General features: G+C 43.2%; 4 protein-coding genes, 3 long non-coding RNA genes and 2 other non-coding genes across 20 annotated transcripts; 2 read left to right on the top strand and 7 right to left on the bottom strand.

The window, feature by feature from the left end:
* Nucleotides 1-14,161: 14,161 nt before the first annotated feature.
* Nucleotides 14,162-23,261, bottom strand: LOC112668733 (uncharacterized). Its single transcript, XR_003141841.3, has 3 exons — nucleotides 22,824-23,261; nucleotides 15,942-16,083; nucleotides 14,162-14,283 (listed from the first exon to the last, which is right to left on the bottom strand). It is a non-coding gene; the product is annotated as an uncharacterized LOC112668733 (long non-coding RNA).
* LOC112668732 (uncharacterized) lies at nucleotides 22,149-30,263 on the top strand. Of its 4 annotated transcripts, XR_003141838.3 has the most exons (6): nucleotides 22,514-23,562; nucleotides 25,149-25,327; nucleotides 25,851-25,937; nucleotides 26,088-26,248; nucleotides 26,904-27,156; nucleotides 27,456-30,263. It is a non-coding gene; the product is annotated as an uncharacterized LOC112668732 (long non-coding RNA). The 4 variants fall into 4 exon arrangements; XR_003141840.3 differs by having other exon boundaries at nucleotides 22,149-23,562; nucleotides 25,053-25,327; nucleotides 26,904-30,263; XR_003141837.3 differs by having other exon boundaries at nucleotides 22,512-23,562; nucleotides 26,904-30,263.
* Nucleotides 30,264-35,256: 4,993 nt separating this feature from the next.
* Nucleotides 35,257-41,461, bottom strand: RPSA (ribosomal protein SA). Of its 6 annotated transcripts, none has more exons than XM_025461229.3 (7): nucleotides 41,322-41,461; nucleotides 40,358-40,523; nucleotides 38,984-39,102; nucleotides 36,804-37,049; nucleotides 35,962-36,090; nucleotides 35,690-35,855; nucleotides 35,257-35,425 (listed from the first exon to the last, which is right to left on the bottom strand). In XM_025461229.3, the coding sequence occupies exons 2-7, from the start codon at nucleotides 40,488-40,490 to the stop codon at nucleotides 35,331-35,333; spliced, it is 888 nt and encodes a 295-aa protein (XP_025317014.1). In that variant the 5' UTR covers nucleotides 40,491-40,523; nucleotides 41,322-41,461; the 3' UTR covers nucleotides 35,257-35,330. The 6 variants fall into 6 exon arrangements, with proteins under 6 accessions (XP_025317014.1, XP_048956083.1, XP_048956081.1 ...); XM_049100126.1 differs by having other exon boundaries at nucleotides 40,364-40,523; XM_049100124.1 differs by lacking the exon at nucleotides 41,322-41,461 and adding an exon at nucleotides 41,091-41,106.
* LOC112668941 (small nucleolar RNA SNORA62/SNORA6 family) lies at nucleotides 36,588-36,742 on the bottom strand. Its single transcript, XR_003141964.1, has one exon. It is a non-coding gene; the product is annotated as a small nucleolar RNA SNORA62/SNORA6 family (small nucleolar RNA).
* Nucleotides 39,165-39,314, bottom strand: LOC112668942 (small nucleolar RNA SNORA62/SNORA6 family). Its single transcript, XR_003141965.1, has one exon. It is a non-coding gene; the product is annotated as a small nucleolar RNA SNORA62/SNORA6 family (small nucleolar RNA).
* Nucleotides 41,462-41,506: 45 nt separating the features above from the next.
* LOC112668735 (uncharacterized) lies at nucleotides 41,507-46,024 on the top strand. The gene is made up of 2 exons (XR_003141842.3): nucleotides 41,507-42,117; nucleotides 42,758-46,024. It is a non-coding gene; the product is annotated as an uncharacterized LOC112668735 (long non-coding RNA).
* Nucleotides 44,183-64,453, bottom strand: LOC112668879 (caspase-14-like). 2 transcript variants are annotated; one of them, XM_035704863.2, is made up of 7 exons: nucleotides 63,927-64,441; nucleotides 62,398-62,450; nucleotides 61,074-61,223; nucleotides 55,259-55,484; nucleotides 54,488-54,604; nucleotides 48,314-48,423; nucleotides 44,183-46,369 (listed from the first exon to the last, which is right to left on the bottom strand). In XM_035704863.2, exons 1-7 carry the CDS (start codon nucleotides 64,273-64,275, stop codon nucleotides 46,268-46,270), a joined length of 1,107 nt encoding a protein of 368 aa, XP_035560756.1. In that variant the 5' UTR covers nucleotides 64,276-64,441; the 3' UTR covers nucleotides 44,183-46,267. The 2 variants fall into 2 exon arrangements, with proteins under 2 accessions (XP_035560756.1, XP_035560755.1); XM_035704862.2 differs by lacking the exon at nucleotides 44,183-46,369 and adding an exon at nucleotides 47,003-47,511 and having other exon boundaries at nucleotides 63,927-64,453.
* Nucleotides 64,454-68,073: 3,620 nt separating this feature from the next.
* On the bottom strand, nucleotides 68,074-80,199 carry SLC25A38 (solute carrier family 25 member 38). Of its 3 annotated transcripts, none has more exons than XM_025461232.3 (7): nucleotides 79,917-80,192; nucleotides 75,190-75,311; nucleotides 74,537-74,621; nucleotides 73,459-73,638; nucleotides 73,081-73,249; nucleotides 71,172-71,338; nucleotides 68,074-69,404 (listed from the first exon to the last, which is right to left on the bottom strand). In XM_025461232.3, exons 1-7 carry the CDS (start codon nucleotides 79,968-79,970, stop codon nucleotides 69,282-69,284), a joined length of 900 nt encoding a protein of 299 aa, XP_025317017.1. In that variant the 5' UTR covers nucleotides 79,971-80,192; the 3' UTR covers nucleotides 68,074-69,281. The 3 variants fall into 3 exon arrangements, with proteins under 3 accessions (XP_025317017.1, XP_025317016.1, XP_025317019.1); XM_025461231.3 differs by having other exon boundaries at nucleotides 79,902-80,191; XM_025461234.3 differs by lacking the exon at nucleotides 71,172-71,338 and having other exon boundaries at nucleotides 69,316-69,404; nucleotides 79,902-80,199.
* A 12,499-nt stretch (nucleotides 80,200-92,698) lies between these two features.
* CCR8 (C-C motif chemokine receptor 8) lies at nucleotides 92,699-98,444 on the bottom strand. Its single transcript, XM_025461542.3, has 2 exons — nucleotides 98,333-98,444; nucleotides 92,699-94,168 (listed from the first exon to the last, which is right to left on the bottom strand). Exon 2 carries the CDS (start codon nucleotides 94,136-94,138, stop codon nucleotides 93,071-93,073), a length of 1,068 nt encoding a protein of 355 aa, XP_025317327.1. The 5' UTR covers nucleotides 94,139-94,168; nucleotides 98,333-98,444; the 3' UTR covers nucleotides 92,699-93,070.
* Nucleotides 98,445-116,828: the final 18,384 nt, after the last annotated feature.

The following is a 116,828-nucleotide window of genomic DNA, read 5'->3' as shown; positions in this document are numbered from 1 at the left end:
AAGAAGTGGTGGTGGCCATCTGACCACCATGATGATGGAGTTTTGGAATGTAGATGAGGTCCGGAGCCGGTGGCCAAGAAAGAATTCTCAAGATATCTTTGATGCAAAAAGGTAGTTTTATTTATTTATTTTTTAAAAAGATTTATATATTCATGAGAGACACACAGAGAAAGGCAGAGACACAAGCAGAAGGAGAAGCAGGCTCCATGCAGGGAGCCCGATGTGGGACTCTATCCAGGAACCCTGGGATCACGCCCTGAGCTAAAGGTGGAGGTTTAACCACTGAGCCACTCAGGTGTCCCAAAAGGTGGTTTTATTAAAGCACAGGGATAAGACTCATGGGCAGAAAGAGCTGCTGCACCAGGGTTGTGAGGGGTGGCTGAGTATACACTTGAGAGGTGGGGGTAAGGAAAGGGGAGGCTTTCAAAAAAAACTTCCATAGGCTAAAGAGGACCTACAAGATACTGAAAGCCTTGCCATTGTCAAGTTAAGGTTGTTTTTCCCTCTAGTAAGGTGTTAACATTAAGACAGTTGGGGCCCGGGGTGGCTCAGTGGTTGAGCATCTGCCTTTGGCTCAGGTCATGATTCTGAGATCCAGGATCAAGTCCCTCATCGGGCTCCCCTCAGGGAGCCTGCTTCTCTCCACCTATGTCTCTGCCTCTCTTTATATGTCTCTCATGAATAAATAAATAAAATCTTTAAAAAACAAAAAAACACATTAAAATAGTTGGGAGCTCCCTGAAGGAACATTAATACTCTGCCTGCCTCAAGTATTTGTCAATGGGCTGCAGGTCCACAGGACATTTAATTTTGTCTATGTTCCCTTCTGGAAGTTGGGTTATTGATAAGAACATTTTTTCCTTTTTTAAAAAGATTTTATTAATTTATTTGAGAGAGAGAGGGACTGCAGGGAGGGAGATGGAGCAGACTGCTTGCTGAGCAGAGAGCCCAAGGACCCTGAGCTCAGGACCCTGAGATCATGACCTGAGCTGAATGCAGATGCTTAACCAACTGAGCAACCCAAGAATGCTTTTTCCTTGTAAACCATTAAGACAACTGAAGAAGACTCATGTCTTGCAGGGTTGTAATCTCTACAAGTTAGTCATTTATTTGTTTTTCCTTCCCTTAGCTTTGGAGCAGCCAGCAGTGCCTGAGAAATGTCACACATAGCCCACCTGGGAGTAGGGGGATGGGCAGGTTGTGGGGTGTCAGCTTGTACTTTGTCCTCAGCTTGTCTTCTGCTCTCTCATCAATGAGAATAAAAACTAAGATGGGCAGATCACAAATAGGAGGACCCTGGGACACTGACAATCTCTGAGCTGCCAGGTCTGGAAGTTACTTTATAAGAGTGAAAAATACACCCCATCTTAATTAAGCTGCTGTGATTTTAAACCTCTGTAACCAGCAGTCAAATCATTTTTCAGTGGTATAAGCAGGCATCTACAAGGAATGGAAAAAAAAAAGGCAACATGGTTACAACTAATTTCTGCTTAAAATAAAATATCCCGTGACACCGGGGTGGCTCAGCAGTTGAGCGGCTGCCTTCAGTCCCAGGGCGTGATCCTGGAGACCAGGGATCGAATCCGAATGGGGCTCCCTGCATGGAGCCTGCTTCTCCCTCTGCCTATGTCTCTGCCTTTCTCTGTGTCTCTCATGAATAAATAAATAAAATCTTAAAAAATATATATCCTGTCATAAAACTTGAATACATCAACTATTAAATCCGGTGTATCTTACCCAAACTCTGTGATCTACTTCAGCAGACAGAGTAAATGATGAACATGCTAGCCTTCACAACTATGTTAAATTAAAAAAAAACTATGTTAAATATATTTCTGAAGTGATTATCATATATAATACATTGACATGTATTACATATATATTATTATATATTGGTGAGGAGAATAAAAGCAAGAGAAATGTAGATAAAATTAAGTTTCCTTGGGCAACCAGGGTCGCTCAGCGGTTTAGCGCCGCCTTCGGCCCAGGGTGTGATCCTGGAGACCCGGGATCGAGTTCCACCTCAGGCTTCCTGCATGGAGCCTGCTTCTCCCTCTGCCGGTGTCTCTGCCTCTCTCTCTCTCTCTCTCTCTCTGTGTGTGTGTGTGTCTCTTATGAATAAATAAATAAAATCTTAAAAAAAAAATGTTTCCTTAAGAGCCCAGATGTCCATCAACAGATGAAGGGAAAAAGAAGATGTGATATGTATATATACAATGGACCACTACTCAGCCATCCAAAAAATGAAATCTTGCCTTTTGCAATGACATGGATGAAACTAGAGGATATAAAGCTAAGTGAAATAAGTCAGTCAAAGAAACAATTATCATATGATCTCATTCATGTGGAATTTAAGAAACAAAACAGAGGATCATGGGAAAGAGCGGAAAAAATAAAATGACAGAGGGAGACAAACCACAAGAGACTTTTTTTCTTTTTTAACCACAAGAGACTCTTAATCATAGGGAACAAACTGAGGGTTGCTGGAGGGGAGGTGGGGGTATGGGTAACTGGCTGATATTCAGTAAGGAGGGCATGTTATGGAATGAGCACAGGGTGTTATAGAAGACTGATGAACCACTGACCTCTACCTCTGAAACCAATAGTATATTATATGTTAATTAATTGAATTTAAATAAAATTTTAAAAATTAAAAAAATAAATTACAACTTGCAGCCCCTTGACAAATACTTGAGACAGGCAGAGTGTGACAATCCTCAAGGAACTCACAACTGCCTTAATGTTAATGCATTGCTAGAGGCAAAAGCAATCTTAGCTGGACAATAGCCAGGCCTCCAGGATCCTGTAAGTCTTCTTTAACATAGGAAAATCCTTTTGGAAACCTCCTTCATCTCTACCTCTCCCCTAGTTTAGAATTATGTAATCAAGGGTGAGCCTCGGTGGCTCAGCGGTTGAGCATCTGCTTTTGGCTCAGGGCAGGATCCTGGGTCCAGGATCGAGTCCCACATTGGGCTCCTTGCAGGGAGCCTACTTCTCCCTCTGCCTGCTTCTCCCTCTGCCTCTCTCTCTGTCTCTCTCATGAATAAATAAATAAAATCTTAAGAAAAAAAAGAAAAAGAAAAAAGCATATAATCAATCGTTCCTCACAACCCTGGTACAACTCTTTCTGCCCACAGGTACCTTCTCCATGCTTTAATAAAAACACCTTTTTTACACCAAAAACATCTCCAGAATTTTTGACTGCTCATTCCTGGCCCACATCATATCAGAGGATGTCACTGGTCCTCCCACATCACCCTCCAAAAATGATAGAAATATGCTGAGAAAGCATCAAGGTCTACTTTATAAGTAGGTGTTTTGAGAAGCCTGCACCCTGTAATGGCCCTTCCATGTGTGCACCTACAAAACGTGCAATTACAGATCACTCTATGAAAGTGGCTTTTCATTTGGATCAAATGACTGCCCTTTTAAAGATTCGTTTGTTTGTTTGAGAGAGAGAGGGAGAGCACAAGCAGAAGGGGCAGAGGAAGAGGGAGAGAATTTCAAATAGACTGCACCGAGCTTAGAGCCCGACACAGGGCTCCATCCCAAGACTCTGAGATCATGACCTGAGTTGAAACCAAGAGTCAGACATTCAACCAACTGAGCCACCCAGGCACCCTCAAATGACTCTCCTTTTAAGTTTGCTCATTTCTCAGGACACCTGGGTAGTAGCTCAGTGGTTGAGCATCTGCCTTTGACTCAGGGCACGATCCAGGGGTCCTGGGATCGAGTCTTGCATGGGGCTCCCCACAGGGAGCCGGCTTCTCCCTCTGCCTATGTCTCTGCCTCTCTGTGTCTCTCATGAATAAATAAATAAAATCTTAAAAAAATATTTTTTGCTCATTTATCATCCAAAGTTTGGTGCTAATGGGGGGCCTGGCTCAGTGGGTTGAGCGTCTGCCTTCAGTTCAGGTCATAATCTCAGGGTCCTGGGATGGAGACCCATATCTGACTCCCTACTCCTCGGGGAGTCTACTTCTCCTCCCTCTGCCCCACCCCACAGCTTATCCTCTCTCTCTCTCTCTTTCTTTCTCTCTTTCAGGCTCTCTCAAAGGAATAAATAAAATCTTAACAAAAGCTTGGTGCTAATCATCAGATTTTAGAAATGTTTGAGTCTTTGCAGAACTACTTTGTAAATCAAACTGAGAGTCCTTACTCACTTTTGTAAATGAATTACTTTGAAATTTCACTGTGTTTTTGTTCAAAATCAACTGGAATCTTGTCAAAGTATTCAATGAACAGAGCACCAAACAATTCCAGTTTTTGAAACTTTAGCAAATCACAATTATCATTAAACCCCAGGAACTTGGCAATCTGTTCCCATCCTGCATCCCCTGTGTTCCACCTGCCTCCTGAGTCCCCAGTGAATGGAGCCCCATTTGGCCATAGCATTTCCCTGCTCAGTGACAGGCCAGCCCAGTCTCCCCTCCCCACTCTCCTAAGTGCACAGGCTCTCTGGGATCACCTCCCTAGTAAGTTATTTATACTAGAATCCTTGTCCCTGGGTCTGCTTCGGGTAGATCCCAACCTAAGGACAGAACACAGGACGGTCCTCCTGTGACCCTTGCCCTTTGTTCCTTCACATAACCTGTAGCCTCATCAAACCAGGAGGAATTTGTCTGCCTTGTATGGGAAGGATTTTCCTACTTGGATCCACCAAGCTCTAGTTTGTCCTAAACCTTGCGTGTGTGTGTGTGTGTGTGTGTGTGTTGTTGTTGTTGTTTTAAAATTTTATTTTTATTTTTAAGTAATCTCCACAACCAAGGTGGGGCTCAAATTCACAACCCTGAGATCAAGAGTCATATGCTCCATGGACTGAGCTAGCCAAGGGCTCCTGTCCTGATCCTTTGGCGTGATTTAGCCAAGTGTTTGCTTCTGTTTGCTGCTAAGGCAGATGCTACTGCAGTCCTTCCTGCAACCCGATGCAGCTCTAACTGGTCCATTAGTAGTTGCTGAGACTGGGGACATCCCCATATGAAGATGCTACCCATCAGTCAGCTTTACTTTGTTATTAGCTTGAAAAATACTCTTTTTAAAATAATATGAGCAGGGATGTCTGGGTGGCTCAGTAGGTTAAGCATCTGCCTTCAGCTCAGGTCGTGATCCCAGGGTCCTGGGATTGAGTCCTGCCTCTGGCTCCCTGCTCAATAGGGATTCTGCTTCTCCCTCTCCCTCTGCCACTCCTCCTCACTCATGTATTTTCTCTCTGTCTCAAAATAAAATCTTAAAAAAAAAAAAAAAAAAACATCTGACTGATTTTGGTTTGGGTCATGATCTCAAGGTCATGAAACTGAGACTCTATGTTAGTTGTGGAGTCTGCTTAAGATTCTCTCTCCTCGTTTTCCTCTGCCCCTCCCTGCCCTCCCCTCTCTAAAATAATAATAATATTTTAAAAAGTTTTAAATAATCTGAACAGATTCTGCATATAGTATATGTTAAATCATAAATATATAACATTCTCTTTGATTACTGAAGGAAACTACTTCATGCTTGAACATTTGGAGATTACAAATAGACACAGCCAGCTCAGTGATAAAGCAGTTAAGTCAAGCCGTGAAGTCCACACTCATGAGGCTATAGACTTGACCTCATGGAACCAGTGATTGGGAGAAAGAAATACTGAAAGACAGGGCACCCCGGCATGCAAATAAGGAACTTGTGGCATCTCTCCACATCTGCAGTGTCTTTGTTAATCTCACAAAGTGTGATTTTACATTCTAATGACAAACGCCCTCAGTCTCTGTACAGATTTGAGCCTGGGGAGTCGCAATCATAGTTATTTTATAACATGGGATTCTGATCTCCTCATGAATAATCAACATTTTGAGTATCGCTTAATGGCAGTAATTGGTTTAAAAGAAAAACACACAACAAGGCCAAAACCCAAGATTCAGTAAATACTTTAGTTGGATACAGAATTATTTCAGGAAACATACTGGGGAAGCTGTATTTTATGGTCAGTATTTTCACTTAAATATTTTATGTTAATCTGATTTTATTTTTTTCTCAGTAGATTTTAGTGAATTACAGTGTTCAGCATAATAACTTGATAGTTTGTTTTTATTACGAAGAATTTTAAATATACACAAAATTAGAGGGGAATTCTGTTTTGTTTTGGGGTTTTTTTGTACCTATTTCCAATAACACCATTTTCCTTTTGTTTCATTTACCCTCCCATTTTTACTCCCCTGACCCCCAAATCCACAAACACTATTTTGGTGGAGGCAGGGGAGAGGATCAGAAGTTTAAAGATCACATTCCAGGCATCAAATTATTTCCCCCGCAAATCTGCACTATATACTGCATGGATCTCAAACAAAGCAAGACTTCTTAAAAGTGATCAAAATACTATTCTCATATCTAACAATTTATTTTATTTATTTATTTTTAAAGATTTTATTTATTTATTCATGAAAGAGAGAGAGAGAGGGAGAGACACAGGCAGAGGGAGAAGCAGGCTCCATGCAGGAAGCCCGATGTGGGATTCGATCCCGGGACTCCAGGATCACACCCTGGGCCTAAGGCAGGCGCCAAACCGCTGAGCCACCCAGGGATCCCCCTCATACCTAACAATTTAGCAATAATTCCAAACTTAATATGATAATTCATGGGATTGTTGGTGGTATTTGGTAATTCAAACTGGCATTACAAGAGAACTCTCATCTGGTAGTTTATTTGCTATTGCAAAAATACAAATGGCTACAGGATTTTGCTTCTGTTTCAAATTCACCTGCTAATCTTTTCTACATATTCACTGAATTTTAGAGAAAAGTGGGAACTGATCCTCCACTATTTAGAAATGTTTAAAGAGAGCACATGAAAACAAATTCTCTTACCCCCGTATTTTTTTAAGTTTATTTATTTTTAAAATAATTTCTATACCCATTATGGGGCTCAAACTCCAAGCCAGACATCAAGAGTCACATGCTCTTCTTGACTGAGCCAGTTAGATGCCCCTCTTATCTCTAGTCTTAAGTAAAATGTTTATGCTCTGTTTTGTCAATTCTTTTTAAAATTTATTCATGAGAGACACACAGAGAGAGAGAGGCAGAGACATAGAGGGAGAAGCAGGCTCCATGCAGGGAGCCCGATACGGGACTCGATCCCAGGACCCAGAGATCATGACCTGAGCCAAAGGCAGACGCTCAACCACTGAGCCACCCAGGTGCCCCTGTTTTGTCATTTCTGAATGGTGCTAGAATTCTGCACAGTTTGGGGAATGTGTTTGTGCTTTGCTTATTAAGGTGGAGAGTAAAAGGACTACAAGGGTAGTTGAGTCTTCAGGAATAAAATGATGATTTGTTTTTCACACAGTATTAATTTTACTCAGGTGCATTATGGAGTAAAATAAAAACAAGAGCTTTTAAGGAAACACCATTCTTTATTTGGGTTTAATTTCCCAGAACCCATTAGATCAGAGTTCAGACTCATTTCTTCCTCTTCCTCTTCCTCTAAAGGAGAGGGGCTTCTTCACTGGAGAAACTTATAAAGAACAGTGACTTAAAGGATAAAGAAAATATGACCCATTGCATTGACGGATATTTTTCTTAGCCAATGCATTTCAAGTATTTTCAGATGAAACACCAGGCTTTGATCATACAATTTCTATTCCATCACACAAACCTCAGGGCAAAATCCTAACTGGCGTATTTGGTCACACAGGAACTGAAGTCCTTATTATTTATAATAATAATAATTACAAAATCCAACAGTTCAGAATTAGTAGACTGTCTAAAATACATCCAGCTGCATTTAGTAGACATAAAAAGGACTTTTATGATTTTTTTTTGGTGCAGTGGGCCCCAGATTTTAAATATTTCAGAACTGACCATTTCTGATTTGCTGCTCACAGTAACTGATTGCTATGAATTTGCAATTATCCGCAAGAGAAATCAATGAACAGAATGTCCAACATATTGGTCAGAGAGCATGGAGAGGATACAGGTAAACATAGATTAATTATTTTAAAAAAATTTTTTATTCTTATTCACGAGAGACACACAGAGAGGCAGCGACATAGGAAGAGGAAGGAGAAGCAGGCTCCATGCAGATAGCCCGATGTGGGACTCAATCCCAGGACCCCAGGATCACGCCCTGAGCCAAAGGCAGATGCTCAACCGCTGAGCCACCCAGGCGTCCCAACATAGATTAATTCTAAAAAACACTTGTGTCTACGAGTTGTATTGAGATAGGGAAACTGAAGGGATCCCATAAGAGAAAATTCTTTTTTTTTCCTTTGCTTCTTTTTCAGCTTCTATTCTTGCTAGGACCTGCATCTCCACTCCACTTTACACGTGCCTTGTAATGCAAATAGCATATGTCCTCCTTGTAAGGGACAAGGAATTAATGATTCTCTAGAATAAATAACATCTAAGGAAGGACCAGGTAAGAATGACCAGATGAAGCTTCATATGTATATTCCAGACCACCAGTGCTAGACATATGGACACCAAGGTCCCCTGGCTCCAAGGAATAAGACCTGGGCCCTTGCCTTTGTTCTAACTGGTTACGAGATGCCTCAGAGGACACATAGCTTAGACCACCATCCTGAATAAAAAACCCAGGCTCTGAACAAAGAGGAGACTCCGTGACACTCTGTATCTCCTCTCTCTAACCCTCTACATAGATGATATAGATAGATTGATTGATTAATTGATATCAATAATAAACTCTGCTTTCACCTTCTGCAGGCTCACATTTGATTTCCATCCTGCATGAAGGCAAAGACCCTCTTGGCTGGTCCCACCAGACATCCCCCCTTGGGTCCTTGGACCTGACCTGGTGGCAATAGTATGTTATGGTTTTCAAAGCCGGACATTCAACAGCCTGCTTTCATCTGCAAGTTATAATGCTTTTCTTTATAAACATTTCATGGTATTTAAGACTTTCTCAGGGATCCCTGGGTGGCTCAGCGGTTTGGCACCTGCCTTTGGCCCAGGGCGCGATCCTGGAGTCCCGAGATTGAGTCCCGTGTCAGGCTCCCAGCATGGAGCCTGCTTCTCCCTCCTCCTGTGTCTCTGCCTCTCTGTCTCTCTGTCTCTCTCTCTCTCTCTCTCATAAATAAATAAATAAGTCTTTAAAAAAAAAAAAAAAAAAAGACTTTCTCTTGACTTTTCCAGTGATCTGGTTTCCTTGTACTTCAAGCCCTTGGGACTTTGTGGAGTAGGACTGGAGGCTTCCGTAATATTTGTCTTTCTAGAAGTTGGAAGATGGAAAAGCTCTAAGCAGTCAGTGATTTAGACATATTTCCCCAGTTTGGAATTTTAAAGAATTTAGATGTTGGGGTGTTTTATTTCTCTTTGTATAACAAGTGGAACTTGTTCATTATAACCTCAGTATTTTCAATTCGGTCAGTTGTTTTTGATGTGGGAAACGAAGGCAAAAGAAATTAAATTTCTTTACTACTTAGAGCCCATTGACAAATACTTGAAACAGGCAGAGTGACTTTCCTCTAGGAACTCAGCTGCCTCGATGTTAATACTTTGCTAAAGGCAAGAGGCAATCTTAGCCCAATCCCCCAGGATCCTGTAAGTCTACTTTAACATACAAAAATTCCTTTGGAAGCTTCCTTTATCTCTACCCTCTAAGATACATGTTGGCAGTCATCATCCAAGCCTATGACCCACTGATATACATCTAAAGGGTCTCATGATTGAGTTTTTACTACAAGGCAATAAATGACCTTTTCCTAACAATAGCTAACCCCTTTAGGACCCTGGAAACCTTGTTTACAAAATCCTTGGGGGCTTGTGCTGTCCCTGACCCCCTTCAAATTTGAAAGTATATAAATCTGTCACAATACCAGCGCAACTCTTTCTGCTCACGGGGCCGGTCCCCATGCTTTAATAAAAACCACCTTTTTGTACCAAAGAGCAAGAATTCTTTCTTGACTCTTGGCTCCAAACCCCAACATCAGCTGGGGTTTCTACATCAGTTTTGTGTGACGATTGGAGAAAACAAAGCACTCTTTACCTATGGAAGAACATGATTTTTAGAATGATTTTCATACTTCCTTAGGCAGACATTCAATTACCTTGCAGGCTTTGAGAATATACTAACTTGAAAATAAAAGGTTTTAGATAGTGTTATCTAGAGAGAAAGCCAGGAGCAACCTAGGATTTGAAGTTTTCCCACAGGATTCTATACAATAAATAATTTGGCACAGATAATTGAGAGGTTGCAGGACACATAAAGAGTTGTGATTCTAAATTTTTCAGGGACATTTTTGAACCAAATACCTATTACAGTTTTTCATTTTTATTCGAGTTATTAGCATGTGGTTATTTCATTGTTACTGAAACATATTTAGAGTGGGGTTTTTTTTATTTTTAACACTCTTATTAAGTTTTTGTATATTTTATTTATTTTTCTTTTTAAACGTATTTTTATTTATTTATTTGAGAAAGAGAGAGAGCAAGCACAGAGGAAGAGGAAGAAGTGTGGTCCCCATTGAGCAGAGAGCCCAATGCAGGGCTCAATCCCAGGACACTGAGATCATGAAGGCAGACACTTAATTGACTGAATCACCCAGATGCCCCTAATTTATTTTTATTTTTTAAGTAATCTCTACACCCATTGTGGTGCTCAAACCCACAACCCCCAGATCAAGAGTTGCATTGCTTCACTGACTGAGCCAGCCAAGCACTCAAAATACGAAACATATTTTGAATTTAAAAAATCAAAAATATATTCTCCTTCTTTTTCTCCAAGAGAAATGGTAAAAACTGCCATATGCCAAACAAAACAAAAAACTACAGAGGGAGAGGGAATGGTGCCTTGTGAAGTCCTGGAAGGGAGATATGGGGCACCTCAGTGTGTCTAGAGGGTAAGAGATTTTTAGAGGGTAGTGACATGGACCTGGAGATGTGAGCAGAGAAAATTTATGACATTTTCTATTGGTTACATGGAGAGTTCAGTCCCTAAGCTGAGCAACGGTGGTTTTTTGAAATTACTGAATTCTTGCTATTAGTACCACAGCAACCAGCACAAAGATTGGGTACCTTGGTTTCCAAGTACATAGTTTTTGGGAAAAGGATTGAATCAATATTCATCGTGTATTGTGTAATTCATAAGCCACAGGCCCTACATTTTTGCAATCACTACTTTACTCATCCTCTCTTTAGTTAATATCTTCAGGAGCCCAACTTACACCAGCAAGGCAAGGGAAGCAAAGGGGAACAGGCTTCCTCCCACCAGTCGTGGACCAGTGCTGAGCTCTTAGTTGTGTGGGCCCATCTGAGCCTCCTAAAAAGCAAATATGGTCTGAGTCTTCCAGACCTTCCAGACCTCTACAGCCTCTGCTACCTCCCTGCAGCCTGACGCCATACCCATACGAAGTAAATTCCCGGAGGTCTCTTGCAGTCCCCGGGGAGCTGCTGCCTGCCTGAAGCTACAGCAGAGGGAGAGAGGAGTCAGATGCCACCAGTATGCCCCCCACACGGAGTTGTGATGCCTCAGGAGCTTTTGCACTTTTTGGAGGGGTGCTGGCGAGAGTCCCCATCCTGCCACCAAACAGCTGAATGACCCCAGAAGGCAACCTCACTTCTTTGTCCATGCCCATGTAAAGTTTTATCAGGTCACCTGGGGAACCTGCTCTATCACCCACTACTCGGGAGAAAAAAGGAATTTAGAGATCACTTAACCAAATTCCTTATTTTATAAATAAAGCAAAAACTCTCTGTGGTCTATTGATTTTATTTTAAATTCTGAAAAAATATGCAACATTTATAAATACAGCATTACCACTGCCTGAAATCGAACTTGACCATGGACACCCTTCCTCCCTCCCTTCCTGCCTTCTCTTCTTCCTCTTCTTGCTTTTAGTGTCTTACTCGATTAAAGAATACTTTTTTAAATACACTAAGGCAGTAAAGTAATCCAGCTTCACGTTTTTAAAGAACTGGGTAGAAATGAGACAGTCAGGGACCAACAAATCTCAAGTGAAAAATATGCATTCCCTGCTGGCTGTTAGCACTAAACTGCTTGCGTCTAGTGCACCAGCTGCAGTCACAGCCGGTTCACGGAGGCTCCACAAACCTAAAAAGCCACCTTCAAAACCACCTGAGCGGCCTGAGGTGCCTCTCAATATCCACCAATCAGGAGGAGGCCCTTCCTGCCCTCATTAGCATAATGGACCAGCGGGAGAACCTGCACTGGAGCCGGGCCTTGATGGTGGGGAGGTGGGCGGTGCCCGGGGAGACCCGCCGAAGTGCGCTCTGGCCGTGCTGAGTTTCTGTTCACCTCCACCTGTTGCCCCAGTTAAGCCTTGCCTGTGCCTTTGAATTTTAGATCCGGCTTCATTCCTAGCATTGTGGGGTCCCAAGACCCCATCTCCAGTAACAGAAAGGTGATTTTGATATATCTGCAACTCTGAAGGCAGGACAAAGCAAGCTTTCTAGAAAACTGCCTTTTTGACATTAAGTGTGGGATTGGAATTTGTCTTTTGTGTAGAGCTTGTCTAGTCCTGGGAGGAATCTCTTTAGTGAGCCTTATTTGACATGCAGGAATGGCTCACTTGAGAAATTTTATATATAAAAATGGACCCGCAGAGCTTTACTTATATTGCTAGTTTACTATAAAGGATGTATAATTCGGAACGAACCAAGTGGAAGAAAAAAACATAGGGAAGAGATATCTTGGGGGTTGGCGGGGGGCGGGGGGAGGTGCGGGGTTCACAAAGCTTCTGTGTCCTCTCTGGGACAGCCACACTCCCAGAACAACGATATGTTCATCAACACAGAAGTACTTTATTTCTTTAAAAAAAAAAAAAAAGTAATCTCTATAATCAACATGGGGCTTTGAGTTTTCAACTCCAAGGTCAAGAGTCACACGCTCTACAGACTGAGCCAGCCAGACACCCCCAATCCAGAAGTTCTTTTCTAAAAATTTAAATTCAATACACCTGGGGCACCGGGGTGGTGCAGTGGTTGAGCCTTTGGCTCAGGTCATGATGCCCAGTTCCTGGGATCAAGTCTTGCATCAGGCTCCCAGTGGGGAGCCTGCTTCTCCCTCTGCCTATGTCTCTGCCTCTCTGTGTCTCTCATGAATAAATAAAATCTTTAAAATAAAATTCAATTTGCCAACATATAGTATAACACCCAGTGCTCATCCCATCAAGTGCCCTCCTTAATGCCCATCACCCAGTTACCCTATCTCCCCACCCACCTCCCGTTCTGCAACCTTTTGTTTCCCAGAGTTAGGAGTCTCTCACAGTTTGTCTTCCTCTCTAATTTATCCCCACTCATTTTCCCCCTTTCCCTTATGGTCCCTCTTTCACTCTTTCTTATATTCCACATATGCGTGAGACTATATGATAATTGTTTTTCTCTGATTGACTTATTTCACTCAGCATGATATACTCCAGTTCCATCCATGTCAATGTGAATGGTAGGTATTCATCCTTTCTGATGGCTGAAAATATATATATATATATATATACCATATCTTCTTTATCCAATCGTCTGTTGAAGGACATTGTGGCTCCTTCCACGGTTTGGCTACTGTGGACATTGCTGCTATGAACATTGGGGTGCAGGTGTTCCATCATTTCACTACATACGTATCTTTGGGGTAAATACCCAGTAGTGTAATTGCTGGGTCATAGGGTAGCTCTATGGTTCTTGTGGAACCTCCTTAAAGGCTGTTTTCTTGGGTGGCTCAGTCAGTTAAGTGTCTGCCTTGGGATCAGGTCATGATCGCAGGGTCCTGGGATGATCGCAGGGTCCTGGGATGGAGCCCCATGTTGGGGGGGGGGGTCCCTGCTCAGCGGGGAGTCTACTTCTCCCTCTGCCCCTCCCTCTACTCATGCTTGTTCTCTTTTTCTCTGAAATAAATAAAATCTTTAAAACAAAACTTGAAAAAATAAAGGCTGTTTTCTTTTCTTAAATCAAGGTTTCACTACTTAGGCGTAATTAATTAAATCATCCATCATTGGTGGTAGAACACAATCTGGTCCCTCTTGCCTCCCTGGAGGTCACAGGGTTAGGGGTTGGAGTTGGGCTGAAAGGTCTGGCCCTCTAATCATCTGGTTGGTTTTTGAGTGAACAGCTGCCACCCTGAAGCTATGTAGGGGCTCTGACCTTGAATCATCTTATTAGCACACAAGGCATTCTTCTCACTTAGGAAATTCCAAGAGTTTTAGGAGCTCTGTGCCAGGAACTAGAGGCAAAGACCAATATATTTTTTATTATACCACAGAAGAAGAGTAGGAAAATTCTGTTAACCTCATTTACCCAGGGAAATGTAGGTAGATGCCTCTTCCTGGTTCATTTCTAGGCATATCTAATGGAGAGAAGAGAAGAAAACCAAGGTAAGACTCCAGAGCAGAAGACCCACATCTCACTCAGAGTGGGCCCCAAGGGCCAAAGCGTTCTGCCGAGGGCCCCCTGGGGACAGAATCCTACACAGACACTTCAGATGTTTCTGCACCTTGAGTTGACACCTAGATCTATGGTGAGAATTCTGTGTTTAACAATCTTTGACAAGACTACATTTAAAAATGCATTTAGCATCTTGAATTTGTTCGTTCATGCTATAAATAACTGAAATATAATTTCACCAAACCCTGCTCAACCATATCAGGAGTGCTTTTCTGGTTTCTATTTTATTATAATGCTCACAATGCTATTCCATTTCTTTATAAAGATGCTTGGTGTGCTATTCAATTTAAAGAAGGATTAAGAGTTTACTCCTTGTGGTTTGGACACCACTTTCTTATATATATTGATAGGAGAGTGGAGAAATCCAATGGCGTTCCTATAGTCAGAATCAGGGAATTCGGCTATGAGTTTTTAAGTTCCATTTCTTTATGATGTACAAAGTGATAATTCTCCTTAGTGAAATATGAAAGCCCTTTCCTTCTATTTTAATGTTCATTTTCCAACTTCTATTTTAATGTTCATTTTTCCAAGATGTAAGTAGCCCTTCAGTTCCCTGACACTGGGATATCGAAGATAGGACTGGTAAAGGAACTGTGGGAAGTATTTGGAACAATCCTGTGACTTCTGGAAGGCTAGAGAGGGAAAGACCATAAGAAGGAAGAACAAAGGATAATGTACAGTCCTGTTTTCATCCGAAGACCTTGCTCCTGTTGTTTGTACCACCAGCCCTCTGGCCCATATCATATTAAGTGTTCCTTTCAATCACAGCTATCACTTTACCTTGTGACAATGGATCCTGTAGGGCTTCTGCTCATAGAAAACCACCATTCCCTTGTTCCAATCAATGCCTTTGGTATATCCACATACACACTAGGCAAATTATCTTTCTATATGATATCTATATGTAGATATCTATATCTATATGATATCTACAAAATCTGTAGGTAAAAAAATCTGTCCTACCAGATGTCATGATAAACTATAATGAAAGTTTATAGTAAACTATAAACCTTTACTAATTAGAAGAATATAGTATTGGCCTAGGGACAGACTCACAGAGCTTGGGGAAGAAGAGAGAGACCAGGATCAGACCTTGCATGGATGGACCTTGGATTTTTGAGAGGCATCATTTCTTAGAGGTGAAGAAAGGATGGTGTTTTCAGCAGAAAATGCCAAGGGTTGTGGCTCTATTCATAGGATTTGATATATGATTATGAAACCATTGGACATTATCTGGTGAAGTTAGAGTTTAAAACCCACAGTGGAGAAATTTTGGTGCACCAGGATCTATCAAATATATTCAAAGCACCCTTATTGGTAGGAGCCAGAACGTGGAAACAACTCAAATGGCCATTCCAGTTGCTGTTGTCTGCATGTTTGTATTCCTCCAGAATTCATATGTTGAAATCCTAACCACCAAACATGATGGTATAAAAGGTGGGACCTAGGGGAGGTGATTAGGCCATGAGGGTAGAGATCTCATTAATGGAATTAGTATCTTATAAAATAGAAGTCCCAGAGTTCCCTAGCCCTTCCATTCCCTCAGAAGAGGACCCTTACTTAGCCATGATGCTATCTTGATCTCTTAACTTCCAGCCTTCAGAGCTGTAGCAATACATTTCTGTTGTTCATAAACTACCCAGGCTGTGGTGTTTTGTTATAGCAGGACGTTGTCATCAATGACTCTACAGGAACATGGCAACTGTTGATGAGAAGCACAAAAATAACATCGAGAAAAGGAAGCAGATCACACAAAGCATAATACATATGCTATGATTCCATTGGTAGGAAGTTCAAAAACAAATGAGCCCAATTAATAAATGAGCAAGGGACTGAATAGTTCTCTAAAAGAAGGTATATGAATGGCCAATAGGCATACAGTTATCAGGGAAATGCACATCAACACAACTTTAAAGGCAGATAATAGCAGTATAGGTAGGGATGTAAAAGGGTTGGAACCCTCATACACTACTGATGAGAATGTAAGATGGTACAGCCACTTTGGAAAACAGTCTGTAGTTCCTTAAGATGTGACCCAGAAATTCTACTCCTAGGAGTATTTGCAAGAGAAATGAAAACCTATGCCCACGCAAACACTTGTACACAAATGTTCATAATACGTTATTGGTAACAGCCCCAAAATGGAAATGGTCCACATGTCCATCACTAATAAACAGATTTTTTAAATGTGGTATATTCATAAGGTGGTATGTTATTCAACAATTTAAAAAAGTATGAATACATGTTACAGTACAGATGAAGTTTGAAAACATTATGAGGAAGAAACCAGTCACAAAGGACCATATGCACATGATTCCATTTATACGAAGTGTCCAAAACAGAAATATCTATAGAGATTATAAGCACATTAACAGTTGCCTAGGGTTGGAGAAAGAGATGAGGGAGACTGGGGAATACTGCTGATGGGCTCTGGTTTCTTCTCAGGATAAGGAAAATGTTCTAGAGTTGATTATGAAGATAGTTACACAACTACAACTCTTTGAGCACGTGAAAAACCATGGAAACCATACGCTATAAATGGCTAAATTATATGGTATGTGAATTATATCTTAATAAAGTTTTTTTAAAAAAAACAAATGGGAAAACTGAACAATGTATGGATAAAAAGGACATATTTAGGGGTAAAACGATAAAGTTAACCAAGGTATCACAAGAGTAGAAGCTCTGTGACCACAGGAGAAAGGAAATGTCAGAGAAAAATTCACATGGTATGCTTTTGGGAAAGTATCTGTTGGGGTGCCTGGGAAGCTCAGTCGGTTGAGAGTCCAACTCTTGATCTTGCTTGGCTCAGGTCTTGATCTAACCTTAACCCTAAGTTTGAGCCCTGTGTTGTTCTCTGCACTGGATATGGAGCCTACTTAAAAACAAAATGGGGCACCTGGGTGGCTCAGTCAGTTAAGCGTCTGCCTTCAGCTCAGGTCATTATCTCAGGGTCCTGGGATCAAGCCTCACATCAGGCTCCTTGCTCCGCTGGGAGCCTACTTCTCCTTCTGTCCCTCCCCTTGCTCGTGCTTTCTCTCTCTCTCTCTAGTAATAAATGTTTTTTAAAAAAATAAAGACAGCATCTATATATATGTAGTGAGATGAGAGCAAATAATATAGTTAAAGAAACAACTCCAGCCATCCTGGGAAGACAGAGCCACCTGTCACCCATCCTACTTCCTTTTGCTGTGATCACAGAGCAGATTGAGAGTGCCTCATGGAGCGCAGGGCAGCCTATCCTCATCCCAGGGCATCCACATGCTGAACACACACCTACACCTGCATGCACTGCTCCCTTCCTTCTGCACAGACGGGGGACCTGGCCAGAGCTGGAGCTGAGCACCCTGTTGGTCTTAGAATTCCTGTCACTGCTAGCCAGTGCCATTGGGCCAGCTCCTCAGCCTTCAGTCTCTACACCTGGGTTTTCCCCACCATGTTTAAAAACATCCTTCCTGGGATCCCTGGGTGGCTCAGCGGTTTAGCGCCTGCCTTCAGCCCAGGGCGTGATCCTGGAGTCCCGGAATCAAGTCTCACATCGGGCTCCCTGCATGAAACCTGCTTCTCCCTCTGCCTGTGTTTCTGCCTCTCTCTCTCTATCATGAATAAATAAAATCTTTCAAAAAAAAAAAATCCTTCCTGAGAACCACAGTGTCCTTTGGGCCCCCTGCACAGGCATCTGCCTCTCCTCTCAGCCCTTGGGTTTCCCACCTGCCTCTCATGGCAGCACACCAGGCTCTCTGCATGGCCAAGGTCCTTTTAAGAACACATTTCTTGGAGATGGTTAGGACATTTCACATTTTCCAGAACTTCCTTTACCTCACATGCTGCTCTGATACTGTACTTTACTGAGATGAACATTCCAATATTGGTGGCAAAAGCATACATGTTTACTTCCCAGCCAGGGCCAGAATGTGGTGTCCTTGGGTGGGATGGGAAGGAGCTAGAACTGAACAGAGCAAACAGAGGCTGGTGGGGTAGAGGGTGGGGGTTAGGGAGGTGAGTGGAGAGGGTTCATGAGGGTGTGCATGGCAGATACAGGAGGTAGGGGCAAATCACAAGCACCTTGCATGCTGTGCTTACCCCAAGCTGGACCTTGGGGCACAGCTGGGTTGGAAAGGCTTCAACTTGACCCTCAGGTCCCCAGAAACAGCAGGCTGTGAAAAGGCCTGAAAGGCTCCAGAGAGTTTCCGTATGTAGGTAGGACCATAAGTCAGTGAGGTGTGGCCAGGATGTTCTGGTGTCCCACTCATGTCCTCAAAATGAGGCAAGGCGGAGGGAGAGTATTGTACTTTCTAAACAATGGAGTGAAGAGGCTGATGCCTTTTTTTCATTAGATATTTTTAACACTTTTTTTTTTTTTTTTTAGAGAGAGAGGCACGAGGAGGGGCAGAGGGGATGTTGAGAGAGAGAGAGAGAGAGAGAGAGAATCTTAAGCAGGCTCTGTGCCCACACCCAGCCCATGAACCTGATGCAGAGCTGGATCTCACAACCCTGAGATCATGAGCTAAAATCAAGAACTAGACACTTAACCAACTTGTGCCACCTAGGCGCCTCTCATCATAGGTACTTTTTAAAAAAATACTTGCTTACTTCCAGTTGTACCACTTTTAATTATACCAGTAACTGCATTTGCCTTTTTTTCTTTGCTGGAATTCAAAATTCCAATTTTTTTTTTTAAGATTTTATTTATTCATGAGAGACACAGAGAGGCGGAGACACAGGCAGAGGGAGAAGCAGGGTCCATGCAGGGAGCCCGATGTGGGACTCTAACCTGGGAACCCGGATCACGCCCTGCGCTAAAGGCAGATGCTCAATCACTGAGCCCCCCCAGGCGTCCCTAAATCCAAATCCTCTTTAGTATCACTCCCAACCCCAGTGCCCTCAAGTCCTGCTCAGTATAACTGCTTCGGGAATGTTTCTCTCCAGGCCCGTCTTCCTTATACTTTATATATGTATATAATATACATATTATATAAATGTGCTTTTTCTTAAGAAGTGTCAATATGAATATTTTCATATTCAAAGCATGTTTGCTTGTTCAGTGTTTTTAGAATCCATTCAGACACACAGGTATATGAATTCCTTGTATGCCCTGTTTCTTTTTTTTTTTTTTTTTAAGATTTTTTTTTTTTTTTTTTTTTTTATGATAGTCACATAGAGAGAGAGAGAGAGGCAGAGACACAGGCAGAGGGAGAAGCAGGCTCCATGCACCAGGAGCCCGACGTGGGATTCGATCCCGGGTCTCCAGGATCGCGCCCTGGGCCAAAGGCAGGCGCCAAACCGCTGCGCCACCCAGGGATCCCTGCCCTGTTTCATCAAGTGCATGGATCATCTTTGATTTTGCCTTTCCCCTGTGGATGGACATTTAGGTTGTTCCCAAAGTTCCTCTGCTAAAAACAAGGCAGCAATAATGCTAGTCCCTAGGGCCATACCCAGCTGGAGAGGCATGTGGCAGCAGTCGCCACAGTGGGGAGGAGTCTATCGATGCCCTTGTTATCAATTTCTATTGAATGGTGATCATTAGCAGAAGATATGCTTTTTAGTCAGTGACTGCTGGTAAATTCTGCTCAATTCACCCCTTCCTGCCTGCAGGGATGGACTGCTCACTCTCTCCACCTCTGTCTTTCCTGGTAGGTGCTGAAAAGTAGAATTGCATTCCCATTTTTACAAGTGCTGCCAAATGTTTTCTGTCTTCAAGTTTTGTATTTATTCTGTTTTGCAAAGACATCATATACGCAAAGGTGCATATTCAATACCTGGGAGGTCATAAAACTTCTGAATTATACTTTCAGGTTTGTCCGACCATGATACTTCTGATAAGGATCGTCAGCATACCGGTTTTGCCTCTTCCAGAAAGACATTGTCATTTTACCTAAGAGCTTACTCTGGGTTTTACTGCAGAACACAAAAACAACTGGTGTCTGAAGAGAACTAAAATGTTGGGTGGACAGTGCAGAACTGGGATCCCTGTCTTCACACCCCTGTCTCCACCATCCTGTCTGGTCTGTAACAGGTTCTTTTTTTTTTTTTTTTTTGCAGATGACAGGATTTTTTTTTTTTATGGTTTCCCAGTTTATTTTTTAAATTTAAATCCAATTAATTGGGACACCTGGGTGGCTCAGTGGTTGAGTGGCTGCCTTTGGCTTGGGTCATGATCCCGGGGTCCTGGGATCGAGTCCAACATTGGGCTCCCCACTGGGAGCCTGCTTCTCCCTCTGCCTATGTCTCTACCTCTCTCCCTGAGTCTCTCATGAATAAATAAAATCTTAAAAAATAAAATAAATCCAATTAACAGTGTATTGTTAGTTTCAGAGGCAGAGTTCAGTGATTCATCAGTGTTATATAATATCCAGTGCTCATTACAATCATGTGCCCTCCTTAATGTCCATCACCCAGCTACGTCACCACCCCCCCCAATACCAGTGACCTTGTTTCCTATGATTAAGAGTCTCTTATGGTTTGTCTCTCTCTTTGACTTTGTCATTTTATTCTTCCCCCTACTTCCCCTACAATCCTCTGTTTTGTCTGTTAAATTCCACAGATGAGTGAGATTATATGATAATTGTCTTTCTCTGACTGACTTATTTCGCTTAGCATAATACCCTTAGCATAATACCCTCCATCCATGTCATTGCAAAGGGCAAGATTTCTTTCTTTTTTTTTTTTTTGGATGGCTGAGTAGTATTCCATTACATATGTATACCACATCTTCTTTATCCATTCATCTGTCGATGGACTTCTGGGCTCTTTCCACAATTTGGCTATTGTAGACATTGATGCTATAAACATTGGGGTCCACATGCCCCTTTAGATCACTACACTTGTATCTTTGGGGTAAATACCCAGTAGTGCAATTACTGGGTCGTAGGGTAGCTCTATTTTCAACTTTTGAGGAACCTCCATACTTTTTCCGGAGTGGCTGCACCAGCTTGCATTCCCACCAACAGTGTAAGAGAGTTCCCCTTTCTCTGCATCCTCACCAACATCTGTCATTTCCTAACTTGCTCATTTTAGCCATTCTGACTGGAGTGAGGTAGTATCTCATTGTGGTTTTGAGTTGTATTTCTCTGATGCCGAGTGATGTGGAGCATTTTATCATGTGTCTGTAGGCCATTTGTATGCTTTTTTTGGAAAAATGTCTGTTCATATCTTCTGCCCATTTCTTGGTTGGATTATTTGTTCTTTGGTGTCAAGTTTGATAAGTCTTTTATAGATTTTTGGATATAGTATATCCAAATACAGTATATTTGCAAGACATTTGCAAATATCTTCTCCCATTCTATTGTCTTTTGGTTTTGTCAACTGTATCCTTTGCTGTGCAAAAGCTTTTTATATTGATGAAGTCCTAATAGTTCATTTTTGCCTTTGTTTTCCTTGCCTTTGGAGACTTGTCTAGCAAGAAGTTGCTGCAGCTGAGGTCACAGAGGTTGCTGCCTGTGTTCTCCTCCAGGATTTTGATGGATTCCTGTCTCACATTTAGGTCTTTCATCCATTTTGAGTCTATTTTGGTGTATGGTGTAAAAAAGTGGTCCAGTTTCATTCTTCTGCATGTGGCTGTCCGATTTTCCCAACACCATCTGTTGAAGAGATTATCTTTTTTTCCATTGGATATTCTTTCCTGCTTTGTGTGACTTAGGTTCTCTTCCGTAGCTTTAAAACAAGTCTACAATTCTCCACCCAAAAGGCCATCTTCTTCTAGCCCAGGCCATCTTCCCTCCTACTTAGTTCATCCACAGAATCTCCTGGCCAGCTTCTCACCCCAGACTTGCCAGCAAACTTCCTCCATTGTCCCCCCGTCCCCAGAGCTTCCTTCTACACCAGACATCTGACTACACTGCACAACCCTCTCCATTAGAGATGGAGGCCTTGTGATCTCGCTTCCTCTCTCCTACTCAGCATTGTCCACTTCCCCTCTTCTGGTTCTAAGCTCCAGCTGGACTCTAGATAATGAGAGGTACCCCCCACCCCAAGTTATGGCTTCTCCAGGCAGCCTCCTCTTCTCGGCCTACAACAGACCCTCTCTGTCAGTTCCTCCTCATCCTCCCAGCACCCCTTTAAACACAGCGTCCTCTGAGGAGCCCTCCCAGCCCCACCCCTCAGGAGATCTGAAGGTAGGGTCGTTGACCAGGGGTCACTCAGGGTTGGCTGGGGACCGTTGGCCCCTGGCTAGCTGCCGTTGGGGATTGGCTAGAGGCCTTTGGGGCTGGTGGGAACCCTTGGGATGGGCCCCGGGTCCGTTGGGATTAGCTGGATTCCCCTGAGGGTGACTAAGTGCTGTTGGGGTGCTGGCGGGGGGCCGTTGGGAATCTCCCGGGGATCTTGGGTCACAGGCAGTGGCTGAGAGCGCGGAGAGAGGGAGACGGGCCTGCGCCCAGGGCGGGTCGCCAGAGATAAACAGGACTAGAAGGTGGGGACTCCCTTGGCGCCGGCGCCCCGGACCTGGAGTGAAGAGGAATCCGAGGGGGCCCCCAGCCCACGAGGCCCCCAGGCGGATGGGGGAGCGCTGCGGTGCCCCGGAGCAGCCTGCTGGGTCAGCCCCTCTGCAGGCGGGGGACCGAGGGCGCCCCCGGGCCGGGGAGCAGGTCTGGTGGGGCGGGGAGACCGAGGAGCCCCCGGGCCCGTCGTCCTCGTCCTCGGGGGAGCCGGGTCCGTGCGGCCCTCCGCTCGCTCGCAAGTCCCAGGCCGGGACTGCCCGGAGCCCCGAGGCTCCCGGAGCCGGGCCCGTGCACCCCCGGGAGCGAGGGATGTGGGACTGGACTCAGCTGCCCGTCTTCCTGTGCCTCTTTCCCGACCTACTGGAGCACAGGCTCCAATTTTAGAGGCCGTGGAGGAGGGAGCCTCGCCCAGCCGGCTAGCACGGCTGTCCCCTGCCACCGCTCTTGGCAGTCCGGGCTAAGGCCAAGGGGGAGTGCTGTGCGCTTGGGGCCGGGTCGCTGCGCACCCGGGGCTGACCTCAGTGACTCAGACCACGTGAGCCTGACTCCCAAAAGGCAAATCCTGAAGGAAGCCTTCTCCAGCCAGGCTTAGATCAGACTTGTCCACGTTTACCAAGGGCTTGTCTGCCAAAGGCCTTGGCAGGCACGGTTGGGCTGAGCCCTTGTCACTAGAGCCAGGCACCATCAAGGTAGGACAAGTCACTTCCTCACCCTACACCGCTGAGACAGACAAACGCTTAAAGGTAAGCAAGGGTGATAGAATTATGAGGGCCTGGTTGTGATGGTAGCCAAGACACAGCCCCCTTAAATCCTCCCTAGGGTGCCCGAGGCTCCTGGGTTTTATCCTACCATGGCCTGTTTCTGGATAAAGGGAGAACCCTTAGCTGTCCTTTCCAGTGGTTACTAGGTCCTTTTACTTTCTAATGTTAAGTGTCCCCCAAAAGCTACTTTCTCTGCTAAACTCCTTCATGCTGTTCTTTTTTCCCAGCAGTAACCTGGACTTGGCATTTCTTTGGTGTTTGAAGGCTCTTTGCTCCTTAATACTTGAGACCAACATCCACAGACAGACACCCTCCTTTTAAGTTTATTAGACAATACCAAGCTCAGAGAAGGGATCAAAAGAGGAATTTGGGGATGTGAAGTCTGAACTCAGTGTTACTATTTCCTAGGAAGGAAAAGGAGAAAGGAAGAAAACATTCATTGTATGCCTGCCACGCGCTGTAACCCTTGTAGTTAGTCCTTTCACAAAGACATCCTTTGTCCTTGAACAATCTCAGGTATACATTCCATCCCTGCACATGTGAAAACGTGGATAGGAAATACATTTCTTTCTTTGTATGAGATGATAGCCAATAAGGGCCAGGGGGGTTACAGGTGATTTTAACTCAATTGCCTCAAACTAGTTCTGGTTATGCATGTCCTGATCAAGGTTGATAGAGTTGACAAAAGATAACAGCTACAAAAAAATGGGACACTCATCTAGTGACTTTATAGGGGTCAACTCCCTTCCAGAACCCACTTTTTTTTTTTTAATCTTCCAGCAACAGCTTTTGACATCTCCTCCTGAGCTTTTAGTGTTTATCCATGGAAGATTGTCTAAATGGAGCTGCTTGGCCATTACAAAAGCAGGTCCAGTCTGTTAGCAGAGTTGTAAGAAATATGAGTGAAGTCGCATGATTGACCCTTAACCTAGAGACTAGACTTGCACAGTAATATTGCCCTATATAGGTGTTCAAAACATGTTTAGGACCACTCGCTGGAAATATCCTTTGCAGCCAGTTTAGAAGTGATAGAACCTGGTCTCATTTCCTATCACGTCAATTTCCATTTTCCATCCCAAGTGGTAATATGCAGTTCGATTGCCCTTTTTTTTTCACCTCACACATTCCAAACTTCTTTCTCTGTGTGTCAGAAATTCAGTTCACTGTCTTATAAAGATTTCCTATGCTGGAAAATATTTCAGAGTCCCTTGAGCCAAGGGCTTTGGGTTTTGGGGAATGCCTCCCAAGAGGCAGTCCAGAGTGGTAATAAGCTGTGACCCCCCAAGTGAAGAAGCCAAGCTGCTGCCCAAGGGGATTTAGAAGGCAAGAACAAGAACTCTTAATTAGATTTTTCTGGGTTGTTTCACAAAAGCTGTTTTCAATCTGGAATGCTGGAATGTGTGTAATATGCACCAGAATGGTACGAATTAAATTAGATATTCTTGCTGAAATTTTTCAGTCTTTTATTTAAGGTTCTGGTTTCCTGAACAATGGTGGATGGCATTTTCTACAGTAGCAAGTGTTTGGGATCTGTGCTCTGGTAAATAATGCATTAATTTGGTTTCTAGAAAGTTCGAATAAAATAAAATCATCTAAAAAAGAAGAAAAAGCAAAGGACAGCTTGTTCACAGTGAAAGTAGGATCATTCCAGGCCGGCTAGGACACCTGGAACTGCACTGGTGACCACCATATGTCCCTCCCAGCCTCAGGAAGGTGCTGTGGGAAATTCCCACGGTGCCCTCTCATGGTGAGTGCCCATCTAGTTGGAGGAAGTCTTCTGGGATACGGAGTCCCTTGGACTGCCCATCACTGGCAAGATGCAGGGGGCTCAAAAGCAATTCCTTGTGAATCTGTCACAAAAGGGGACCTTCGAGCCACCTCCCGGTGGAACCCTACCAACAGGAGAGAAGCCATGTTTTAAAGCACCCTGGGTCGTATTCTGGTCTCAAGAACTACATCTCAGCTGATGGAAAAGGCACCTGTCTTCATCAGTATTTGAAAATGTACTGGCCAGGAAGCATTTCACATGCGGAGTGCCACTGCCCTCCTGTGGTTAACAGAATGACAGTGATCTGTCAGGTGCCCTGCTTTGGTTTACGGATTGAGATGAATGAAAGCCATTTGTTCCTCTATTTTCCCATTTTAATTTAGATGGTAGTCTCTACTGTAGGTGTGGGGAAGGTGAAAGATGTAAATTCTTTGAAATATAAAAATAGAAGTTTTTTTCTCAAGTACTCTATCTTCAATTCATAAACCTACTCTTTCTACAGGGGAAAAAAAGCAGTAGAGATATCTCTACTTCTCCACACCTTCACATGATAAAGGCCTTTCGATTTGGCTTCTTTCCAAATTACAAGGTAAATTCCCAGACAGTAGGGGATGTTTCTAGTTTTGTCAGATCCCATGTTCCTAGCTCCATGAAGAGCACATGGCTTTCAGCAAATATTGGTGAAGAACAAAATTATAAGGCGTGAGAGTTTACGTTCTTTTTCTCTTTATTTTTGCAGCAAACATGGAAGGCAGTGGCTTTTTATTTGATCCTCTTATGCATAGATTATTGCTGGCAGAGGGGACCTTATGCCCCCCAGACCCACTTCCCAGTGCATGGAGGAATGCTTTCAGAGCGGCAAGCCTTGCACTCTCTTCCCAGACATTCAACTCAAAGCAGGTCAGCAATTGCTCTTTACCTAGTTAAAAGCAAAAGAAATGGCACTGAGATGAAATTTTTCATTAATCAGATTAACAAAGATTGGTAATTATTGTGGGTGATGATAAATTGATCCCTGCATTCTCTTTTGACACTACTAAACTTCAGTTTAAAAAAATGTAATGATTTTATTTTAAATCCTTAAAATATCCCTGTCATTTGATCCAGTTAGCCACAAGGATGTTCATGACAGCTATGTTTATAAAGGAGAAATTTTGTGAAATATTAAAAATAGGAAAATAAACATACAAATTATTTGGTAGCCACTTAACAATTTATATTATATAACTAACATATACAATAGATACAAAAGCTATAATATTACAGATAAATGCTTATTGTAAATTCTATAGGGAAAAGTCAATTGGCTATTACTGTGTCTATAATTAGTTACTCTTGCCTAGTCACAAGAGTAACTAATTGCCAGATAAGTTCATTGATATGATACAAAGGACTGGTGATAGTAGGCATCATGTCTTCTTTCTTATTTTAGTGAAAGGCCTCTAGAATTTTTCCATTGTATTAGCCACCTATTATTGAATAACAAACTTGCCTAAAAGTAAGCTGCTTAAAACAAGAGTGATTTCTTTTGCTTACAAATATTCAATTTCAACAGAGCTTGACAGGAATGACTTACAACTGCTCCACATGGCATCCACAGAGATGGCTCAGAGACTGGACAATCCACTTTCAATACGGATCACTCATGTGGCTGGCAAATTAATGCTGGCTATTGGTTGGCAGTTCGGCTGGTCTGGGGCCTGGGAGCAAGGGGCCTTGCTTCTTCTTCAAGTGGGCTTCTTTCAGCTTCTTGGGCTTCTTCACTGGATGATGGTGGAATTCCCAGAACAAAGAAATCCAAAGCAAAGGTGGTGGCACTTTCACGCTGTCCTTGGAAATCACACAATACAGTTTCCACTGTTCCTTATTAGTTGAGAGAATTCCAAAATTTCACTCAGATTAAGAGGGGGAGGACAGATCCATCCGTGGGGTAGTGGTAAGGTTGTATATTACACAGTAAACTGTGGGATGAGAGACATTCTTATATTCTAAAGTTGGTATTTTAACCTCTCTCATTTACAAAGACATTGAAACACTTTATCTTCAACATGTCCTTTCTGCTCTTTGTATATATTTTATTGAATGCTTTTTTCTCTATTTTTTAAAGATTTTATTATATTTATTGAGAGAGCAAGAGCGGGATGGAGAGGGAAGGACAATCTGAAGCTGAGTCCCCACTGAGTGTAGAGCCCAATGCTTGGCTCCATCCCAGGACTCTGAGATCACCATCTGAGCCGAAACCAAGAGTCAGATGCTCAACCAACTGAGCCACCCAGGCACCCCTTTTCCTTTTTTTGGTTTTTACCCCATAAATTGGATGCTTTATTGATGTCTATAATGTGTGCCACCAAGGAATACATCTCTATAGTTTCCCTTTGCCTGTATTTAAGCTTTTTACAAATGATTCATATTAGGATCATATGGTTCATATTAGGAATAATTTTTGTTACCACTTTCTTTATCGAAAGTTAAGTTTGTGAAGTTGATGAATGTCATTGTGTGAGCTGTGCTTTGTTCATTTTCATTGCTGCCTGGTACCCTGTGATATAAATATAGGACAGTTGATCAACAGTGCTGTAGATGGACCATTGACCACTTCCAGGTTTGTTGATTAACATTCTTGTCCACAATCCTAGTGCAAATTGCATGAGCTGCTTTGGTGCATATCCCTAACAAGGATATTATAGATGCTTCTATTATTAATTAATGCCAAACTGTACCATTTTATACTCCTACCAGCCAGTAGGAGAGTTCCTGCTCTAAAGCCCTATTACCATAATCTGATTTTGCCAGATTTTTTTCTTGTTTATGGTAGCTTTGGAATAGAAAACAATACCTTAATCCTATCTTAACTCACCTTCCTGCATGCCATCTTTCCAAAGAGTAAGAATGTTTTCCCCTTCAGAGTTTGCCCCCTCTGATGCATAGCTCTTAACTGTTTGACTTGGTTGGAAATACTTGGCTGAATATACAGATGCCAGAGATAGAATATGCCTGCATTAGCAAAACTCTGGATCCTTCCATTTCTGCTTTATAGGCTCACTAGATTTAGCTGGAGTTGTCTCTCTCATGACTTTGCCCAAAGCAATAAAAATAAGCCATCATTCTGGATCTTTCTTACCGTTTCTCTAATGCTACAGATTTGGTCAAATTGTAGTCTACCATCCAAAGTAGTGCAGGCCTCAAAACCTGACCAAACATTCTATCACCATGGAATTTGAGGTACCTGCTTCTCAGCCTATGCCCAGCTATAAAAATCAAGGAAGCTGTTAGTGTGGAAGAAGGGAGGATGGGCATTGGTGGACCACCAGCATTCTTGGCCACAGCTTCCTTCTGGCATCACCTTTTTCTCCCCTTATTAACTTTATTTTTGTTGTCTGGAAAAGTCCTTATATTGTCCTAGTTCTTGAATAACAGAGTTGGGTTGACCATTTTTCTCATTCAACCATCTTCCATCTCTCTTGATGGGGAATACTCAGGTGCTCTTTTCCTCCTTGGCTGCTTTCAAGAACACTTTTGTTTTTGGTGTTTCCATGATTCCTCAACAATGCAAAGGACGGGTTTTTAAAAATTGATCCTACTTGGTACACAGTGGGATTCCTGAATTTGCGGATTTGTGAGAATTTCAGAAAGTTCTCAGCCTTTTCTTGTTGACAGTGATTTTCCTCATTCTCTCTTCTTCTGTTGCAATTTCCCACTAGATGTTTGACTTTCTCATTTTTATCCTGTTAACTTCTTTCTGCCCCTCTGTATCTGTTCTTCTTGTAACTTTTTCATGCTTTTCTAGTTCACGAAACTTCCCTCCAACAGTGTCTTATTGTTAAATCTGTCCATTGTATTTTAAATTGTGATATTTCTTCATTTCTAAATTGCAATTGCAGAATATTAATAGGCATTGTTTTGAAAAGCCAATTTGCTTAACAGAATTATATCTGTATGAAATGATATACACTTGTACAAAAAAGTTATCCTCTAAAAAAAAATTATCCTCTATAACAGATTTTGAAATAAACATCAAACCAGGCCGTTCATTCCTTCAGGCTTGAAAGCCTCTGAGGCCCTGAGCAGAGTCCTGTGTATGGCCATGATGGTCTGGAGAACTACTTTCCCATGCTTAAGGCTGTAACTTTCTCTTGCAAATCATAAATGGAAGACACCTTTGGGTTGGGATAGGGTATTGGATAGAAGGAAATGCAGAGGCCAGTGGCCCAGCAGGTGGTGCAGGGCCTTTTGGTGGCGACATGATGATGGGCACTTCTGGCAATGTGCGGTGCTCTTGGCACCAGTGTGAACTGAGCCAACAACCCACGGAAAGGGGAAAGTGCTCTTTAGGACACTTTCAGGAGGATACAGAAGGGGGCAGAACTGGGGTAGGTGTCTTAAGTGGTTTGAGATTTTTTTTCCTGGTCCCCAACTCATTTCCAGAAATATCTAAAGGAAAAGGGAGGGGGAGAAATGTAGATGAATTTTCTGTGGGGCAGACAGTAGAGATCGAGATCTATACCTTTCACAGAGCATGGGCTCCAAGGGATTCCAGGGCCTATGGTAAAGGCCCCAGTTCCCCATGAGAACAGATCTCTCTCAGCTCCACCTGGTGAGACTGGGCTTAGATTCCTCTTTCCAGAGGGGTTTCTTTACTCTCTTTTGATTCTCTCAATGATTCTATTTGCTTCTCTTCTCTATAGCTTAATGCCTAGGATTCTTGTTTCAGACATAACTTTTTCTCCATGTTTCCATCATCCTCACTTCTGATCCCATAAAAAATGGTTTGCTTGTTAACTAATTATTTGCCTCTCCAATCAACATATAGGTACCAAGGTCACAGGCTTTGTTTTCATTCACCACTCTATTCCCAACGTTTAGAATACTGTTTGGCCTGGAGTAAGTCCTTAATAAATATTTATTGAATGTTGAATTCTTATTTTGCTTGAAATTCTTTGCAGAGATAAAATTGAGTAATTCTTGGGTTATTCCTAAGTGAAACCTGCTGCACTCAGCACCACAGGTTCTGCTCTACTGAATGAGTACAGAATGGAGTAGTGAATGGAGCAGGTTTTTCATGGATGGGATTTAGTAATGTCATCCTTGCCTTCCACAGGTCTGGATTGCTCAGGTAGAGTCAGAAGCTCCATGGCAATAGTGACATTCATCACTGGATTATCTGTTACGTAGAATATGGATTAAGCTGTTACAACAGTATTGCTAAAAGTGGTTTCCTTAAGGGTATGAAAGGGTATGATCTAAAGTATCTTGAGTGTCTAGGAATTTTTTCTTAAAGATTTTATTTATTCATGAGACACAGGCAGAGGGAGAAGCAGGCTCCATGCAAGGAACCTGATGTGGGACTTAATCCCGGGAATCTGGGATCACGCCCTGAGCCAAAGGCAGACGCTCAACCACTGAGCCACCCAGGCATCCAAAGTCTCTAGGAATTTAATTTACCAAAAGATCTGTAAAACCTCTTCTGGAAAAATTATATAATTTCATTGAGGGAAGAGCATAAAATAAGAAACTGGCAAGATATATAGGATTGAAAAAAGTATTGTAAATCAGTCTATACTGCTCTAAATTACAGGATCAGTCAATCCCAACTGTATTCATAATAGAAATGTACTAATTGATTAAAAAATATATATAACTGGGACGCCTGGATGGTGTCAGCAAAGGGTAGAATAGAGAGGCCAGCCTGATCAGATCTTGCTTGGGCAGACCCTGGATTTTGAGAGGCAGCAGTTCTGAGAAGTGAAGAAAGAAAGGATGATGTTTTTAATACAAAGTAGAGGGTTGTGGCTGTGTTTTCATAGGATTTTGTATAGTATTGTGAAACCATTTGATGTTAGCCGGTAAAGTTAGACTTGGGGAAATTTTGGTGTACCAGGATCTATCAAAAGTGTTCAAAGCAACTGGGATGAAAAGCCAAAAATAACATTGAGGGCAAGAAGCAAATCACACAAGGGGCACCTGGGCAGCTTAGTTGGTTAAGCACTCTTGATTTGGGCTCAGGTTATGAACTCAGGGTTATGAGATCAAGCCCTACCTTAGGCTCCACACTGGGCATGGAGCCTGCTTAAGATTCTCTCTTCTTCTGTCCCTCCCCTCCCCCCAGAAAAATTAAAATTAAAAAATTTTAAAAAGCAAATCACACAAGAAGATATGCTATGATTCCATTTTTGGGAAACAAAAAATAGGGAAACTAAACAATTCTTGATTGCAAGGGCACATTTAGGTAAAACAATCAAGTGAACCAAGGGATTGCAGGAGAGGAGCTCTATGACTTCAGGGGGCAAGAAGGAGGCTCACACGGCAACTTTCTCAGGTCCTGGCACCTATTTCAAAATCCACGTAATGACTACAGAGGCGTTCATTTGATTCTTTAGAACATACAAATATATAACATACAAATATATTTTTGCAGTCATCTGCACATATGATGCATCTTACAATTTAAAAATTTTTTTAAATTATGCACTAACAAGACAATGTGATACATAGAATGAATGTTTGCTACCTGCCAGGACCCAAGCTAATTGCTGTGCACAACAATCCCTGAATCACAATTCTATTATTCCCATGCTGGGGCCACTTGGGTCACTGGGAGACATCATCTCTTGTCCAGAACCACACACGAGGAAGGAGCTGGGTAGGGCTTTCTTTCATCTCAGGCATGGCTGATTCCAAAGCCTGCTCCACCATCTGCCTCACTCATAGCATAGGATGTCCAGGGTAGTACAACAACCAGAGTCCCTTCACTTGCCACTGGGAGATGTGAGCGTGTACTTGGTGCAGGGTCATAGCCCAGACCAGACCCAGGCCCACCCACCCACTCACCAGACAACCCAAGCCAAGCTCAGGGAGTATATAGCATGTCCCTGAACACCGTGTGAGGCTGCAGCTTTGACGTGGAGCTGACTGAAACACCCTAAGGAAGTTTTAGAGCAGGTGATGCAGCTGCCTGTGAAGTGAGCTCTGTGCAGATGAGTAACATGCAACAGAGTGGGCAATTCAAGCCTTGTTAGGAGCCCCAGGTTTGCCAAGTGGAATGTAACTCTCTAGCTTTTTTTCTTTTTTAAGATTTTATTCACAGTACAAGTGGTGGGAGGGATGGGGGAGGTCTGGAGAGAGATAAGTAGGCTACTTGCAGAGTAGGGAACCTGATGTGGGGCTCAATCCCAGGCCTCTGGGATCATGACCTGAACTGAAGGCAGACACTTAAAAGTCACTCGGGTACCCCTCTTCAGCTCTTTCTTAAATGCTCCCTAAATAAAGACTTAAAAATTTTTTTGGAAAAGATTTTGTTTAGAGACAGAACAAGTGGGGGGTAACGAGCAGAGGGAGAGAATCCCAAGCAGGCTCTATGCCCAGTGTGGAGCCGCATGTGGGGCTCAGTAATCTCACAACCTGAGATCATGACCTGAGCTGAAATCAAGAATCAGATGTTTAACAGACTGAGCCACTCAGGCACTCCTAACATTTAGTCTGTTCACTCAAGAGTATTCATTCACCGGTATCTACCAAGTGTCAAGTTCTGTAGGGCTGAATTCAATGGGGATGTTGATTTGCCCTTGTCCTGGGACATAGCAAGAAACACATCTATGGAAGGAGAAGTCCTCAAAGTATTTAGGAAAGCAGAGGGAGAAATGGGAGAACTCTACAAAACTTCTGGATGTAATTCCTTTTCTAGAAGTGTAGAAAACCCAGGAAGTGCAAAAGCTGGAAGCTATGATAAGAAAAACCTTAAGCTAGGGATTTCTCATGGTAAGTATCGTTAAAGAGAAAAATGACAAACCATGTATTATTCACAGCAGTCCCCAAGATCAGGTGGGACAACTGAACGAGTTACCATGTCCAGGAAGATTTAGTGCTAGTGTGAACGGAGATGGAGAGGTACTGAGGAAATAGAGGCGGCCCACTTGGCCAAATCAGATGCAGTGCAGGGAGAAAGTCTTCCTCACTCCAGCCAAGGTCCTTGGGAATTCAAGGCTGCTAACACCCATGGGGGAAAGCTGCCAGTTGCAGGGTGCACACCCAGGGTGGGGGTGGGGGGTAATCTTCCCTTCAGCAGTGCTGAGGAACTGACCATCAGGTAGGCACCACTGAGTCAAAGTGTTTAAGATGCCTATTCCAGTTCGCGCTGGCTTAAAGGCACTGGGTCTGGAGCCATGGGGCCACTATGCTGACAGAGTGGGATGACAGGTCTGAGCCACCTTGCGGTGCTGGGTTGGGGCAGAATCTTAGCTGTGAACAAAAGAAATAGGATCTCTCTCCTGGAGGCAGGAAGATGCCCTGGGCAAGCTAAACCTAGGTGGCTAAGATCTGTGAAAAATTCCACCTACGATCCCTTGCCTGATTCATGCTGGGCACAAGTCAACTATGCCAGGGATTCTAGAGGGAAAAAACAACTATTTATTGTGGGAATGCCAGGAAACAAATGCCTGAGCAAGAAGCAAAAGAACACAGCAAGGTCTCTGGTTTGGAGGTCCTGGCCACTAGCACACATAGCTTGAGAGCAGGTATGGGATGCCATGATTATTCTCTGGAAGACAGATGAAGTTGCCAGAATATATCGTTTTTCAAGCCCTTGTTCCCTGAACAGGCCCCCTACCCCAGATAATGCTAACAAATAAGCTGTTAATACCATCTACTCCTCTCCCTGCTCCCATTTCCTAGGTTTCCTTCTGTACCTGTTTCTCCCCACCTCCTCCCCAGCCATCCTGATCCCAGGAATTAACTGGTGTTGCTAGCCACTTAGAGCACTACAAAGTCCTATGGGTTCAAGGCCTAAGCACATTGCACTTTATAGTTCTACGGTAGAGGTATCCAAACTTGTTCTGCATAGCCAATGCACAATCACCATGCTTGAGAGCTACGGGATCCCTTCACTACCCGTCCTACTGGAAGGGGCCCTGGAAATCAGGTTACACAGACATTTATAGCTCTTTGGGAGTTCATCAACAAATCACTTAGGTTCCTCAAAACCTCCACTCTATTTCTCTAATTTTTAATGGGTCAAATGTTACTAGGACTTCAGGAGAGCTGTTAAGCATATTAAATAGAATCGAAAACACAGAACAGATATGGAGAGCACAACAGGACATTTTTGTACACACACCTGTACAACCCTCCCAGAACCTGAAGGCAAGCTGACCTGGTAACAGGCTGGGGCCCCTCCAGTGGTTCCTACTCTACCTTTAACCTAGGCTGGTATTCAAATATAGAGGCCACTCAAGAAGTGGCCACACAATCAGAAAGGGACAGAACATAAAGACTCCTAACTCTGGGAAATGAACCAGGGGTGGTAGAAGGGGAGGAGGGCAGGGGGTGGGGGTGAATGGGTGACAGGCACTGAGGGGGGCACTTGACGGGATGAGCACTGGGTGTTATTCTGTATGTTGGTAAATTGACCACCAATAAAAAATAAATTCATTATTAAAAAAGAAATAAAAAAATAAAACAAATGGTAATTTGGCCCTTAAAAAAAAAAAAAAAAAAGGAAGTGGCCACACAACTGGCATACAGCAGGGCTATCACTAAAAGCCAATTTACTCTACTCTGGCCCTACAGAATTTGCCAGTGCAGACATTAGTAAAAGAATTATCAGGTCTGACCTTAGAAAAAAAACTCCAAGGGCACCACTATAATATTTACAATTATCCCATTTTTTTGGAGTGTACACAAGAGTAGTGGGTGGGGACAATCTCAAGCAGGCTCCATGTCCAGCATAGAGCCCAATGATGGGCTTGATCCCACAACCCTGAGATCATGACCTGAGCTGAAATCAAGAGTTGGCACTTAAAAGGAAACTCCCAAGAAGCACTATGTTTTATCTAAAGCAGGCTTTAGAGAAGTAAAACTGAAGTCAAGACTTGAAGTAATCCCAGGCATCTTGATCTGTAAATGAAACGCGGAAATGGACAAGACTTTTAGAAACTGTTTATTTTCCGTCAACCTTATTTCCATTCTGTTCCTTCTGTGGAAGAGCAGCTTAAGACCACTCAGTGGTTGTTCCTACCCATTCAGTGGCCTGAGCAGTGGGAGCTGCAGACCAATCTTCAGTGGCTGGCTGAGCGCTCCAGTCTTCTGTTAAGAAAACACCAAAAAACAGTCAGCCCCACTGCCACCAGCACTGTGCTGTGAATTCCACCAAATACACATTTCAAAGGACAAACACGCAAGGCCAGACCACTTCAAAAGCACCCAAATTCAATCTGTCAAGTTATCAGCACAGCTATACCGCACTGGCATAAAAACCTTTCAATACTAGTATATACAGCCATGGAGATCTTGTAAGTTAGAGAATTACCAAAAATCCAAGTGACTAGCCTGATCTATCACAATACATACCAGTAGGGAACTGCTGAATAGGCACAGAGGGCACCTGCACGCCTTCAGACCAGTCTGCAACTTCAGGCTGAGTAGCAGTGAACTCAGGAGCTGGAGCCGTCCATTCACCCTGAAATTCCTCCTTAGTTACAGCCTTTTCAGCAGCAGCCTGTTCTTCCTTTTCAATCTGGTTAAGGAAAAAAAGTTTATTGGGACAAATTTTATTTCAAAGAAGCATAAACCAAGATGTCTGATTTGCTATGTAACCACAGGCCTTTGCGGAGGAAGCTTACCTCTTCAGGATCTCTGTAGAAGTAGAGATCAGGCATGACTTCCCATGGGTGCTCACGGGAAATGGTGCCACGCATGCGCAGGACTTCCCGGGCTAGCATCCACCACATCAGACCCACTGAGTGAGCTCCCTGCAAGAGCGCCAGGTTAAGAAGGGACACCTAGCCACCTCCCAATTCCACTTTTCTGTCCCATCATCTAGATCCCTGGTACCAAGAAAATAGACACATTTCCCACTTTAAGCACTTATTTTTAACAAGGAGTACTCTATAATTAGTGGGTCTCCACTGGACCCATGGGAATTAAAATACAAAAACACAACTGTCAAGAACCCCCCGCCCCCAATGAAACAAAATACCTAAAGAGTGCCTGGACCCTGGTATTAAAACATCTCTAGGTGATTCTTACATGGAACCAAGGTTTTGAGACCAATACACTGGACCAATTTGAACCATATGCAACCCACCTTTTAAGGACCTCATTGCACGATTCATCAAGTTGCTCTGAAAACCGAAAAAGCCCAGTAATGCCTGAGTCGCCCAAATAGTTAAGAAATATGGAGAAAAACAGAAAACACAGACCATCTAAAAAACGGGTTCTCCTTAAAGCTCTGACATATCTGAATTCTACTTGTAGCAAGAATTACTATCAAACTCCACTCATTGGGCCAGAGACCCTTGTGGTGTTAGCGAAAAGACTTGCCCCTCATGTAGCACACTACCTACACTTGTGAGTTCATCGGCCAGCCAGTGGCCTCAACTCCAAGCTCTAACAATGTGCAGAGGAATGCCCAACTGTTTCAAGAGTACTCACTATTGAGGCTCTAGTGTCATAATGCCGTTACCTTGTTGTTGCAAGGGATGGCAATGTCCACGTAGCGCAGAGGAGAGTCTGTGTTACACAGAGCAATGGTAGGCAGGTTAACGTAAGATGCCTCTGTGAGAGGCTGGTGGTCAGCCCTGGGATCAGTAACCACCAGAAGCCTTGGCTCTCGGAAGGCTGCCTGGATCTGGTTAGTGAAGGTTCCAGGAGTGAAGCGGCCAGCAATAGGAGTGGCTCCAGTAGCGGCAGCAAATTTCAGCACAGCTCGCTTGAAGAATTAATATCAAGAGTTAGCAGTGCTCCGGGGATGGCATCCCAGGACCTCCCCAAATGTCCATGTGCAGACACTCAGTTCTATAGCCCCAAAGCAGCCCATGGAGCTGGAGCCCTTCTACTATCCCCTCAACAATGAAAACATCAAAGCACTTCACACCCACAATTCTTTGTCCTCTATGCTACCTGAGAAATACTTATAGACCAGGGCCCAGAAATGCTAAGTACACCCCACCTCCAGGCCGTCTGTCTGGAATGCCCTACCCACTCCCACATCCCTTAGATCACCTGCAGCTCACTGGCTTCCTCACATCTGGAGGCTCCAGGGCCACACCGCCTGGTTTCAAGAACCAACTAATTCACTCCTGGAGTGAATGTGGTAGGTTATTTATGTGCTTCTAACTTCCTCATGGGATCATGAAAGTTAAATTTACCAACACAGACAGTACAACAATGCCCGACAGCAATAAGCACTTCCACGTTCTGGTTTAATTTCATCCCAGCTACCCTATTTTAATAAAGCAGGAATATACGCTCTTTCCCTTTATAAAACTGGTTTCCTGCATCCCTTCAAAAAAGGCAGACTTGGTGTTTTCTTGCTGTATCTCAAGCCCCTAGCAACACTAGACTTAATATAAACACTCAGTAAATTTCTGCTGAGGGAAATTGAGAGTGGGCACTAATTTTCGTTCTAAACAGTCTTCTACCATGCACTGAACTCTAAGTCCTGTCGCAAGCCAGCTCCTGGGGAATAACCCCCTGGAAAACAATCTTAAACTCATGGGAACCAGTTTTACCATCAACCTTCAAGTACAAGAGAACCTGTCTCACTATACAATTTAAATGCCTGTCAAAATGCAAGCTAAACATCTTTTTCAAATTAGAAATAAATGGGCTCAGCGAAATCCTTGCTCGAGCTTTTATATATAGTGGACTCTTGAACACCACCATTAGCTTTAAACCATGGAGATCCACTCATTAAGGACATATTTTACAGTACGGTGTATTTTCCTTTCTACAGCTTAAAATATAGTATATAGTATGTGTTAACAAAAGGTGTTAATCGACTGCTTAGCTTACTGGTGAGGCTGCTAAAGGTCAACAATAGGCTATTAACTGTTAAATTTTCTCAACAGAAAAAGAATTGTCAAAAGAGAAAAGGGGCAAAACAGAAGTTTTATCCCACTGGCCATTTAAAGAAATTAAGTTTTCTTTTGTGTTGGCAAAGATTCTTACTCTTAGGAGAATTGAGCCTTAGAAAGGGAGTGGTACCCTATTAGAAAAGCTTTCTTGGGACTCCTGTGTGGCTCAGCAGTTGAGCGCCTGCCTTTGGCTCGGGATGTGATCCCAGAGTCCCGGGACTGAGTCCCTTATCGGGCTCCCTGCATGGAGGCTGCTTCTCCTTCTGTGTCTCTAATGAACACATAAATAAAAACTTAAAAAAAAAAAAAAAAAAACCGTTCTTAAAAATTTTGCAGTTGAGAAACATCTGGGTGGCTCAATGGTTGAGCATCTACCTTTGGTTCAGGTTTTGATCCTAGAGTCCTAGGAATGAGACCTGCATTGGGCTCCCCACAGGGGAGCCGAGCCTGTTTCTCCCCTCTGCTTCTCTCTCATGAAGAAATAAATCTTAAAAAAATTGGAATGGACACCCAAATTTTGACTATTTCATCATTTTAAAAAGAAAAAACGGACTACAGAACATTCTGATAAACCATTTTTAACAAGATCAACTCTACTTGGTGGTGCACGAAAATACAAGGATATGAAAACTGAAGCTCAACACACCACCAGATGCCAAATTGTATACGTTAAAGACCTCAAATACTAGCAATTCAAGATTTCCAAGTAGTAAAATACTTTTTCTTACTTTTCCTTACACCAAGGTCTGTAAGCATATTTTTTATAAAGAGCATATTATTTACAAACCTGGCCAGTATTCCTAGATGATATAACACTGACATCAGCTGGGTTTTCAATGGCAACAATGGCACGAGCTGCCAACAGAAGCTTCTCCCAGGTTCTCTTCAGATTTATGATGTAGATACCTATGATGGCAGAGAGCTTTTTAACACCTCACGTAACTTGCAATGGATTTTCTTCTCAAAAACAATGTAGCAGTGAGTACTATCAAACTCCAGTCATAGAGACAAGCTCTACTGGTGTTAGCGAAAACCCTGCTGTTTATATAGCACACTTCCGACACTCAGAAGTTCATTGGCCACGGTGGCCTCAACCTTGAGCTTTAATAGTGTGCAGCCCCTGATTCAGCAGGCGAAGCACATCTCTCTTCCTGCACTAAGCCTCCCTCCATCAGGCCCCCATGTGGATTCCTTCAAGTTCTTAGCCACTTCTTGGCCTCTCGCCACTTTCCTTTTCACCTGTCTCCATGACAGATTCGCCTGAAACTGCTTTACAATGTGCCACTCCCAGGCTTATGTCCTTCAGTGGCTCCATCTTTGAGCTGAAGCACTCACTGCCTTTCCCAACATGCCTTCCAAACCTATTTGTTCCTATCTCCTGCTCTGTTTTATGCTCAGAATTCAGTCACATGACGAGACCCCTGGGTGGCTCAGCGTTTGAGCATCTGCCTTCGGCTCAGGGCGTGATCCCGGGGTCCTGGGATGGAGTCCCACATCAGGCTCCCTGCATGGAGCCTGCTTCTCCCTCTGCCTATGTCTCTGTCTGTGTCTATCATGAATAAATAAAATCTTTAAAAAAGAAAATTCAGTCAAATGAACACGTATCAGTACCTGCAAAATAAAATGCACAATACAAGATAAGCTAGTGAGCTTCCTCATCATCTTTGTATCTCACAGCTCCTCATGAAGCAACCCACGTCCCATAATCTACCATTTGACATACTCTTCCACTGGAACCCGGAAAGCTAGCCTTCCAAAAACCACCAGAACACTTTAATCTTTAAAATCTCTTAAAAGTAGGGATGCCCGGGTGGCTGGGTGGTTTAGCTCCCACCTTCAGCTCAGAGTGTGATCCTAGGGTCCCACATCTGGCTCCCTGCATGGAGCCTGCTTCTCCCTCTCCCTGTGTCTCTGCCTCTCTGCGTTTCTCATGAATAAAAAAATAAAATCTTAAAAAAAAAAAAAAAAAACAACTGTAATCTCTACCTTCAGCATGGGGCTCAAACTCACAGCTATGAGAACTGGTCGCATGCTCTACAAACTAAGCCAGTAACGCACCCCACTTTTACTTAGTTTTAAAGCTTATTTCCAATGAAGGGATGTGGTTTCATTTGTAACTTAAATGCAATGCCCTTCCCCCCAAACCAAAGCAAAGACTAACCATCACTTTTCCTTTTGTAGATGTACTGTTCCATTTGGAAGTCAAGGTTGGTGCCACCTAAGTGGGTTCCTGCTGCAAGGAATTTGAGGACATCCTCCTCCTTCATTTGCAGAACATCAAGGGCTCCGGACATTGTTAAAGTTTCCCTTTAAGTTACGATGGGAACCTGAAAAAGCAGTTAACAATCCAGCCATATTCATTCCACTGATTTAGGGACCAGATGCATTCTAATTACTCTTGAGAGCTAAACAACTTCCTATTGGAATCCAACCCAAGGATACTTTTCAGTTTACAGTCTAGTGTAATGACACAATAGAAGAGACGTACCCCACACACTACAGCAAACCATCGAGTGTGCAAGTGGGAAAAACACCCAAATAAAACGAAAAGTGAATTGCCACTTAACCCTCCAGGTCAACCAAGTACGAAGATAGGAGTCATGTTCAACAAACTGCAGAAATTGAGCAAAGGAAGCAGAAATGCGAACAAGTTTTTTTTCAAGCAGACTGCAGGTGGGCGCTTCAAAATCCTATGATCACAACTAATTTTCTCTAAAACCTTGCCAAGAACCTTAACAAGAAAGGGATAAACCAATCCGCCCGAGCCGTTGTAAATAGGCGCCTGGGCCTGAGCGCAAGGCCGAGTGCTGGGGCCCGCCCCGATCGCGGCGCGGCGACGCTTTCTGCACCCCTGCCAACCGGCGCAAACGAGTCCGCACGCCCAACCCCCGCACCGGGCACCCCGGGTCCAGCACGACCTCCGCGCCCTCCCAGGGCATTGTGGGAATTTGCGGGCCCGAGCCCGACCACGTGCGGGGCGGCCGGGCGGAGGCGGAGAGCGCGCGGGGCCTGGGATAGACTCGCTGTCCCCGCCGGCCTCCATTCCCGGCCCCCGCACCCCGCACTCCCAACAGGAAGCCCTCCTGGTGGCTTTGGGGGCGCCACGAACTCTACAAGACACTCACGCAAAACAACGCCGTATGGACCCTTCCCTGGGTAGCGCGGAAAGGACCGGCGGGCGGAAGTGACGTCCTTATATACTCCGCCAGCAGCCAATGACAACAAAAGCCGAGCGGAAGGGCGGCTCAGCACCCTAATCCCGCGGAGCCGTTTGCGGCGGTGGCGCTTTGCGGCGGTGGCGCTTTCCGGCGCTGCGAAGAGGTTCCGCGCTGCGCGGCCGCCCACGGAGTCCTGCGTCAGCAAAGCGCGGCCGCGGCGGCGAGGGGTGCGGCCTGGGCTCTCCGCGCGGCTCTTGGCTCCGGTGTCCGGTGCCGCTCCCTGGCCGAGCCTGCAGGTTCCTTACGTTTTGATCACACCGTGCCCAAGTACTCCATCGGTAAAAGCCGAAGGAATTATTTTCATTTCTTGGGAGAACAGCTCAGGAATACATCCAGAGTTTGAAATCTGATTATGGGAAATTTTCCTGAATCAATCAAAAGGAAAAAAAGACTGTACAGATGGCAGATTTTATTTTTTAGAAGAGGAATCTCTATCAATAAGTTCGTTTTTAAAAATTTATTCTGTTCCTGTAGTACTATGCAGCCACTGAAAAATATTCGAAAGATATTCTGGGATACAAAAAAGACTCCAGGGAGATTATTTTTAAAGAATTGAAGCCCGTGACAACTATACTACAATTAAAAAAAAACAAAAAACAAAAAAAACAGTTTAAGTCGGTTGAGCTGCCAGTTCTTGATGTTGGCTGAGGTCAGGATCGGAGTCCTCGGAGTGAGACGGAGCCCCCTCGGCACGGAGCTTACGGTTCGGTCTCGCCTTTCCCGCCCCGCCGCGCCCCGCCGCGCCCCCACCGCGCCCCAGGAGGGGTCTCTCGGGGTCTCTCTCTCTCTCTCTTTTTCTCTCTCAAAACAACAAAACAAAAACGTGGGCGCCTGGGTGGCTCAGCGGTTGAGCGTCTGCCTTCTGCTCAGGTCGTGATCCCAGGGTCCTGGGATCAAGTCTCGCATGGGGTTCCCCGCTGCTGGGAGCCTGCTTCTCCCTCTGCCTGTGTCTCTGCCTCTCTCTCTCACAGAAAAATAAAACCTTTTTTGGAAAAGAAAAAAATAAAAAGCTGATAGCAAGGAAACAAATAGGCGTGGCTTTACGCATTCTTCAAAACTATTGAAAATATCTAGGCATTTCGGCTCTCAAAAGAAAAAAAAAACTAGCTGTAGGAACTGAATGGGTGGCTTTTAGGGACAGTTTTGTGTCACTGCATGACTTCTCCGGAGGGCCTTGTGGGACATTCCCGAGCCACCCTAGCAGCTCTGTTCTAGAAGCACCCTTCAGCCCCAAGACTACTTCATTACAAGGACATTTTACTCTCATTGGTGTTTCCCCACAAAATTCTATTTTTCTCACAAAATAACCTTGCTCTTTTTTTTTTTTTTTTAATTTATGATAGTCACAGAGAGAGAGAGGCAGAGACACAGGCAGAGGGAGAAGCAGGCTCCATGCACCGGGAGCCCGACGTGGGACTCGATCCCGGGTCTCCAGGATCGCGCCCTGGGCCAAAGGCAGGCGCTAAACCACTGCGCCACCCAGGGCTCCCTTGAGAACTAATCTACATGATGAAAATCCTTGGCGAAGAAACGAGTTCTCAGAAGTCCAAAGATGAAGGTACCAACTGCAGTGGCAGTAAACCACTGTGAGGAGCCCTTGCCCCAAGAAGCACTTGCCCAAGACTGTCTGTGGTGTCCTCCACTGTGCAGCCTCCCAGTTCTCTGCACAAGTCTTTGCAGCATTTTTATATACATGCCCATTCTTTAAAATCTCAGAGCCTTCCTTTTGCAAACTTGATTTCTGGGGCTCATATTTAAAAAGATAAAAACTAGGGGCACCTGGATGGTCAGTTAAGCATCTGTGTTCAGCTCAGATCATGATCTCAGGGTCCTGGGGGTCAAGCCCAGGTCAGGTTCCCTGCTCAGTGGGGAGTCTGCTTCTCCTTCCCTCTCTGCCCTTCCCCCTGCTTTTCTGTGTCTCAAATATATAAAATCTAAAAAAATAAATAAATAAAAGTAAAAAAGATAAAATCTTGGGGCTCCTAAATTGAGCCTCTAATTCTTGGTTTCAGCTTGTGATCTCGGGGTTGCAGATCGAGCCTGGAGTTAGACTCTGTGCTCAGGCACTGTCTGCTAGAGGGTTTTCTCTCTCTGCCCCTCTCCTAACTTGTGTGTGCCTTTGTGCGCGAGGCTCTAATAAATAAATCTTTAAAAAATAAAAATATAAACATCTGGCATAGGTTTCTTTCCAAATATACAATTGTGCTAGGGACTGTGTGGTTTTAGGGGGACTACGCAGGGCACTGGATGGCTAGGGGAGTCCCTGTTCTGATTTATAGCTGAGAATATAGGACACATAGCTGGCTCCAGGTTTCAAGTTCATCTTGGGCACCTTCCACCTCCTTCCCCAACCAAGCTTCCTCCTTCACCTGTTGGTCTGTTATCCAGTTGTGCTGCAGCCCTCTCCAGGAAACTTACCTGCAATGGCCTGAGCAATGTTCCAAAATAACCGTTCCCTGTTCCCTCCTTTGTCCCAAAGCTCTCATATCCTTAATTAAATGGATTTCTGTCCACCGAAAGGATTCTGTCTTATACCATTTCTCTCTCACTTGGCACTTTTTGTCTTGTATTCATGCATTGAATACAAGTTCATACATTGGATTCCTAGCTTCATTACATGCTGTGACTCTGAACAAGTCACTTAACCTCTCCCAGGAAATAAGAGCTATTGTCTATTTCAGCTGCTGCTGTCCCCCTGAGATGAGCCCCTGTGCCAGGAATCCTAGGATCACACAGTATGCAAATGAACAGAGAAGGCTCACCTGATATTCATATTTTATGAACCAAGGTGACATTTTAATGCTTTATATAAAAAAAGTGAAGTTACACATCAAATACAAAATCAACAGGTTTAAAAATTAAATCACATACATATATACTTGAGAAGTCACATTAACTAAAAAAGACACAATTGTCCCTGAAATGGAGACTGGCCTGAGATTCTGGGTTGCTTCAGTCACTGTGACCCTCAATCTTCAGAGCATTTTCACCAAACACTTGTATCCTCATACAGGCCCAACCATGTCAGGCAACTGCCAGCTTGAACCTCTAAGTTCAGGAATAGCCACACCTGCAGAATATTCACAGTTTATTAAGAAGCCAAAGTTCATTGAAGTCCAGTGGAATGAGTTCTCAGCCGAGCCAAGTCTCCTTTTATGATGTGGAAACCGGGCGTAATATGGTCCAAAGTTACACAGAAAGTTAGAACACGATTGCAATGAAAACTCATGCTCAGTCTGGAGTTTCTTACTCTAGAAACACTGGCCTATATGCAGGTTTTCCTTCTAGTGGGATGGGACCCAACTTGCACCCTAAGGAATGTATGGTATAGAGGAAGAACATAATGAAAACAAAGGGCATTTCAGAGGGAAAGGAGAGAATGAACTGTGATAAAATAGCCAAAAGCATTCATTCAACATTCAGTAATCTATAAGCCTGATTCTGGGAGAGGGGACTTTTGAGGGGAGAGCAAATCATCTGGTGTGGTCAAGACCCAGGACAAGTGGGTAGTATACTAGTAGTATAGGTTGGGACACCTGGGTGGCTCAGCGGCTGAGCATCTCCTTTCAGCTCAGGTTGTGATCCAGAGGTCCTGGGATTGAGTCTCACATTGGGCTCCCCACCGGGAGCCCGCTTCTCCCTCTGCCTATGTCTCTGCCTCTCTCTCTCTCTCTCTCTCTCTCTCATGAATAAGTGAATAAAATCTTTAAAACAACAACAAAAATAAACCCCCAAAACAAGTAGTATAGTTTAAGGCCCGACAGAGAAGGACTTGGAATATTCTCTTAGGGGAACTGGCATATATTCTGCAGGCAGTGGAGAGTCAAAGATTATCAATAATGGGATGAGTTTTATGGAGAGATTTAAGGGTAACAGGTTGATTTCCAACTTGTTCAGTTAAAGTGGCCACAGGACATCCAACCTGGTGGGGATGACTAGAAGGTGGCTAGATGCACAGAGGTAATGAGGCAAGGTCTGAGGAATGAACAAAATAATGGAAAGACAGAGACAAATTATTCAATAAACATGCATCACAGTGCTTCTCTATGTCTTAAGGCATGGGCGGGGGTAGCTGAGACACAACAATGAATGAGACGAGTGGCCCCTGCCTCTTGGAGCTTGACTGAACCGGAGAAAGAGATCAACAGCCAATACTTGGTCATTTAATAAGTTCAGTGGTGCTAACTGCTAAGTCATGGGGTCTGTGGGCATGTAGAAAGGGCTGACCTAGCATGAGGGGTTACAAAAGCTTTCCTGCACAAGGGATGCTTCAGCCAAACTCTGCAGGTATCTCTTCAAGGTACTACAATGGCACAGGAGAAGCTGGGGAATGAGGCGAAGGTGAACAATGAGGCATCAAGGGCATAAAGTGCAAACGAAGACATCCAGATAAGACTCAGGAATGGCTTATAGAGTCAAAACAGAGACGAGTTTGGCCACAGACAACAATATGGGGGAAATCAGGTGAAACACAGGTAAGACTACATGAAGACTGAGCCAAGGAAACGAGGACACCAGCACCAAAGTGGAAGATGATGGGGTGTAATCAAGAAGAGAAGCACACGATAAAAATGGTCCACGCATAGAGCTGGACTCCCATGTTTTGATAACAGTTCAGGAAAAATCATTTTCAAAAAACAGTTCTCTTTTCAAAGAAGCCAAATTATTTACAAGTGTCAAATAAGCCCGGTCCAGTCTTGGAGAAATACCGTATGTAGACAAAACAAATTGGAGAAATACAGCCAGTGACAGTAATAACGCAAAATGATAACCATTCGTTCTATGCTACAAATACTCCCCGCTATTTACAAAGTTGGCTACAAAACAGTCCTCAGTTTTTCATCTTCCCGCTGTCAAAAGTACACGGATTTAGTTAAAGTTGATTCCATGACAAGTGATACTTTAATTGGTTCCTCGTGCAGATGAAACTCAGTGTGCACCACTCTGTTATTCACCTGAAAGATTAAAGCACAAACTGTCCAAGAGCCCTGAGCAAAAAGCCTTTTAGTAAACTCCACATAGTGAAATTCTGTGCATTCCCGAAAGTGATGCAGACGGCATTCAGATGAGCACGTCCCACCAAGTGCTTGGAAGGTAGCACTCTGGATGCGAAGAGCACTAGCTTTGGGTCCACAGACCTGGGTTTGGTCTCAACCTGCCCATGGGTAATAGTAGGCAAGGCATTAACCCTTTCTGAGTCTTGGTGACTCACGGTAAAATGAAAGGGTTGGATTACGCTATGTCCAAACCATCCCACAACTCTACAATCCCAGGGTGGGTCGTAAGTACATCTACCATCTGCTACCTAAGCTGTATGTAGCTTCATCATGCACATTTTTGGATTTTTTTTGTTGTTGTTTTGGCCAGTGTCTACTCAGAAAGTGCTTTAAAAATGAATGGCTGGGTGCCTGGGTGGCTCAGTAGGTTAAGTGTATTCTTGGTTTTGGCTCAGGTCATGATCTAAGGGTCCTGGGATCGAGTCTCACCTCAGTGAGGAGTCTAACCTCCCTCTGCCCCTACCCTGCACTATTTATCTTTAAAAAAATAAAAAAAAAAATTGAAAAACAAAAATAAATATGTAAAATACATATATGTAAATAAAAATGAAGGGTGTTGAGTAAAGGCTTAATGAACAGTTTTTTCAGTTAGCATCAGTTAAAATGGATTTCTATTCAGAGCTGGTTAAATCTGTCTTTATTATGACATATTCCTGAGCTGACCAGAAACTATGTTCTTAGAGAAATTGAACAATATAAGATATTTGGGAATATGGTTGAAATAAGCATCAAAACTATCCATGGCCCCTCCCTTTAATATTTCCCCCCAAGCTCCTATGAGGTGAAATGGAGTTTTAAAAGCTATTAAGCATCATATGTAAAGTATTAACAATAAATCTATTCTAAAGAAACAAAAGTAGTTACTATACCTTGGGGAGGTGTGAAGTAATTAATACATAATTTTGATTAGGGCATGAACTCCAGAAGCACTCCGCCCAGGCTGGAATGCCAGCTGAGCCACTGACTAGCCCCCATGTGTCACGGTGGATGCGAATCCCAGTAGCTACTTGAGGGGTGTTGGAAGGCTTTAATGGATTACTCTGTGAAGTGCAGAAAATAGTAATTGCTCTGGAGTGAGCCATGCAATAGACTTTAGTATCACTCTTACTGTACTCTTCTGCAATCTTTTCTTTTTTTTTTTTTTTAAGATTTTATTTATTTATTCCTGGGAGACACAGAGAGAGAAGCAGAAACATAGGCAGAGGGAAAAGCAGGCTCCCTGCAAGGAGCTTGATGCAGGACTCAATCCCAGGATCCCAGGATCACAACCTGAGCCGAAGGCAGACACTCAACCACTGAGCCACCCAGGTACCCCTTCTGCAATTTTTTCTAATTAGCTTTCTTTTGGTATAAAACTCTCATATTGAGAAGAAAATTACCCTTTAATCTTGATATGATAAACTACAATAACCGGGCAATTCTCCAAACTATGGTTCATGTATAAATCTACTGTAACTATGGGCACGCATTCATTCAATGATTGTTTACTATGGGCTACCAACTGGGAAGACAAATGTGAGCTAGAGTCCATCCTTAAAGTCCCAAGGTTCTCCTCTCTCGGGAAGCCAAGTCAGGCAAGAACTTTGATGCTCACCTCCTATCCAACGTACTCAGATTACCAATGACCAGAAAATGTCACGATCAATTTCCCTCATCAGCTGGCTCAACCATGTTATCTGAATGCCACAGTCATCAAAACTTATGATCAGCCCATCATTCCAGGCAACTTTTCAGTATCTCTCATATTTCCATGGCTAAAGTCAACCTTTGCCTGAAAATGCTCTCATCAAGTGCATTACCATCAGCATGAAAGGAGCACCTGTTCCCTTGGAATTTACTTACTCTGGTGAAAAAGTCAGCGATGTGCCACTTATTTCCGTACTGTTTAAAGACTTCGGACATTGCTTCAATCATCACGGAGCCAGTGCGAGGGTGCCGTAGAGCAACGTGATCTACAATACAAACACAAGACGTTTTTTCCATTTTACTCCTCTCTTCACACCAAACATGGTCTTTTACTCACATTTAAGCCTGGAAAATGGCTTTAAGCTGAGAACAAAAAAGCATTCTTGCATTAATAAGAGTGTCTGGGGCCGTAAGAGACATAGACACAAAAAAGAGGAAGTACCTGAGTGTCTCAGGGGACTACTGTGACCAGCAGCATGGTCAAACTAACCCCTCAACAGGGCAATTCTCTTATATGAATTTTCCAAATAAAACTTCAAATATACACAAAAGTAGAAAGCAAAGTTTAACAAACTCCCATATAATCATCCCCCCGATTCAACAGTTATCATCATTTTGCCATATTTACTTCATTTATCCCTTCCCTATTTTTTTTCTTTAATTTCTGGCTTTTGCTATAGGATTTTAAGCTAAATTCCCCCAAAATATACCCATAGAGATTCATTTTAGGGTCCTCAAAAGTTTAATTAGTGAAATTATTTTTATTATCAATTAGATTTTTAAAAAAACGCCAAAAAAAAAAAAAAAACAGAACGCCAAACATGTCTGTTTAGTGTAGAAATTTGATGGGGATATCAAAACTGTACACTTTGATAATAAATCCAGGTTGAAACAGAAAAAACATGGGGATATCTCTCCAACTTCAACATAGGCAGAGGTTTCTTAGAACACAAAGAACATAAACTATAAAAGAAAAAGCTGATAAGTTGGACTTCATCAGAATTTAAAACTTTTTTTTTTTAAGATTTTATTTGTTCATTTGAGAGAGAGAGTGAACGAATGAGAGAAAGCACAAACGGGGGGGGGGGTAGACGGAGAGGGAGAAGTAGGCTCCCCACTGAGTCAGAAGCCTGATACGAGACTCAATCCCAGGACCCCAGGATCATGACCTGAGACGAAGGCAGATGCTTAACTGACTGAGCTACTCAGGCACCCAAAAACTTTTATATTTTGAAAATGTTACTAAGAAATTGAAAAGCCACAGATTGGGAGAAAACATCTGTAATACATTCCAAATTACATGTATCCAGAATACATAAATAAATCTTACAAATCAACAAGGAAACAAACAACCCAATAAAAAATTAGGTAAAAGATATGAACAGACATTTAGCAAAAGAAGATATATGAATGGCCAATATGTACAGGAAAAGATAATCATTAATTCTTCAAGAAATGCAAATTAAACCCACATGTCGATACTATTACACACCCCTCAGACTTTCTGAAAGTTTTAAAACAGGTCAAATCAACTGATAACAAAGATGTGGAGCAACTAGAACTCTCATATACTGTTTGCGGGAATGTAAATGATGCAATCATTTTGAAAAAGAATTTTCAATTTGGCAGTTTCTTTAAAAGTCAAACATATACCTACTATATGAATCAAACATTCTGCTTCTTAGTATGTACTCAAGGAAAACAAAAACATATGCCCAAAGACTTACACATGTGTGTTCACAGGAGCTTTGTTGGTAATAACCAAAAACTAGAAACAACTCAAATGTTCAAAAACAAGTGAATGGCTCAACACATTGTGTTCACTTTGTGTTATATTTACACAACTGAATACTCCTCAGAAATAAAAGGAAATGAACTACTGATACACAAAACATGGACGAATCACAAAACTATTATGTTGAGTGGAAAAAGACAGGGAGGCAGGCAAGAAAATATATATAAGTAATACATACTAAAAAGTATATCAGATATCTGAGGGGATTAACAAAACTAAAAGTATATACATACTATATAATTCTAGTTATAGAGAATCCCAGAAAATGTAATCTAATCTGTGGCAACAGAAAGTGCAACTGTGGTTGCATAGGGATGGGGATGGAGGCAAGGGTAGATCACAACATGGGGAAACTTTTTGGGGTGATAGAAGCATTTGTTTCTATCATGGTGATAGTGTCATGAATGTATACTTACATGTATTCAAATGGCATACATGGAACATGTACAGCTCATACTTCGGTTTTATCTCTATGAAGTTGTAAACAAATTCACAGAACATATCTGTTCAGTGTGGGAACTATACAGGAATTTCAGTATTGTCCCTCTTAGAGTAAATCACAGTCAGAAACCCCTCTTCACAAAGCTTGGTGAACCATTCTGTCCAGTGTTCTTCAAATTGCAGGTTGTGGCCCAATAATCAGCCAATAAATCAATTTAGTGGATTAAAGCTGCACTATTTTTTTTAAGATTTTATTTATTCACGAGAGACACAGAGAGAAAGGCAGAGACACAGGCAGAGGGAAAAGCAGGCTCCCTGTAGGGAGCCCAATGCGGAACTCGATCCTAGGACCCCAAGATTATGACCTGAGCTGAAGGCAGACGCTCACCTGCTGAGCCCACCCAGGAGTCCCTTAAGCTGCATTTTTTTATAATGGGATAAAGCAGGCTATACCAGAAAATATTAAAGTGGCTCAATGGTAGCAAGGGCAGCTATGATTTATAAAACTAGTGTGTTACACATATATTTATATTTTTACATAAATATATATGACAAACTACAATGAATTATGTATTTTATCAATTCTAAGATCAAAGGTTTTTTTTTTCCACTTTAGCATCTCTGAAATCTGGATGTGCTCTATAATATCTTCTGTGTCATAGATCAACTGGTAGCTTCTTGAGGATACAAAATAATGGTATGTCTTACAATCAAGGCATTAGATTTGATGAAACACAATCTTCTTGTGGGTTATGGCAAATAACACTTGAAAACCTCTAACCTAACATAGTCTCAAGCTCTTTGAAGAATCATGTGCCAGTCAGTAAAACGAAAATCAGAGTAGCTGCCAGGTATCTTATCAAATGAAAGATTATAAAGTTCTCATTGCTTTGAAAATAATCAGCGATCCTAAGTCCACGGCCATGGGTTCAGTCCTCAAGACAGATTCTAGGCCACAAAAAACGGAGTCTGATAAGTGACATTGGAGAACTTTAGACTTTGGCTGAAAGCTAGTCAATTTCCACTGATTTACCAAACAAGGTCAAAGGAAAAATTATTTAGGACCAGGAGGGGCACCTGGGTGGCTCAATTGGTTAAGCATCTGCCTTTGGCTCAGGTCATGATCCCAGGGTCCTGAGATGGAGTCCGGCATCAGGCCTCCTGCTCTGGGTTGTGGGGGAGTCTGCTTCTCCCTCTCCCTTTGCCCCTTCCCCTTGCTTGTGTTCTCTCTCTCAAATAAACACAATCTTTTTTAAAAAATTAAAAAATAGAAATGCTTATATTTTTAAAAAGATAGAAAATTATGAGCCAAGTACCTAAATGAAATAGTTGGGAAAAGAAGAGTAGAATAAATACCACCAAAATGAAGAAAAATGGAAACAAGAGTCAAAATTAATGAAATCAAAAACAGATATCAGAGGAGATTAACAAAACTAAAAATAGGTTCTTGATTAAATAAATACACGACTGGCAAGACTGATAAAAGAGGGAAGCCACAAATATCAGATAAAAGGAGCACTACCATAGATTGGACATTTCATGCAATGAAACCTGGCCAAGAAATCTGAAAATAAATTTTTATTTTTCTCCCATGAAGAAACTGGTTCTCCCAGCACTATTTATTGAACAGCCATTCGTTCCACACTGATTAGCAATGACTGCTTTGCTTTGTCACCTGTCTAGTTTCCCTACATATTTGGTTTTGCCTCTAGGTTCTCTCTTCCAGCCTGTGGCCTATTTGCCCATATACAGAGTTCTTGTTACTGCTATATACTAAGTATTCTTATCTTACAACACAAATTCTCTCAAATATCTGTAGTCACTCTCTCATGTCCCCCAAGTATCTACACAACAATCAGATTTTCAGTGGGGACATCTCTATACATCTCTTTTAAAATTTTTTTAAAGATTTATTCATTTATTTATTCATGAGAGACACACAGAGAGGCAGAAACATAGGAAGATGGAGAAGCAGGCTCCTCACAGGGAGCCCGATGTGTGACTCACTCAATCCCCTGACCTGGGATCATGCCCTGAGCCTATGCTCAACCGCTCAGCCACCCAGGCATCCCATATACATCTCTTTTTTTCATTTTTATTTTTATTTTTTAAAAGATTTTATTTATTCATAGAGACACAGAGAGAGAGAGAGAGAGAGAGAGAGGCAGAGACACAGGCAGAGGGAGAAGCAGGCTTCATGCAGGGAGCCCGACGTGGGACTCGATTCCGGTTCTCCAGGATAACACACCAGGCTGCAGGTGGTGCCAAACCGCTGTGCCACCGGGGCTGCCCCATCTCTTTTTTTTTTTAAACTGCAATCTCTACTCCTGCCCTGGGACACTCCCTGTATCCCTTGTCCCTGCATTATCTTTCTCCATAGCACTGGTCACCATGCAACATATTTTACTTTTAGTAAACATTTCACTGAAAGGTAACCATCACACAGAAAAGTGTGCATGAGGTATATAATAGGTCAATAAATTTTCATAAAATGAACACACCCTTTAACCAGTGCTCTCCTCAAGAAACAAGTTGGTGCCAGCATCTAGAAGTCCTCTTCTTGCACGCGCTGGTCATGACCACCCCAAACACTGCATCCCCGAGGGCAAACAGTATCCTGATTTCCAATACTGCAGATTAGTTTTGCCTATTTTAGAACTTTATATAAATGGGATCATAAAGTAGCACAATATATGGTTTATGTGTTTATTGTCTGTCTCCACTAGCACGTAAATTCCATGTAGGCAGAGATTCTTAGTTCTTCTGTTCAATACTGAATCTCAAAAAAAAAAAAAAATAATAATAATAATACTGAATCTCTAGACCTTAAACATACATAGTCCAGCACACAGTGATAAAATCCATTCATTCAATAAAACTGGAACATTAAGTTCCTCACCTTGACCCTTAAGTGCTCCATAATAATTCTGTGGTTAGCTTATATAAGGAACTCATTTCTTTTTATTGTTGAGTAGTATTCCATGGATGGCACACCACAATTTGTTTATTCATTCACCTGTTGATGGTCATTTGGGTTGTTTCTAGTCTTTGACTACCTCAAATAAAGATGCTAAGAACATCTGTGTGCCAGTCTCTGGGAGAGCATGTGCTTTCACCACTCTTGGATAAATAACCAAGGAGTGAAATCTTACATCTCACTTGAATTGGGATAGTATTCTTCACATCTTACCACGAAGTATGTTTAATTTTAAGTTGTTGCCCTATTCTCCTTTGCTTACATTTTTTCACTAACATTTTATCTTGAATTCCATATGTATTTTTGCAAACTGCCTTTATCCTCTTTGAAAGAGGTCAGGATAAAAACAGCTAAAGGGGAGCACCTGGCTGGCTGGCTTAGTTGGTGGAGCGTGCAACTCCTGATGCCTGGTTTGTGAGTTCAAGCCCCATGTTGGGTGAAGAGATTACTTAAAAAAAAAAAAAAAAAAAAAAAGCTAAAGAAATGTCTTTGACCTCTCAATTCTACCTCTCCTACAAATGAATCAAGTCTACCACAAGATTCTTTTGGGCTTTTACTATTAATAACACTATTAGTAATGATGATAATAATCTTATTAGCATAATGTATTAGTAATAATAGAACCTAATTACTTTTTTTTATTATGCCAGTTATTATGATAAGCACATCTGTGGTTATATAATTCAATTTATAGAACATCCCGATATAAGTAAATTCCATCATTCCTGTTTTACATGAAGAAATGGACATATCTAGAAATTTAAAAATGCTGAAGGTCTCAAATACAGCAAGTGGCAGAACTAGCTTTTGGGACAAGATCTTTTTCATATGAAAGTCAATGATCTTATTTACCACGTGATACTTTGCTCAGAGGTTTGTGTCTTCCTGTAAGAAACTAACAATAAGATGTCAACCTGCCCTCTCTAAAAGTGAGAACATCTGTAAAGAGAGATGGTGAGTTAATAAAAAATCTCCTTATATAGGTCAATTTCTAAAGCACTGATAATCTAAAAAACAAAAACAAAAACAAAAACAAAACAACACGAAAGTTACGAATGACCCAAAACTTCTGGAAGGTGTGTGTCACTGTCATATACCCTCACACCTCACAACTCACCTGCCTGGGTGGGATAGATGATGAAATAATCACTGAATGTGGGCAGCCTCCTCTTCTCAGATACATCATCAGACTCCATGGGTTCATCATCAGTCTCAACACCGCTGTCTCTTCTCTCTGTGTTTTGAAGAACAAAAATACATACTACAGGAATATACCACAGACACTAAGAACCCTTACTCAAAGTTCCAACAAAACTTGTATCTCCACAAGAGAGAAATATCTGAAGAAGCTACAAAAGTTGGATGTCGGCCCCACAGGCCACCTGCCATCCCACGGACATTTGAGAATTGCACACATCTTTCTCAGTTGTGAGCCTCCCCGGCCTACCTCATGACACAAGGCCCACCTCAGCCTTAGCTAACCATTCTATCCCAGCTAAATTCCTCTTCTAGCCCTTCTCCCAGTCCAAAATCTCCAGGATACCATGCAACTAAAGCCACATCAGCTGAGGGGCCTCTGATTTTAAAAAACAAACAAGTAAATATTTTTAACTTCTTTTCTCAATCATCCATATGAAAATTTCCTAGAAACATGACTATTATTTTTTTAAGATTTTTATTTATTTATTTATTATTTATTTATTCATGAGAAACACAGAGAGATGCAGAGACCTAGGCAGAGGGAGAAGCAGGCTCCTCTCAGGGAGCCCGATGGGGAACTCAATCCCAGGACCCCCGGATCACACCCTGAGCCAAAGGCAGACGCTCAACCTCCTGAGCCACTCAGGCATCCCCGAAACATGGCTATTAGAAAGAAGTCTCCACTTACCTCCTCTACAGGCCTGGATGATAAAGATCTTCGGTTTCTCCTGAAGTGCTGGACAATTTTTATTATTAAACATTTCAAAAATGTCCTGCAGGTTGACTTTTTCACCATCTTCCATTTTAATAAAGCCATTCTCCCCATGGGACATAAGGGTAATGAGGCAACAGCCAACATCACCTTTAATTTCATTGAGTCCATCACGAAATAATGTTATTTTCCTGAGTAACTCCTGAAAATAGGATAACATATTCAAAAGAACTGAAGGTAAAAAAAAAAAAAAAAAAATGCTAGAGACGGCCCCTTTCCTAGGCAGTCCGAGGACATGACAAATATGAAAAGAATGTCTCGAACAGGGTTAGTATGAGGTAAATATCAGTTCTTTAACCTGTCACTTCCCTGTTGGTTGCTCTCAGAATTCTTCCTGTGCCACTGGTTCTTCTTTGACAGAATTAGGTCATTTTTGATTCTCTACCACAAAATACAATAGAATGGTAATCCCCCAAAGGGCTAATGTATATAAATTTTATATCGTTAACTTATTTTAACATATAGAAATTATTATTCTCTACAACTAATTCCATCAATAAGCTAGAAATGGAAGAGAATGGAAGTGTCTACCAATAATATTTCCATGCCAGCATCTATGAGATGTCACCAGGATCAAGCCCCCTAGAGAAGCAAGGCAGGAATGCCTACTATTGCTGCTCCCATGCCCCTCAGTCAAGATCCTAGTCACTTCAATAAAATTAAAAGTTAAATAAAGTCTACCTCACGCTAGTCAGAATGGCTAAAATGAACAACTTAGGAAACAGATGTTGGCAAGGATGTGAAGAAAGAGGAACCCTCTTATGCTGTTGGTGGGAATGCAAACTAGTGCAGCCACTGTGGCAAACAGTAGAGAGGTTCCTCAAAAAGTTAAAAATAGAACTACACTATGACCCAGCAATTGCACTACTTGGTATTTATCCAAAGGATACAAAATAGTGATTCAAAGGGGCACATGCACCCCAATGTTTTTAACAGCAATGTCCACAATAGCCAAACTATGGAAAGAGCCTAGATGTCTATCAACAGATGAATAAAGAAGATGTGGTGTGTACACACACACACACACACACACACACACAGGAACATTACTCAGTCATCAAAAAGAATGAATGGAATCTTGCCATTTGCAACCAAGTAAATGGAGCTAGAGAGTATTATGCTAAGTGAAATAAGTCAGTCAGAGAAAGACAAATACCATATGATTTCACTCCTACGTGGAATTTAAGAAACAAAAGAGGGAAGCCCAGGTGGCTCAGTGGCTTAGTGCCATCTTCCGCCCAGGGTGTGATCCTGGAGACTTGGGATCGAGTCCCGCGTGGGGCTCCCTGCATGGAGCCTGCTTCTCCTCCTGCCTATGTCTCTGCCTCTCTCTCTGTCTCTCATGAATAAATAAATAAAATCTTTACAAAAAAATAGGAAACAGAACAGATAAGCATAGGGGAAGGGAAGGAAAAATAAGATAGGGGCACCTCGGTGGCTCAGTAGTTGAGCATCTGCCTTCGGCTCACGGGACTCTGGGATTGAGTTCCGCATCCGGCTCCTCGCAGGGAGCTTGGTTCTCCCTCTGCCTCTCTCTCTCTCTCTCATGAATAAATAAATAAAATCTTTAAAAAGTGAGATAAAATAAGATAAAAATAGAGAAGGAAGCAAACTAAGACATTCAACTGTAGGAAACCAACAGGATTGCTGGAGGGGAGATGGTGGGGGGATGGGATAACTGGATGATGGGCATGTGATATATATAATGAGCAGTGGGTGTTATATGCAACTGATGAATCACTAAATTGTGCCTCTTAAACTAATAACACAGTATATGTTAATTAAATTGAATTTAAATAAACATTTTTTTAAAAATGAAGTCTAAATACAGGAAACAAGGAGCCAAAACTCATTATTTACAGATACCATGATTATCTAGAAATATAAAATAATCAACCAACTAACTATTGGAACTAGCAACCAGTGAGCTGACTGGACACAAGGTTAACTCACAAAGATAAAACACCCCTCCCAGTTACCTGGCAACAATCATTTAAACTACATAATGGAAAAAGAGGGTTCCATTCATGGTCACACCCAAACTAGGACTATACCTAGGAATAAACTGAAGAAATACATACTACCTAAATGAAGAAAAGGATAAAGAAAGCTTCAGGGAAGAGGCAACATACACCATGACATGCCCAATGGTTCTGTTAATACTATTAATTTGCCAATTCATACCAAATGAATCTCAATTCAGTGTCATGGCAATCAAACTCCCAAAGGATTTCGGTGGACCTTAACCAGATTATTCCCAAGCTCACAGAGAACAGAGGACATTGAAGAAGAATCAAGAACATTCAGAAGTAAAAAAAATGGAGAGGAATAGGTTCTATCAGACATCAAAATATCCTAGAAAAATCATGGTGAATGAAAACAGTGACATACTGGCAGAAATATAAACAAATATAGGAACAAAATATTTTAGATTCCTGAAACCAATCAGATTACATATAGGAATTTGTTTCATGATAAAGGTGGAGATTCAAATATGTGGGGGAAAGATAAATATGTCTTCAACATTCAATAAATGTTGAGACAACTGACTATCCATCTGGACATAAGATGGGACCTCCTATCTCACACTGTTCCAAAAACAAGATTCCAGAGAATAGAAAAGAAGCCTTAAACTTTTTTTTTTGTTTTAGGATTTTATTTATTTATTCCTGAGAGACACAGAGAGAGAAGCAGAGACATAGGCAGAGGGAGAAGCAGACTCGCTACTGAGCAGGGAGCCTGATGCAGGATTTGATCTCAGGACCCTGGCATCACGCCCTGAGCCCAAGGCAGACGCTCAATCACTGAGCCACTCAGGTGTCCCAGAAACCTTAACACTTTTGAATACAAATAATACAGAAAAATTAAATTTTTTAAGTTGGGAAGGCATGGGATTTAATCAAGACACAAAAGTGAAGAACCTGCCAAGAGAGATTAACAAGTTTACTCAAAAAAAATTTTTAAAGACTTCCATACAACTTAAGAGAACAAAAAGAATCAAAAGACAAGTAATAGAGTAAGAGAAAAGTATTTGCACTACATTTTGTAAATGAATAATGTCCAGGAAATAACTGTAAGAATAGGAAAAAGACCACCCAGTACAAAAAAGGCAAAGGAGACAGGACAGATAATTTGCAGAAGGAAAAAAATGGCCAAAGGATGTTTAACTAAACTAATAATCTAGAAAATGAAACCCAAAACAATGAAATACTTTTGCCAGTAACAGTGCTAAACATTTATAAATAAACATTGCTGGGATGCAAGAAAAGCACTACTGAAGATCCTTAAAAGAATAAATAAAAGTAACTTTGGCAGTATCTACCATTCAAATGGAAGGCACCAGATAAAAAGCCAGACAATACGTAAGTGATTCTAGTACAATCCTTGGGGAAAGTGAGAGTGTTTTTACCTTTGAAACAAAAATAAAATCTAAGCTTACTGGGCTTTTGCTATAAGCCAGCTCGTATTCTGGGAATTTTGACACACAGAAGCTCATTCATTATCACCACAGCCCCCCAAGATAAGTCACTCACATCAACCCCATTTCAGGAAGAGGAAGGAAAGTAGTCAATCCTTTTTAGGCAGGGTTGCTAAAACTATTGCACTATGGACACTTGAGGCCAGAAAATCCTTTGCTGTAGGGGCTGTTCTGGGCATTGCAAACACCCACTAGATGCCAGTAGTACACTCCAGTTGTGACAACCAGAAGTGTCTCCACACATGGCCAAATGAGGAGGGAAAATTCACCAGTTTGAGTATCAGATTTAAGGTAACAACTCAGAAGAGACAGAATTCCAGCTCAGACGGTCTATGTGGCACACACAGCCCCTACTGCACTCTTCCTTGACATTTATTTATATCCAGGAAGGGTCTTCTTCTGTTATAATCCTTAAATTAAGGCAGGTGTAGGTCCTGACTCAGCTAGAGTCAGAGAGGTCAAATAGAGTTCCCACCACCACTCTTCCATCTTATTTTTTCAGCATCATCTAGTTAATCCAAAATGCAATTCTGCTCATGACTTTTAGCTCCCTCTTTACACCTCTTTCAGGTTTTAAATGAATCCCACAAGAACTGGAATCCCTCTGGCCTGCCTCCTGGTGATCTCTCAAAGGGGTTTCTTTGGTCTTTCCTGCTCCCAAATGCTCTGGAGCTTGCCTACTCCACATTCACACCTTGTCCTTGGGCCTCCTTGCTCATCTTGCTTAGGACACCTTCTTGGGTCCCCTTCCCTCTTCAACTGCAGAGCCTTAGCCAAGACTGGAGCCAAGAGGCCCCTGCTTGACTAGAAGGAGAAGTAAGGTATCACACACTTAAGATTACAAAAGCATCAAAAATTTTATCAGGACACGCATGGGATTGCTCAGTAGTCCTGGTTCTTGCCAGGTATTAAAATCTAATTTTTATTTTATTTTTTTAAAGATTTCTTTATTTACTTTTGAGAGAGTGAGCAAGCACCAGCAGGGGTGGGGACAGAGAAAGAGGGGAAAAAAATCCTAAAGCAGACTCCCAACTGAGTGCAGACCCGGGGCTGGATCCCAGGATCCTGTGATCATGACCTGAGCTGAACTCAAGAGCCGGATACTCAACTTACTGAGCCACCCAGGTGCCCCAAAACCCAATCTTTTTTTTAAAAGGTATTTATTTATTTATTTTTATTTTTTATTTTTTAAGACTTTATTTACTCCTGAGACAGGGGGAGGGGGGGAGAGAGAGAGAGAGAGAGAGAGGCGCAGAGACATAGGCAGAGGGAGAAGCAGGCTCCATGCAGGGAGCCCGACCTGGGACTCGATCTTCAGGATCACACCCTGGGCTGAAGGTGGCGCTAAATCGCTGAGCCACCAGGGCTGTCCTTTAAAAGGTTTTTAAAAATTTTTTATGAATGGATAAAGAAGATGTGGTCTATGTATACAATGGAATATTCCTCAGCCATTAGAAACGACAAATACCCACCATTTGCTTCAACGTGGATGGAAATGGAGGGTATTATGCTGAGCATAATGTTTGTCAATTATTATGTTTGTCAATCGGAGGATAAACAGTGTATGTTCTCATTCATTTGGGGAATATAAATAATAGTGAAAGGGAATATAAGGGAAGGGAGAAGAAATCTGTGGGAAATATCAGAAAGGGAGACAGAACATAAAGACTCCTAACTCTGGGAAACGAACTAGGGGTGGTGGAAGGGGAGGAGGGCGGGGGGTGGGGGTGAATGGGTGACAGGCACTGAGGGGGGCACTTGACGGGATGAGCACTGGGTGTTATTCTGTATGTTGGTAAATTGAACACCAATAAAAACTTAATTTATTAAAAAAATTTCTTCTTTAAAGAGGTCAACTCCCCACTGAGCTCAGAGCCAGACATGGGGCTTGATCCTGAGATCATGACCTGAGCTGAAAGCAAGAGTCAGACACTCAATTGACTAAGCCAACCAGGTGCCCCCCTCAAAATCCAATTTTTATTTTTATTTTTATTTTTTTTAAGATTTTATTTATTTATTCATGAGAGAGAGAGAGAGAAAGAGAAAGAGGCAGAGACACAGGCAGTGGGAGAAGCAGGCTCCATGCAGGGAGCGCGATGTGGGACTCGATCCCGGGTCTCTAGGATCAGGCCCTGGGCTGAAGGCGGCGCTAAACCGCTGAGCCACCCAGGCATCCCAAAATCCAATTTCTAAAAAAGAAAGGAAAATTTTAAGATCCAAGTCACAATTTTTCATTTTTGTTTTTAATTTTACCATCTTGTTCGGATCGATGCACGCTGTATGTTCAAACTGGCACTGGCCAAGCCATTCCTTCATTAGCTCGATGTCCCGGTGAGCCCCTGGTCTGCTCTTCTCCACACACATGAGAAAAGCCTTCCGACTGCCACTCAGGTCATAACGGTCCTATTTTTCAGGAAAGCCAACATTTAAACCAAACCAAATTCACAAATCTAAATATGTCACAGATAGGAAATAATGAGTTTCTTCTAGAATCAATGGTGAGGTTTCCCGGTTTGGATCAGGGGTGCAATACTGCCTGACTTTCTTATTAGCTATGGAAGGAGGGTTGGGGGAGGCATGACTGGATTTATACTTCTTTCAAATATCTTCCTTACACTAGGACTAATAGGTCAATCTCAGTTTTAAATTCCTATGTATACATATAACTATCAGTTTAAGGAAACATGGCAGAGAGTGGAATATAGTCAATGACAACATAGGGCTGTAGTCATCAAAATCCAAAACATGGGACATTCTACAGACAACCTAGTTTGTTCAACAAGTAAACAATAAGAAAAAAGTTTAAAGAAGTAGGAAGTAGCCTAAGAGTCTTAAGACACAAAGCAATCAACTGTATTGTATGAATCAGAATCCTGATTTAAACAAATCACCTGCGAAAGACAGACCACGTCAAGAAAATCTGAATCTGAATGTCAACTGCATCTTTGCACACACTACGGAAGTTGTTTTTAGGTAGAATAATGGCATTGTGGTTCTGTTTTGAAAAATCTCTTTGTCATGCTCAAAGACAAAGAGTCATACTCATGCATCTGTAGATAAAAGTGAGAGGGTATCTGAATTTGCTTTAAAATTACTGGAGTGGGGAGCAGACAAAACAGGATTGGCCCTATGTTATTAATTTGCTGAAGCGGGGTCATAAGTAAGTTGGGCTGGAAACCGGCAGGTTCGTTTTCTATTTTTCATTGGTATTTGCTGAAAATTTCCATCATAAAACAAAAAACCAAACTCTGCAACCAGTGATTTACATGGCCATCCAAGGCCATAGAGCCTGTCATGCTAGAACTTCTAGTGCCTCATTTTCTCAATTTACAAAGAGAGATAAGGGCAGTGCCTACCTTGTTTGGTTAATGCAGGCACAGTAGTTTTCAATGGCTCATGTTTATCTTTCACCATCATAACAGAAAGCAGTGAGATCTGACTACTTTAGACAACCGTACAATCCCCTTTAGCTAACTAGAGCCGCACAAAAAATGTTCCAATGTCAGCTAGAAAAAGTGGCTAAATACCATCTTTCCTAACCAGTGTGTACTGCTGATATAAGAGCAAAAATATTTACCAGTTCTCCATCCACACAGTCATAGCTTCTCTTTAGAATCTTTCTTGGAATCCCTGAATGCATTTTTGAGAAAAGAGAATAAAACAGAAAAAGTATTATTATTTTTTCTGCCTTAGTTTTCTCCTCTGTAGAGTCAAAGGGGTAGAATCACTATTACAGCTTTTTTTTTTTTTTTTTACTATTACAGCTTTTATTTTTTTGTATATTTTTTTTTGTTGGAGTTCGATTTGCCAACATATGGTATAACTCCCATTTTCTTCTTTTCAATCAAGATCCACTGTCATTCTTGTTAACAGGAATTCTGTTGCCTTTTATGCTTTCAGGTCCAGCAGGCTTCAATCTCATTTTAGAACAGGTTCCCTGGATTATGAACACACTCTCCTCAAACTCATGAGGCTAGAAACTTAAAACAGATCTCCCTTGGACCCCAGTTAGGTACAAGGGCAGAAAGAGCCAAGGCAGAGATGAAAAGGACAAGGTCTAATTGATTGACATTGCTGCACATGTCCTTCCTGAAAAGGAGATCAAGGTTTCCATCAAGGGACAGATAAAAAGACTAGGTGTTTTTTAAAAAATGTAACGTCATCACTTAGTATTTAATTCAAATATTTAGTGGGTGCCTAAAGTGTACAGCCACAATATTGTGTAGTCTGGATGATTCTGGGGGAAAAAAAAAAAACCACAAACACTTTGCCAAGAGTAAGAGACTCACAGTCTAAAGAGGTAGTAACAAAAGTGTAATACATGAATAACTACGCTGGAGGGCCAGCACACACGCTGTGCAGGTGCAGAAAAACAGGAGAGTCAAAGCTCCGCAGGCCGGCCGGTGTTCTGCCTACAGGCCGTGTCCGGTGGGCCAGACAGCTGGGATCCATTACCAGTCTAAACAAAGTCAGGAACAGTACCACACCTCAAAGCTCCATCAGATCCTAAGCATGCTGATAGGAGAGGTCACCGACAGTTTATTTTAGCGTCTATCTGATGGCTCTCCCATAACTGCTGCTTCCTCTCAGTCTGTACTCTCCCACACGCGCATATTATGTGCACGGACGTTTATTAAATCTGGAGGAGGGACGCCCCAGCCTCCCTCAACCTGTTACATACTGCGTGTCTCGATCATAAGCCACATCTTAGATTTATGGCAAATGGTCTCATGGTGTGCGGGAGGGAGCTGCCTGCCCCCCATAAATACATGCCCTGGAGACGTGACGGTGACCTCCCACACCATGCTCTCTCGGAGGTGCCTGTTAACAAAGCATCTCGGGCCTACTGAGTCGATCCCATTTCTGGGCCCTCCCCGCCAAATGTGCCGGTGGATCCCGACGGCTGCTCCTGGGCGGCTCACTCGGATTCGGCGCTCGGGAAGGCCACTGCCGGGACCGCTTCCCCCCAGGCTCCCTCCTCCCGCCGCGCGCCCCCGCGAGCCGCGCGGGAAATCCCCGGGAGGGAGGCCGGCGGGCCGCGCCGCGCGCCCCCGCCCCCGCCCCCGGCCCCGGCCCCGGCCCCCGCCCGCCCCCGCCCGGGCTCACCCCCGCGGTCGGCGGCGCCCTGCCAGAGCCTGAGCAGGTCGGCGCGGCGGAGCTGCCGCAGCACCTTGACGAGGACGCGCGACGCGGCGGGCTCGCAGTAGTTCTGGGCCACCAGACGGGCCAGCCCCGCCTTCTTGCGGCCCTCCAGCTCCAGCTTCACGGGGCTCACCCGCGGCTCCTCGTCCACGGTCTTGAGGAGCAGGCGGAAGTTGCGCAGGTCCTGCGGGGACAGCAGCTCCAGGGTCTCCTGCACGCGGCTCTGCAGCTCCGCCACGTCCGGGGTGAGCTCGGGAGGCGCCGGGGGGCCGCTGCACTCCCAGCGCCCGCCGCTCCCCGGGCTCCGCTCCATCGCTACCCAGAGGCGCGGGAGCCCACCCGAGGTCGGCGCCCAGCACACCGCGCACGCCTCCCGCTTCTTCCCTTTGTTTTGTACAACGGAGGCGTTTCCGCTGGCTTCAGCCGCAGCCGAGCGTGCTGGCCGCGGCGACCCGAGCTCTCCCGCCGGGTTTCTGGCCTGGCCCCGCCCCCGCCCCGCCCCCGCCCCGCCCCGCGGCTCCTGCTGAACCCTTGCAGCCGAGTTAGGGACCGCCCGGTGGGACCTCTCGCCCCGCGGGGCTCCTCCGTGTTTCTCTGCCAGGGCTGCGCCCTAAGGGTCACTTGGGGAACTTTTATTTTTATTTCTTAAAAGCTTTTATTAGTTTGTTCACGAAAGCCACCGAAAGAAAGGCAGAGACGCAGGCAGAGAGAAGCAGGCTCCCTGTGGGGAGCAGGATGCGGGCCTCGGTCCCAAGACCCCGGGATCGGGATCCGAGCGGAAGGCAGACGCTCACCCACTGAGCCACCCAGGCGGCCCACACCTGGGTCACTTTTTAAACTCCTCCTGCCCAGGCCATAACCCAGGCTGCTTACATTCACATTTCTGGGTGGCAGACCCCAGACATCAGCAGGTTTTAAAACTGTTTGGGTGAGTCCAACATGCAGCCTCTTTGAGAACCACTGACCTTAGACCTGTGTTTTGTCGGCCACCTAACCCAGTGGCTCCCACTTGGAAGAACCACTGGGAAGAACTTGGACGCTGAGATAACACCTAGAGGCTACTATTTTTGGAGACGGAATGGTGAAAAAAAATGAGAATTGAGAATTTGAAGTCAGCAAGAAGTTGGAAAGCAAGCTACTCACCCTGGGGGGCACGGGAGGGACCTTGCCTTGGGGAGCAGATCTAGGTTGGTGATTGTTGTGCCTGCTGTTCCGTTCCCTAACTTGATGAGACCCTCGGGAATTCACTCATTCTAATTATGGTTTCACTCAAATTTACTTACCCCGTGGGAGATCTGGTGAAGGAACCTCAGGACCTTGTTTGCATCCTGATTCTAATAAGCCAACTGTAAAAAACACTAAGATTTTGTTTTTTAAAATTATTTGAGAGAGTGACAGAGTCCACCGACACAAGTGGGGGTGAGGGGCAGAGGGAGAGAATTTTCCAGCAGACTCCTGGCTGAGCACAGAGCCCAGGATGGCCCCATCCCACAGCCCCAAGATCAGGACCTGAGCCCAAACCAAGAGTTGGAGGTTTAACCCAGCCATCCCTAAGATCTTATTTTTAAGTAAGCTTTATGATGTAGTTTTGGAATATTGGTGGGGTCCGAAGCCAAAGGCCAAGAAAGAATTTTTGAGACGTCTTTGGTGTAAAAGGTGACTTTATTAAAACATGGGGACAGGACTCTTGGGCAGAAAGAGCAGCAGTGGCTGCTGCTCTGGGATTGTGAGGAGCTATTGATAAATACTTTGGGGTTAGGGGAAGTATGGATAAGGTGAATTCCAGAAGGATATTCATATGCTAAATATCACTGGAAACTTAATGGCCTTGCTATTGTCAAATTAAGGTTGTTTTTCTCTCTAGCAAGGCATTAACGTGAAGATGGGTGGGAGCTTCCTGGAGTAACATTATACTCTGCCTGCCTCAAGCATTTGGCAATGGACTGCAGGTTATAAGGACACTTAATTTTATCTAATTTCCTTCTGCTTTTGTATCCCCTTTCATCTAAACTGAATGTGGGGCTTGAACTAGTGGGTTCACTTGATGGACGGAGCCAGCCAGGCACCCCTAAAAAATCTGTTTTGAGACAACTGGAAATGTGAATATGGGCTGGGTATTGGATAATATGCAAAAAATTTGTTAACGTTTTCCAGGTGGGATAATAACATTGTAGTTATGTAAGAAAGTTCATTATTTTTACAGGTGTACGTTTTTAGAGATGAACTATGGAAGGGTGAAATGGTGCTGTGTCTGGAGTCTTTTTTTTTTTTAAAGCCTTCATAAAGGGGAGAGTGGAAAGACAAGGGTAGCAAAATCCTGATAATTGTTTCATCTCTCAGTAATGGGAATGAAGGGCCACTATACCATTTGCTCTACTCTTTATGATTGAAATATTTTGTAATTTACTTTTGGAAACTGAATATAACATCTTGAAAGCTTTGCTTCTATCCTCTTTTGGCCCATGCTTTACTAGGCCTTACCTGTAAGTGGCCAAATAAGTGTTTCCTTCCTACAAAGCTTTCCCTCTAAATAATTTGCTTTAAGTCTGAGGTAGCCAAGAACAAATTAGTTTAAAAAGGCACTGGGCAGTGTTTCCAATCAGCTGAAACTCAAACTTTAATAGTTGTTACAGACTGCAGAAGAGGAAAAACCAATTCCTGGGCCAGAGATAATGCAGCTATCCAGGGCCACTTGCCTTTGGAATCAGGGTTAAAAGGGGCAGTTCCAGTTTTACTCCATGTTTAGAGGAAATTAGACTGTTTCTCCAAATTATGATTTCTTTGCGCTGAAAGAACAAATGAACATGTAAGGTGACTCTGGTGACTGAAATTCACCGGCCAAGTATAAGATGAATAGATTGGAGTGAAGCCTATACCTCTGGACTTCATCTCTGTCCCTGGTCTGCCAGGGGCTCTTGGGAGGGCCCCCACTGGCATGAGGCTCCCGTGGCCCAAGATCAGGGTCAGGGCCTAAGTTTTTGGGAGGCAACCCCTATATCCATCACCTGTGGTGACCGGCCTTCCCTCCATTCCTATCCCAGCAACATTTCTAGTCTTACATAATCTTCTACTTTCTCTGGCATGAGACCTCATGCATGCAGGTCACCAAGCACTGGTGGCTTCAGTGCAGCTGAGATTAGGATCCTCTCTGTCCTCTCCTAGACTCCTCCTTCTGTTATTTTGAATAGGACACTTTAACCTAAACCTTAAGTATAAACTTAAACTTGTAATTAAACTTAATACAAATAAATAAAATAAATAAACTTAATGTGTGTCTGAGGTTGAATTGTGCATACCCTGGGAGTCCTAACCCTCACCCTAGCTCCTAGGAAATGTGACCTTATTTGGAAATACGGTCTTTGCAGAAGTAATCAGACTGAGGTCATTCTAGAGTAGGGTGGGCCCTCATCCATTTACTGGTGTCCTTGAAATTAGGACATAGAGACAGATGTGCAGGCGCTTTGTGGAGATGGAGGCAGATTGAAGTGATGAATGCCAAAAATTGTCAGCAACCACCAGAAGCCTGGAGAGACCAGGGCTATCTTCCCCTAGAGCCTTGAGAGAAAAGATGTCCCTGCTGACATTTTGATTTCAGACTCCTAGTCTCTAAAACTGAGAATAAATTTCCGCTAGCAGCTACCCAATTTGTGGTAATTTGTTGTGACAGCCCTAGGAAACTAACCCAGGGTACCAGAAACATCTGCTCCTTTAACCTTCATCATTACTATCCCACTTTCTGTGAACAGTTACAAGTGTGTCTAAATAAGTAGAGAACCAAGCTTTCCATCTAGAACAGCCTATATTCTTAACCAGACCAAAATTCCCCTTCCTGCTGTCATGATAATGTAATGGCTCTTTCCTAAGTTGGCAAGTGGATAGAAACACCTAGAAACCCCCGAGGGTGGCTATAATAAACAAAACATACAATAACAAGTGTTGAGGAGGATGTGGGGGAAACCAGGACCCTTCTGCACTGCTGGTGGGAATGTAGAATGGTACACAGTCCGTTAGTTTCTCAAATGGTTCAACATAGTTTCCACATGATCCGGCAGTTCCACTCCTAGGCATGTATTTACATGAGAGAAATGAAAACATAGGTCCACACTAACACTTGTACATAAATGTTCATTGTGGCATTTTTCATAAGAGCCCCGAGTGGAAATAATTCAAATAATCATCAACTCATGAATGGAAAAATAAAATCTCATACAGGCATACTGTATTATTTGGCCATAAACAAATAAAAGGACAGTGTTAAACATGCTACACGGATAAACCTCAAAAACATGATGCCATATGAAAGAAGCCAGATGCAAGAGGTTACAAATTGTAGGACTACATTTATACGAATTGTCCAGTAAAGGCAAATTATGGAAGAAAACAGATCAATGGTGGTTGGGGGCTGGGGCTCAGAATGAGGATTAATTATAAATCTGAGATCTTACTGGGGGATGAATGTGTTCTAAAATGGATTCATAGTGATGAATACTAACAATCACTGAATGGCTTATTTGAAATGAGTGAATTGTACAATGTGTGAAATAAAGCTGTTTAAAAAAAATGTTTAGATTTTTAGGACCTATACAGGTTAAGAGCCAGCCCCCTTAGACTATTGGGTTATTTTAAAACACAGTACAGACACTAGGTTTTCCAGTTTTCAATGATAAAGTGCTCCACTTTACTTATGCGAACTTTAGCTGCAGAAAAATGCCAGAACAACTTGTAATTGAAACAGTGCAGAGGCCAAAACCAAAAAGAATGTCATCTGGACACTTACAGGCTAAGAAGCCACTGTCCCCACTTCTTCAGAGCCTCTGAGGTGATTAGTAACCAATTAAGTAATGACATCTCTTCTTTCTCATCCTATCAGCATCCCAGACACACTAAAGCCTGGTGACAAGGACCCTCTCTCTCCACCAACCCGGCTTCCGCCACTGGAGCTCTTCAGCTGCAGCTTCTCTGGCTGTGTGAAGCCTTGTGCAAGAACAGATCCAAACAGGCAGCCTGGTGTAGGTGGGTGGCTGAGGCAGAGCCACCTGAAAGAGCTCTTTCCAGAAATGCCTTATCGAGTAGCCTGGCAGGATGCGCAAACCCTTCTAACTTCCCAGTGTGCTGTATGTGGCAGTAACTCCACTTTGGGGAGATTCTGAAGGCTTGAGTCAGGCCCATCTCTTCCCTACTCAAACTGGGGAATGAAGGGGATACATCAGCCTGGCTTTCCAGATAGGACTTCATCTTACTCTAGGACAGTGAGATGAAGCAGCCCTTGGCAAGAGCCAGGCAGGGCAACAGAGCCCATCTTTGCCTGGTCCCTCTTGATCAGGACTTCAGTCCCATCTTGGCCATCATCTCCTCATACACGGTCCATGCCATCGCTGCCATCAGAGCTCTGCGGAGGGCCCGGGGGACGCCACCTTGGAAGAAGCCACGCAGCCCATAATCCTATGAGGAAAACGAACGTCAATACTCTAGAAGCCAAGTACCAACACAATGAACACACCTAGCGTGAGAGTGAGGGTCTCTGTTACCCCATTTTCGAGCCTAGGTTTTTAGATTTTTATAGGTGATACCAAAACGGAATAATGGATCTAAGGAGACAATGAACTAAAAACATTTTTTTTGCATAAAAGCATTTTTGCATAACGTTTTACTAAACTCTATCTTTTTAGGCCTGCTTTAGCTAGGACAATTTCTCAGCTGAAAATCTTTTTTTATTTTTTTAAAGATTTTATTTATTTATTCATGAGAGAACACAGAGAGAGAGAGAGAGAGAGAGAGAGAGAGAAGCAGGCTCCATGCAAGGACCCCAACGTGGGACCCAATCCCAGGACTCCAGAATTATGCCCTGGGCCGAAGGCAGGCGCCAAACCGCTGAGCCACTCAGGGATCCCCCTCAGCTGAAAATCTTTATACTGGATTGCCATATACAGCTGGATAGCTTATATAGCTCACGTAAGCACCAAGACCCAACAGGCAGCTAAGATCCAGGCCACAGTGTGGATGCCACACCCTGGGTTCTGGCACCAAGCTAGAGAAAAGGGCGCCTTTTTGGCCATTTGTGTGCCTGGAGGGAGCATCTTATGCTCTTAGTGGTCCTATATAAGAATTAAAGACAAAACACCTCTTATTCCTCCTTCATAATGTGGACTGATTTATTCATTCCAACCGTTATCATTCCTGCTATTTTCATACATAACTGAAGAATATTATTTTCCAAGTTTAGGGTTTTAGGTATAGAGAATAAGAAAGCAGACGACCCAAGCAGTGAAGACTATGATCAGATTCCAAACTATCTGTTTATATCTAGGGTGAGACAGATAAAGCATGCGTAGGCTCATGTTGTTTCCTCTGCTACATACAGAAAAATATAAAAATGTAGGGACAAACTTAGCTTGAACAACAATAGCTGGTATGTGATAACTGTGTGCTTCCAAGGGACCAACCCAAGGGCTTTTAAATGGTGCTTAAGTGGGGGCACCTGGGTGAATCAGTAGTCGAGTGTCTGCCTTTCCTAAGGTCATGATCCTGGGGTTGAGTCCCACATCAGGTTCTCCACAGGGAGCCTGTTTCTCCCTCTGCCTAAGTCTCTGCCCCTCTCTCTGAGACTCTCATGAATAAATAAATAAACTCTTTTAAAAAATGGTGCTTGAGTGTACTTTATGTCTCCTGTACTTTCTATCTTTATTTTTAAAAAATCTTTAATAATACCGTTTGTGCATTTGTGTTAGAGCAAATTTCTAGAAACCAAATAATGTGTTTGTGATTTTTTCTGACTTTAGTTCCTCCTTGGTCCTTGATCACCAGATGACCAGGCCCTTCCAGATTGCCTGATTCCATAGGTCTGGGGTGGAGCCCAGCAATCTGCCAGGTTTGACAGGTATCACAGGTTGTCCTAATGTAGTCAGTTCCCTCCACCCACCACCAAAAAAACCCTGCAACAACAAAAAACCCAAAACAACCCACAACCAACCAGATGTTTTTAGCAGTGATTCTTTGGAATCATTGGGGAACTTAAGCTACTGATCTGGCCTTCAGATAGAAGCAGCCCAGGTTGTGACCTGGGAGTGGGGACTTTTTAAAGCTCTGCAGCTGATTTTAATATTTAAAAGACATGAACTACAGAGAGAGAGAGAGAGAGAGAGAAAGAGAGAGAGGGAGGGAGAGGGAGCGCCTTAACCACAAGAACCAATATTTACTCCATAGCCTTACTTTGAAAATGAGTGTCATTGCCTGGCCAATCCACCGAAATTTCATTGGGGAGAGCTGCATATGAGTTTTGATAACATCCGCAGGTTGAGTTACCAGGGAGGCCAGAATGCCAGCAAAGATCCCACAGCTGAAATTTACCACAGGGATAAGGTTTGCATCCAACTGGTCTGAAACAGGACAAAGGCGACATTCAATTACAAATGAATCTCACATTCATCACATAAATATCAATACCAAGTGGCCCACAGATTCTTCCCCAAAGTCAGAGGAGTCTAGATTCAAACAAGGTTAAGGAGTGGATATTTAAAGCTATAACCAAGTGTGAATGGGAATGATGGAGTTAAAATTTTGTCTTTACAACCATCACCATAACTGATTTGGGCAAGAATCACTGATTGAAGTTCAAACATTCAAGTGAAAGCAACAGGATGTTTTATACAGATTTATACAGGTTCAAAGTGTTCCCCCACACTGGCGCTTTCAAATTACAAAAGAAAAAATGAGTTTTCAGTGGGGACACTATCTTGTCCAAGTGACAAAAAGTCAACCTCGCCCACAATGGGTCCAAGCAACGTCATGAGCTTCCTGATATAGGTGCTAGAGACTAAAGAACTGTAACTGGGGATCCCTGGGTGGCGCAGCAGTTTGGCGCCTGCCTTTGACCCAGGGCGCGATCCTGGAGACCCGGGATCAAATCCCACGTCGGGCTCCCGGTGCATGGATCCTGCTTCTTCCTCTGCCTGTGTCTCTGCCTCTCTCTCTCTCTCTCTCTGTGTGACTATCATAAATAAATAAAAATTAAAAAAAAAAAAGAACTGTAACTGTGTTAAATTTACTGATTTAAAAAAATAATAAAAATTAAAATTTAAAAAATTAAAAAAAATAAATTTCCTGATTTTGAGGAAATCGTTCTCAGAGAATCTCTTTGTTCTTAGGAAACACACATGGAGGTATTTAAGGGTAAAGGGGCATCACTCCTGCAACTTACTCTTAAATGGAATTGGAATAAACAATTATACATATAGGGAAGTCAAAAATGTACATACAAGCTCCCTTATTGCCCTAACTTTCTAGGGCAACATAAGGCTGTGACCTGCATACCTGTCATCCCTCCTGGTGCCTTTGGCAGAGCAATGAACTCCTAAAGCACCCCAACTTACTTGATTACCACTGTCGTGATGGTGGCATGCCAGTTTTCCCACCTCCACAACCTTGACTGCATTTCCTTGCTCAGATTATCCAGGGACACCTTATTGAATGCAGGTTCATTCCACAGGATGTTTCTATCAGGACCAGGCTCTGTTTAGTTAGACATTCGCTGCCCACTGATCGTACCCCCGTCATGACCAACATGAGCTTACTGACAGCATGGGTCTGTCAGAATGCCTGAGGTTTGGTACCCTTCCACCCAAACAGAGGGCTCAGAATCACTTCAACTGGGAACACGGCAAGGGAGGTGCTAACTTTATCAAACGTGTCTGATAAGAATCAGATCAAGTGTTTCTTGAGAAAAATAGTCTCCCAGGTCTTACCCCAAAGTTTCTGATTTAGGAGGCCCTGGGTGGGACCCAGCATTCTAAAGATCAGGTAAATCTGCGAGGTATTATTGCAGGACTTCTGCAAAACATGTTTTATTCCACCCCACCCCACTCAAGAAGTGTGGGGTGTAATACCAGTACTCTGCTATAATAGTCTATAAACTCGAAAGGTCAGTGGCCAAGTATGTCATGACCACTACTACTGTGGCCTAGCACCCAACCCTGACACAAGGCTGACATGGCTTAGGTCCTAACAGTCTAAGAAGAATCTGGAGATGCTAAGAATAAAGAGTCTCATATCACAGAGAAAGTGGTGAGGATACGAGGTCTTGGAGATATCTCTTCCCTACCAGACCTTCTTTTGTCCATACCATGGGTCATGATATTTTTGGTCTGGTTGTAGAACATCAGGTAGATTCCAGAAAAGGGTGCGTCACGAAGGAGTGTTGCTGTCAGGCCACTGAAGAGTCCCCGGTGCCCCTCACTGCGATAGATGCTCCTCAGGGCCGTATAGATGCTCTCATAACCATACCTCCCACTCTGCAAAAGAAGCATAAGACCAGTGGCTTTCACAGCGGCCCTGGTTTTGAACAATGAACCAACCTGACTTCAGGGTACATGGCATTACCAGGGCACATGGGGTCTGGTCTCTTTTAGATTCTAAATCTGGAGTTGACCTCAGTGGCCCCTTGACAAAAGCCCAGTGCTTCTGTTCATCCACCCTGAAGGCCTGAAGCAGTCAGACTCACCTCGTAACGTGTCTTGATCACAGTGATGGGTGACATGCAGACCCCTGCAACTGAGCGAGAGCCCACTCCCAGGATGACGGACTCCAGGGCGGTGGGGGGATGGCCTCGCAGGAAGTACTGCTTCAAGGAGTAGAGAGTGCCGAAGTAGATGCCAATTCCAGGGACACACCTCACAATGGACTGCAGAATAAGTCAGAGGGAGGAAAGAAATCAGAGACTCATGCTTTTAGATACTGTCTTAGCTGGGTTTTACCAAAAGAAGATGGAGATCTGCACGCAAGTACTTGATTGAAGGTGTGGAGGTAATATCCATAAGAGAAAGGGGCAGTGAGGCAAGAGAGATGGCAGCCAGTGAAGGTCAGGTTGCCGACCCATTACTGACTGCCCTGGGCAATGGAATCCCTTTGGAGAAACTCTGGGAATCAGCGTAGGGCACCTCAGAGTTACCCCTCCTGTTGAGGAGGGAGAGTGAGGTTTTTAAACATCAGCGGTCATCTTCCATTGGGAAGGGGCTGCTGTGGGCTGGGGTGAGCATTCACGCCCTGGCACTCCCAGCAAAGTAGGTTCCTGGGGCCAGGAAGAGCCCACAGGTAAAGAAACGCAGGTTCGGCCTGTTTGCACCGAAGGGCAAGGGCAAGGATATGCTGGCAGCTGGGGTACCAGCTGCACCTGCTCTAGACCTGCCACTGCTCCAAAAAGCTGCGTCTAGGGCAACACAGACAGGGAGAAGCCCTCTGGCAAGAGTGAGTAGCAACAGAGACCAGGAGAGCACACAAGTCCTCCCCCTGCTTCTGACGCTCACCTATCCTTCCTTGGGAGGATATGTGAGGTGTATGAGAAAGGGCTACTTTTTTTTTTTTTAAAGACTGTATTTGTTTATTCATGAGAGACACACAGAGAGAGGCAGAGACATAGGCGGAGGGAGAGGCAGGCTCCCAGTGAGGAGCCCAGTGCAGGACTCGATCCCAGGGCCCCAGGGATCACACCCTGAGCAGAAGGCAGATGCTCAACTGCTGAGCCACCCCAGAAAGGGCTATTAAAGCAGAGGGTGCAAGAGGAGACCCAAAAGGCAGCTTACAGGGGATATTCCTTTCCAAAGGCCCAGAATACTCTCCGTGCGAACCACCTTCAAGAGCAGAGCCAGCATCCCAATGCGTCCGGATCTGAAAGCAGACAAAATGGGGGCCAGAAAGAAAAAAATCCCTTAGAGTTTGTCCTCATAAAAGAACTTCCCATCCAAAGACTTCTTTCCTAAGAGCACTCAAGAATCTCTACAACACATCTGGGAATCACTGAGTTTCCACATGTGCAGGGTTTGGCACAGACGTGTGTATCTGCCCATTCACACTGCAAACAATGGGATGACCCCCCATTTCACATGCATTTGATGTACTTCCCTCAGGGCTGAGCCCAATGCGGGGCATAAATGAAACACTAATACTCGCCTTATTTCCAGAAGACCACCCATACTACTCATATCAGACAGCACAGTTATGACATTACAAGCTAGCACAGTAAAATGCAAGGTCCCCAAGGCAGATCCCAGGAAGGGGTCTTCAGAGGGCCCATTTACTTAATAAGAAATATCAAATAGAAGCTGGGCATGGCCTGGGTTTCTCTTTAAGCAACCCGCAGAAGGGGAGTTGACTTAACACAGTTGAGATGCTTTGTGTCTGAGAGAAGTTGTTGAAACCAGTTCCTCAAAGAAATGGAGAGAACAGCAGGTATTACCCATGGGCTGAGGGCTGGAGAGTCTGCAGGCGTGTTTTGAGGAGATCCAGGGGTTGGAAAAGGAGTGTGGAGCAGGTCCCACTGATGGAGCCACACAGGAAAGCCTTGATCACCGGATGCAGCTTTAGGGCAAGAGAACACTGAATCAGCAACTTTGCAGCCACAGGCCTCATGGCCCCTGCTGCTTTCTCCACCCCGAGAGACTACCTGGCGACGACCTGTATTATCTTCCCACTTCAGAGAAGGGAAAAGTGTACCCAGGAAAGAAGAGTGCTGGAATGCTGTGGAGAACAGAGTTCCCTGCTAGAGGGATCTCTCTGCCCTTAATCTTGAGAATGAGCAAGGAGTATCCTCCTGAACAACACATCTACGTCCATCCGTGAATTAGGCCACCAACTGCAGCTCCTTCTCTGTCTCGACAATAAAAGTTATGGACCATCACCTTATCTTCACAGAAGTAAAATCAACTGAACCTAATGTCTGAACTATTGGTTGCCGGGCTCTCTTGGTAATAGAACCTGTAGATATTTACAGGAGTGAGACAAAGGAAGTGAAACCATAAGCTCAGGTTCAGTGTAAAACCTGGACCACTTCCTGTAAAACCCTGTCAATTTCATTAACTTGAAGCTTTCCCTTTCTCTCATGCCCATGCCCCTCCCCGGGACCTAAGCAGATCACAGATGGCACTGTAGACCAGCAGCTACCCCTGACCCCTGGGTTTGCTGGCTCTCCTTTAAACCAGGACAGTAGTATACCCTGGCTAATGGAGAGGCGCCACTCAGAAGGGCAAAGACTAAATGTCCTTCCATGAGCCCACCATGCTAGAGGCATCGCGGCTTGCTGCAGAATCAGCTCCATCACAAACAATTGTGAAAAGGTGCGTTTAAAAATCCAACCAGGGGGTGCCTGAGTGGCTCAGTTGGTTAGGCGTCTGTCTTAGGCTCAAGTCAGGATTCCAGGGTCCTAGGTGTCGGATTCCTTGCTCAGTGAGGAGTCCGCTTCTCCCTCTGCCCCTCCCCCTGGCTCATGCTCCGCCCCCCTCAAATAAATAAATAAAATCTTTAAAGAAAAAAATCCAACCAGGAAAGAAAAGCCCTCTTCTCGAAATAAGACATTTGGCAAACTCCATCCAAAAAGATCTTCTCATTAAATGGCACTTGCACTATTATTCTTTAACACACAGTACGCTGTTGTCCTAAGACACTATGAAGTTTCCGGTTATACACCTTACAGCCACCCACCCAGAACTAAAATGTGCGTAAACTGTGGTTTTTTTGTTTCACAAAAGGGAACAGAGATCACTCCACATTTCTACCAAACGAGCAAGTCTCAAATTAGAACTTGAACCACTTAAAAGACTAAAAAAAAAAAAAAAAAAAAAAAAAAATCATGTAATAAATACTGGATGTCCTAACTTCCTAATTCTGTTCAAAAGGCTTGGCAAGTATCCAAGGGTGACAGAATTGATAATACAACACCTACAACCAAGCAAAATGTGTCTACCTCACCATTCCCTGTCCTGCTCCTTTGGCTAAGCTCTGTTCCTGTGAGTCTGAGCTTCTCGGCCTCATCCTTCCAAGTGGCATCTTCTGGCAGCAAGCATCAAAGCCCCTATCTTTCCAGCCTGATGTTACATCTCCTCTTCTCTCTCTTGGCTAGTCATCCCTCAGTCCCCACCACTTGCCATCCAGCTAAAGCTGCCCCTCCGGCTCATCAGGAACCTGCCCATCCCCGGACCCCTTGCCCCCTTGCCCGTCCCAGACCTTCCCTTACTTGGCCGTTCCAGTGCATTTCAAACAGCTGGCCCACCTCTGTTTTGGGCTGCTTTTCAGGCTGCTACAGTCCCTGTCTCAGAGGTTTCTCTTATCTCCCCTAGCCACAGCCCCTCAGGGCCACCTCACCCACACCACAGGGCACCACGCCCACAGCCAGTTCAGCCCAGCACCCCTCTCCCTGGGAGGCCCCCAGGCATCTCCAACTCTGGCTCCAAAATGGAAACCCAGTCAATAGTTCACCACAGCCCTGCCTCCACTCCACAAGATATTCCAGTGGTAAGTCTGGGAGACACGTGAGACTCCTCACTGTACCTCCTGCTACATGACCCAGTCCTGCTGATATACTGTCAGTGTTGCCAGTGCCTGCCCACACCCATCTGTCCCAGCAGCCTCCACTACTACTAACCTACCCTCCCCTGACCTCTTGGAGCAGCACTGGGTGAGGTATCTGTGTACACTTAAAAGCGAGGTATTTTAACCCATTTTACAGATGAACCTGGAACTTACAGAAGTGACCAATGTGTCCTAAGGGAGAGTTTGAGGCCACTGGTAGGCTTACAAGGTCCTTTCTGGATCAAGTGGCCCCTTGTTACCCTTTTTGTTTCTTTAAAGATTTTATTTATTCATGAGAACACAGGGAGAGGCAGAGACAGAGGGAAAAGCAGGCTCCATGGAGGGAGCCCGAATGTGGGACTTGATCCCGGGACTCCAGGATCATGCCCTGAGCCGAAGGCAGACACTTAACTGCTGAGCCACCGGGGCCGCCTGGGTGCAGCCAGTTCTAATTTGCCTTTCTCTTAGCTCTGAAAAACCCCATCCCAGCTCCTCCCACTCTGATTAATCCCTGGGGGTCTCTGCTTAGCTTTCACCTGCAGTGAAAAAGCCTCTGATCGCCCTGTTGGCCTTCAGTGCTCCTCAGTACCCTTAGGGTCTAGGACAGAAGAGGCCACTGGCTGTCCTGTTCATGATGGTACTTCCAAGCCCTGACCAGGGAGCCTGGTGCACAGTAGGTGCCCAAGAGTAAAAAATGAATGAATCCCATCACCTGCAGGATGGCTCTCCATTGAGCACAATTCCATAGGCTAAAGCTTAGTGGGGGCCCTGCGTGGCCCATCCCAGGAGAGGGTCATCTCCCCAGGCTCCCTTCAGCCCTTTGCTTGGGTTGTGGGCATGACAAGTAGTTGCAGCTTTGGTGCAGTTCTCTGCCCTGCTTACCCAATTCTCTCATAGGTATTGTATGGGATTTGTCTTTTAAGGCTGTGGTCGTTGACACACATACTCCACACACACCTAACCACCCTGGTTGCAGAACTATTTTAGGTCTTTACCCTTACAGCCTAATGATTGGGCAGATTATTGGTTTAATAAATATTTGTTGAATGAATAGAGCCTCTAACTTTTTTAACTTTGTAATTTTCCAGGCATTAGGACAGAGCAGATACTAAATACATACCAGCTGTACAGACAAACCTCTACTAGTTAAAAAACAAAAACCCCCACACACAACAGGTAATACCATTGTTTTCAGAAACAAATCCAGAATTTACACTTTTTTCATTTTGAATAGTCTTTTTTAAAAACAAGATTTTATTTATTTATTCATGAGAGACACAGAGAGAGGCAGGCTCCCAGTGGGGAGGCAGATGCGGACTCAGTCCCAGACCCAGGATCACCTGAGCTCAACCACTGAGCCACCCCGGTGCCCTTCATCTTGAATAGCCTTACGATATTGTCACATGAACACCCTTTGAAGGTATGTTTTTTTCTAAATAGCCGAAAGTTATTCAAGGTAAAAACGATGAGTAACAAAAAAACAAAAAACAAAAAACAAAAAACCGATGAGTAACAATTTGTTTTTTTGAGGAAGGAGGGTAAGAAACCCAATACTACACAGTAGGCAAAAGCAGTAAGTTAACAAACAGGTTGCACGAGCGACTGACTTCCTTTTAAAAAACTGAACCCGGGATCCCCGGGTGGCGCAGCGGTTTGGCGCCTGCCTTTGGCCCAGGGCGCGATCCTGGAGACCCGGGATCGAATCCCACGTCGGGCTCCCGGTGCATGGAGCCTGCTTCTCCCTCTGCCTATTTCTCTGTCTCTCTCTCTTTCTCTCTCTGTGACTATCATAAATAAATAAAAATTAAAAGATAAAAATAAAAAAATAAAAAACTGAACCCTATTCAAGTCTCCAGGCCACAGCCGGAGGACCCAGAAAGAGAAACGGCAAGCACGTTTCCAAAGATGTAAAGCAGAGCCGCGGCCGCTGCCTTCTTCAAGGATTAACCCCCACACACCCCGCCTGTGACCCGCAGCTGTGACCTGCGGGCGGGAACCCGACGGTGGCACGAACGCGGCGGCGATTCGCGGCCCGCCCCGCCCCGCCCCCGCCTCCACCAATGGCGGCCTGGCGGCACGACCGCAGCAGCCAATCCGGGCTCAGGGGGCGTGGCCTGGCGGCGCCCCCCGCCGCGCTAGTGGCCCACCCGCGGGGAGGTGGAGACGCAGAGGCCGCCCGCAGCCCCGACTCACCTCGCTGGGGCACACGCTGCTTTTTAGGCTTGGCCTCACCACTGGGCCTCGCGGCGGCCCAAATACCCGCCCGAGCGCCCTCCCCCCCCCCCCCCCCCGCCATGAGGCATCCAACTCAGGGCAACTTCCGGGAGCGCTCGCACCTCCCTCGGGGTCGCACGAGCACACCCCGGCCACTCCCGGGTCCCGGCAACTCCGCTCACTGCCGGGACACCAGCGCGGCGGCGAGACCTCGGCTCGTCTGTCCGGGGGGGGTGCAACGCCTCCCTCGCCCCCCATCCCTCTCCCGCCACGTCCCCGCCCGGTTCCGCAGGCGCCCGGGGAGCGGAGGGCCGCTGGCCCTCGGCCACCTCGAATCTCGCTCCACGAGCCGGCGTTTCGGAACCCCTGCGTCCCTTCCGCGCACGTTACCATAAGCGTCTCCACCTTGTCCCCGACATCCTGAGGCTGCAGCAGCGCCGGGCGTGACTTCTGCAACATTGGACGGGAGGCCGGGCTGCGGGGGCCGTTGGCGGGAGCGCGGGCCCGGCGCCGGCCAGCCCGCGGGAGAAGGCGGCGAGCGCGCGCGGGCTCTGCGGGGGGCGCCCTCCGCGGGGCACCCCTGCGCCTGCTCCGGCTCTAGACCAGCTCGGCGCTCCGGCCCATCCTGCCCGGCGGCACGCTCCTGGAGCCCGGATCCGGCGGGCTGCGTCGGGGGCGGAGAGAGCGGAGGAACCGCGCGCAGCCCCGCGATTTCGCTTCCGGGGCCGGGGCGGGGGCCGGGGCCGGGGCGGGGGCCGGGGCGGGTCTGGCGCTGCGGAGGGTGCTCGCTGCAGTGCCACCCGGCGAAGGTGTCCGGCACGGCAGGGCGCGCGGCTCCCCTGGCCCGGGGCTTGAGCGGACGTGCGCGCCGAGACCAGGCCGGGGCTGCCAGGTCTGGTGCAAGGATTTGAACGCATTTGCACTCCGAATCCAGCATAAGTAGTCATCTGTGCCTGTTGACCTACAAATGTGGCTCGTGTACCTGACGACCAGAATTTTTAATTGTAGTTAATTTGTATTAAAAATTAAAGCAATGTGGAATATTTTTCTGTTAAACGACTTTGCCATGTGCTGTAAATTGGCCATACACTGCATTTCTTTTTTCTTTTTTTTTTTAAGAGAGAAAGAGGGGGCGCGCACAAGTGCGCAAGGAGACACACAATCTTTACCCGTTGGCTTTTTCAATGAGGAGCCCCCTCCAAGGGCTCAAACTCACCCCTGGAGATCATGACCTCAGTGGAGAATCAAGAGTCCCAGGCTTAAGCAACTGACTCACCCAAGCGCCCCCACACACTGCATTTCTAAGACTTTAAGTAATGTGGTAAAATAGCTTATTAATAATGGTTATTACATGTTGAAATGATATTTTGGATATATTTGGTGAAATATATTATTAAGATTAATTTTATGTATTTTTTTCCTTTTCTGAAAAATATGGCTACTAGAATATTAGAAATTGCACAGATGGCTCACACTACCTATCTATTAGACCACAGTGGTCTAGACGTTTTAAGATTATGGTTTACCTCTCCTCTGGATTCTAGGAATAACCTGTATGGTCTCCCAGCTTCCCATTATTCCAGTCTGGTGGAGCCGTTGAAAAAGTACTGCTGCTGGGATCCTGCAACTCCTATTGAAAAAAGCAGGCACATACCTTCCATGTCCCTGATTATCTGAAGAATAAAGTTCAAGCTTTTCATAGTGACAGGCTTCCAATACTTTCCAGTATCTATTCTTCACCCAGGAAATCTAGGCCAGGGAAGAAACTGATAAATTTAGGGAGTAAGATGCTGTTTTTATTTTATTTTATTTTATTTTTATTATTTATTTTAAGATGCTGTTTTTAAAGACTTCATTCCTGTGCTATTAAGTCACAAGGAACAAGCAAGAAAGCAGCTCTTTATCCCCAGAAGGGATGAAGCAAAACATAAACATTAAAAAAAAAAAAAAAACATAAATCTGCTTATCTTGTTCTAAGCATGAGGCTCATTTTCTTTGTACAGTGTTGATGGCTAAGCTAAAACTTCTTTTTAGAGAACAGCTACATTTTCCCCCATAGGGCAAGGATTCCTACTTTTGAGAAACAGTGGATTGGTGTATTTCAGAGGCAGCCCTTAGCCACTCTGGGGTTGGGGCAGAGGTGGGACCCACAATGAAAGCCTGTTGTCGCTGGCTACCCCACCACAGGCAAGTGCATTGGCTTGGCCCTGGGCTCAGAAGATATGCGCTGGCTTTCAAGGGTGGTAGATGCCTGCCAGGTTTTCTTCCTCTGTATTTGCTTCTGCCATACTCCCAGCCCTGGAACCCAGAGTCCCCCTATCGTCTCCAATCCTGGAGATGTGGAAATGTATGAGATCGCATGAAAGAAGCATTACTCATTAGCAGATGAGCGAGGGCTTTGGAACAATACTTACTTAATGGCGGAACTTGGAGCAGTGAGCTAAAAAATAAAAGAAAAATATATGGTGAAAATGCTGCTTGTGACTTTAGTTCAAAAAAAGGTCATTAGCATCAGACACAGCTCCCCTGATTTGTCTGCGGTCGATGGAAGGTAATTTTTGTTTCTATGACCTAACTGCCCCCACTTATACATTAGGTCCCCTGAGCTCATTCTGGCCTTTCTTTCATTAAGGTTTCATGATGCTTTCCCATCCCAGTGACTTTAGTCACTCTCAATCCAGGAAGAAAAACATATACCTCTGTTTGGATACATGACCCCCCCTTACAGCTTTATTCACAGAAGCTTTGATATCTGGAGGCGTTGCCACCATCCAAGAAGGAAAAAGCTGTAGTAAGCATGGGAAACCGGAGATGGATGGGAGGCAGAGTCTGAAACCAGCAACTTTGGTTCCCGCCCTCCAAGGCAAAAGTAGATGAGCCTTACAGTGCCTTGCACCTGGGTGAGCCTCTTTACAACTAGTGGCCTCCCAGAGAGGTGAATGGGTATGTTATGATGGGCTCCATCCTGTAACCAATAGACGCTCCTATCCATTTGAACATCCCCTCCACCCCAAACACAGTCTAAAAGAGCAGTGTTAAGAGTCTCCAAGGGCACACACTGCCCTCAGCAGTGGGGGGAGTCACCCTCTGTGCCTAGCCTCAAGGTTGGGCACAACCAGCAGGGAAAAAATTCTAATGGCTTTACCAGAAGCTTCGGCAGAAAGGATGGTCCTGTCACTGCTTCAGGCTTTCTTTCTTCTGTGCCAGTGACCTTTGACCTTTGCCTCCAGCCTCACCACTGAGCTGGGGATGACCAGATTATGAGAGAGAGCAAGGAGGTAGAGCTATTCATGGGCTCGTCTCTGAGAAAGTGGTAGAAGACTCTACGGTGTGTGTGAGGTGTTGGGGGTATGTCCCCACAGAGTAGGGGTCCTGGGATTTTACTCCAAGAGCCAAAATATCAGGGTTGAGCTGTGAAACAAACCCAGGCCATATGGCATTGTGTGTTTAATCAGCACATAGAAGCCACAAACCTCTCTAACAGCATTGTGACAAACCATTTCCCTATCTTTTGCAATGATCAAGTTCCTTGCATTTTCCTGCTGTCTTCCCAGTGAGGAAACATATACTACCTTTTGGCTAAAACTTCACAAACATAAGCACGTGTTTTCTCCCAGTTCCTGACCAGTTTGAATTGCCCACAGTGGTGAGCAGGATGCATTTGCAGTTCATCGACTATCAAGTAGCTCTACCCACACATGGCAAGCTGTATTCATCTTCATCTTCAGCAGAAAGGCCCTATCAGTAAACAAGTATTCCTTGTGAGATGCTGAGTTTTATGGGTCAACTTGACTAGGTGATAATCCCTAGTTATTCAATCAGCACCAATCTATGAGTTGCTGGGAAGGTATTTTGTAAATGGGATTAACATCTACAATCAGTACACTGTAAGCAAAGGAGATTGTCTTTAATAATCTGAGCAGGTCTAACCTAACCAGCTGGAAGGCCTTATGAACAAAACTGAGGCTTCCCTAAAGAAGAAGAAATTCTGCCTCAGGACTGCAGCTTGAGTTCTTCCCGAAAGTTTCCAGCCTGATGGCCTGCCCTGTGGATTTTGGACTTGCCAATCCTCACAATTGCATAAACCAATTCCTTGAAATAAATCTATTAATGTACTTATATATACTAGCTATATTGATATATATTAATACAATTTTTTAAATGTGTGCATACACACACACACACACACATATATTTCTCTGGAGAACTCTGACCAATACACCTGGTTCTCCCTTCTTGGGGGCTGTGTCCTCCTCATCCCTGTGTGCCCTTGAGAGCCCATGGAGGCAGAGCAGTAGCGTGCAAAGAAAGTTGTCTTTGGGAAGCAATGGTGATATCTGCATCCAATCCTGACTTTGTCAACTGCTGCTGTGCATTCACCTCAGTTTCCCCATTTCTCAAATTGGAGCTAAAAGTACCTACCTTCCAGGATTACAGTAAAGATCAAATGAAATAATGTGCATGGAAGTGTTAAGTAAGACATTAACTGTAAGGAATTACTTCAGTTGGGGCCCAAAATTGTTTGTAGACTGACTACAGGCTCATTGATTGGTGTTTTCCCAAATCAGAGGTGGCCAAAAATCCTATGTAGATTATGTTCAGGTTTGAACATATTACCCATCTACAAACTTGTTTTTTTTTTAAAGAAAGTTAGCATTCTTTTTTTATTTTTTTTTAATTTTTATTTATTTATGATAGTAACAGAGAGACAGAGAGAGAGAGAGAGGCAGAGACACAGGCAGAGGGAGAAGCAGGCTCCATGCACCGGGAGCCCGACGTGGGATTCGATCCCGGGTCTCCAGAATCGCGCCCTGCGCCAAAGGCAGGCGCCAAACCGCTGCACCACCCAGGGATCCCCCCATCTTCAAACTTGTTACCTTGTCCTTGGATAAAAAAGGAACATCTAAGATTGGACCAAGAGAAAAACAAAAGTAGAAATTCCTTTGACATCAGGATTGCTGCATGAGTACTTATTGTCCGTCGTAACACATAGTATAACCCCACAGGGCTCACTCCTAACTTGGACACAGGCAAGAAAATAAACCGAGAGAGAGAGAGAGAGAGAGAGAGAGGTCAGGACAGGGAGGGGCAGAGAAAGAAGGAGAGACTCTTAAACAGGCTCCATGCCCAGTGTGAGCCCAAGGCGGGGGCTCGATCTCACAACCCTAAGGTCATGATCTGAGCTGAAATCAAGAGTCTGCTGCTTACCTCACTGAGCCACCTAGGCACCCCAAGAAAACAGACCTCTTGAAGGTGATGCTCACGGTTCCTGTAAAGACTGCGTTGGCACTATTGTAAGCCATCATGGAAAACGTGGCATCTATCATGGTGTCCAGCACACCACCCTGGATAATCCTGCAGGGCCAGATGAGGGGAGAAATAGTCACCATGACTAATAGTCACCAAATAGTCACCAATAGTCACCTAAACATCTCCCACCCCTCTGGTGTAGCTTGCATTAGCCTGAGATTTTCACTTGGCACAGCCAGGTGCTGGTGGGGCAAAATGGTGCAGGCTTCCCTGTCATCCAAGATCAAATTCTTACCTCCCTCAGAGTGGAGCAGAGAAGCAAGAGAAAACATACACCAGGGGAAGACAAGTAAAGTTGTCTAAAGTAAGCTGCAGCACCTGTTTAGAAGGGGATGAGCTATTCAAAGTGGCAGAAGAAACCCTTTGCTCCACCACCAGCCTCAACTTCAAATTCTGCTGAATCTTGTATACCCTTCTGGGTTAGCATCTGGTGGAAACAGAATTGCACAGCGATAGAGACCCGACTCTGAATCCCATGTTTCTAGCCACATGACCTCAGTCACATAACCACTCAGGGCATCTTTGTCTTCATTTGTAAGACAGGAAAAAGGACTACCTCCTTCTAAGAATTTTTGTGAGGAATTAACATAACTAAAGCTCCTTGCACAGGGTCTGCCATCTACTCAAACTGAAGATGCAGTTTTCTCTCTGATCATGTTTAACCTCCACTGTGTGTTCCACTGCCATTTAGGAGGTTGAGGACCAGTGAAGAGATCCCTAAACAGGGAGTGGGCCCTATCTCGGGTGGATCGCTGAGGGGCCGGTGGAGCTACCCTTCTCCAGGGAGCCAACAGAATGAGGTTTATGCTCCTCTGTTTCGCAGTAACTGAGAACCTGCTCATGGCAGCCACAGACTCAGCCAGCCTAGGGCCCTCTCCCTGCTTTTTGGCCAAGAAAAAGCCCATTTGAGCTGCTGGCTTGGCTGGCCCTCCAGCCTCATCCAGATGGCCCCTCCAGGAGGTGCCCAGGCTAGAACAAGCAGACACACTTCTTCTCTGGGTCACTGTGGAAGATGACATATTCAAAGCCAAGTCTCTCCATCTATGTGATCTGGAGGAGGCGGGTGTCTTCTATCATTTGAACTAGAGAGAAGAGTCAGGTCGGGTTGGGGAACTCAGGCTGGAAACTGACTGTTCAGGCTGTGCAGATCTCCAAGGCAGAAAGCCCCTGACCCTGAGGGAGGTCCTCGGGAAACCCCGCTGCCCTAGCTTCCCACCTAGTGCCACACTCCTCTGAGAGGAGAAGAGGTTAGTAGCGAGGAATGGACTGCCCATGAATTTGGGATGCCACAGTTTCTATCAACTGAATAACAAATATTAATCTGAAATGCACTGATTTTGGCAGGTGAAAATCCTGTCTATAAAATAAGCAAATATGTCCCCTCCTCTAATTACCAAGGTCTGAAATTTAGGTGAGATTTTCCTGGGCAGTATTATCTCCAAGGGACATGGGGAGGGCTTAGAGGACTTAGTTAGAGTCCAAAGGTGAAGCCTTCAATACATAAAATCCAAACACTTGTCAAACACCTGCACTTTTGCCAAGAATCTCAAAGCAGAAACTCTCATGACAGGTTAGGTATATGAAACCAGAAGTCTTCCAACTGACTCCTCCTGTCCCTTCAATGCCACTTCCGAGCCTTTGCCCTTCCTTTCCACTGGTGCTCCTTCACCCATTCAGAATTGCAGCTCAAAGTGGCCACAAGAGGGAGCACGAGCCCTGTCCCCAACAGGTTATGGTGCCTGGCCTCTGGGACAGAACCTGACTGATGGGGTGTCATTCTCATTTTACAGACTAGGAAACTGATGCTCAGAGCAATTAGGGGACAAGCAGCTGGAAGTACAGTATACTAATGGGAAGAAGTTATGGAAACTGAATTCAAATACTGCTCTACTATCTACTTGCTGGCAAAAGAGCCCCCAGCAGGTGGGCAGTGAGGATTGGAGAGCATTACTAGGCTTTTTCCCCCCTGAAGAGCCCATCTCTCTATAAATGAGAATCTATATTTCTTTCCATCTGTATAGATGAGAAAGGGTGTATACAGGAAACTGTGAGTAAGCCAATAAATAAGCCAGAAAAAAGTAGAAACTGATTGGTACCAGTGAACGTGAATAATAACCAGGTAGAAGGTATAAGAAAATGTTGCCGTATGATGGATTATCCAAAATCCTTGGGAGGAGGGCATACAAGTAAGAAGGCATAGTAAACCAAATGGCCAACCAGGGTGAAGCATATTAGGACCAAAGCCTGGATGACACGGGGGAGCAGGACAGGGAAGTGCCAGGGAAGACTGTCTTTGAATTGTGTGCCACCAGGGTCATTGGGGCTTAACCAGACTGCAAGTCCCCATATGCAAGTAAGGATCCTTCCAACATGCAAATTTGACCATTTCATTCTCCTACCTATAACTCTTCTGGATAAAGCCTGAATTCTTTAACATGGCAGGCCAGGCCCCAGCCTTTCTCTCCGACCTGCTCCCTGGCCTCCTTTCCCTACCACTAAACATTTCTGCTTCTGCAGTTCTGGGAACTTGACATGGTCCATTTCACCTTTGGACCTTGGTACTTGCTCTTCCTGGTGAAAACTGACCTGTGTATTAAATACATGCGTGAACTAATGAGTCAAATCAGGATAGTATCAGGCGAAGTCTAGACTGCACCTCTTTTGGATTTCTTAGGTTTTCAGCAACCACTTCCAGTCCAGTGTAAGGATTATTCTCCATCCCAATGCTGGGTGGAGGCCCATCATGGTGGAGCTTTATTATGAATTCATAGAGAAGACTGCAAATGGATCATGGATATGACTTTCAGGTTGTAGGTGCTCTGTGCAGTTTCTTAAAGAGGTAGACCTTGCTAAGATGCTAAAGCTATCCCTGGTAAATCTGAACACCTCTATCAGGAGCACTTAACTTGGGCTGGATGGGGACTCTGAATAATTCAAAACTGTTGTCAAAACTTCGCTTATGTGTGGGTATTTTTCTCAAGGTGCTCTGTGCCCCAAAACATCTCCCACCCCTCTGGTGTAGCTTGCATTAGCCTGAGATTTAGGTACAAGTCTGAACATGGTGATCCTAGACTCACATGATGTTAGGCCAGAAAAGGAACTTCGTGACCACCTACTTCAACTTGCCCATTTTCGAAGTGAGAAAGCAGGCCTTGAGGGGAGACACAGTGAGGTTTGGGCAGAGCCCGCACTAGAATCAGAAATTCCTGTCTCTGGGTCCCATGCTGTCTCTATTCCGTGCACAATCACTCCTAGAATCTCCTTATTCCCACCCAGTGACTCCTGTAGACTAGACAGGTACAGTACAGGTGAGGAATTGGGAAGGACAGTGCCTTTACCTGGCACACCCAGCTGGGGTTACCAGGGTGATTAACAATGACCAGGAAGAGAGCAGATAACCTCAGTGTCTGGGAATGAGGACACATGGTCCTACCTACCTACCTCACCTAAGTTCTTAACCCTGTCTTGTTTCAGGGGCCCATTCCTTTATTCATTCAACAACAATTATATAAGCACATATCGCACTTACTGGCATCAATGTAAGAAATTACTCCAAGAAAAGAGGATCTACTAAGCACTGAGGTGACAGTATAATGAAAGTTCCACAAAAACACAGATTATCAGGAAATTGCTATAAGGTTATGTTTCAGAATTTCAGTGTCTGGACATTCAGAATGAGGAGTTTGTCTTTTGTCATTAGTGACCTGACCTAATAATGGAGCTGGGGGAATATTCAGAATAAAGTAAATTTGTGTCTGAAGCAGGGGTAAGAAGCAACCTTCTCATGTTTTTCAGAAGTTACATTTTTTGCAGGAGTAGTATGTGAATATCCTAAGCATATTTTGAACATTTCAAGGAAGCTGTTTGGATGCTATCCTAAAATGAGTAGGCTGCCCTCCAGGCATTTATTTACAATACGGTCAATATAATGTGTGTCACTTTTGGAGAATGTATCATCTATTATTGAAATTATGTTGTTAACTTGGAAAAGAAAATAAATAATTGTTCTGGAATCAGAAATCAACCTTTTGTGTACTATGTAATGGGATCCAAGAGAATATTCCATCTAAAGGTGATTTTTAGATTTTATATGTATTATGTATCTTCGTAGTAATAAAACCTTGTCTGTGCAAAAAGAAAAAAAAATCCCACCTAAATTTACAGGAGAGAAAGGAAGTATAAGAACATAGTTTGGTTTGAAGTAGAAGAGTATAGAGAAACACAACACACACTCTCTAATCAAAAGAAAACTGGTGTGGCTATATAAATGCTGAACATTGCAAACTTTCAGACAAGGAGTATTGTTGGAGGAAAAGAAATATTTAATAATGATAAAAGAAAAAAAATGATAAAAGAGTCGGGGTACCTGGCTGGCTCAATCAGAAAAATATGAGAATCTTGAGATCAGGAGTTTGAGCTCCATATTGGGTGTAGAGATTACAAACAAACAAATAAATAAACTTTAATAATGATAAAAGAGTTCATTCTTTTTTTTTAAAAAAGATTTTATATATTTCATGTGAGAAATGTATGTATGTATTTTATATGTATGTTTTATATGTTTCATGTGAGAAACACAGAGAGAGGCAGAGACACAGATAGAGGGAGAAGCAGGCTCCCTGAGAGGAGCCTGATGTGGGACTTGATCTCAGGACACTGGGATCACGACCTGAGCCACAGGCTGATGCTCAACCACTGAGTCACACAGATGCCCCCAAAGAGTCAATTCAATAAAAAGGTATACAAATCTTATATTTGTATGCACCTAATAACAGAGTGTCAAGATATATACAGCAAAATTTAAAGAGATTAAAATGAAAATAGACAAACTCCCAATCACAGATTTTATTTTATTTTTAATTTTTTTATTTTTAAAAAGATTTTATTTATTTATTTGACAGAGAGAGAGAGTGCACAAGCAGGGGGCGCAGAGACAGAGGGAGAGAGAAGCAGACTCCCCACTGAGCAGAGAGCCCAATGTGGGACCTGATCCCAGGACCCAGGGATCATATCCAAGCCAAAGGCAGACACTTAATCCACTGAGCCACCGAGGCGCCTGAACACAGATTTTAATACACTTTTTGCAGTGATTCATAGAATAAGCAAACAGCAAAAATCAGCAAGAATAAAGACTTCAGCGGGGCACCTGAGTGGCTCAGTGATTGAGCATCTGCTTTCGGCTCAGGTTGTGATCCCAGGGTCCTGGAATCAAGTGCCACATTAGGATCCCAGTGGGGAGCCTGCTTCTCCCTCTGCCGGTGTCTCTGATTCTCTCTTTGTGGGTCTCCTGAATAAATGAATACATAAATTAAAAAAAAAAAAAGAAGAAGAAGAAGAAGAAGGAAAGAATAGAGACTTGAGCAATCTGATTAACCAGCTCCAGCCAGCAACCACTCAATACACCCATTCTTTTCACATGTACGGGGAACATTTACCATAATAAACCCTGTTCTGGGTCATAAAACAATTCTCGATAGATTTCAAAAAGCCAAATGCACACATATATATTCTCTGAGGGCTGTGGAGTTGAACTAGAAACTAAGGCATAAAGAAATCCCCAAATATTTGGAAATTTTAAATTCATTTCTGAACAACTCATGATAAAAAGAAGACTTCACAATGAAAAACAGAAAATAATTTAAATTGCAAATCAATGAAAATCTATCACATGTAAATGTGTGGGATGCCATGTAAGCCTGGCTGAGAGGAAATTTTGTAGCTCTAAAGCACATCTTTCAAAAACAAATGTTGATAATCAGTGATTTAAGATTCCTTCTTAAGAAGCTAGAATAAAATAGAAATTAAACCTAAGGAAAGCAGGTGAAATAAAAATAAGAGCAGAGACGCCTGGATGGCTCAGTCGGTTAAGCCTCCCACCCTTGGTTTCCGCTCAGGTCCTGATCTCAGGGTCAGAAGATGGACCCCCTCATGGAGCCCTGGGTAGAGCCCCATGTGGTGATGGGCTCCCACTTAGCTGGGAATCTGCTTGAGTTCTTTCTCTTCCTATCTCTGCACTCCCCCACTCACACTAACTCTTTCTCTCTTTGAAATAAATTTTTTAAAAAATTTAAGATTGTATTTATTTATTCATGAGAAACACACAGAGAAAGGCAGAGACACAGACAGAGGGAGAAGCAGGCTCCCTGAGAGGAGCCTAATGTGGGACTTGATCTCAGGACCCCAGGATCACGACCGGAGCCACAGGCTGATGCTCAACCACTGAGCCACACAGGTGCCCCCTAAGTTTAAAAATCTTAAACAAAAAGCTAAAGAGCAGAAATCAGTGTAAAGACAAAAACAGAAAATCAACAAAGCCAAAAGCTGGTTCTTTGAAAAGATTAATAAAATTGATAAACCTCCTAAGACTGATCAGGAACAAAAAAGAGACAAAATACAAATCACCAATTTTAGGAATGAAATAGGGCATCACTTCATAGTCTCATAAAAATACTATAAGAAGATATTAGGAACAACTTTATGCTAATTTGACATCTTAAACTGGGAAATTTCCTTAAAAATCACAGCGTTCCCAAACTGAGACAAGCAGTTGTCTGAATAATCTTTATGTGCCAAAGAAACTGAAAGCATAATTTTAAATCGTCCTGAAGAGAAATCCCAGATGGCTTCACTAATTGATTTCACCAAACCTTTAAGGGGAGACATAACACCCAATATTGTGCACAAACTATTTCAGAGACTAGCAGCAAAAGGAATACTTTGCAACACATTTTTGGAGGCCACATCCGACCAGGACTTTTTAAAAATAAAAATATATTAATTTATTATATTTATATATGGTATTTATATAATATATAACATTATATATTTTGTATATTTGTATACAATATAATATATAATAATATACATTGAGGCACCTGGGTGGCTCAGTGGTTGAGCGTCTGCCTGTGGTTCAGGTCATGATCCCCGGGTCCCTGAATCGAGTCTCTTATCAGGCTCCCTGCAGGGAGCCTGCTTCTGCCTCTGCCTATGTTTCTACCTGTCTCTCTGTGTCTGTCATGAATAAATAAAAAAAAACTTTAAATATATATATAATATTATGATATTTGTTAAAATTATTAATTTAATATACATTAACATATAGTGTTATGTTAGTTTCAGGTATACAATATTCAACAATTCTGTACATGTCTCAGTGCTCATATACAGTAAGTGTAGGCACCACCACCTGTCACCAAACAACGTTACTGACTGTATTTCCTATGCTGTACTTTTCATCTTGGGGACTGGTTTATCTTAACACTGGAGGTTTGTACCTCTTAATCCTCTTTATCTATTTCACCCATCCCAGCCCCTTCCACCTGCCCTCTGGGCAACCACCAGTTCAGTCTCTGTATTTAAGAATCTGTTTTTTTGTGTATCTCCTTTTTCTCTTTTCATTTGTTCTGTTTCTTAAATTTCACATATGAGTGGAATCGCATTGTGTTTGGTTTTCTATCTCTGACTCATTTCTTAGCATAATACATCTAGGTCCATTCATGCTGTTGCACATCTGACCAGGACATTTATTTTTTTTTTAATAATTATTTATTTATTTATTTATTTATTTATTTATTTATTTATTTATTTATGATAGTCACAGAGAGAGAAAGAGAGAGAGAGGCAGAGACACAGGCAGAGGGAGAAGCAGGCCCCATGCACCAGGAGCCTGATGTGGGATTTGATCCCGGGTCTCCAGGATCGCGCCCTGGGCCAAAGGCAGGCGCCAAACCGCTGCGCCACCCAGGGATCCCTGACCAGGACATTTAAAAAGGAAAATTATAGGGCAATGTTTCTCATGAACACAGACACGAAAACCCTGAGAATCCAATTATTTATTAAAATGATTGTGACCAAGAGGTCATCTTTTCCAGGGAAAATACAGGTTGACTTAAAATAAGAAAATCACACAATGTAGTTCACTGAATTAACAGAATAACAGAGAATAACTATATGATCACCTTAATATATATGAAAAAGCATTTGATAAATTTTAAGTTGATATATGATAAAGACACTACAAAAACTAAGAAAAAAATTACAAAGCTCCTATTATAATAGTGAGATATTCCAGAGAATGGTAACAAAATTTTCAAAACCTGAGAAAATTAATTTGCAATAGGAGTTCATTAACTATCATGAAATATGCCATCTGTCTGTAACCACATTTCTAAAAGTATCCCTTCACGTAGCCTCAGACTCCAATGTAAATCATTTGTCCCCTAAATGAAGAGCTGCTTCCAGGCACCCACTCACAAAATGTAGTCTGTGGTGGAGAAACGGGAGGGGTGTTGACAGGAGGAGTGGGACCTCTCCAAGCCTTCCTTTGGGATTTGTCCTCCTATGTAGAAGAGGATGTGATTGCAACTCTTCCGAAAAATTTCTGAGAGGTGTTTCTTGAACTTCTCACCCATGAAAGCATAGATCACAGGGTTCACACAGCAGTGAGTGAAGGAAATGGTTTCTGTGACATGGGTGGCATAAATCAGCCGCTGGCTCAGGACACATCCATCCAAGATGTTCATGTTGAACAGGGAAGTGAGGAAGAGGACTACATTGAATGGGACCCAGAAGAGTAAAGATGCAATCACCACAATGAGTACCAACTTGATGGCCTTGGTTTTGTTGTGGTTTTGGCAACTCTTCAGCTGGTGCAGGATGCTAATGTAGCAGAACATAAGGATGGTGAATGGGATCAACAGACCTAAGATATTCATTTCAAAGTGAATGAAGATCTTCCACTTCAGAGTTTGTTGATTGTAAGATGAATAGCACTGTAGAAAGCCATCTTCAGAGGCCACCTGGTACAATACTAGTAATGGGCTGGTAGCCATGATGGCAATCAGCCACACAGCCAGACTCAGGGCTGTCCCCATTCTGGCTGTCCTCACTTTCATGGCATAGACAGCATGGACGATTGCCAGGTACCTGTCCACACTCATGAGGGTGATAAAGAACATGCTGCTGAAGAAGCCAATGTAATAAAAACCAGAGACCACCTTGCACATTACAGTCCCAAACACCCACTGGTCTAGCTGATAGTGGGTCTGGAAGGGGAAGGAGAAGACAAAAAGCAGGTCAGACAAGGCCAGGTTCAAGAGGTATATGTCAGTGATGCTCTGCAGCTTCTTGCAGGCAACAAGGACCAGGATGACCAGGCTGTTTCCCAGAAGACCGAATACAAATAAGACACAGTAAAAGACGGCAAGAAGCAACTTGCTGTCTCTTTGGATAAGTTCCCCATCACAGGGGCTTGAGATGATATCAGGATAGTAGTAGTCTGTTATCTTTGTCACATTGGGCTCCAGTGTATAATCCATCAAGGAAGGAGAATGAGGTCAGAAAAGCACCTAAAAGAGATTCATTCCTTAAAAATATTTTTTATTTAAAAATATAGACTGAAGTTTAGCCATCCCACCCCATTCATGTTGAAGTCCTAAAGCCCTATTATGAACTGAAATTTGTGTTCTCCCAAAATTCATATGTTAAAGCCCTACCCTACTTTGTGATGGCATTAAGCAGTGGGTTCTTTGGGAAGTTATTTGGTTAAATGAGGTCATGAGGGGTGTACCCTGATAAAAATCACATGAGAGCTTGCTTCTTCTCTCCACTCTCAGCCACATGAGGATACAAGGAGAAGTTGGCTGTCAGTAACCTAGAAGAAGGTTCTCACCAGAGCCTGCCAGCACTCTGATTTTGGACTTCCCAGCCTCTAGAATGGTGAGAATTCTATTTCTGTTGTTTATAAACCATCCAGTCTGTACTATTCTGTTACAGCAGCCCAAACTGACCAAGACACCACGTATGTCACTGTATTTGGAGATGAGCCAGTAAGGAGGTAATTATAGTTAAATGATATCATAAGGATGGGGCCCTAATCCACAGTCCTGGTGTCCTTATAAGAAGAAGGGGAAACCGACCATGCAATCTCTCTCTCTCTCTCTCTCTCTCTCTCTCTCTCTCTGCATGCACAGGAAAGAGACCATGCAAGGACACAGCAAGAAGATGGATGGTTCCAAGCCAGAAAGAGAGGTCTCACCAGAAACCAGTCCTGTTGGCACACTGGTTTTGGACCTGTAGCCTCCAGGACCATGTTAAAATTAATTTCTGTTGTTTAAGCCGCACAGTCTGGGGCATTTCGTTATGGCAGCCTGAGCTGGTACAGATTATGACACTGAGAGGTGGGTGCCGCTATAACAAAATACCTAAGTGGCTTGGAAGTGGCTAGTGAGTGGAGTGGAAGCATCCTGAGGCGCATGCTAGAGAAAGCCAAGGTTGCCTCGAGGAGACTGTTGGCGGAAATATGGATGATAAAAGTGATTATGCTAAGGGTGCAAGAAGAAATGAGGAGGCTGGAGAGTTTCCATCACCTCAGAGAATACAGGTATCATTGTGAACAGAAAAGGGGTGGAAATATGAATGTTAAAGATGAGGTCTCAGACAGAAATGAGGAACACCTTATTGGAAGTGGAAGAATTGGATTCTGGCTGTACGTGGCTGAGAACTTGGCTGAGTTGCGTTCTAGGGTTTTGCGGAAGATTGGATATCTGGCTGGGGTATTTCTAAGCCAAGTGTTAAGGGGCAGCCTGGCTTCTCTGTGCAGCTTATTGTCAAACGCAAGACAGAGGTAAGTTGAGGGAGTCGTCATACAAAGATGAATCAGAACTTGAAGACCTGGAAGCCTGTCCATACCACAAAAATTAGGCTATTTCTGGAAAGGACACCAAAGGTGTGGTGGAACAGCCACTCCACAAGGAGGCCACCCCTGGAGTTAATCAGCCATTTCAACAGCAGCTAGGGCCTCTAGGGAGCTTCCTACAGCCTTTGACACAGATCTTTGTTTATAGTGATTACCCAGTAACTGTTGGTCAAGTGGGTGAAAAAAATCCATTTGCTTATGTTAGTACGTTTTGTTTTAGTTCTGTTACCTTGCCTCAACAAGGTTGTAGATTTTAGAATAAGTACTTTGTTTCCCACAGCCCCAGACCTTTCCACTCCAGCAGAGACAGGACAAAATTTCCAAATTTCCTGGAAACCTAAAGTTTCTCTAGACAATAGTCTATTAACATGTTTTGAAAATTTACAATTGCCCCAGCTGACCAATACAGGGGGGACTGGGTGGCATAAGAAAAGCCAAAATTTATGAAGAAAATCTAAATACCCGTAGTTCCATCACCCAGAATTAGCAATTGCTAACATATTGTCAGATTTGCTTTTGTTTTTTTTTTTTTTAGTTTCCTTCCCTCTCCTTCCTTCCTTCCTGCTTTCCTAATGCAATACAGATGAAGCTAAAGTTCTCTTTCACTACACAACTTCTCCCTATGCCCCAGGAGCAACTACTAAAACCAGTCTGGCATGATCCTTTCCCTGTATTTTACATACATTTTTTTTTAAGGATTTTATTTATTTATTCATGAGAGACACAGAGACAGAGAGAGGCAGAAACACAGGCAGGGGGAGAAGCAGGCTCCATGCAGGGAGCCTGACGTGGGACTCGATCCTGGGCCTCCAGGATCACACCCTAGGCCGAAGGCGGCGCTAAACTGCTGAGCCACCCAGGCTGCCCTACATACATTTTTTTTTTTTAAAGATTTTTTGTTGTTGTTGGTATGATTTGGATCATTTTATTTTATTTTATTTTATTTTTTTTGAGAGAGAGAGCAAGAGAGCATGAGCAGGGGGAAGGGGCAAAAGGAGAGGGAGAAGCAGGCTCCTCTTTGAGCAGGGAGCCTGATCCAGGGCTCGATCCCAGGACCCCGAGATCATGAGTCCAAGGCAGATGGTTAACTGACTGAGCCACCCAAGCAACCCTACTTTTATATACTTAAATGTATCCATCAATAGTATATAATATATAATATTGTTTTGTGCTCACTTTTGACTTACACAAATGGTGTCATGTCTCTGGTTTTGTATCTTACTTCTCCTTGCACTGTTGTTTTAGAAATATAGCCACACTATTCTAAAGAGTTCAGTCAATTTTTTTCACTGCTCTTCTAAGCACCATAAATAACTATTTTAAAAGTACAATAGAAAAAAATGATCCAAATCCAAATAACTATTTTAAAAGTACAATAGAAAAAAATGATCCAAATCAACAAAAATTACTAAGATTTCTAAGAATAAACATGATAAAAACTGCAGTTCAATCATAGAAAATATTATAAAACTTTGTTGAAGGCCATCAAAGAGGACATAATTAAAAAGGAAACATATGCTATATATGTGTGAGGGAAAATGCAACAATTATAACATGATAATTCTCAGATTGATATATACACTCAAGATGCCTTCAATTTGGACATTGTTTTTCCAAGGTGTTTGGCCGCCAAACATTCAGACATCTGTCCACCAGGCCACCTTTCTTTCTATAACTGGAAACGCCAAGCAAGTTAGCCATTTTTAAAGATACTAATTTCATTGAAGTATGTACCCAAAGTGAATTTAAAAACATAATTTCTGAAGTATGAAGGTAGGTCTTTTTTTTTTTTTTTGTGGCTAGTTATCTCTCAAACGAATAGTCTCTCCACCTACATCTTCCTTCCTACTAGTCTTACAGTTATTTAAAGAAAAATAATTTTTGCTTTGCCTTCCTTCTGTTCTGCTCTACTAATATCCTAGAATAAAGGGAGGTCCATAACTCATTCTTTCCTCAAATCCTTCCTGCTAACCCTCTAACCATACTTGCCCCTGTTTTCTCATCTGTAAAATCCACGTGAAGTGTTAAGAAGTCTATCATTTATTACAGTGGACCAAGCATTTTAAAGATTTTATTTATTTATTTGACAGAGAGAGAAAACACAAGCGGGGGGAGGTGCAGGCAGAGGCTGAGCAGGAAGCCCAATGCGGGGCTTGATACCAGAACCCTGGGATCATGACCTGTGCCAAAGGCAGATGCTTAACCAACTGAGCCACCCTGGTGCCTGGACCAAGCATTTTAGATGCATTCCTTCATTCATTTCTCTTGAATCCCTGGGAAGCAGGCACTCATATCTCTTTTCTGTTTCTGGAGTTAGAGCTGTATCTGAATCTCAGAGCCAGGACTCAAAACTCATGCATTCCGAACCCTTTTTCTCTTCTATATTTTGCTATTTTGTCGGTCGAGTAAAAACACTCCAACCCACCAGACTTCCAAGTTCTAGACTATTTTGTAGTTGAGTGGTTTGTCTGACAGAAGCCTTTGTAACTAACACAAGGACAGACTCTTCTCAGATGCCTGGTGATAAGAAGTATTTTCTTATCACCCTTCCCACTCTTGTGGGAGCTTTGACCCTTCCCAGCATCCTGCAGAGAAAATGGCATGGCTTGTTTCCCTCACACAGAGCCATGGGCAGCCACTAAGACATCTGCAGGTTTGTGGACTCAACACATGCAAAGATTAAAGAAAAATGTATACCTCTTCTGCCGGACTTCTGAAATATTTGCCTTCCCTTTGCTTTTTTTCCCCAAGGACATAAAAAACTGTCCCTGCCTACTTCTATCTTTCTCCCCCAAGGATGCTTATTAATACATACCTTAATCAGAGCCTTTGTTCTGGAGATTTCAGTGTTGCTGATTCCTTCTTTTCAGAACCTGCCCTCTGTGGGTGCAGCTCAGTGAGCAAGAGCTTGTCTCGAGGGAGGTGTCTTATCTACTTGTGGTGAGTGGTAGGATAGGGGTGGACCTGCTATCCTACAGTATTTAAAAAGTTAAAAACAATTGATCTCACCTAAGAACACATACAGATGACAAATGAGCATGTGAAAATATTCCCAACACATTATGTTTAGGGAATTGTAAATTAAAACAACACTACGTAATTATTTGAATGGCTAAAATCCAAAACACTGACAACCCCAAATGCTGGAGAGCATGTAGGGCAAGAGGAACTCTCATTTACTGATGGTGGGAATGCAAAATTATACCAGTACTTTTGGAGAGAGGTTGGAAAATTTTTTTGAAAGAAGATTGGCAATTTTTTATAAAGCTAGAATAGGCTTACCATATAATCCAGTAATCATGCTCCTGAGTATTTACCCAAATGAGTTGAAAACACATCCACACAAAAACCTGAGCATGAATATTTACAACAGCTTTATTCATAATTGGCCCAAATTGGAAGGAACTAGGATGTCCTTCAGTTGAGGAATGGATAATCAAGCTGTGGTAATGTACACAATGGAATATTATTCAGTGATTTAAAAAAAGAGCTATCGAGCTACACACGCGCGCGCGCACACACACACACACACACACAAAGACACTTCATGCGCGTATTGTTATGTGAAAGAAGCCCATCTGAAGAGGCTACATTCCAACTATATGACGTTCTGAAAAAGGCAAAACTATAGAGACAGTTAAAAAGATGAGTGGTTTCTAGAGATTCAGGGGGAGGCGGTTGAAAAGGTGGAGCCCAGGACATTTTTACAGTGGTGAAACTATTTTGTCTGAAACTGTAGTGGTGGATACACATCATTATGCATTTGTCAAAAGCCAGAGAATGTATAATGCAGAATGAACCCTAATATAAACTATGAGCTTCAGTTAATAGTAATCTATTGATTTTGACTCCTCAGTTGTAACAAATGTACCACTCTAATACAAGATGTTAATAACAGGAGAAACTGCAGGAAGGGGAGGTATGTTAATGGACTGAATTGTGTTCCCCACCCCAAATTCAGAGGCTGAAGCCCTAACCCCCAGTGTGATGGTATTTGCCTTTAGAGATGTAATTAAAGTCAAATCAGGTCAAGACCAAGTGAGGGCACAGCAAGAAGATGGTCATCTACAAGCTAGGAAAAGGCTGTCACCAGGAACCCAATTTGTCAGCATCTTGATCTTCTATTTCTAGCTTCCAGAACTATGAGAAAATATATTTAAGCCACCCAACTTGTGGTATTTTGCTATGGTGACCTAAACAGACTAATACAGAGCATATACAGAGACTTTCTGTATTTTCTACCTACACTGTATGCATACCTAAAACCTCCCTAAGAAATAGTCTATTAAATTTTTCTAACTGAAAACCATATTTAAAATAAGATGATAATTTTATCATTATCTTGAAGTTGTATTATTTCTGCCTGTATAATTTCTTCATGACATGTAGCATGCCCAAGTGTGGTGACTATGTGTGTATATGCATATATATTTGAATTATAGGGGTAGCAGTGATCATTTCTGTGAGTCATTTCATTACTTACATGCTGTACATTGAAAATATCATCATCATTAAATGTTCCCCCTTTTCATTCTATGCTAAGCAGAGTAATAAAGTAATGGCCATTTTGTTGCTTATGTCTATCAACATCCTTTCTTTTAAATGAATCTTTAGATAAAGGGAAATCCATCTAGCTCCCATTCCATTCATTACTGTGGGACTGCCAATCACATTGACACATGCACACATACTATTAAAAGGAAGGAAGTTCCTTGATTCAGTTCTGGTCAAGGAGAATGTTTCATTTTCCCATCCACGGTCATAATTGATTTAAAGAATCTCACATCTTGAGCCCCCATGTAGCAGAAAATTATTTGAAGGATGAAACGAAGCAGGGAAAATTATAGCCAAGAAATGGAGAAAATATATAATTCTTTGTTTGTGTTCCTGGAATGACAGTTTTGTGATTCATTAGTGCCCACCCTCTACCCCCAGCACTACCCTTTTAGGCTTCAGCCAGTTTCAGTTGGGTTTCTGGCACAATTAAAGAGTAGAGCCTGATTTGATAGCTCCCAGTTATCAAGTGCCTTTTATGTACCAATTCGTTTGTATACGCCATCCTCATTTGGTCTCATGAAGATCATAAATGAGAGTTATTATCACTTTTGTTTGAGAAACTGAAGCTCAGAGAAGTAAAGTGATGTGGCAGTGGTTACCCAAATAGTTAACTGAAGACTCGACTTCAAATTCAGGTCCAAGCGATTACAAAGTTCAAACTTTTCATTTCATTATCTTAAAATTGGCAAATGTCAGAGCCCCTGGGTTCCAGTGTGTGTTGGGTCAAAACTGAATGCTAAGTTCCAAAGGTTAACTCTTTCAAAAAGAAGGTGTTTGGAGGCTCACCTTAAATGAATTTCCCCTAGCCCAAGGGAGTGAACAGGTCCCCAGATGTTGGGAGGGAGCTATAGAAGTTCCTGAAACTCCCCACCTCTAACTCAGTCATTTCTGGAAGGTTGCAATAGATTCCTTGCATTCATGGTCCCAGTGTTTCATGGAGCAAGTAGAGATCTGAGGCACATGCTCATTCTTGTAGCTCCCTAATACCATGAAACTATGCCCCAGCTAGCCAGCTGGAGGAGAGTCAAGTTACTTCACTCATCCTAACCAAGGCCAACCTAGACCTGCCAGCCAACTTCATGAGTTCAATGTAGAAGCGAGCCCATCCAAGATCAACAGGGCAAGCAATAAATGCTTGTCATTAAATGCAACTGAGGGTTTTTTCATGGTTTGTTATGCAGCATTGTTGTGACAGAAACCAACTGATAGAAGCAGTCTTGCTAGATTATGGGGCAGGGAAGCCTGTTGTGAATGGACACATCCTTTGGGATATCAGAAGAGAGCTCCCTTCTCTTAAGAGAAGAGAGTTTGGGGGAAGCCTGGATGGCTCAGCAGTTGAGTGTCTGCCTTCGGCTCAGGGCTTGATCCTGAGGTCCAGGGATCCAGTCCCACATTCGGCTCCCTGTGGGGAGACTGCTTCTCCCTCTGCCTGTGTTTCTGCCTCTCTCTCTGTGTCTCTCATGAATAAATAAATAAAGCCTTTTAAAAAAGAGAGAAGTAGGGGAATTTGGAAGAAATAAAGTAGGAGAGTGATGAAAATTGTCAGTATCACCACTGTTTAATTCTAAAATGCAATCAGACTTACAGCCCATTGGTCTCCCACTCTTAGCTTCTTTGTATGTAGAATGAGGATTGTAGTTTCCTTCTGGAAGCTTCTGAGGAAGAAAGGAGGTATCAACATGAAAGTAGAGTACATCACAGGTGGTCCTCTAATCATCACTCTTGAGTTTACCCCTCTCCTCATGTTTTTTTTTTAAATACTTTATTTAAATTCAATTTGCCCACGTATATTATAACAACCAGTGCTCATCTCCTCCTTAATATCTGTCACCCAATTACTCCATCCCCCATCCACTTTTCCTTCTGCAACCCTTTGTTTCCTAGAATTGGAGTCTCTCATGGTTTGTTCTCCTCGTGTTTTCACCCCAAATCTGGAGTGGGGGCAAATAGGGCTGTACCACTATTCCGTGGGACATTGTAACTTGGGAGGAAATTTGCACAAGTATGTATTAAGAGAATATGCTGAGAACAGGAGGTAACAGGAAAACCACCAAGGCAACCAGGAAAGTCTTTGTTTGCTGCTCCCACTCTGCAACACAGTATCTGTGCAAAGGAGCACAAGAGCTCAGGTAAAAATAACTTGGGAGTGTCTGTATATAATATAAATATAAAGTGTCTGGGAGAGCCTTGGGGCCACCTTTTGTAAACCTGACTTAAAGTAATAATCCAAAATGCAGGAGGGAAAGAAAGCTACAATATGATGTAATTTATAGTAGAAACAACTTGGAAAGCACTTAAAAGCTTAAAAAGAAAGAAAGTAGACTGCTTAATTCTACTAAGGTAGCTGCACAAACATTTAGTCATTGGAAGAGTACAATGCTAGGTGAAAAAATATCCTCATTTTATCTGTATATTGTCTAGAATGGTTGCTCCACATCACTTGATCCTTTGTGCTTTCTTTCACACAGTGATGACAACAGACATTTCAAGGACAAAATTGTGAAGTGATGAAGATGGTTTATTTCTGCTGGCTGAGACCCTAGTAGGCCCACTTGCATGGAGGATCATATCTTGCCTCAATAGAAGAGGTAAAGATCTAAGTGGGTCTGACAAAAACAGACCCAGTTGGTCAAATTACTGCAGGGGTCCACAGCCCCAAGCACCTGTAGAGTGAAGACCATCCCAAGAAGATAGCAGGGAGGCAGGGCACAACTTCAAGGAGCCCCGTGGGCAAGTGGGCAGGAGTTATCCTGGCAGGGGCTGATAGGACTTTATTCTTTTAGGATTTAACCCCCCCCCCCCAAATAAACACAAGTTTCAGTGCTGCTATGACCATGTTATCACCCCAACTGAATTCCTTTAAACAAACAAACAAACAAAAGCAAAAACACCAGAGCTGGTCTTCCCACTACTGTTCCTCCTCCTGGAGGTATGTGGAAGTTCCTCTCGGAAACCTGGGGGAAGAGAGTAGGAGTTCCCAGGACGGGTGATATCCATGTCCCTGTTACACTTCAGTTTAGATACAATTTAAAGTGACTACGTAAAAAAATAAAAAAAAATAAATATGTAAAAAAATAAAAGTAAAGTGGCTACGTATTCCTCTACATTTTGCATCGTGACCCGCGAATCCAATCTTTTTGCCTCACAAATCTCATCTCTTAGAAATATCTGCCGGTGCCTGGGTTCATACCTGGGTAACTCCCCTTGCCAACATCATTCATGCTCTGACGCAGCTTGGGGAAAACCCTCGGATACTTTGTGCGGGTTTTGTACCTGATAAGCAAAGATCAATGGTTCACAGATGGTGAATCTCAGGACCCACAGGTACTGCTGACTCACATCACAATGGCAAAAACTACGATACCTGTTTCACCCGCAGTGTGGGGGAAAGAGCCATGTGCACTTTTCCAGCCAGGCCAAGCAGTCCTGAGGAACTAAAGTGGAATTTCCCCAAACCCGGGCTCCAGGTTGGGCCAGAATGAGAGCACAGCACCTGGCACAGGAGTGCTTTGTGCAAGGTAACTGGGTGGAGGCCGAGGGGAGTCCAGGGGAGTGGTCTACTTTATGTTCACCCTCTATCCTGAACTCCACAAAGCTGGACCGCTTGGTAGAGGACGAGTTTTACCAAGCAACTTGACTTGGGCAGAGGCAAGCTCAGTCAGCAGAGGTGCTTCTGGGCTGCATTATACCCAAGGAGTCCTTATTGTGAGTTCCTTGAGATCCTTTTATCCACTGCTCCTCCATGCTTAGCAAATTGCCTTGTCCATGGCAACTTCTCCGTAAATCATTGAATGGAGTGCAAAGCAAGATGAATATGTGGGTCAGCTGAAGAATTGGGGAAATTGTTGAAGGGTCCCTGTATGGCCAGACTCCTTGCTGTGGTCCCTAGGCATCTGTAGGACTGGGCACCTGTCTGCCCTCACCCCGTATAGCAGTTTTCTGAGGCTGCTGTAGAATAAATTACCACTAACATGGCAGAAATATATTCTCTCACAGTTGGGAGTCCAGACCACTGACATCCAGCAGAACCGAGCTCTCCAGGCTCTAAAGGAGAGGGTCCTTGCTTGCCCTTGTGCAGCTATTGGTTGGCCACGCAGCAATCCTAAATTTGTGGTTACATCACTCTAATCTCTACCTCTGCTTTCACATCACCTCCCCCGTGTGCTACCTGGATCTCCCTCTGCTTCTATGTTATACAGACTCTGGTGATTGCATTGTGGGTCACCTGGGTAATTTGCAATACTCTTCCTATCTCAAGATCCTTGACTTTTTTTTTTTTTTTTTTTAAGATCCTTGACTTAATCACATATGCAAAGTTCCTTTTTCCAAAGAAGGTTGCATTTGCAAATCCCAGGGATTAGGACTTGATATCTTTGGGTGGCCTTTATTCAAGCTCCTCTACCCTAGCTCTAAAGACAGGCGACTGTGATATGGCTAAAGAGAAGCCTTGGTTTCTCACCTTTGGCCATATGGGGGGCCCAGCATTCTAGAAAGCAACAGAAACCATACACAGCCAAAGTCACACACAGCCTTCAGAATCGATGGCCTCTTGGGTCCACTTCCTGCTGTTCAAACACATTCAATGATTTCTGGAAGGAAGACCCTCTGAGCAAACATATTTCAAAATGTATTTTTGATAGATTTTGCCACTTCTATCATTGGCACATGTCCCAAAGCTTTGAGGAGGATCTTAATTGAAATCCATTGCCTTCTTCTTCATCTAGGCTCCAAAACTTAGAAAACCCTATTAGCAGTTGAATAATCACCACATACAATAGTTCATTTTGTGTTAACTAAGCGAGGTGACAGCTCCTAGGTAGTTGGTCAAACATTTTAGATGCTTCTGTGAGGGTATTTTTTAGATGGAATTAACATTTAAATCAGTAGGTTTTTTAGTAGATTACTGTCCATAATGTGAGTGGGCCTCATCCAATCAGTTGAAGGTTTTTCACAGAAAAGGACTGACCTCCTCAGAAGGAGAGGGAATTCTGCCAGCAAACCCTCAAAGAACTTGAATTGCAGCTTCCCTAGGTCTCCAGCCTGATGGCTGAGCCTACATGTTCCGGAGTTGCCAAGCCTCCACAATCATGATAGCTGATTTCGTAATATAAATCTCTCTGTACACATACATCTAATTAGTTCGGTTTCTCTGGAACCTTAATATACGACACAAACCACAAAACAAACAACACCATAGTTAATGCTTAAACCAGCAAGATAAGGAAGGGATAGTGCTGAGTCTCCAAGTACCGGGTTACATATCTTAACAGAAACATGTAACTCCTGGGACGCCTGGGTGGCTCAGCAATTGAGCACCTGCCTTCAGCTCAGGGTGTGATCCCGGGGTCCTGGAATTGAGGCCCACCTCAGGCTCCCTGCAGACAGCCTGCTTCTCCCTCTGCCTATGTCTCTGCCTCTCTTTCTGTGTGTCTCATGAATAAATAAATAAAATCTTTAAAACAACAACAACCATGTAACTCCTGAGATATACCATTATATCAAATAACCACCAATCCTTCCAAAGAAATCACTCCAGCTTAGTCCCATAACTATTTCAACACAACTTCTTTGACTACTAATGAACATCACAGAGTTCATAGAGTTCTCTTTTGGTAACATACCCATGTTTCTGGTTTGGGTGTATAGGCATTTCATAGTTTTAAGCTATAAGACTTTCCATTTCCACATGCCTCAATATTTTGTGGTTTGAGGTGGAGGTCGCACCAACAACGTCTATGATACGAGCATACATGGTTTATATAGTGAGTTTTTGGCTGACTTTTTACAACTTAGGGGGCCCAGATTATCTAACCACATCATATGGTTTAGTAGGATATGCTGTGATAGAGTATTGCTGGGACTTTGGAGGTGGGCTTTGTTGGGAATGAAAATTTTTTCTCTACCTTTCAAGATTCTTCTAGCTGGTCTAAAAATTAAATTGACACGAGAGAGATTAACAGGAGAAAAAAACTCAAGGTTTAATTATGTGCACACACAGGCCCAGTAATGAAATTGGGATCCCCCCGCCCCCACCAAATGACCATGTCATGCATGTTTTTCTACATTTAAGACAAAGACATAGGTCTGTGAGGAATTGACAAGACAAAGAAAATTTATGTTTGAGAGCTTCAATTAGCAAAGAACTCTAAACAGGATTTGGCCTGGGGTAGTAAATTAGTAAAAGTAACAAGATTTGTTTATATAGCCTTCTTAGCTATGAATGCTCTATCTCTGGTGATAAGGATGTCTCTACCTCCTGGTACAGGGAAAGTATCTTTCATATGGGAGATTTATTTCTGCTTTCTGAAGACAAAGGGAGGTCACATTTTTCTTCTTGCACTTGCATATTTATAAGTAACATGCATTCAAAATAATCCGTATGCCTTTTGGAGTGGCCTGCCCTTTACCCCTACAGTAGGTATCCCCAAGCATTTCCCATTAATGAATGAATATGTTAAATATTTAAATTATACTGGCATAATGGGGTGCCCTAAGACTGTCTCCTTAGATTTTTGAAATGATGAGAAAAATTTAAAGAACTGGCATTTAAAATTTTCAAGCTGTTTTAGTTCAGAAGTACTGACTCCATTCATGCATTCATTTTTTTCTTTAATCCTATAAATATTTATCAAATGCTTACCATGTGAGAATCTCTGTGCCGGTCCTGAGGGCACACTGGGAGAGGACATAGGGCAGGGCTTCTGTCCTGTGATTAGATGTGGTGGGTGACAGGTAAAAAGCTAATTATGCGAATGTTTGATGCTAATTGTGATAATGTGAATGGGCACTACCCATCCTGAGGATGTTTAGAACAGGTGAGTCCAGTCTTCTGTGTTTCTGTGTCTGCAAGGAGTGACCAAGGACGGTGTCCTTGACAGTTTGTGTTGGAGCAAAGCCAACTGCTGAGCAGCTGTTTACAAGGTGAATGGTGGAAGACAAGAGTAGTATTTTTAAAGTCCCTAAAGCTAAAAGAAACATGAAAACTTCAGGTGAAAATGGCAGACAGAACATAAAGGCCTTGCTTTGCTTGCCCTGAAAACACTCAGAAACTTCAGCAGTTTTTTTTTTTTTAATTTCCATTAAGACATAACATCACAATAATGGAAAGAGTAAGAAGTCAACAACAAAGGTTTAGAGCCAGGAAAGTAGATGGATAAGTGATAACTGGCTGGCAGACCCCAGGACACAAATGCTAAACCAAGAATCAGCCCAGTTCACTCTGCAGACTTTTTCTATTTATTTATTTGAGATTGTATTTATTTATTTGAGAGAGAGAAGGATAGAGTACAAGCAGAAGTGGGAGGCAGAGGGAGAAGCAGACTCCCCACTGAGCAGAGAGCCTGACGTGGGGCTCGATCCCAGGACCCTGGTATCATGACCTGAGCCAAACCCAGATGCTTAACCAACTGAGCCACCTAGGTGCCCCTACTCTGTAAACTTTTCAAAAGGCTCTGGAATGTACTGGGCCAGGTGTCTCTAGAATGATGTCTTTAAATGGATGAGGGAATAGTTTAAATGATGGGGGGAATTGGTACAAAGTGATTTGATAAGCAGTCTCATCCCCCGCTCCTCTTCTCTATTCCATGAAGCAGGTGGGTGCCCTTCTTTCACCCCTGCAAAAGACTGGCATTCTCTGGAGAGATCAAGTGACCATATGCACACCTAGCTAACTAAGGCCCTCTGGCCTGCATCCCTTACAGGTGGAGGTGGAAAGAATCTCCTCTGTAGGCTCTGAAGCCTCAGTGAGGAAACACTCAAGACCATGGGCATTGTGGCTCCCCCACCCAACAGTCCAAACAGGCAATACTTGGTGAAGTTCATAGCTGACAAAATGTTCTATGTACTCAAACCTACCGCAGACAGACTACTAAGAACCACTACACATGAGAGGCAAGGCTAGAGTATGAAAGCTAGAGACCAAACACACAGGAAACAAAGATTTTGAGGAAACAGAGGCTATGCAGAGATAAGACAACTTCAAAGATATAAATGCCTCAAAGAAAATAAGAAGACATGACATTCATGAAATAAGAATTGAATGCTTCCAAAGGGAATATTTATAGTACAAAAGAAAAAGTGGTTCTGGACATTTGGAGCATGCTATCATATTTTAAAGATCAACAGAAGGTTTAGAAAGTGAAGTTAAGGGGATCCCTGGATGCCTCAGGGGTTTAGCACCATGCCTTTGGCCCAGGGCATGATCCTGGAGTCCCGGGATCGAGTCCCATATCGGGCTCCCTGCATGGAGCCTGCTTCTCCCTCTGCCTGTGTCTCTGCCTCTCTTTCTCTCTCTGTGTTTCTCATGAATAAATAAATAAAATCTTTTAAAAAAATGTATCTCTTTAAAAAAGAAAAAAGAAAGAAAGAAGGTGAAGTTAAGGATGTGTCCTGTGAAGGACAGCAGAAAGACAACATATGGAAAAATGGAGAGAAAATAATTCGAGGACCACGGCTATTTCTATAATCCAAGTTATAGAAATCCCACAAACAGCACAGAGAAAACAAAGAAGGAATTAGCAAAGGCATAATTCAAGAAGGTCTCCCGGAAGTAAGTGTCACCAGCTTCGAGATGGAAAGGGACCATTATGTGCCCAGAGCAATGGGTGGAAATAGACTAAGGTGGTGGATCTCACAGTTTCAGGCTAATACATTTAACTGGCTTCTGCTGAGTTTCTGTTTCTTATACCTGAAAGAATTGTGATCCATACTCTGACCTAGAGGTGCTCTGATCAAGATTGGCCAGCTGATAGTAACCATGATGGGCATCTGTTTTTGCTGACTTTGCCGTTTCTGTTCCCATCCACCCAGTGTCCATTTTCCTTCTTTTAGTATGAAAACCCTCCTTTTCCTTCAGGGAAGAGACTGTTAATTGTGGTGCCTTGGCTCTAATCTTCACCCAAGGCTGAGCCCAGGAAAAACAATCAGACTTTGTCACCCGAGATTTTGCATCTTGAGAATGACCATCGCTAGAAGGGGGGTTCTACAATTCTCATGGTGGTGTCCAAAATAGAGATTGCCTGTGGGTTTCTGAGAAATGCCCACTAGTGCCCTAATTCATCCCTGAGTCCTGATTTCACAGGATGTTTAACATATTGTGCCTTGGGGCACTAAATAGCAATTGCAACCTGTGGAGCCCACTTTAAGGCAAACAGGCTCAAGCAATGGGATGTAGAAAAGACCCATCAGGCAGCCCACCTCAAAATACCCATAGTCCCTAACTGATCAATGGGCAACTTACAGCTAGGCACAGTTACCAAAAAAGGGAAAACTTCATATGTTGCCATACCTTCTCATCTTTCCCCTTTCAAAAATAGCCCCCACCTTGTTGCAGATGGCCTCTCCTCTGCTGTCCTGTCCTCCACTCCCTTGCAGTATATTCAATAGACTTCTATCCCCTTTGTTCTGCCTCAGGGGAATTCTTTTACCACCCCTGCCACTGGGAGGGGAATTCTTTTACCACCCCACACCCAATTGGGAGGCCCCCATCCAATTGAGAGACACCCCAGTTAGGCACCACATAACCCTCAGCTATTCTGATAACAGGCCTGCCATCAGTATTTCCAAATGCTGAAACGAACAAGGGGTGGTAGAAAGGGAGGTGGGCGGGGGGTGGGGGTGACTGGGTGACGGGCACTGATGGGGGGCACTTTATGGGATGAGCACTGGGTGTTATTCTATATGTTGGCAAATTGAACACCAAAAAAAATAATAAATAAATTAAAAAAAAAAAACATTTCCAAATGCCCCTTCAAGGAGTAACACCATCTGGTTGCAAACCATGGTAAAGGTAATAGAGAACTTCACTCAAAAACAAGTTCTGTGGGTTTCTGAATAATAATAATTGCACCTGTCATTTCTCTGAGTCTCTTTGTGAGGTATAGAGCACTGTGTTTTTTATTTTTATTTTTTCCTACCAAATTTTTATTTTTTTAAAATTTAAATAAAATATATAATGTATTATTGGCTTCAGGGATAGAATTTAGTGATTCATTACTTACATATAACACCCAGTGCTCATCAAAAGTGCCCTCCTTAATGCCCATCACCCACTTAGCCCATCCTCCACCCACCTCCCTATAACAACCCTCAGTTTGTTCTCTATTGTCTCTTATGGTTTGCCTCCCCCTCTCTTCTTCTCTTTTTACCCCCCTTCCCATATGCTGATCTGTTTTGTTTCCTAAACCCCATAGATGCGTGAAATCATATGGTATTTCTTTCTCTGGCTGACTTATTTCACTTAGCGTGGTACACTCTAGCTCCATTCACATTGTTATAAAAGACAAGATTTCATTTTTTTGATGGCTGAATAATATTCCAGTGTGTGTGTGTGTGTGTGTGTGTGTGTACATCATATCTTTTTTATCCATTCATCAATTAATGGACATTTGGGCTCTCATCATAGTTTGGCTGTTGTTGATAATACTGCTATAAACATCGGGATGCATGTACCCTTTGGAGTCTGTATTTTTGTATCCTTTGGGTAAATACTAGTATCACTGTGCTTTTTACTTTTTATTTTTCAAAAGACTTTATTTATTTATTGAGAGACAGAAAGAATGAGCAGAGGGAGAGAGAGAGAAAAGCAGACTCCCCACTGAGTAGAGAGCCCAACATGGGGCCTGATCCCAGGACCCTGGGATCATGACCTAAGCCAAAGGCAGATGCTCAACCAACTAAGCACCCAGGCACCCCATGTACTGTGCTTTTTAAAAAGCAGGGTCCTGACAACAGAAATGATGATACCTGTAGATTCTGGGGACTTGAAGGACCTCAATGGATGCCCACACTCCGTGCATCTTAGTGAAAACCTCCCCTCAGGCCCCACTTCTCCAGAGTCTGAATTCATCCTAACCATGGGGGTAAAATAAGAACTCAGAATATAGAAAATATTGTGGCATCCTGAAGGACATACAGGAATTTGTTTTTAATTGTAAAAAGTCTGGGGAATGTGTGAGGATGGCTGCTAACTCAAGGAGGGTGGAATGAAATGGGATTTCGATGGATTCACTGATATATCTACTTTTATCAGAGATCAGCTTTGTGGCCAAACAAATCCTTACACTTTGCTGATTTGCCTAATCCAAAGCTGGACTCATTGGAGCCTCCTAAATGAAATGCTGGATTAGATCTATCAGGGATATCCCATATAAATCCGACTCCATGTGTCCCTCCAAGGGTCCAGAAGGTCTTCCTTCACTTCAGAATGAAAAATAAATTGATGAAGGAAGCTCCAAAATCTTTAAAAAGTGCTGTGTGAGGGGTCGTCTGTAGTTGAAATGGGCTTAGTGCACTGTGCTCAGTGGGGACAGAAAGAGAGGCTGGGGTGTCTGACAGGGCAGCTCATGACCATAATCCTTATGACAGACTGTGGAGCAGGCATGTCAATTAGAAATGGGGAGATAACACCTTGGGCCAATATCTCTGGCCCAGTGATTTTTTCATAGATTCATAAGAACAAGCTGATAGGCAGCCACATCACAGACACCTGACTTGAGCCACTGTACAGAGAGGCTGCATGAACATGCAGTTCCTGGATATACACCAGTGTAGAGTCAGAGTTCCTTTAAAAACAGGACATGGGGTCTGGGTGGCTCAGTCAGTTAAGTGGCTACCTTCGGGTAAGGTCATGATCCCAAGGGATTGAGTCCTGCATGGGGCTCCTGCCCTGCAGAAATCTGCTTCTTCCTCTGCCCCTCCCCCTCCTTATTCTCTTTCTCACGTTCTCTCTCAAATAAAAATAAATAAATAAAATCTTAACACAAAACAAAACAAAACAAACAAACAAACAAAAAAACCAAGACAGATGGGAGGAAAGTCCCTATGAGAATACCACAGTGTGAGTTATCTTCCCAAACTTCTGAGAAACTTGGGTGGCTAGTTGTCTTTGCACCTTCTTTGCTGTCAGAAGTAGCTGCACCTGGTCTGTCTGAGTAGCCCTCTATTGCTTAAGATCTGATAAGTACCTCTGAGGCAGCTATGTTGCAACAGGAAGTCAATTCTCCACCTGGCAAGCAATAAACAACACACTCTACTTTTCTCCCAAAATAATGAGAAAGAAAAGACTATGTTTAAATCAACTCTAAGTATAAATGTATAAATTATTGCTATCACGGATCCTTGTTATAGAGCATTAGGCAGAAAATGACCTCAGGCCATCTAAGTAAACTCTATCTTTATAAATGGAAATATTTAAGCCCAGAGAGGTGAAGTACTCATGTGAAAACACACAGTGGGTCAATAGTAAAGCCAGAGCCCGTACTCAGGTCTTCTGAAGCATAGTCTAAGGTTCTTTTTGCATTGTACTGTATTTTTTAAATTCTCATATGATAACATTATAAAGAGTTGTGGATAAAACTAGATAAAATCTTTTAGGGTTTTCTGTATTTTTTAACTGTAAGCCCACCAATATTTTTCAGGGTACAAAACATTTGCTTAACAAAAAAGTGGTAGACAGAAGTATGAGTTTAATAAAAGCATGTGTTATTAATAATAAAGCCAGTTTATCAGAAAAAATGTTGCCCATCTATATAATTAAATCATATGTAGTTTAATCATATACAATTTAGTATATATTTATGGTTTATATATAATTTAACATATATTTATAGTTTATATATAATTATATATCAATTATAGTAGTTATGTTTACATATGCATATACTGTATGTTTTTATATACATATAATTTAATTCTTCACATAGGTTACAAAAATAAGCTGCAAATAAAATATATTTTTCTTACTATAAATATTTATTTCCTGTATAAGAGTAGTCAGGAACACTGCCCACATATGATCAAAGGTAAAACCACAATATTGCTTTGAAGAGTTGAACATGGAGAAATGTGCAGTTTAATAGTACAACATTTGTATTTTTAGTTGCATGCTCAGGAAATGTGTGCTATATTGCATGCAAGAAGAACTGATTAAATCTCTCAGCCTTTTAATGGTCCTTTATTCATAGAATTTATCTTTTACCAACATTCTTTTTTTTTCTCTCAGATCTACACTTACTGAGGACCTAGCATATGCCCAGCATTGCTCTGGTCATTCGATTAGTAAAACGGTGAAATTATAGGAGTTTCCCTTTAAAGAGGTTAGCAATAACTCTCTGATGAGTGATGAATAATGAAAGGGGAAAATCATTATGAAAACTATGTGGAAACCCAGAAAAGTCTTTATTTTATACCACTTGATCATAAGGATCATTTTGAAGTAAAGGCAATTGAGAATCAGCCCATACAGGAAGAATTCTCTGCCCTTCCCCATCTGCCTAAAAGCAGGAAGATAAAGTTCCCCTTGATGAAAGGTGCCCACCCTGTCCTAGAGAGTGACTTTTATCAAAGATGGAGAGCTGAACACCAAGATGAGTTGGCATAAACAGATCTTACTAAAATAGTCCTTGTCTTCCATTAGTCCTCTCATACTTTCTTTGTCACTTCCCTACGATTTATCATCCCTTCAGGTCTTTCTCACCTGGGCCACCAGAATCAATGTTATCACTATGGATCTTATTTATGTTCACCTGCATGTTCTTTGGGCTGTCTTTCCCACCAGACTCTACTTACATCTTGCTCTTTTCGAGTCTCCACCCAGTACATGCAAGGCAGTGCCTGGCATGAGGTAGGTCTCAGAAAGCACAGGATGAATTAAGATCCAACAGTTAACAATAAAGAAGACAGAAATACCAAATTCTCTTCTGGCCAGTCTTTATCAGGGTGAAGCCCCAGGGAATTTGTGGTGCCTGGAAGCTTTGGAGTCACCCAGACCTGGGTGAAGTCTCAGCCCAGCTGTTTACTTTCTGAGTGACCCTGGGTGTTTTATTTCACCTCCACACCTCATCATTCTCATCTGTACAAGAGGAGTGGTGATCCTTGCCTCAAGAGGCTGTTAAAAAGAGAAGCACTTTCTTCTCTAGAGATCTAGTGCTAAATGTGTCTTCATAACTACATGTTCTGTTGCTAACCATCAAGGCAGCCCTTATCATTTTACCTTTGTGGTTTCCTCTTTGCTAGACATGGAAGTCTTTTTTTTTTTTTTTTTTTAAGTTGTTACTTTGAGATCAGAAAAGAAAAATTGTGAGAAGTTACAAAGAACTCTGGTATATTTTTCTCCCAGATTCACCAAGTGTTAACATTTTCACACACCCGCTTTAGCATTTTCTCTCTATATACGTGATAATACATATTTTTTTCTGAATCATTGGAGAAAAGTTATAGGTATCATGTTCTTTCATCCCTAAACCCTTCAGTGTGAATTACCTAAAAAGAAGGACATTCTCTTAAATCACCATGTTACCATTATCAAGATAAAAAAAATTAGCATTTCATGGTAATGCTCTCTAAGAAGTCTATTTTATGATTTCACCAATTGTCTCAGTAATGTCCTTTATAGTATCTTTTTCCTGGTTCAGGATTTAATCCAGGACCATGGCTTGCATTTAACTGTCTAGTCTTTCAACTTGCATTTGACTTGAAACTATGCCTCTGCTTCTCTTTGTTTTTCAAGACACTGCCTTTTTTTTTTTTTTAAGATTTTATTTATTTATTCATGAGAGATGCAGAGAGAGGCAGAGACACAGGCAGAGTCGAGAAGCAGGCTCCCTGCAGGGAGCCAGATACAGAATTCGATCCCGGGACTCCAAGATCACGCCCTGAGCCAAAGACAGATGCCTAACCTCTGAGCCACCCAGGTGTCTCTAAGACACTGACATTTTTAAAAGAACACAGGCGAGTTATTTTTCAGAAGGTCCTTCAATTTGGATTTGTCTAAAGTTTCCTTATGATTAGGTCCAGGTTAAACATTTTTGGCAGAAACACCACAGAAGTAATGTCAGGTAGTCCCAATGTTAGTGATATTAACCTTGTTCACTTGACCAAGATGTCTGCTAGTAGTAAAGCTGTTCTTTTTTTCTCTTCATTATTAATAGTCATTTGTGAGGAGATTCTTCGAGACCTTGAAAATATCCAATTTCCTGTCAAACTCTCAGGGGTGCTGTTCTGAAAGCTTCTGCAGAAGAAATTCTCTGAAAGACGAAACATTGAAAAATACCTGTACTGCCTTGGTTTAGGAGGCATAAATTCTTGTTTTCACTAATTTCCTGTGTGGGAACACTGTGGTTAGTAATTAGGAAGGGTGGGGAAGCTTGGGCCTTGTGGTCCAGGACCTCTCCATCATGCACCAGCCCCAGAGAGGACAGGGGCAAGACAAGAGGAGAGAAGCTCCTCACACCAAACGAGGCATTTGTTGGTTTGTGCCAGCACAGTAGGGTGGGCCTCAAGATCATAAATGCAGAGGCTTTCTTCCTCTTCCGTTACAATCTTGCTTTCCACTCATTCTTTGTGATTGTGTGGGATCTCAATGAATTTGGGATGTTAGCAAACAAGCATACATCACCAAGGATTCCTGGAAGAATTAATGGTGGAGCAGAACTTCATTCTTCTGGCTGGGGAATGCATGGGTTAAGCACCTGCCATGTTAACAGGCGGGAAGTTGATTCTGCAGTTTTCTGAACAATATGGAAGAATCTGGGAATCAAAGATTGTTAGTGATGGAGGCTTCCAAGGATTTATTTTAGCATTAGCAACCCTTTGGGAGGCTAGGATTATTCCCAAAAGAAAATAGAACCCAACCCCCACCAGTGAAGACACAGATAAAAACTAAATAAATAGCAGCACACTCAGTCAAGCAATGTACAAAGCAATTTGTACATCTTGACCGAGCTGGATTTATCCCAGGGAAGAAAGATTGCTTTTTTATTGGAAAAAAAAATCTATGAGTGTAATTCACCGTATTAACAGATTAATGGGAAAAAATCAGACAATCACATAATAATCTCAAAGATGCAGGCAAACAGATAAAATTTTTATGTGAGACTCTCCACTCTGCTGGTGAGAGTGTAAACTATTGCAAACTCTTTGGAAATAGTTTGGCATCTTCTGCTGGAATGGAACATGTACATATTCTATGGTTTACCAACTCTACTCTGAGATATGTACCCAACACAAATGTATACTTCACAAAAAACATGTATTGGAATATTCATAGCGCTATTCATAGAATACTACTGGAAACCACCCAAGTACCAATCGATAGTAGAATAGATACATTCTGGTATATCCACACAATGAAATACACTGCAGCAGGGTGTTTGGGTGGCTCAGTGGTTGAGCATCTGCCTTCGACTCCGGTCATGATCCAGGGGTCCTGGGATCGAGTTCCACATCAAGCTCCTTGCAAGGAACCTACCTCTCTCTCTGCCTATGTTTCTGTCTCTCTCTCTCTCTTTATCTCTCATGAATAAATAAATAAATAAAATCTTCTTTTAAAAAAGGGAATACACGGAAGCAATGAGAATGAATGAGCTATGATTATACAAAATAGTGTGAATAAATTCCACAGTGTTGCACAAAAGAAGCCAGAAACAAAGAGCACATACTACATGATTTCACTTAAATAGGAACCAAAAACCAGGTAAAACCAGTCTATCTCATCAGGTGTCAGAAGACTGGTTACCTCTGTGGGGTGACTTAATAAGATGGAAAGGGGCCTCTCAGGGACTAGTCATATTCTGTCTCTTTATCTGGCTGCTGGTCATAAAGAGGGATTCAATGTAAAGAAATTCCTGCATTTATGATATAGGCCTGTCCCACATGTGTATTGCACTGCATTAAAATATTTTGAGACAAAAATTTATTAAAAAGGTTATTAAATCACTCATACATGAAATATAAGAAACTGGGAAAGGATTATAAGG

Source organism: Canis lupus, chromosome 23 (assembly GCF_003254725.2).
Source record: "Canis lupus dingo isolate Sandy chromosome 23, ASM325472v2, whole genome shotgun sequence".
NCBI classification, from domain to species: Eukaryota; Metazoa; Chordata; class Mammalia; order Carnivora; family Canidae; genus Canis; species Canis lupus.
The sequence above is the reverse complement of the archived record's forward strand: the minus strand, read 5'-3'. Positions and strand labels throughout refer to the sequence as shown.

Coding starts and splice junctions, on each gene's coding strand:
- RPSA (XM_025461229.3), bottom strand. CDS start 40,490: ATGTCCGGAGCCCTTGATGTTCTGCAAATGAAGGAGGAGGATGTCCTC. Junction 39,103..40,357: donor CTACAAAAGGAAAAGTGATG/GTTAGTCTTTGC, acceptor CTGCCATCATAG/GTATCTACATCATAAATCTG. Junction 35,426..35,689: donor TATTCAGCAGTTCCCTACTG/GTATGTATTGTG, acceptor TTTTCTTAACAG/AAGACTGGAGCGCTCAGCCA.
- LOC112668879 (XM_035704862.2), bottom strand. CDS start 64,275: ATGGAGCGGAGCCCGGGGAGCGGCGGGCGCTGGGAGTGCAGCGGCCCC. Junction 62,451..63,926: donor GGGCGCCGCCGACCGCGGGG/GTGAGCCCGGGC, acceptor AAATGCATTCAG/GGATTCCAAGAAAGATTCTA. Junction 55,485..61,073: donor GCATCGATCCGAACAAGATG/GTAAAATTAAAA, acceptor TCCTATTTTCAG/GAGTTACTCAGGAAAATAAC.
- SLC25A38 (XM_025461231.3), bottom strand. CDS start 79,970: ATGTTGCAGAAGTCACGCCCGGCGCTGCTGCAGCCTCAGGATGTCGGG. Junction 73,639..74,536: donor TTTGGAAAGGAATATCCCCT/GTAAGCTGCCTT, acceptor CTTATTCTGCAG/TCCATTGTGAGGTGTGTCCC. Junction 71,339..73,080: donor CAAAAATATCATGACCCATG/GTATGGACAAAA, acceptor GTCCTGTTTCAG/ACCAGTTGGATGCAAACCTT.
- CCR8 (XM_025461542.3), bottom strand. CDS start 94,138: ATGGATTATACACTGGAGCCCAATGTGACAAAGATAACAGACTACTAC.